The sequence below is a fragment of the Staurois parvus genome, unplaced genomic scaffold, assembly GCF_062004578.1.
Source record: "Staurois parvus isolate SC_StPar_1 unplaced genomic scaffold, SC_StPar_1.0 ptg000799l, whole genome shotgun sequence".
Lineage (NCBI taxonomy): Eukaryota > Metazoa > Chordata > Amphibia > Anura > Ranidae > Staurois > Staurois parvus.
In genome coordinates, this window is record NW_028318595.1 from 1,773,518 (window position 1) to 1,917,696 (window position 144,179).

Here is a 144,179-nt window from a genome sequence, read left to right on the forward strand (position 1 = left end):
GTCTCCATCGTTGGTGTCAGTGGGGGGAATAGTCTCCATCGTTGGTGTCAGTGGGGGGAATAGTCTCCATCGCTGCTGTCAGTGGGGGGAATAGTCTCCATCGTTGGTGTCAGTGGGGGGAATAGTCTCCATCGTTGGTGTCAGTGGGGGGAATAGTCTCCATCGTTGGTGCTAGTACGGGGAATAGTCTCCATCATTGATGTCAATGGGGGGGGGATAGTCTCCAGCATTGGTGTCAGTGTGGGGAATAGTCTCCATTGCTGGTGTCAGTGTGGGGAATAGACTCCATCGTTGGTGTCAGTAGGGGGAATAGTCTCCATCATTGGTGTCAATGGGGGGGAATAGTCTCCATCGTTGGTGTCAGTGGGGGGAATAGTCTCCATCGTTGGTGTCAGTGGGGGGAATAGTCTCCATCGTTGGTGTCAGTGGGGGGAATAGTCTCCATCATTGGTGTCAATGGGGGGGATAGTCTCCATCGTTGGTTTCAGTGGGGGGAATAGTCTCCTTCGTTGGTGTCAGTAGGGGGAATAGTCTCCATCATTGGTGTCAATGGGGGGGGGGAATAGTCTCCATCGTTGTTGTCAGTGGGGGGAATAGTCTCCTTCGTTGGTGTCAGTAGGGGGAATAGTCCTTATCATCGGTGTCAATGGGGGGGGGATAGTCTCCATCGTTGGTTTCAGTGGGGGGAATAGTCTCCTTCGTTGGTGTCAGTGTGGGGAATAGTCTCCATCATTGATGTCAATGGGGGGGGGATAGTCTCCAGCATTGGTGTCAGTGTGGGGAACAGTCTCCATCGCTGGTGTCAGTGTGGGGAATAGACTCCATCGTTGGTGTCAGTAGGGGGAATAGTCTCCATCATTGGTGTCAATGGGGGGGGAATAGTCTCCATCGTTGGTGCCAGTGGGGGGAATAGTCTCCATCGTTGGTGTCAGTGGGGGGAATAGTCTCCATCGTTGGTGTCAGTGGGGGGAATAGTCTCCATCGTTGGTGTCAATGGGGGGGGGATAGTCTCCATCGTTGGTGTCAGTGGGGGGAATAGTCTCCATCGTTGGTGTCAACGGGGGGGGGGGAATAGTCTCCATCGTTGGTATCAGTGGGGGGAATAGACTCCATCGCTAGTGTCAGTGTGGGGAATAGACTCCATCATTGGTGTCAATGGAGGGGGGAACAGTCTCCATCATTGGTGTCAGTGGGGGGAATAGTCTCCATCATTGGTGTCAACGGAGGGGGGAATAGTCTCCATCGTTGGTGTCAACGGAGGGGGGAATAGTCTCCATCGTTGGTGTCAACGGGGGGGGGGGGGGGGAATAGTCTCCATCGTTGGTGTCAGTGGGGGGAATAATCTCCATCAATGCCCCAACGGCCAGATAACAGCAGGCAAATGGCCACATGTGGCCTGCGGGCCGCAGTTTGGAGCCCACTGGCCATAATCTGTTGTCACCTATAGTTTTGAAATGACAAGTTCAGGTTTTATTCCATAAGATGACATCTTCCAGTTCCACTTTGTGGCAGATCCCGCCTGTGCCTAAGAGGGCGCAGAACGGGCTCTAATAGGATCCAATACAAGAAGATTAGCGCCTACTTTGAGCCGATTTAGCGCCCTCTTAGCCCCGCCTTTCTTGCCCCCATTGCTGGTCCTCCTGGGACAGATCTGTAATCATGGAAGGCGTCGCGCGCCGCCGTACAGAACTCGCTACATTGCATCACCGAGGGAGAACATTTCCTTCCGGTCTCCATGGAAACCATAAAGCCTGACAAGAGTCCACCTTGTAAACCCCGCCCCTCCTTCCTTTTAGCCACTCACTGCATGATAGGACGTCCTGCCTTTAGCTCGCCCCGCCTCCTCCTTCGAGTTTTTCTGTTGCAGCCTGTGATTGGTGGAAGGGCGGGGCAACGGAGGAAGTTAGTCCAATCAAAGAGCTCGCGTTGATCTCGTTTTTTAACACGTGCAGTCCCGGAAGTAGGACGCGCTGTGCGCAGCGTGTGAGGAGCCCCTGTGTCGGGTGAGGTGCGATTTCTTCATCGGTGAGATAGTGAAGGGAGTGTATGGAGGGATCGGTCCGTATTACAGATGGGGCACAGCATTGGGGTATGGGGGGCTAAGAGTCTCAGACTGGCAGAAAGTTTTGTTTTCCCCTAACACTGAGACTGATCGTACACCATACAATCTGATTGTACAATCTCCTTCCATCTGCTATGTAGGATGAAGGCTTGCCTGATTGGATACTAATCACATGGATTGTTTAGGTTTGTGTTCATTATATTCTATATTGGAAATGCAGATCTAAACGCAGAAACCATTGCAGTTTACCAGACCCTGGGCGCCGTTCAGATGGCGGGAGTAAGCGTTCTCGCTTTTGATTCTCATGCGATTCTCATGCGATTTCACTTATCGCACATAATGGGCGGCCCTATGTACGTTTGTCACCCTAAAGATTCTCCTGTTCCAGGGGCGGACTGACAACTCATGGGGCCCCCGGGCAATAGGGGATCATGGGGCCCCTGTGTCCTTTCCCAAACTCAAAAAAGCCTGTGAAAGAGGTACCAGGGGCAATACCAAGCACTTTCACCCCCTCCCTGCCCAGGCCACCTTTCTGTGCTGTCGCAGTTTGACAATTGTGCGGTCCTGCTGTACTGTACCCATATTAAATTTTTAGTGGTGCACTGAAATGAAAATTGTGGTGCTGAAACCAAAAATGAAAATTCAAAATGCACTTCTTATTTATTCCAGGTACTTCTATAGCGCCGTCAATTTACGCAGCGCTTTACACATATATTGTACATTCACATCAGTCCCTAACCCTCAAGGGGTGTACAATCTAAGGTCCCTAACTTACATTCATACATACACATACTAGGGACAATTTAGACAGGAGCCAGTTCACATACCAGCATGTCTTTGGAGTGTGGGAGGAAACCGGAGTACCTGGAGGAAACCCGCACAGGGAGAACATGCAAACTCCAGGTAGGTGGTGCTGTGGTTGGTATTCAAACCCACGACCCTAGTACTGCCAGATGGAAGTGCTAACCATTTAGCCACTGTGCTGCATTTGGTCAAAAACTGAAATGAGCAGTTTTTAAAAATGAATATATATTTTTTTGGAAAAAAATACACTTTGATTAAAAAAAACAAAAACTATATATACCCCAATTTTTTTGTAAAATATGAAAGAGGATGTTACAGCGAGTAAATAGATACCCAACATTTCATGCTTTAAAATTGCGCCCGCTCGTGAAATGGCGGCAAACTGCGGTACTTAAAAATCTCCATGGCTGATGCTTAAAAAATTTCTACAGGTTAGCTGTGTAAAGTTACAGAGGAGATCTAGTTTGAGAATTATTGCTCTTGCTCTGACGTTCGTGGTGATACCTCACGTGCGTGGTTTGAACACACATTTACATATGCGGGCGTGGCCTAAGTATGCGTTCACCACTATGTGAGATCACGGGGGGGACGGGGGGACTTTAAACTTTTTTAAAAAAATTTATTTAATTTTTTATTTTTTTTTTGCACTGTCCCTTTTTAAACATTTTTAAATCACTTTTATTCTTATCACAAGAAATGCGTGCATCCCTTGTGATTTAAATAATTAGTGACAGGTCCTCTTTATGGAGAGATATGGAGTCAATAAGACCCCACATCTCTCCTCTGCAATGTAAAGTATTGGATCAAAGAAAAGCATTGATCTAGTGCTTTAAAAAAAAATTGTCCGGAACCGGAAGGGACCTCGCTCCAGTCCTCCAAGGGCATAGAGATGAGTGGAGGCCATCTTTCCTTCACCCATCTCTATGCCGAGCGCCAGGATCGTTCGATGGTTTCTCAGGTAAGGCTGGGAACTACCAAGCCGCGGCCGGTGGCGGCGGGGTTTTTTCAGCACCTTTATCGGTGCTTTTTTTCATTTTAGCCGACGGCCGAAATGTTTCAGTGCATCCCTAAAAATTTTTATAATTTTTTTCACACAACTAGAGCTTTCTTTTGGTGGTATTTCATCACCGCTGAGTTTTTTCATTTTTTGCTAAATAAACAAGACTGAAAATTTTGACAGGTTTTTCTTCGTTTCTGTTATAAAATTTTGCAAATAAATAACTTTCTTCAAAAATTTAGGCCAAGATGTATTCTGCTACATTTCTTTGGTGAAAATAACCCAAATCCGTGTTTTCTTATTTGGACTGTAGGAGAGTTATAGACTCCACAAACTATGGGATATATCTGAAAATCAATCATTCCTGATGTACTGACGGCCAATCTCATTTCTTGAGGCCTGAAAACACCAGGATAGTACAAATACTCCCCAAATGACCCCTTTTTGTAAAATAGACAGTCCAAGGAATTTAGTAAGAGGCGTGGCGAGCTTTTTGAAATTGTAATTTTTTTTCACAATTTCTTGGAAAATGAAAAAATTAAAAAAAAAAAAATGTTTTAACCACTTCCCGTCCGGCCCATGTACATAAACGGCCTAACGGTGGCAGTGCAGGGTCGGGTGGCCATTTATAAACCGCCTCCCTGCACCCTGTTTGTGCGCGCTCGTCGTGTTTGGAGGAAAAAGAAGGATGAGTTGCATCCCAAGAACACCATCCCTACTGTGAAGCATGGGGGTGGTAACATCATACTTTGGGGGTGCTTTTCTGCGAAGGGGACAGGACGACTGCACTGTATTAAGGAGAGGATGAATGGGGCCATTTATTGTGAGATTTTGAGCAACAACCTCCTTCCCTCAGTCAGAGCATTGAAGATGGGTCGTGGCTGGGTCTTCCAACATGACAACGACCCGAAGCACACAGCCAGGATAACCAAGGAGTGGCTCCGTAAGAAGCATATCAAGGTTCTGGAGTGGCCTAGCCAGTCTCCAGACCTCAATCCAAAAGAACATCTTTGGAGGGAGCTGAAACTCCGTGTTGCTCAGTGACAGCCCCGAAACCTGACAGATCTAGAGGAGATCTGTGTGGAGGAGTGGGCCAAAATTCCTTTTGCAGTGCAAACCTGGTCAGGAACTACAGGAAACGTTTGACCTCTGTAATTGCAAACAAAGGCTTCTGTACCAAATATTAACACTGATTTTCTCAGGTGTTCAAATACTTCTGTTCAGCAGTGCAAGACAAATAAATTCTTTAAAAATCATACAATGTGATTTCCTGAATTTTTTTTTTATTCTGTCTCTGAGTGGGAATGCACCTACAATGTGAATTTCAGACCCCTCCATGATTTCTAAGTGGGAGAACTTGCAAAATTGCAGGGTGTTCAAATACTTCAGTTTCTCACTGTATGTATGAATGTAAGTTAGGGACCTTAGATTGTACACCCCTTGAGAGCAGGGACTGATGTGAATGTACAATATATATGTAAAGTGCTGCGTAAATTGACGGCGCTATACAAGTACCTGAAATCAAATAAACATCAGCTGCTGCTTTTTTAAAGGAGATGTGCTGCTCGCTAACCCCTTCTGCCTGCCTCCTCCATTTATAAAACTTGCAGTATTTTTTTTCCCAGAATACCAAGCGCCCTGTCAATGGAGGACGTGGATCCTGTCATTCATCTGCCTGGCTTCAATTCACAGAATGCTTATCATTTTGGGAGAGGATAGTACAAGTTCTGTGAATGGGGGGGAGGCGGGCGGAAGGGCAAGTGAGCAAAACAATTCTACCCTTTGCAGTAGCTGATGTTAACCCCTGCAGTGCTGGAAGATCAGTGATGTGGGGAGGATAAGGCAGCAGCGGGGAGGAGACTTGCATACTATGAAGCAGCCAGCAGGACCTGGAATGAACTTCATTCCTTCCGGTTAAGTTATTTCCCTGGTGCGGCACTGCAAAAGCAAAAAAAAAAAATGGACCAAACGTCAGCTTTAAGCCAGTCTTTTGGTTCACACACTTTTGCTCCCTGTCTTCTCACCAATATGTTCAGGTTTAGCTTTGCAGCATCAGCTGTCACTTCTTTGCCCCCAGGCTGCTCATTCGACAGCCAGCATCATCACACTGCTGATCTATGGCCTCCTAAAGTAGGCAGGTGACACATGGAGGTGTAAGGGTCCATATAGGTTAGCCAGGGGTGTCAAACTGGCAGCCCTCCAGGTGTTGCGAAACTACAAGTCCCATCATGCCTCTGCCTTTGGGAGTCATGCTTGTAACTGCCAGTCTTGCAATGTCTCATGGGACTTGTAGTTTGGCAACAGCTGGAGGGCCACCAGTTTGACACCCGTGGGTTAGGCTCACAACACTAACGCATGCAAAACTGCATGTGTTACTGACCCTCAGAGAAACATGCTGCACTTTACCTGCTGTTTTTGGTATACTCATTTTTTGCTATGGGTAAAGCCAGCCATACATGGATCGAAAATTTGGTCAGTTCAGCAGGGACCAGCCAAATTTCCATTCATGTATGGGTAGGCTGGTTGCACATAAGTGGATTTACTGATCCACTTCTGTACAACCAGACTGTCGGATTTTTCCGGCTCGATCAGCACCTCTGGCTATAGCTGGCAGCGCTAATCATGACATTCTGACAGCAGGGAAGTCTTCCCACTAGCTCAGCAGAGAGAATTCCCCCATCCACATCGAATGTGTGAATGGGGGGAATCAAATAATTTATCTTTTTTTCATTCATCCCGCTCATTGAATGAAAAAAAAGGCACATCTATGGCCTGATTAAGTTATTCCACATATTACCAGATCGTATTATTTGCCCTGTCTATGCCATAGCATTACTGTAGGTCATTTCCTGTAGGAGATTTCCTGTCCCTAAAGTAAAATCTTCCTAGCATAGGCAGGGCAATACAAATGTGACAATGGTTCTATCCCCTTCTGAATGATATATTTCTCAAAAGAATGGAATGAGAGCTGGCTTGCCCTTTCCAATTGCTTTCTTAAGCCTTGGAAAATTTATAAGGAAATGTCCCATTGGTATTTTACCCCACCAAAAATAGCAAAAAGAATTCCTGTCAGAACCTAGATCACCTGCTGGTGGCGATGTCGTTCCCTGAGCAGAGGGTTGTAATTCCATTGTCTCCCAGCTGTCAGCAGACCCCAGTAATCTTTCCACCTGATGCTGGCTGCAGGGAGGGTATTTAGGTCCTCCCCCATTAGTTCTTCTTGTTTTCCACCTGTTGCTGGCTGCTGGGAGGGTATTTAGGTCTTCCCCCCCATCAGTTCTTCTTGCACCAGTGTTTTGCTGCTGCCAGATGTTCTTTGCCTAGATCAGGGGTGTCAAACTGGCGGCCCTCCAGCTGTTGCAAAACTACAAGTCCCATCATGCCTCTGCCTTTGGGAGACATGTTTGTAACTGTCAGTCTTGCAATGCCTCATGGGACTTGTAGTTTTGGCAACAACTAGAGGGCCGCCAGTTTGACACCCGTGCTGTAGGTGATTCCTTTTGAGATGTCTACGTTGTTGTACAATTACCACCACTTTTATAGTTTTACCAACATTTCCTTTTTTGCTGGTTAATATATTACATTGTCTTCTAGGGTAACTCATTATGATCACACCGGCTTTCGACATCAGCCAGGATGCTGACTTCCTCACTATCACCATTAAAGTTCCCTATGCCAGGGTGTCGGAGTTTGATATCTACATTGACGGAGATGACTTCAAATTCTATGCCAAGCCTTACTTTCTCAGGTAGCATTTGTACTTTAAAGCTTTCTTAGAAAAGAGTGTATCCCCACAAAATCAAAGGATTTGTGGGCAGAGCCATGCAAAGCATTGCTTTATGCCCCCTTGGCCAGATTCACATCCAGATCCGCTGGGGTATAGTGCAGATATAACTGAATACTATAGAGCCATTTATCCCAATCTGCATACAGCTGTGTCAGGCCATTTGGCCATCATCAGTACAGTGTATGGAAACCATGGCTTCTGTGGAGGGGGGGTTGGGCCCCAACAAGGCAGTGCAATCATAACCTGTATGGTTATACTGTCTCGGCAGGTAAAAAAATATACTTGGGTAGAGCCTCAATTGCTGACGTCACGCCGCCATTGCTGAAGGTTGGAACGGTGGCCATCTTGGTACTCCATTTTTACCTTCATTCTTACTTGTTTACATGTGGATTGTCTTTTATTCTTTATTTAATAAATACTACACTATACAGGCAGTCCCCGAGTTAAGTACATTCGGCTTACGTAATACTCATACTTACATACACTTCCCTCGGGACCGGAAGTCAAGCTGTCAGCATTCTTGTGCAGCAAGCTGATAAGAGACTAGCTGATAAGAGACATCAGAGAGACATAAGAGACAGAGACATCCATTGCTCGTTACTTGTGGGGCTAGCAGTGTCTGCCCACTATCTCCAAAGTGATTTAAGACTGTCTGTCTGCACCTCCGGGGAGAGGAAAGGAGAGGCTGTCAGGCTGCTCACTGAAGTGATCCTCCGTCTGTGCAGGGGGGAGGGGGCAGCGTGTGCTGTGTAAAGGAGAGCAGAGTTCTCTCATACAGTACATTACAGTACAGTGTATTTTTACCCTGCAATAATGCCTCCAAAGCAAAAAGCTGATGCAAGTGCTGGCACAGCAAAGAAAAGAAAAACAATCTCCTTGGAAGATAAAGTAGAAATAATAAAGAGATCAGAGAGTGGTGAAAAATCATCATCCATTTGCAAAGCATATGGTTATGCTCCGTCAACAATTTCAACAATTTTAAAAGATAAGAGTAGAATAATGGAGCATGTAAAATGTAAAACATAAAAGTTAAATATGTTAAGGCAAACATGTGTCCAAGCTGCAGTTCTTATGCAAAACACCAGTTTAGAGCCTCTTGAGGTTTTACTGCTTTCTGTAACCTTATTACAAAAACGTAATCTAATATCCTGTCGTTTGGTTAGTAGTTAGTGCTTATAAAAGTGCCTGATTCAACTTATGAACAAATTCGACTTATGAACAAACCTACAGTCCCTATCTTGTACGTAACCCGGGGACTGCCTGTATACTACTTTTGGCTCCTGTGGTGAGCTATTCCTCCTAGGAGAGGGTCCATCTGCGTTTTTTGCCCTTGGCTGAGCATTCCTTGCAGAGGCTTCATTGCTGTTACCTGTACCCAGATAAGATGTGCTTACGTGCTGCTTACCAGTATATGTCTGGTGAGTGTACATCTGACAGAGGTGGTGGATTCCCTATTGGATCACGTCACAATATTTCACCGTGATTGTCGTACTTATATCTTTACAGACAATTTATAGCTCTTACTCCACTGATATTTTATGGACTTTATATATTCTCACTGTTATGCTGCACTTTACTGTTTCATATTTATTGAACATTTTTTATATTTGATTTTTATATGCTGCGCTTGACTGTTTTTTTTTTTTTTTCCTTTTTCTCTATATGTCTGATTGACTTTTCACTATAATATCATTCACTTATTTTAACGCTGCACTTTCTATATATTTATCCATAAGGAGTTGTTACCTATACCTTGGTGCTAGCTGCTCTATAGTTCCAGCGCTCGCCTACACTTGATATTTATAAAAAAAATATATTTCTACAGTGCTATGTGGCAAGATTCAATATATAAAAGTGACTAGGTGCATATGTAACCACCCCCTTGTGCAAAAAAACGATCGTGAACTATGCCAGTCTATCAAATGTAAATCACTAAATAGTGCAACTCCACTTATAAGACCCCGCAAATAAAGCGGGTCATTCATGCCCATTAATGCTCCTGAAGCAGAACCGCCCTTCCAGGTATTCCGTACGCGAAATCCGGAGAAGACAAAAACTGACATAGTGTAAAACCACTTATTGTGTTTAAAAACAACATATAAAATAATGCGGTGCACTTACATTGGTGCAAGTCCCAGCACTAAGGAGCAATGACTTGGTAGAGGTCAGCCTCACCAGCGTGGTGCAAGCCTGCCTGCCGAAAATGTCACGTGCCTAGTCCTGCCCCATGTGTTTCATCCTCTAGACGTCTACACGCAGGGGTGGACTGACAACTCATGGGGCCCCCGGGCAATAGGGGATCATGGGGCCCCTGTGTCCTTGCCCAAACTCAAAAAAGCCTATGAAAAAGGTACCAGGGGCATCTCATGGGGCCCCCTACTGACCCCGGGCCCTCGGCAGCGCCCGAGTTTCCAAATGGTCAGTCTGCCCCTGTCTACTTGTATTGCCCCTGATATTAGAGGATGAAATGCGTAGGGAAGGTCTAGGCACATGACATCATCCTGCAAGTTCAGAGAGCCTGCTGGCATCAAGGAGAAGACACTGGGGGAGCTGGCCTCTACAAAATATTTACACTTTTAATTACTTTAGTGCCAGGACTAGCAGCAAACAATGTAAGTGCATTGGATTATTATTATTATTTTTTTTTTTCAACCTGCAGTGAGGGTACAAAAACGAAACACCAGTAAGTGAACCTAAAACGTGCACTTGGGGTGTGTCCCTGATCCACCTCCTGAAGAAAAAGGACACCTTCCTGACCTCCTGGGACACAAGGCTCCTGATGGGGTTAAGGCACACTCAGGTCCACCTAGCCAAAAGGCCTGGTGGACCCCTCTCCTCGTGATCACCCAAAGCCAACCACTGAGTACTAGGTGAGGAGCTCTCCCAAAGAGAGACCTCCCCCCCCCCAAGTCAGGGGAGGAAGGAATCTAATGGTCACACATCCTCCCACTAGACTTCAGGGTAGGCCTGAGGACCCACACTCTCCATCCTGAGTGAAAAGGGAACACAAACATAAGTGCAGGTGACACACGTGGAGAGAAAAGTAAATATAAAAATAAGTGCAATGGCTAGGCCTTGTGGCCTGGTCACAAAACATGCCCCAGTCTCCACCAAAAGGCCTAGCCCATGAGGAGTAGGGCAGAAAAAATTAGGTGTTGTTTCCTAATGTTCGCTCCTACAGTGGGGGCCAAACCCACAGTTATTCTAAGAGTACACTCGGGGCCCCAGGGGACACAGGAGACACTTGACACCACAGGTTCTTCGTCTTCGCAGCTCCTGGACAGGCAAGGCAGTACTGCTCAAATCTGGGAGCACTGGGCCTCTCAGAACCCTCCATTCCAGGGAAGTACTACCCAACCCACACCTTATGTGGTGCACGCTTTATGTTTTCCTTGGCCATCGGAAAGATCCCTCAAGACCCCCATCATACCGTTGGCGCTATATAAATACTGTATAATAATAATACCAACAGGAATACTACACAAGCAGCCATCCCATCCCTACCCTAAGGACAAACTTGAGGTTTTGTGGCCTAGTGCTTGCTCCCATAGTGGGGGCCCAAAACCCATAGTTATTCTAAGAGCCCCTTTGGAGCCACATTCCTTGGGGACACTTTCTCCGAACCCTCCATGCCAGGGAAGTACTCCTGAGCCACGCCTTACGTGGTGCACGCTATATTCGGTTTCCTTGCCCATCTGGAAGATCCCTTAGGACCCCCATCATTCCAGCAGGAACATTGTACAGCCATCCCATCCCTACCCTAAGGACAGAATGACTGTGAAGCACCCTCTCTGAACACTGAAGAGAACAGATACTACACTTGATCCTAGACAGAATGCTGAGAAGTAAAATTAGTGGATTATTTTATGTGTTGTTTTTAACACAATATGGAAGTTTCTGCCTTCTCCTGACTTCATGTATGGAATACTTGGAATGGCGGTTCTGCTCTTGGAGTGTTAATGAGCATGAATGACCCACTTTATTTGAGGAATCTTCTTATCTGGTGAGTTCTCTGATAATTGGGTTGAGCTGATTACTGCACCAAGTGGAGGAATACAGGAAGTATTGTGGAGCTGTTGCTATACAGTGTGTGAATATTTGGAACAATGGACTTTTTGTGGAGCGCATTGTTTACATGATAATTTGCATATGTTTGCACTAATCATTGGACACTTTTTTTTTTTTTTTTCTCCATGACATGGATTGTTCATTTATAGGATTAATGCTGTTTTACACAAAGCCAGTTCATATAAGGCTGACCATAGTTGGGCCGTTTATTGGCCGAATTGTCGGCCGATAAACAAAAAATCGGTCATTGCCGAAAAAACAGACGTTTTTCGTGGATTTTCCAGCATGACCAATAAAAATAAACAAGAAGGTCTGCGAAAAATGGCCAACGGGCTGGCCCCACTAACGGCGTGAATATTGGCCGATTTTTCTTGTGGATGAAAATTTGGCCGATAAACGACCCGTCTATGGCCTGCATAAGGCTCTGCTCTTACTTTTGCAACTTGCAAAGCGACTTTGGACACAAAGTTGTATGACAAGTTGCAGACCATTGTTTCCAATGGCACCCGTTCGGATCTATGCATTTTAAAATCGAAGTGACTTTGAAAAGGTTCCTGCAGTACTCTGATATGACTTGAGTGACTGAGAATGTAAAGTCATATTAAAGCTCCATGTAAACTGCAGCTGATCATGTAAAGTCATATAAAGGCTCCATGTACACTGCAGCTGATCATGTAAAGTCATATTAAGGCTCCATGTACACTGCAGCTGATCATGTAAAGTCATATTAAGGCTCCATGTACACTGCAGCTGATAAACTGACGTTTAGGAGCTTTTCTGCGTTTTTTTTTTTTTCAGCAGCCCCTGAACTCTCCCTAATGTTTCCCTATGTGTCCATGTACACTATGTCGTTTACAATCGTTTACAGGCAGTTGAGTTTAGAGTAGTTTTTTTGAACGCACCAAACCTGCGTTCAGGAGTAGATTTTATCAGCGTTTCAACCACCAAACGCTTATAAACGCGTGTAAACGTGGCTATCCTCATTTATAAGCGTTTGCGTTTTGAAAAATGTTTAACGCTTCCATTTCCAGATGCTGTCCAGAACCTTTTTTCATTGTGAAAATTGCATGCAAAGCGTTTTCCCGGTACTCAGATGGACCTGGTACACCATACTTTGAGGTTTCGCATGAAAGAAAATGTTACTGTAGATACTGCTGCAATAATTTCTGCACAGAAATGAGCTGGAACACATCCGAACACCACAAAAAAAAAAGACAGCTAATCTCAACACATTCTGCTCTCTCTGCTTCTGCTCTCTCTATTTCTCTCAAAATGTCTGAAATAGATAATTTTTTACTATTTTTCAGTGCATTCTGGGCATTTGGGAAGGTTTCCTGAGGTTAGCTTCTAAATGCAAACGCTCATAAACACGGTATGCAAACACGGCTAAACAGATGTTTTTTAACCTACGTTTTTCCAGCAGTCAGTTTCCATCGTTCAGAAGTGTCCCATGTACATGGAGCCTAAAAGTCACAGTGGAAGTCGTGCGACTTTAGTCGCTTAAGTGTGGAATTTACAGCACATTGATGACTTCATGTATAAGTGTTATAGGAGCTTTATATCCCTGGATACGTTGTACTATTTAGTGATTGGCATTTAATAGACTGGCTTAGTTCATAAGGGTTTGCACAAAGGGGTGGTTACATATGAACTCAGCCGCTTTTATATATTGCATCTTTTGCACAAAGCAAGTTCAAATAAGGAACGCTGCAGCTTTGCAGTGCAGGGATTGCAAGAGACTGCTACCAGCTCACATTCAGGTGATTACTTTGCTTGTATTTGGGGCGGCACAGTGGCTTAGTGGTTAGCACGTCTGCATGGAGTTTGCATGTTCTCCCTGTGCTTGCGTGGGTTTCCTCTGGGTGCTCCGGTTTCCTCCCACACTCCAAAGACATGCTGGTAGGTTAATTGGCTCCTGTCTAAATTGTCCCTAGTATGTGTATGTATGAATGTGAGTTAGGGACCTTAGATTGTACACCCCTTGAGGGTTAGGGACTGATGTGAATGTACAATATATATGTAAAGTGCTGTGTAAATTGACAGCACTATATAAGTACCTGAAATAAATAAATAAATAAATATTTTTTAAAAAATATACATATGCATTAATTTTTGCTTTAATATCTTCCTAAAGTTCCGCTTTGACAAATCAAACTGTTTTAATGGGCATAGTGGAATTTCTTTTTTTTTTTTTTTTTTTTTTTTTTTTATTCTTGTATTTTTTTTTTCATTAACAGGTACTTTTTTTCTTTTTTGCTGTTTGTGTCCATGCTAGATGTTTACAATGAAATCTGAGACTCTTATTCCCTGAGGGCACTTTTTTTTTTTTCCTTCAAGAGAGTCCCAACCCTCCTCCTAAAATGTAGGTATTTTGAAGTAATTGAGCGGCTGCACAGTCAAGGTTGAAACAACCCTCTCTAAAGAAATGCTGATGCAGTGTTATTTTCCTCTTTTCACAACTTTAAAGTGGTAGTAATCGCTTATATATACCGACTGAAGCGACTGGCTTCAGGCGATATACAAAGATGAAACAAATCCTCCTAATATAAGTTGTACCTGTTTATCATTTATTTGCAGCCCTCGCTTCTCTACATCCTTTCAAAATCCAGAATTTACACCATTTCTAAGCTTCAGAAGACAGAGGGTGGGGATCTGATATCACACAGAGCTGAGTGTAATCTGAGACCTGAGTGAAGGGAATGGACCCCCCTACACACACACTGTCTCATAGAGAAACATGCACAGCTTAGGCTGTCAGTCACCTGCTGTGTGCTGGAAGGGGAGTGATGCTGTTCCTTCTTGGACTGTCTGGTGTTGGCATAGACTGTCAGAAGTGACTGATGCAGATAGCAGAGGAAGGAAACAGTAGACAGAAATCACACTAGGTGCTTTGAATAGAGGCAAATACACACTATAGAAGGATATGCTTTGTTCATTTTTTTTATTTCAGAGGTTTACAACCACTTGAAGTTTTCATGAAAACGAACAGTAGAGACCTTGAAACGCATTTACTGTTGTGATTTTTTTTTTTTTTTTTTGCTGCGACCAATAAAGACTTAGTGTGTTCCCTCCATTAATATAATATTATCGCCTGTGTTTCAGATTGACGCTGCCTGGCAGGATTGTGGAAGATGGGAGACAGAAAGCCGTATATAATGCTGATGATGGTAAGATCATGACACATAATCATATTACGCATTTACAGGATCTCAGTTTCCACTGTGCCCAGTCAAGAATGTTTAAATCTTGCATGGTGCCATGTGGGAACGATTGAACCCGTGTAATGTTATGACGATGTAAACATTCCAGGTAGGCAGTTGTAGATTGACCATCATGGCGTCGCAAAAAAAAGTTAAAAGATTTTTGTAAAGTATGAGGGATACCAATAAGCGTACCCCTGAGGACGTGCATGAGCACGAAATACGTCGGGTAGAGCCTACATTGCTGACGTCACGCTGCGGAAGGATGAAGCTATGGCCAATTTGGCTCCTGTGGTTGAACTATTTTCTCAGGACAAGTGACTTCCCTTCCACCTGTACCCAGATGATACAGCAGGATTAACCCCTTGACTGCCGCTGCACCCCCAGATTTGATATGATATGACACATGCCTTACATTATATACCTTCTGGTGAGTGTACATCCATTCCAGGTGGTGGATTCCATATGTAAATATTCACACATTCATGCTCTGCACTTGGCAATTTTGCACATTATCGCCATAAGGACCTTTTTATGAATTGCGTATGCTGGATGAATATTATTTATCATTTTGATATATACAGTCACTGACAATTATTCACCATTTTGCACTTTATTGCACTGATCATCACTTTCTACTTGCGGACTATATTGTTGCTATTTGGTTTTTATATACGCAATAATATATATCCATCTATTTATATATGCTGCACTTCATTGTTCCATCTCATATGTATTTTATTATTATTGTACAGGATTTATATAGCGCCAACAGTTTGCTCAGCGCTTTACAATAGAACGGGAGACAATACAGCAACAATACAGTTCAATACAAGAGGGTTAGGAGGGCCTGATCCTGGGAGCTTACAATCTAAGAGGGAGGGGCTAGTGGTACAAAAGGTAGTAACTGTGGGGGATGGACTGGTTGGAAGAGTAGAAGATTCCATTATTCGCTGAGGGCAGGGTAGGCTTCCCTGAAGAGAGAGGTTTTCAGAGATCGCCTAAAAGTGAGCAGAGTAGGCGATAGTCTGATAAATTGGGGTAGAGAGTTCCAGAGGATAAATTGGGGTAGAGAGTTCCAGAGGATGGGGGAAGCTCTGGAGAAGTCCTGGAGACGAGCATGGGAGGAGGAGACAAGGGAGCTAGAGAGCAGGAGGTCTTGTGAGGAGCGGAGAGTGCGGTTTTGGTGACATTTAGAGACAAAATCATTGATGTAATTTGGGGCAGTGTTAAAAATGGTTTTATATGTTATTGTTAATGTTTTGAATTTTATCCGTTGTGCAATGGGAAGCCAGTGGAGGGATTGGCAGAGAGGGATGGCAGATATGGAACGGTTAGTAAAGTGGATGAGTCTGGCAGCAGCATTCATGATAGACTGAAGAGGGGATAGCCTGTGATGAGGTAGGCCAATGAGGAGGGAGTTACAATAGTCAAGGCAAGAGATAACAAGGGAGTGAATAATTTATTTTATGTGATTTTTAGCGCTGCACTTCTATATTCATATTATGCTTTAAAGTGTTGTTCACCTTTTCACAAAAAATGAAAATGCGATCTAACACCATACATCCTCCCCACTCCTCTGATCCCTGCTCTACTTATCTCCAAGAGTTATTACTTGTCATGTTCATGCAGTTGGTGCAGTGTTCAAGGGATTTGAAAGCCCAGCTCTTCTTCTCTTGAATCACTCTGATCTGTCCTGGAAACCCTAAGGTAATCTCTGGACTGCATAGGCAGTGACATCTGACCACCTATGGAGGTAAGTACAGTAGGGAACGGGAGGGGTGGGTAGGATGTATGGTGTTAGTTTACCTTTATATTTTTTGTGAAAGGGTGAACTTGCACTTTAAGTGCACAGTGGCTTAGTGGTTAGCACTTCTGCCTGGAGACATTGGTTCAAATCCCAACCACGGCTCTACCAGCCTGGAGTTTGCATATTCTCCCTGTGCCTGCATGGGTTTCCTTTGGGTACTCCGGTTTCCTCCCACACTCCAAAGACATGCTGGGAGGTTAATTTGTTCCTGTTTAAATTGGTCCTAGTATATGTATGTATGAATGTGAGTTAAGTTGGCCATACATGGATCGAAATTTGGCCGGTTCAACAGCGTTTCTTCCACTCCCCAACGAAACTCCAAAATCTTTTTTGGAGCAGAGCATGGCGTGTTATTTCACTGCCTGTTTTGATGTTTCCACAGAACAGAGGTATACCGCTCAGGCAAACAATCCAGATCAATCCACAACAGGTGCAGGCTCTGGCTCGCCACCACACACGATGCAATAGGAAGAAGGGTCAGCCGCATACTGGAGGATAGATGAATATAGTGTGTATTTATTGATCCATAGGACACACAACACCAGGACATGAATACAGGACCTGTTAACGCGTTTCACACAATCTCATGCTTAATTGGTTATGATTAAGCACGAGATTGTGTGAAACGCGTTAACAGGTCCTGTATTTATTTATTTCAGGTACTTGTATAGCGCCGTCAATTTATGCAGTGCTTTACTATTTACTATATTGTACATTCACATCAGTCCCTAACCCTCAAGGGGTGTACAATCTAAGGTCCCTAACTCACATTCATACACACACATACTAGGGACAATTTAGACAGGAGCCAATTAACCTAGCAGCATGTCTTTGGTTTGTGGGAGGAAACCGGAGTACCCGGAGGAAACCCACGCAGGCACATGGAGAACATGCAAACTCCAGGCAAGTGGTGCCGTGGCTGGGATTCAAACCAACGACTCTAGTACTGCCAGGGGGAAGTGCTAACCATTTAGCCACTGTGCTGCCCAGTATTCATGTCCTGGTGTTTTGTGTGTCCTATGGATCAATAAATACACACAATATTCATCTATCCTCCGGTGTGCGGCTGACCCTTCTTCCTATTGCTTCGTGTTTTGATGTTTGTCACACATCAAACTGCACAGCAGATGAATGCCTGCTACCTGTACCTGGGGTGCCATTAACAATAAATGGCATTGCATGTTTCCTGTGCATTCTGCCACGTGTTCCAGAAACGCCAGGTGTGAATGGAGCCTAAGAAATCCAATTTGGTAATAAATTAAAAATTTACAAAGTTTAATATTTCGTGGCCTTGCTTTATAGTAACACATTTGTTTCAAATTTGGGGTTTATTTCTTTGTTTTTTTTTTAATTTTTGCCTGATGGATTTGCTGAGGATAGTACAATGAACAGGACCACGGAAGCCCAATGTAGACATTCATGTAAAAGTGGGCGGATTGCTTTGCTGAGCGCATGTTTGTATTGAACCATCTGTCTCTGTAGACTTTTCCAGTCTTAGCTATGGGGGGCTCCATTGTAATACCAGTATGCACTGTGCTTGTTGGAAGAACTGTTTTGGCCGCTGTTCTCATCCTTATTGGTTACAGTGTTTCTAAGCCTATCCCTCCAAGTCCTCCAGTACCAGTATGTTGTATTGTTCTCATCTTAGGGGTATTCACGGTCCGAGTGCCTAAAGAGACCCCAGGACAGCATTTTGAAGGCCTGAATCTGCTGACTTCACTATTGGCACCAAAAGGAACTAGAACAGCAAAACGTCTTGTGGAAGAAATAGGTAAGACAAATAATACATACGTTTATTTTTATCTATCTTCATTAACAGGTTTTCCAGATTTTCTGGATATCTGATATCTGATTTGAACCCCTGTGGATCAACACAAAGGGGCGCTTCCTTGGTGAATGACGAGAACAGATGTGAGCAGAAATGCTGACGGCCTGTACAATTAATAGGAATGAGAATGAACAGCTGCATACGTTCAGTTTATTGTATAGAGGTGTATTTAATTATGTCGTGTAACTCATGACAGCCAACCAGAAATTAGCTGGGAACAGATAAGCGTGCACAGTCCAACTAAAGGCAACTTTTGTTTGGTTACTACAGGTTGCTACTTTTGCTCTTTGTACTGCGTTACTAAATATCAATTCCAAGTATTGATATTTTTACATTGTTACATTGCTCCAGCTTTGACCAATGTAACTATGCATATAACATACCTTTGGGACCCCTCTGGTAGTTGAAAAGCACTGTAGTAGAAACCCTATTACAGTGATCTGCTCTAATATGGAAAACAAAAAAGTTGTAGTTGCATAGCACAAACAACAAAAGTAGGTAATGACCACCCATGCAATATAGCTCACGTGTAAAACCACATATTTTTATTAATCCCATTGCGGGGAAAAAATGGTGATATCCGTTAAAAGTGACACACACAACCAGATAATTAAAAACAGTGAGAAATAAGCAATCTGGATTGCAATGCGTTAATAATGGAAATAGTCAAATTGACTGATATGAGACTGTGCAGTGCTGATATGATCCATAAGGAACTATAACAAAACATACAGGTCATAACCAAAGTCAAAAGCAGTCATGTGAATTTTTAGCTTTCACCAAGCAATATAGATCAAATAGTTTGACATACGTCATGACATGTAAAGTACCCATATGGAGCAAAAAATAAATCTTTCAATACTCATAAATTAAATCGGTTAAATGTCCCGTAATGAAAAAATTGTAGATCTTGACCATGGAATTATACAGTGTTGAAATGGTATCATACTGTCCCATGTGAGATAGTTTCATATCATGTAGGATTATGAAGGCAAAAAATGAAAATCTCCTGTAGCAGTTTGATTATAGACATGGAGTGACACTGCGTAGAATCAGTGCCATGAAGTTCCATATATAAGTATAGTTCATCAGGAGGGCCAGTAAGAGCATTGAATGAGAAGGAGAGACAGAAGATGTGGCTTCAGGTGAAATATAGGTCAGCGTGTGATTGTGAATGGATAGGTAGATGTTCACCACACTTACCACCGTCAGATCACCAAAATTCCAAGGTAGCTCCGATCCGCTCTAATGTCTGGGTCCCATGCTGTCTGGCTTCCCAGCTGCATTGGTGAGCACAGGTCAGCCACTGGGTATGGGAGCCATTCAGAGAATGCTTTGCGTTTTTCCTAATGAATGCTAAGCATTCTCTGATTGGATGAGGGAGAGAGCTTGAAGTCACTGGAGAGAAGAGAGCACTCTGCTTAGCATTGTACGGGTATGTCGCTTAGGCTGTAGCTGCCACCCTTCTGCAGCATAAGTACTGTGGGCGGTCGGCAACTGGTTGATCTGTCCTGTTTTGGATGGATCAAATCTTGGCCAGTTGAGCAGGGACCGGCTGTGATTCAATCCATCTATGGACAGGCTTGGTTTTTTTGGGGTTTTTTTTTTCAACCTGTGGCTTTGGCTTGCCTTAGTCAATATATATCTGCCTCTTGTACCCTCCCTTTGGCCCATCCTATGGCGTTCTCTTTGCAAAAAGACCAGACCATTCATTTCAACAACAATCTTTTTTAGAAGATTATATGTGCATTTAAAATATTTGAGGCTTGTTAAAAGCCTCCCCGTGTAGACATGCAAAAGCCCTGAAGCTGCTGCTGGCCGCTGCCATCTTGGCTGTGATGTCAACAGCCCTAGTAGACTGAGGGGGCTCCAGACTTCTCCGGGATCGGGTTGGATCGGTGGAGATCCAAGTTCAAGCCTTGGTTTGGAAAAGTCCCAGATATTTGTTTGCCCAACCAGACGTCGGACGCTTGCAGGCACACCCCCCATGACTATGTGCTTGAGCACGAAACGCGTCAGAGGAGCTGCAGTGTCCTGACGTCACGCCGCCGAGGCACCTTGTAGGTCCGGCAGCCATCTTTACAACAGTATATGGAGGAGGTGAGAGGTGCTGCATTCCACTGATGATCCAGAGGGGAGTCCATACCAGGGTATAGATGTGTTCTCAAATGTGTGATGTTATTGCACCTGGTGAGTGCGCAATTCTATTATTTATATATCACCAGAAGATAAAAAGAGGATCACCTTTATCTGAGACTTCACGTTCATTGATATTTATATACGGACTTTGTCACTTTATCAGTACTAATAATCACTTTAATGGAGGATTATTTACACTGTGTCACTTTATATATCTGCCAATGCTGATTGATTTATCACTTTAATTAGCACTATCTTCACTTTAGAGTTATTAAGTTGAAAAATAACTTATTACTGGTTCTTGATGATTTATAAGTTGTGAATACATTGCACTTTATTGTACTTAGAGTTTTACGGATTTTAGCGCTGCACCTTGCTTTGTTTTATTTGTCTCAGAAGGTTTTTGGTGCCTTTTTTGGTGTTACAGCAGCTCACCCATAGAGCTCACTTTTGTGCTTTATACCCAGCCCCAGTAGACTGACAAATGTCAGCCAAGTGACAATCAATAGCATTTCCCTTCGCTCTTTACTCAGTTGCTACATAAGATTATACAAGGGAGGGGCAAAGGAGCTGGGCCAGTGCAGACAGTAATTAGACAATCCCAGAATAGGAGAGGACTGTGATGTGCAAGGTGGGAGGCTGTGCTAATATTCTGACTTTTTAGAACTAAGGCTGGCCTGCAACCTGTGGCTTTGGCTTGCCTTAGTCAATATGCACCGTGTCCCAAATTATTATGCAAATTATATTTTTCTCATTTACCTAAAATAATTGATGTAAATAACAGTCAGCATAATTCTCATGTTATCAACTATTAAGAGTACAATTCACATTTTATTGAACAAACCTCCTAATGATAACAGGATTTTTTTTTAAACATAAAACACTTACAATGCACTGTTCCAAATTATTCCGCACAGTAAGTTTCAAAACACTTTATAGGTTGTAAAGAACTGAAAATTGTCATTTGTTGTGTTTGCAGCATATTTACTGAAATCAAAAGCTATTTAAATCAAAAGCTATTTCAATCAAACTTTTAACAACATTTTAACTTTTTAAACATTTTAACAGTTCACATTACATTGTAACATAGGACCCCTTATTTGATAGCAGCTTCACAAGTCTTGCATCCATTGAACTTGTGAGTTTTTGGACAGTTTCTGCTTGAATTTGTTTGCAAGATGTCAGAATAGCCTCCCAGAGCAGCTGCTTGGATGTAAACTGCCTCCCACCCTCATAGATCTTTTGCTTGAGGATGCTCCAAAGGTTCTCAATAGGATTGAGGTCAGGGGAGGATTGAGGCCACACCATGACTTTCTCTCCTTTTATCCCCATAGCAGCCATTGATACAGAGGTATTCTTTGCAGCATGAGATGGTGCATTGTCATGCCTGAAGATTATTTTATGATGGAAAGCATAGTTCTTCCTTCTGTACCAGAGAAGAAAGTGGTCAGTCATAAACTCCACATTCTTTGCAGAGGTCATCTTTACACCTTCGGGGGCTCTAAAGGGGCCGACCCGCTCTGTTCCCATGATTTCAGCCCAAAACATGACTCCACCACCGCCTCGCTGACGTCACAGCCTTGTTGGAACAGGGTGGCCGTCCACCAGCCATCCACTACTCTATCCATCTGGACCATCCAGGGTTGCACGGCACTCATCAGTGAACAGGACTGTTTGAAAATTAGTCTTCGTGTATTTTTCTGCCCAATGCAGCCATTTCTGCTTGTGAGCATTGTTTAGTGGTGGCCGAATAGAAGGTTTATGAACTGTTGCAAGACTCCTGAGGACTCTACACCTTGATGTCCGTGGGACTCCAGAGGCACCAGTAGCTTCAAATATCTGTTTGCTGCTATGTAATGGTATTTTAGCAGCTGCTCTCTTGATCCGATGCATGGATCTGGCAGAAATCTTCCTCAATGTGCCTTTATCTGCATGAACCCGTCTGTGCTCTGAATCAGCCACAAATCTCTTAATAGTGCAATGACCACGCTTAAGTTTTCGTGAAATGTCTATAATGTTTTCATACCGTCCAAGGCATTGAACTATTTCACTCTTTTCAGCAGCAGAGAGATCCTTTTTCTTCCCCATATTGCTTGAAAATGGTGCTCTGCTTAATAATGTGGAACACCCTCCTTTAGTAGTTTTTCCTTAAATTGGGCTCACCGGCCAATCTAATTATCACAGGTGTCCGTGATTGTTTTCAGTGATCAAAAGAGCCCTGACACACAATGCCATCCATGAGTTACACTGAAAAACAAAATATTTAATCTTTGTGACACTTAAATAGAATTTGCATAATAATTTGGAACGCGGTGTATATCTGCCTCTTGTACTCTCCCTTTGTTTGAACATTTTCTTCACTGTATGCAATGTCACATATCTGCAAATTCCTCTATACACTCAATAAACTATATGTAAAAGAAAGCTAAAATCGCACTGCAAAACAGAAAAAACTCATGTAGGTCAGGCAGAAATGTTCATTGCTATGTGGTTGGCCTCTTTATACAGATTCCCTGCTCAGGAGCAGGCAGAGGAACATATTGTAAGAGATTCCGGCAACACATAGACCAGTGGGACACTAGTCTCCCAGGGCTAATATCTACTTCTGATGGTAGAAAGGCTGCCAGTGGAAGTGATGACAGTGATTCATGCATTAAATGACCAGGCACGACTATAGGGCCTCTGAGAGACACGCTCACTGTAATTTCCTGCCTGGAGGGCTCTCTTCATGGTCCCTGAGGGGGAGCCATAACCCACAGGAATAATTCAGGTACTCAGACTACAATCCCACCGCTTGACTCATAGCGGGGATGCAAGAGGCAGAACAGGCAAGGATGCAATAGATCTCTGAGTGTTATTCGAGTGAGTCTCCGCTTTATTCCGCTCCAGAAGGTAAAAATAATTCCTTCGACGCTTCATGTGAGCTCATACAGTTTGTTCGGATGTGTACCTGGATTCAAGAGCTCCTTAGCAGACCATTTATAACAGAGAGTGGATATCGCTGTCTGCTGTCTCTTCTACTTCTTGGTACTGTTCCATACCTCCACCTGCATTCTGCGTCACATTCGTGAAACACGGGCATCCTATGGCATTCTCTTTGCAAAAAGACCAGACCATTCATTTCAACAACAATCTTTTCTTATAAGATTACAGTATATGTGCATTTAAAATATTTGAGGCTTGTTAAAAGCTTCCCCTGTGTGGACATACAAAAGCCCTGAGGCTGCTGCTGGCCGCCGCCATCTTGGATGTGATGTCAACAGCCCCAGTAGACTGAGAAACGTCAGCCAAGTGACAATCAATAGCATTTCCCTTCGCTCTTTACTCAGTTGCTACATAAGATTATACAGGGGATGGGCAGAGGAGCTGGACCAGCGCAGGCAGAGTAATTGGCCAATCCTAGAACAGGAGAGGACTGTGATGTGCAAGGTGGGAGGCTGTGCTAATGATCTGACTTTTTAGAACTGAGGCTGGCCATACATTATACAATTTTATGTCCAGTTTCTGCCCAATTTCCTTTAGATTTACCTTCAACTATGTAGTGCAAGGACCTGCCTAATTGGATACAATTGAAAGTGTTGTTAGGTTTGACCTCATATTATATGGTTTTTGGTAAATCTAAAGCTAATTTCTCAAGAAAATTGTATAATGTACATTTTACAATTTTCTGTCCAATTTTCTTTAGATTTACCTTGAATTGTGTAGTGCAAGGGCCTGCCTAATTGAATAAAATTGAAAATGTTATTTAGGTTTGACCTCATATGATATAGTTTTTGGTAAATCTAAACCAAAATTCTGAAGATATATATATCTCTATATCTATCTAAACTCTTTCTCCCCCCCCTTTCTCTTCTCCTCCCCCCACCCCCCCTTTCTCTTCTCTCCACCCCCCCCTTTCTCTTCTCTCCACCCCCCCCTTTCTCTTCTCTCCCCCCCTTTCTCTTCTCTCCCCCCCCTTTCTCTTCTCTCCCCCCCCTTTCTCTTCTCTCCCCCCCCCTTTCTCTTCTCTTCCCCCCCCTTTCTCTTCTCTTCCCCCCCCCCTTTCTCTTCTCTTCCCCCCCCCTTTCTCTTCTCTCCCCCCCCCCCTTTCTCTTCTCTTCCCCCCCCCCTTTCTCTTCTCTTCTCCCCCCCTTTCTCTTCTCTTCTCCCCCCCCTTTCTCTTCTCTTCCCCCCCCTTCTCTTCTCCCCCCCCCCTTCTCTTCTCCCCCCCCCCCCCTTCTCTTCTCCCCCCCCCCCCTTTCTCTTCTCCCCCCCCCCTTTCTCTTCTCCCCCCCCCTTTCTCTTCTCCCCCCCCTTTCTCTTCTCCCCCCCCTTTCTCTTCTCCCCCCCCCCTTTATCTTCTCCTCCCCCCCTTTATCTTCTCCTCCCCCTTTCTCTCTCTCTCTCTGTGTGTGTGTGTGTGTGTGTGTGTGTGTGTGTGTGTGTGTGTGTGTGTGTCTGTCTGTCTGTCTGTCTGTCTGTCTGTCTGTCTTTGGATTTAATACTGCTTTAAGTTGGTGATGAGATCTCTTTTAAGGCAGCAGTAAGAGCTTGGTGATTGGAGGAGAGCTGCTTATGTTAATGTGAACCAAGTTGCTATTCCATCTTTTCACTCCAGTTATACCACTACTGCACATCTGTACCTGCTATATGTAAAGGTGAACTCAAGGTTATGGTCACTGTTGATCAGAGCACCCCCCTACCCACTACAGATAAGGGTGCACCTCCAATGTGTACCCTGCATCATCATTGCATATAGCCAGCCTGAATATGCCCAGTTAATTAATCTGTTGCAAATGGATCTCTGTTCACTTGGAGCTACTTTCTTATCAAAGGATCATCAGGATGCAACAGGACATTGGAGAAAATATCTCCCTGTTGGAACATTTTCCTTCACCTCTTGTCCTGGTGACAAATAAAACACTTTGGATCTCCCATCACTTTCTGTCTCATTGACAGTGATCATCAGGACAAACACACAGAATCTCCTCCGGACAAAGCAGAAAGCGATGTAAGCAAAAAGGCTCACCATTTTGACTGACTGATCCTAATGACCTGTAGGTGCCACTTGGTCCATTCTGCTTCTGGCTGGCTCGCCAAAATTGTTAAAGACAAATTTTGAATTTGATACCACACTTATTCTAAGGTGCACCCAGATATAGCATAATGCTAGAGAAACTGACATGGGCACAAGAGCACTGTCCAGAGGTTTATTTTTATTTTTGCAAAGCAGTAATATTTATTTCCATGTTTATTGTAGGCATTTCATGGTGTTAAATTATTAGATTCATTGAGAAATCAACATTCCAAAAAAGTGCCTTATTGCGCAAAATTATGAATAAGTGTATTACAATATTGTATATATATTTATAAGTGTCCCGGCAAAAGTCCACACAAAGTACTCTTCCAAGTGTTGAAAACCAATCCAGTTCATAGCTTTTCAATCCAAGATACCTAAAAAAAAAATAAACTAAATATAGTGCATTATCTTTAAAGCAAAACAAAAACACTCGTGACACTTAAAGTGACTCCTCCTAAACCCACACCCACACTCCTAGACCCTTATGAAAAAGTCAGAAGTGACGAAACGTGTCAGATACGTGACGTCAGAATGTCAAACCGGAAGGAGCGGCGCAGCCATCTTAGATACTGGAGTTCAGTCATACGAACCGTGGGAGAGGATGGACGTTTCTTTTTACCTAATGTAAGCTTTAAAATAAAATTACGGATTTCTTTTTATATGCTCCACTGAGTGTTGTCTTCTCTGCCCTTCCGAGGAGCGGGGAAGTCCAGATTGGGCACTTCGGGAAAGGGGAAGTCACGGATTACCCTGGAGGAGTCTTATGCCTTTTTACATTGAAAGAGGGTAATGGTATATTATCCTGCAAGAGTTGAGGCACTACTTATATTTGATGCATGTGATCACGAGTAGTGTGATGTGGATTAACATGGAATGGTTGTGAAGTTTCATTATTCATGAGAGGGTAATGGTATTTAACTACATTTGAATGGTGACACTGTTTTTGGATTTTTGCACAAATCACAAGTTGAAGTGTTGGTTTCTCACGAGTGTGGGTTTAGGAGGAGTCACTTAAGGAGTCACTTTAAGGAGGAGGAGTCACTTTAAGTGTCACGAGTGTTTTTGTTTTGCTTTAAAGATAATGCACTATATTTAGTTTATTTTTTTTTTTAGGTATCTTGGATTGAAAAGTTATGAACTGGATTGGTTTTCAACACTTGGAAGAGTACTTTGTGTGGACTTTTGCCAGGACACTTATACATATATATACAATATTGTAATAATTTTAATCGTTTATGTATGAGGGTAGATGATGGGAGTGTGTTAGAGGGATTACAGAAAAGGCTTTTTTATTTTGCACTTTCAAGGGTGAGAGTGGTACTTTTTGTAGGGATACATAGAGTTTATATATTTGTATTTATGAATAGGTGTGCTAGTACTCAAAACTTCATATACTTGGGTCACCGTAAACTGTATCGCACGAGAAATTTTCATGCTTTTTTCCTTTGGATATTGTCGCATAAACTGTCGTGATCAGCTGTCGAAAGCTGTGTACTAACTATCAGATTATTTAATGATCCCTCCGAAAGCGATTTTTGCCATCCGATTTTCTGATCGTGTGTACAGGGCGTAGGCAAAACCACTTATTGGCCAACTAAGAAAAGAAAAAAAGAGAATCAGACTAAAATATGTTAAGACGTTATCCATTTTGTACCATAGTTAAAGCAATACTCTAAAACTCACACAAACGGTAATAAAAGAAGTCCACACTCTATCCATAACTTCATTGAAAAAAACAGTTGTTATAAATGCACCTTAATATTTGACTGTGTTAAGGGATTAGGAAGTATGAAAACCAGTCCTATTTTCTAAACTTTTCCAATTAGTAACATTTTCTGTTTCTTCTTCTTGGTTAATTGTTTAGGGGCTTCCAGCGAGATTCCTGAAGATGAAGATGATGATGAAGACTTTGACTGGCAGATTGAACAGACTCCCTATGAAGAGTCGCCCTCTGATCAGCTTAATCCGCAGTGCAGCTATGGCTTTGGAAATTTGCGAGTCGGAGTCTTCAGGCGACTGCAGGTGCTTTTGGTGTATTTATTGCAGAGATAATATCTGGTAGTTAATAATTTCTTCATCAGTTCCTCTGCTCCCCCCCCTCCCAAAAATTAAAAGACAGCAGCTACAAATACTGTGGCTGATGACTTTTAATATCAGGGCACTTACCAGTCCAGGGATCCAGCTGTGTCCTCCCCTGAGTTGATTCTGTAATCGGCTATTGGGTGCTGGCACGCCATTTTGACTAAGGGAAAATCGCAGTGAAGCCTTGCAGCTTCACATCCAATCTCCTACTGTGAATGCTCGAGGCGTGCTGCACTTTGCGAATAGGCCGCAGTCTTCCGGGACCTGTGAAGTGTCACAGAGGGCTGTGGGGGGATGAACTTCCGGCCAGAGCCTTAAGTGGGAGCGAGCCCCCCCCCCCAATGTCAAATGTGGCAGCGGACGGGGGGAGGCAGATAAGCTGAGCTTCCACTTTTTGGTGGAACTCCTCTTTAAAATGGTCAGGGACGTAGCACAAAGCTGGAAAAGTCCTGTTTACATTGGCCAGCAAGGAAAGCATCACAGCAGGTAAAAAATGCCTTCCATGTGCTACCACAGATTCCAGGGATGTTGGGAAAATGCTCTGCTGGGGGTTGCCCACTCAGTGCACCTCTTATCTCCATCTGATTCCCTTCTTCCCTTTGATCCCTCACTACTCTGTTGGTCTTCATAGTGTAACTTCTGTAAGCTTCGTATATGACCTAAAATGTTTCTACAGCCCTAAGGTTTTTTTACCTTCATGCATTCTATGCATGAAGGTAAAAAACCTGTGCTGCAGGATCCCCCCAGCCACCACCTTATGCTTACCTGAACCTGCCTTGTGCATGAGAGCAGCAGCTCTCGCCGTTATCTCCCCCCTCACTGAGCAGATTGATAGCAGCAGCCAGTGCCTCCTACTGGCATTCAAATGCTGTGATGAGGGAGCTTGGGGAGGGGGGCCGAGCCAGCCAGACAGGGTGGCTTGGGAGCGAGTCCACATGGGTGCCCCCATAGAAGCAGCTTTCCATGGGGACACTTGCTGAAGAGAAGCCTGGAGCAGGGGCGGACTGACCATTTGGAAATTCGGGCACAGCCCGAGGGCCCAGGGTCAGTAAGGGGCCCCATGAGATGCCCCTGGTACCTTTTTCATAGACTTTTTTGAGTTTGGGCAAGGACACAGGGGCCCCATGATCCCCTATTGTCGGGGGGCCCCATGAGTTGTCAGTCCGCCCCTGGCCTGGAGCGTTGGTGGGACCTCTGCAAAGAGGTTTCTACTACCACACAGAGAGCAAGGCTTTTCTGCAGCATATTGGCAGGAGACAGGATATCCTACCCAGGCTGTTTTCTAAGGAAAAAAAAAAAACGAAGTCATTGCTGACCTTTTCTTTCTAGGAAGCTGGAGTGTATTTAATGCTTGTAAAGTGATCATTAAGTTGCATTTTAATGGCTTTCTACAACACTTTAGGCTGCTCAGGGAGTTCCTGCACTGTCTGCATCATTCCATGCAGAAAGTATTCAGCATTAAAGCAGTGCTTAAAGCCAAAACCAAAATGTAATATATTGCAGCTTACCGATCACTAGATGTTGTGGTTGCATTAGTTTTCTTTTTTAGGCTTCTTTCCCTTTATTTTAACCATGTGATCTGGCCAGAAAACACCTGCTGTATTAGAGTGCCCCCACTCTGGATGTTGGAGCACAGGGAGCACCATTGCCAGTCTGGGGAGAAGGGAGTGTTAACTGTACTAGCAGATTTAAATACACTAAAATTGAAGCCAAACTCACACTTTATATTCAGTTACAGCAAACAGTATTTTTCCTTTTGGTATAAATGTTTTACATGAGTAAATAAAAGTTGATTATTGTAAGAACCCTTGCTAACTGATACACCTGGAAGAAAGCTTGTTCTTTTGAAAAACAACAGACTTACTGGCTGGATCACCAAGTGCAAATAGAAGAAAGCCTAAAAGAAATCAAACCGCCATCACATCTAAGAATTGTTAAGCTGCAATGTAATAAATGTTTACTTTTGGGTTTAAAACTGCTTTAGGCTCTATGCTCACGGGACGTTTTAATAATGTCCCGTGAGCATAGAGCAGTGTGAGCAGTGTGTTTTAGGTAAAAAAAATTTTTTTTTACCTAAAACACGCTGACACTGACATTAACACTAACTGACACCAATTTTTTGTTAAAATACTGACATTTGACCCTGACCTTTGACCCAAACACTAACCCTGTTACTGAACTAGATCAAACCTTGATCTAGGTATTTTTCTTTATTTTTTTCTGTTTTTTCAGCATTTTTGCATTAGCGTTTACTGGCGTTTTGCAGTGTTTCTTTGTTTTTTTTTTTTTGGTCAGAAAGTCTATAAACCACTGGTTTGCCACGATTTAATGCATTTTACCACGTTTTTCTGCATTAGAGCATCTTTACAGCTAAAAAAACTCCTCTAGAAGCCAACATACGTGGTTTTTTTTTTCCAGCCAAAAAACGTCCCTGCCAAAAAAACGTTGATTACAGTCTGTGTGCATGGACACATAGGGTAACATGCTGGGGGGTTTTCTGGCTGTAGAAAAAGCCAAAAACAGCCGCTGTAAAGAGGCCTAGTGTGCATGAGGACTTAATAGCAAGTAGAGAATGAAGCTGTCCAGCAGAACCAACAATCCAAATAAAATGGTTTGATTCCAGTGAATATGGCACCGCAGAGCCCCTAGTGGTCATACTTCAGCACAACAGACCTACTTCTCTCCCATCGTGTATCAAGCATTTTGCACTTATACAACTAGTCATTTACTTTCTTTTCAATACTAAAATTTTCTTATTTCCTAAGGGATTACACTGGTACAGTATCAGATGCAATTTAAAAGACAATTTATCCAAAATCTTTTCAAAGTTCTCAAGTTAATAGCAGAATACTTGTACTTTTATTGTAAGATGTTCATTGATAATCTGACACTTGAAAACATTTTATTCATCAATCAGTTGCAGGAAGGTTTTGCCAATATACTGAAGTAGTTTTGTTTGTCAAAACTGGCTATATTTAGAGCCACCTTTCATAAAAGCACTGGGTGTGAGTATTGTATTGTTGTGTTTTCTCTGCAGTATTTCATTTTGCAAAGATTTTGGAGCTAAAGTAACTATTAAAGAGCTTGTACAGGGTCATTTTTTTTTTATTTTTAAAATGAACAAACATGTCATACACTGTATAATTGGGCAGCTATGTGGCAAATGAGGTTTAATGTTGATAAATGTAAGGTTCTGCACTTGAGGGCTAAGAATATGAATGCATCATACATACTAAGGGGGGTACAACTGGGGGAATCAATGGTGGAGAAGGATCTGGGAGTTCTGGTAGATCACAAGCTTAATGGCATGCAATGCCAAGCTGCCGGTCCTAAAGCGAGCAAAAAAGAGGTTTACACTCGAGAGAGAGAGATAATTTCCCCCAGTACAAATCATTAGTAATACCTCATCTGGGATATGCAGTTCAGTTTTGGGCACCAATTCACAAAAAGAATATTTGGGGACTGGAGAAAGTACAGAGAAGGGCAACCAAACTGATACGAGGCATGGAGGAGCTCAGCTATGAGGAAAGATTAGAGGAACTGAATTTATTCTCTCTTGAGAAGAGGAGATTAAGGGGGGATATGATCTCCATGTATAATACATAAGGGGGGATATGATCTCCATGTATAATACATAAGGGGGATATGATCTCCATGTATAATACATAAGGGGGGTATGATGTCCATGTATAATACATAAGGGGGGATATGATCACCATGTATAATACATAAGGGGGGATATGATCTCCATGTATAATACATAAGGGGGGATATGATCACCATGTATAATACATAAGGGGGGATATGATCACCATGTATAATACATAAGGGGGGATATGATCTCCATGTATAATACATAAGGGGGGATATGATCTCCATGTATAATACATAAGGGGGGATATGATCTCCATGTATAATACATAAGGGGGGATATGATCACCATGTATAATACATAAGGGGGGATATGATCACCATGTATAATACATAAGGGGGGATATGATCACCATGTATAATACATAAGGGGGGATATGATCTCCATGTATAATACATAAGGGGGGATATGATCACCATGTATAATACATAAGGGGGGATGTGATCACCTTGTATAATACATAAGGGGGGATGTGATCTCCATGTATAATATATAAGGGGGGATGTGATCTCCATGTATAATACATAAGGGGGGATATGATCACCTTGTATAATACATAAGGGGGGATGTGATCTCCATGTATAATACATAAGGGGGGATGTGATCTCCATGTATAAATACATCAGTGGTTCATACAGTGAACTTGGCGTAGAGCTATTCACCCTGAGGTTATCACAGAGGACAATGGGGCACTCTTTATGTCTGGAGGAAAATAAATTTAACCCCTTCATGCCTAGGGGTAAAACAAATCGAAATGCCTAAGCACAATTCTGCAATGTTGACATGTGTTAGTAAAACCGTACAAATCATCACAACTACTTTGTACATCCAGGTGGATTAGACCTTGTTTTTTTTCAAGACAAATTGGGCTTTCATTTGGTGGTAAATGGTAATGGATAGCTCCTAATTGTTTTTTATTATCAAAGGAAAACTGGACCAAAATAGTAAAAAAAAATAGTTTTTTTTATTTAGCTGTGTGTTTCTTGTTATGACCATAACCTACCTCCATAGAACAACCCAAAATAAATTCTCCAGCTCTTGACGATCGCAGCAATACCATATATGTGTTTGTTGTTTGTACCCGTTGTACAGCCCAGAAACAATAGTGCGCATTTTGTGTTTGTCTTTTTTTTTTTACCTAAAACACACTGACACTGACATTAACGCTAACTGACACCAATTTTTTTGTTAAAATCCTGACATTTGACTCTGACCTTGACCCAAACACTAACCCTGGTACTGAACTAGATCAAACCTTGATCTAGGTATATTTCTTTATTTTTTTTTCTTTTATTTTTTAATATTTATTTATTTTTTTACAAACTTTTTTTATCTCTCTATGTCAGGAGTTTGAGAGATACAATGAATCTCTCCTCTCCATTCATAGAGAGAGAAAAAACAAGGGGGCCGGGCTGCACAGTGACTGATCACTGTGATAGCCAATCAGAGGCTATCACAGCGATCACGTGACCAGGAATCGGGAGTCCCGGGTCCCAATCATTAGAACAGGACCCAGGGCTCTCCGTAACACCACGGTCTCTATGCGCCGAGTGGCGCTCTCCCAGCATAAAGACAGGTAGGCAAATATGCGGCCCCATGGAAAAAAGCCCAGTTCCGTGAGGCCGCACATTTGTGTGCCGTCGGCGTCAAGGGGTTAATCTCCAAATATGGAAAAGTTTCTTCACAGTAAGAGCTGTGAAAATGTGGAATAGACTCCCTCAAGAGTTGGTTATGGCCAGCTCAGTGGATTGCTTTGAAAAAAGTCCTGGATTCTTTCTTGGATACACAGAATATAACTGGTTACTAACATTTATAGGTAAAGTTTATCCAGGGAATATCCGATTGCCTCTCGGGGGATCAGGAAGGAACTTTTTTCCCTGCAGGAGCAAATGTGGATCATGCTCTGATGGTTTTTTTTGCCTTTCTCTGGATCAACTGTGGGTGTAGGATTATAACTTTTTTTTTTTTTTTTTAAATGGTTGAACTGGATGGACTTTTGTTATTTTTCAGCCAGACTAACTATGTAACTATATACTTACCTGCTCTGTGCAGTGGTTTTGCACAGAGCAGCCCCGATCCTGCTCTTCTCAAGTCCCCTGCCGGTGCTTCTGGCTCCTCATCCCTCACTGAGTGCCCCATCGCAAGCTGCTTGCTATGGGGGCACTCATGCGTCCTTGGTCCCGAGCCACGATCTGTGTCCCCCCCCACTTACTCTTCACAGGCTACGATTGGCTGCTGCTGTTGTCTCTACTGCAGTGCCATGGTAGTTTATTGAAAACTACAAACCAACAGCCGCTAAGGTTGTCAGGATTTTTAGTGCATTCATTCATGGAACTTGTTGAATGAATGATGTGGCTGTGTAGGCTGAGCCCCGCACGGCCACTTTGTTTTTAATTGCTGACAGCTAGTATGGGGAACTTCTCCCCGTACTTCTGTCACTGGGAGGGGGGGAAGAGGGTGACGGTCGCAGCAATGGGTACATATTCTACCCTAAAAACAGGTGGAACATGCAACATGTTCCCAAAGAAGTATTTATCTTTTAACTATTATCTTGATAATAACATTCAGCCATTCACTTGACTCCATAAATTTTAACCCTTGGCCCTTAACTTTATTCCTAACACCAAATTAACTTCCTTATTGGATACCCAAAGCATTGGTGCTAAACATACCAGTTCCAAACTGAAAACTCTGCTCTGAAAACGACTGATTGACAGTGTTGGGTCTCCAGCATTCATTTTAGGACATGCTCCAACACACTTCTGTTCTGTATCAAGCTTCCCTCTAACCTCCCTATTGCTGATTTTTTTTTTTCTTTGAATAATACTAGTTGAGAGCCTGTGGAAGCCAGAGAATCAGAAAAGACAAGTGGATAACCAGTATTACTCAGAGGAGATCCGAACAGGGCTTTATGTTCTAGTAAATCTGGTGGCATTTTAAGTGGATTAAAGGTGTTTTGCTAAAGGAGTTCAATAATCACAGCATACACGTTAATGTTATAAGATCAGTACTGTGGTAGCAATATACATTTTTAGGTCTCTGGGAACCGCTGCTAAAACCAATTCATTTGGGGTCAATTAACCACAGCTCAAGGAACCCCTAGCAACCTCTGGAGGAATCCTGCTTCAGAATGACTGCTCTATGGTGATAACTCAATCAAGACTTACTACAGTGGTCCAAGCAATATCAAAAGATGCAGGTCTACACCAGTGTTTCTCACCTTTTTTCAGTCTAGGCACCCTTAAATTATGGACAGTCCCGAGGTACTCTTTAAAATTATGGAGAGTCTTGAGGCACCCCATTCTAAAAACTATTTTAATAGTTTCATATAACGCAGCAACATCCACACATGTAGGACACCCAACATTGTAGGTGGTTTATTCTTTCAAAGCAAATACACTTCTGCACACTGGTACTGACTAGTATTCCAATGTTTCTCTTCTCCCTCAGTTTTTCTCCATTACTGAGCTAATGTGACCCCAGCACTGATGGAGAGAGGCAGGGAATGATCAAACTAGACGTGTCACCCTGCTTAAGCCAGTACATGTCCGGGCCCGTCTGACGTTTGCTAGAGAGCATTTGGATGATCCCAGAAGAGGATTGGGAGAATGTCATATGATTCAGATGAAACCACCATTCAGATGAAACCAAAATAGAACTGTTTGGTAGAAACACAACTTGTCATGTTTGGAGGAGAGAGAATGCTGAGTTGCATCCAAAGAACACCATACCTACTGTGAAGCATGGGGGTGGCAACCTCATGCTTTGGGGCTGTTTCTCCGCAAAGGGAGAGTGCAAACCTCCTTCCATCAGCAAGGGCATTGAAGATGAAACGTGGCTGGGTCTTCCAACATGACAATGATCCCAAACATACCGCCCGGGCAACGAAGGAGTGGCTTCGTAAGAAGCATTTCAAGGTCCTGGAGTGGCCTAGCCAGTCTCCAGATCTCAACCCCATAGAAAACCTGTGGAGTGAGTTGAAAGTCCGTGTTGCCCAGCGACAGCCCCAAAACATCACTGCTCTAGAGGAGATCTGCATGGAGGAATGGGCCAACATACCAGCAACAGTGTGTGCCAACCTTGTGAAGACTTACAGGAAACGTTTGACCTCTGTCATTGCCAACAAAGGATATATAACAAAGTATTGAGATGAACTTTTGATATTGACCAAATATTTATTTTCCACCATAATTTGCAAATAAATTATTTTCAAATCAGCCAATGTGATTGTCTGTCTGGATTTTTTTCCTCATTTTGTCTCTCATAGTTGAGGTCTACCTATGATGCCAATTACAGGCCTCTCTCATCTTTTTAAGTGGGAGAACTTGCATGTGTGTGTGTGTGTGTGTGTGTGTGTGTGTGTGTGTGTGTATGTATGTGTGTGTGTATATATATACAGTCATGGCCGAAATTGTTGGCACCCTTGATATTTTTCCTGAAAATCAAGTATTTCACACAAAAAAGGTATTGCATTAACACATGTTTTGCTATACACATGTTTATTCCCTTTGTATGTATTGGAACAAATATAAAACAGAGGCAGAAAAGCAAATATGACATAATGTCACACAAAACCCCAAAAATGGGCTGGACAAAAGTATTGGCACCCTTAACTTAATATTTGGTTGCACACCCTTTGGAAAACATAACTGAAATCAGTCGCTTCCTATAACCATCAATAAGCTTCTGACACCTCTCACCCGGAATTTTGGACCACTCTTCCTTTGCAAACAGCTCCAGGTCTCTCTTATTGGAAGGACACCTTTTCCCAACAGCAATTTTAAGATCTCTCCACAGGTGTTCAATGGGATTTAGATCTGGGCTCATTGCTGGCCACTTCAGAACTCTCCAGCGCTTCTTTGCCATCCATTTCTGAGTGCTTTTTGACGTATGTTTGGGGTCATTGTCCTGCTGGAAGACCCAGGATCTTGGACGCAAACCCAGCTTTCTGACACTGGGCCCTACAGTGCGACCCAAAATCCTTTGGTAATCCTCAGATTTCATGATGCCTTGCACACAGTCAAGGCACCCAGTGCCAGAGGCAGCAAAACAACCCCAAAACATCATTGAACCTCCACCATATTTTACCGTAGGTACTGTGTTTTGTTCTTTGTAGGCCTCATTCCGTTTTCGGTAAACAGTAGAATGATGTGCTTTACCGAAAAGCTCTATCTTGGTCTCATCTGTCCACAAGACGTTTTCCCAGAAGGCTTTTGGCTTACTCAAGTACATTTTGGCAAACTGTAGTCTTGCTTTTTTATGTCTCTGTGTCAGCAGTGGGGTCCTCCTGGGTCTCCTGCCATAGCGTTTCATTTCATTTAAATGTCGACGGATAGTTCGCGCTGACACTGATGCTCCCTGAGCCTGCAGGACAGCTTGAATGTCTTTGGAACATGTTTGGGGCTGCTTATCCACCATCCGGACTATTCTGCGTTGCAATCTTTCATCAATTTTCCTCATCCGTCCACGACCAGGGAGATTAGCTACAGTGCCATGGGTTGCAAACTTCTTGATAATGTTGCGCACTGTGGACAAAGGCAAATCTAGTTCTCTGGAGATGGACTTGTAACCTTGAGATTGTTGATATTTTGCCACAATTTTGGTTCTCAGGTCCTCAGACAGTTCTCGTCTCCTCTTTCTGTTGTCCATGCTTAGTGTGGCACAGACAGACACACAATGCAAAGGTTAAGTGAACGTCTCTCCTTTTTATCTGCTTTCAGGTGTGATTTCTATATTGCCCACACCTGTTACTTGCCCCAGGTGAGTTTACAGGAGCATCACATGCTTGTAACATTCTTATTTATCCGCAGTTGTGAAAGGGTGCCAATACTTTTGTCCAGCCCATTTTTGGAGGTTTGTGTGACATTATGTCGAATTTGCTTTCTTTCCTCCCTTTTTTTGTTTTGTCCCAATACACACAAAGGGAATAAACATGTGTATAGCAAAACATGTGTTAATGCAATACGTTTCGTGAGAAATACATGATTTCCTGGAGAAATATCAAGGGTGCCAACAATTTCGGCCATGACTGTATATATATATATATATATATATATATATATATATAATATATAATTTTTTTTCCTTCAAATTTTTAAATCCTTTTTTTTTTTTTTTTTTAATTTGTTTAGCAAAAAATAAAAACCAGTGGTGATAAAATGCCACCAGAAAATCTCTGTCTCAAAAAAAAATAATAAAAAATTCATATGAGTAAAGTGTTGCATGACCACGCAATTGTCATTCATTGGCCTGGGCAGGAAGGGGGTGAATGTGCCCAGTGTTGAAGTGGTTAAACCAGAGATGTGTCACTTAACAGTCAAATTGTTTATTGGGTGATGTTTAGGGTAGAGCACCTACATCAGGTTTTGTCCGTATAATGTGCATTTGGTTGTCATTTAGTGTTTATAATGCCTTTGCCATTATTGTGCCGGCTCATGTGATCCCTTTGTGTACACAATCATTCACCTCTTCCAGCCCTTTGTGTTCCCACCTGTGTCACACTCTGCCCTGTGCTCTTTCAGGAAGAACTGAATGATGTTATTGACTTGGGAGACCCTGACGTCACCCCGGCCGCCGAACGCACACGCAGGCGCCTGGAAGCTGAAAAGGCCAAGTTTGACCCCGATCATTACCTGTAAGTGCCTTTTAATGTCTGTGAGACAGCCGGTTCCCCAGTAGGATTGACATCACTTTATGTCTGCCTCTGGATTTCTGCCTTTCAAAGCTCCGCCGTTCCACTTTGCTGCTTTTTTGTTTTTTTTTTTTTCCTTTTTATCTATATGAATGTTAGGATTTTCTCTGGCGGCTGGAGCGAAAGCCGATTCCGTATCACAGGCAGTAGCAAAGAAAAAATGTTGTATCAAAAAACAAAATCTTGTATCGTACACTTTCCAATCCACATTTCATAACAGAAATCTAATTTATAAAATCTCTCCTCATCTCTTCTTTATTTTCTCTCTCTATCTCCAGTTCTTGAGCTCTTCTTTTTCCCATCTCTTTCTTGCTCTCGCTTTTCCCATCTCTATTTTCAAATATATTTCTTAAATCCGTATTAGACCCAAAAGCAAACATTTATTATATTGCAGCTTACCAATTCTTAGATGTGACAGCTGCATTCATATTTTTTAGGCTATTTTTCTTCTATTTCCATCTGATGATCCAGCCAGTACGTCTGTTGTTTTTCAAAATAACAAGCTCTCCAGCAGAATGCATCATTTACGGAAATTAGACAAACTATTTACCGCTGACAGTGGTGCTCACAATAAGCAGCTTTTATTTATGTCAAATCTTTATCCCAAAAGGACTAAACTGTTTGCTATAGTTGCTTTCAGTATAAAGTGTTAGGTGGAGTTTGGCTTTTAATTTGTTAGTGTATTGAATTCTGATAGTACTTCTAACACTCCCTTCCCCCCAGACTGACCATGCTGAGTTCCAAAGGTGCTCCCTGTTCTCATTCATCCAGAGTGGGGACACTCTAATATAGGAGGTATGTTACTGGCCAGATCACCAGGTGAAAACAGAGGGAAAAAAGACTAAGAAAAGAAAGCTAATGCAGACACCACATCTAATGATTGTTAAGCTGCAATATATTACATTTTGGGTTTTGGGTTTCAAGTATAGCTAAAGGCAAAACGTTTTTTAGCTTTGTATAGAGTGGAGGGGAATTAGAACGCCTGTCAGGTTTTAATTGTTGTCTCTGCCCCCCTTAAAGCGGAGTTCCAGTCACCTGTCAAAAAATAAGTCAGCAGTTACAAAAACTGTAGCTGCTGACTTTTAAAAAACAGCCACTTACCTGTCCCTCGCTCCCGCGGTGTGTCCGCCGCAGCCCGTTTCACTGGCTGTCTTGTATTCCAGGAGGCCGGCATCATCAGTGTGAGCACCCGGCTGTGACAGCTTGCGGCTTCACAGCCAGGTACCCACTGCGCATGCGCAAGTAGTACTGCACTTCTTGAATGGTCCTGTAGGCTGCTGGCACCTGTCACATGTCTCAAAAGACTACAGGGATGGAGGACACCTTCCGCTTCCGATCGCTTAGGCGATCGGACTGGAAGTGGGAGCGGGTACCTGTCAAATTCGGGTACCCGCCCCCCAAAGGGGCCAATCCTTAATGGGGAGTGGGGGAGCAGTCCTTAAAGCGGAACTTCCCCTTTTGGGTGGAGCTCCGCTTTAAGGAGATTCCCCCTCTCTGATTGACCTGTTTACCATTATCATTCAAAGTGAAAGAAAATACCAAATTTTGGGTTATCCCCAGAAATGTAATAAAAAGGGGAAATATTCCAATGGAGACACTAGTTCTGGTGGCAGGGGGGTCCCCAAGGATTCCCCTTAATTTGCAGGGATTTCTTCTCACTTCCTATTTGGCTATGGGACAGGAAGTGAAGCAAAATGTCCGCAGTGGGACACAGATGGCGAAAAAAAATCTGACAGGTTATAACCCTCTCCTGCTCAATCCAAAAGGGTAACAAAAAAAAAGGTTTTGCCTATAGTACTACTTATAAATTCGCCTCGAATTCATCTTTGAAGTGGTATTAAAGACACAAATCAATGCAGCTCTGTATTCAGACTAAATGAGAGAACTCTAATAGATCCGTCCACACTAAAGCCTGGTACACACATTCTTTTTTTTTTTTTTTTTTTTTTTCATTCAACCCATCAGGCTGCATGCAAAAAAAAAACCCAAAACGTGAGATTGCTGTACTAAGTGATGTTAGTGCAGCGATCTCTCCCGTTTTTTCCTGTAGGTTCTGACAGAGGGACTCGCCGCCCCTCCCCATCAGAATACACTAATCAGCGCTAGCAGTCATTGGCTGCAAGTGCTGATTGGATGCTGGTTTTCCAGTATGTCCCTTCGACAAAAGACGGTTCTTAGACCGGCTTCCGTGGGACAGCTGTACATATGGACCAAATATCGTCCGATTCCTGCTGAACCAGCCGATATTCAGGCCGTGTGTACCCAGCTTAAACCGCTCTCCTGCTGTCTATTCTATTCCAACAGCCTCAGCAGCTGTCTGAATACCTGAACAGTGGCTGCATTGGATTTACTTTCACAGCTCTTTGTCATCTTTACATAGCTTCCTACCTCTCCATGTTCTCCCATACTACCCCTTCCATTCTCTATTGACTCCTTTTCTCTATCCATTTTCTCTTGTTTGTGTATATTTTTCTCACTTTCCTCAACAAGGACAATGCTGTTAGTGAAGATTAACATGAACTAGTGATATATCCTTCATCTGTGATCTTCCATGTGCTGGCAGCCGCCTCACATGACATCCAACACCAGTATGGTGTGCAATAAAACTCCATAGAATGTATTTCATCCCTGTATGTCTAACTCTCTACCCTTCATATTCCTATCGCTTACACATGCTCCTCCTGCTTTCATTTTTCTCTTTAACTCCTATGTCGTCTTTTTTTCCCTCTGTGTGTGTCCCTTTTTTTCTCAACCCCCCCCCCCCCCCCGGCACTCGCTTGCTCCCTCTGTCTCCTCTTCCTTGTCTTTGTCCCCCCCTTCTCACTCGCCCCCCCCCTTACTTTTAAGCTTTTTGTTGTGCTATATTTTTTTCTTTCTCTCTTTTGCTTTCTTTCCCTTCTTCCTTTTGACCTTTTCCTCTTCCACTTTCCTTGTTCTCCTTGTCCATCTAATTTTCTTCCTCCCTCCATTTTTCTCTCCCTATCTATCCCCCTCTCCTGTTTTCTTTCTCTCTCTTTGTTCTTTTCTTTCTTTTCCTCTCTCTCTCGCCCCTCTCTCTCATTCTCCTTTTTTCTCTCCCTCTCTCTCTCGCGATCTCTCATACTCTGTCCCTCTTTCTTTTTTTTTATCCCCTTTTTCTCTTTTTCCCTCTACTTTCTGTGTTTCTCGCTCTCTTTCCTCCTATGTACTCCTATTTCCATTTATTCTCTCTCTCGCGCTCTTTTTCACGCTCTAATTTTTGTCGCTCTTTCTTTGACACTCTCTCTTTGTCGCGCTCACTCTCATATTCTCGCGTTCGCTTTGTTGCGCTTGTTTTTGCACGCTCTTTCATTCTCGCGCGCTCTTTCATTCTCGCGCGCTCTTTCATTCTCGCGCGCTCTTTCATTCTCGCGCGCTCTTTCATTCTCGCGCGCTCTTTCATTCTCGCGCGCTCTTTCATTCTCGCGCGCTCTTTCATTCTCGCGCGCTCTTTCATTCTCGCGCGCTCTTTCATTCTCGCGCGCTCTTTCATTCTCGCGCGCTCTTTTCTTCATGCTCTCATTCTCGCGCTCTCTCTCATTCTCGCACTCTTTCTCGCTCTTTCTCGCTCGCGCTCTCTTTCTCGCATTCTCGCTCTCTCTCGCATTCTCGCTCTCTCTCGCATTCTCGCTCTTGTGCTCTCTCGCTCCCTCTCGCGCTCTCTCGCTCCCTCTCGCGCTCTCTCGCTCCCTCTCGCGCTCTCTCGCTCCCTCTCACGCTCTCTCTCTCGCTCCCCTTCTCGCGCTCCCTCTCTCGCGCTCTCTCTCGCTCCCGCCCTCTCTCTCGCCCGCTCCCTCTCTCTCGCCCGCTCCCTCTCTCTCGCCCCCTCCCTCTCTCTCGCCCCTCCCTCTCTCTCGCCCCCTCCCTCTCTCCTGCCCCCTCCCTCTCTCTCGCCCCCTCCTCTCTCTCGCCCCTCCCTCTCTCTCGCCCCCTCCCTCTCTCTCGCCCCCTCCCTCTCTCTCGCTCCCTCTCGCTCCCTCTCTCTCGCTCCCTCTCTCTCGCTCCCTCTCTCTCGCTCCCTCTCTCTCGCTCCCTCTCTCTCGCTCCCTCTCTCTCGCTCCCTCCCTCTCTTGTTCCCTCTCGCTCCCTCGTTCCCTCTCGCTCCCTCGTGCTCCCTCGTTCCCTCTCGCTCTCCCGTTCCCCCCTGCGCGTTCCCTCTCGCTCCCCCGTTCCCCCCTGCGCGCTCCTCTCTCCCCCGTTCCCCCCTGCGCGCTCCCTCTCTCCCCCGTTCCCCCCTGCGCGCTCCCTCTCTCCCCCGTTCCCCCCTGCGCGCTCCCTCTCTCCCCCGTTCCCCCCTGCGCGCTCCCTCTCTCCCCCGTTCCCCCTGCGCGCTCCCTCTCTCCCCCGTTCCCCCCTGCGCGCTCCCTCTCTCCCCCGTTCCCCCCTGCGCGCTCCCTCTCTCCCCCGTTCCCCCCTGCGCGCTCCCTCTCTCCCCCGTCCCCCCTGCGCGCTCCCTCTCTCCCCCGTCCCCTCGCGCGCTCCCTCTCCCCCGTTCCCCTCGCGCGCTCCCTCTCTCCCCGTTCCCCCTCGCGCGCTCCCTCTCTCCCCCGTTCCCCTCGCGCGCTCCCTCCCCTCCCCCGTTCCCCCTCGCGCGCTCTCTCCCCCCCCGTTCCCCCCTGCGCGCTCCCTCTCCCCCGTTCCCCCCTGCGCGCTCTTTTCTTCATGCTCTCATTCTCGCGCTCTCTCTCATTCTCGCACTCTTTCTTGCTCTTTCTCGCTCTTTCTCGCTCGCGCTCTCTTTCTCGCATTCTCCCTCTCTCTCGCATTCTCGCTCTCTCTCGCATTCTCGCTCTCGTGCTCTCTCTCTCCTTTCGCGCTCTCTCGCTCCCTCTCACGCTCTCTCTCTCGCTCCCCTTCTCGCGCTCCCTTCTCGCGCTCTCTCTCGCTCTCGCCCCCTCCCTCTCTCTCGCCCCTCCCTCTCTCTCGCCCCTCCCTCTCTCTCGCCCCCTCCCTCTCTCTCGCCCCCTCCCTCTCTCTCGCCCCCTCCCTCTCTCTCGCCCCCTCCCTCTCTCTGCCCCCTCCCTCTCTCTCGCCCCCTCCCTCTCTCTCGCCCCTCCCTCTCTCTCGCCCCCTCCCTCTCTCTCGCCCCCTCCCTCTCTCTCGCCCCTCCCTCTCTCTCGCCCCTCCCTCTCTCTCGCCCCCTCCCTCTCTCTCGCTCCCTCTCTCTCGCTCCCTCCCTCTCTCGTTCCCTCTCGCTCCCTCGTTCCCTCTCGCTCCCTCGTTCCCTCTCCGCTCCCTCGTGCTCCCTCGTTCCCTCTCGCTCTCCCGTTCCCTCTCGCGCGCTCTCCCTCCCGTTCCCCCCTGTGCGCTCCCTCTCTCCCCCGTTCCCCCCTGCGTGCTCCCTCTCTCCCCCGTTCCCCCTGCGCGCTCCCTCTCTCCCCCTGTTCCCCCCTGCGCGCTCCCCTCTCTCCCCCGTTCCCCCCTGCGCGCTCCCTCTCTCCCCCGTTCCCCCCTGCGCGCTCCCTCTCTCCCCCGTTCCCCCTCGCGCGCTCTCTCCCCCGTTCCCCCTCGCGCGCTCTCTCCCCCGTTCCCCCTCGCGCGCTCTCTCCCCGTTCCCCCTCGCGCGCTCTCTCCCCCGTTCCCCCTCGCGCGCTCTCTCCCCCGTTCCCCCTCGCGCGCTCTCTCCCCCGTTCCCCCTCGCGCGCTCTCTCCCCCGTTCCCCCTCGCGCGCTCTCTCCCCCGTTCCCCCTCGCGCGCTCTCTCTTCCGTTCCCCCTCGCGCGCTCTCTCCCCCTCTCTCCCCCGTTCCCCTCGCGCGCTCTCTCCCCCTCTCTCCCCCGTTCCCCCTCGCGCGCTCTCTCCCCCGTTCCCCCTCGCGCGCTCTCTCCCCCGTTCCCCTCGCGCGCTCTCTCCCCCTCTCTCCCCCGTTCCCCCTCGCGCGCTCTCTCCCCCGTTCCCCCTCGCGCGCGCTCTCTCCCCTCTCTCCCCGTTCCCCTCGCGCGCTCTCTCCCCCTCTCTCCCCGTTCCCCCTCGCGCGCTCTCTCCCCCTCTCTCCCCCGTTCCCCCCTGCCCGTGCTCCTCCCTCTCCCCCCGTTCCCCCCTGCGTGCTCCCTCTCTCCCCGTTCCCCCCTGCGCGCTCCCTCTCTCCCCCGTTCCCCCCTGCGCGCTCCCCTCTCCCCCGTTCCCCCTGCGCGCTCCCTCTCTCCCCGTTCCCCCCTGCGCGCTCCCTCTCCCCCCCGTTCCCCCTGCGCGCTCCCTCTCTCCCCCGTTCCCCCTCGCGCGCTCCCTCTCTCCCCCGTTCCCCCTCGCGCGCTCCCTCTCTCCCCCGTTCCCCCTCGCGCGCTCTCTCCCCCGTTCCCCCTCGCGCGCTCTCTCCCCCGTTCCCCCTCGCGCGCTCTCTCCCCCGTTCCCCCTCGCGCGCTCTCTCCCCCGTTCCCCCTCGCGCGCTCTCTCCCCCGTTCCCCCTCGCGCGCTCTCTCCCCCGTTCCCCCTCGCGCGCTCTCTCCCCCGTTCCCCCTCGCGCGCTCTCTCCCCCTCTCTCCCCCGTTCCCCCTCGCGCGCTCTCTCCCCCGTTCCCCCTCGCGCGCTCTCTCCCCCGTTCCCCCTCGCGCGCTCTCTCCCCCGTTCCCCCTCGCGCGCTCTCTCCCCCGTTCCCCCTCGCGCGCTCTCTCCCCCGTTCCCCTCGCGCGCTCTCTCCCCCGTTCCCCTCGCGCGCTCTCTCCCCCGTTCCCCCTCGCGCGCTCTCTCCCCCGTTCCCCTCGCGCGCTCTCTCCCCCGTTCCCCCTCGCGCGCTCTCTCCCCCGTTCCCCCTCGCGCGCTCTCTCCCCCTCTCTCCCCCGTTCCCCCTCGCGCGCTCTCTCCCCCTCTCTCCCCCGTTCCCCCTCGCGCGCTCTCTCCCCCGTTCCCCCTCCGCGCGCTCTCTCCCCCGTTCCCCCCTCGCGCGCTCTCTCCCCCGTTCCCCCTCGCGCGCTCTCTCCCCTCTATCCCCCGTTCCCCCTCGCGCGCTCTCTCCCCCGTTCCCCCTCGCGCGCTCTCTCCCCCTCTCTCCCCCGTTCCCCCTCGCGTGCTCTCTCCCCCGTTCCCCCCTCGCGCGCTCTCTCCCCCTCTCTCCCCCGTTCCCCCCTGCGCGCTCCCTCTCTCCCCCGTTCCCCCCTGCGCGCTCCCTCTCTCCCCCGTTCCCCCTGCGCGCTCCCTCTCTCCCCGTTCCCCCCCTGCGCGCTCCCTCTCTCCCCCGTTCCCCCTCGCGCGCTCTCTCCCCCTCTCTCCCCCGTTCCCCCTCGCGCGCTCTCTCCCCCTCTCTCCCCCGTTCCCCCTCGAGGGAGAACGGGGGAGAGAGGGAGCGCGCAGGGGGGAACGGGGGAGAGAGGGAGCGCGCAGGGGGGAACGGGGGAGAGAGGGAGCGCGCAGGGGGGAACGGGGGAGAGAGGGAGCGCGCAGGGGGGAACGGGAGGGAGAGCGCGCGAGAGGGAACGGGAGAGCGAGAGGGAACGAGGGAGCACGAGGGAGTGAGAGGGAACGAGGGAGTGAGAGGGAACGAGGGAGTGAGAGGGAACGAGGGAGTGAGAGGGAACGAGGGAGCGAGAGGGAACGAGGGAGCGAGAGGGAACGAGGGAGCGAGAGGGAACGAGGGAGCGAGAGGGAACGAGGGAGCGAGAGGGAACGAGGGAACGAGGGAGCGAGAGGGAGCGAGAGAGAGGGAGGGAGCGAGAGAGAGGGAGGGAGCGAGAGAGAGGGAGGGGGCGAGAGAGAGGGAGGGGGCGAGAGAGAGGGAGGGGGCAAAAATATCACTAAAATGGATGAAAAGGATGGACTAGAGTGACCGACTAAATACATCAAAAGATAAAGAGCAATAAAGATGGTGGAGTCACAATGCCAGGAAAAATATGACAAATGTGGTAGGAGAGGAGAAAGTATTAAAGTGAAGGTGTAACAAAAATAGAAGATAGAGACTAATACATAGAGAGAAGGAAGGCAGATGAGTGAGAAAGAAGATCAGAGAGAAAGAGGGGGGGAGAGAAAAATGAGAGGGGGGGGAGAGAAAGAAAATGAGAGGGGGGGGAAGAGATAGAGAATGCAGTAGAAAATGTGAGGGAACGAATGAATATGAATGAGGGAGAGAATGAATGAGATTGGGGGGGGGGGGGGGGGAGAATATACATGAGAGATAATGAAATATAAAATGAGGGGGGGGGAGAGAAAATGAGAGGGGGGGGAAGAGAGAGAGAATGCAATAGAAAAATGTGAGGGAACGAATGAATATGAATGAGGGAAAGAATGAATATGAATGAGGGAGAGAATGAATGAGATTGGGGGGGGGGGGGGGAATACATGAGAGAGAGAGCGCGCGAGGGGGAACGGCGGAGAGAGGGAGAGAGAGCGCGCGAGGGGGAACGGGGAGAGAGGGAGAGAGAGCGCGCGAGGGGGAACGGGGGAGAGAGGGAGGAGAGAGCGCGCGAGGGGAAACGGGGGAGAGAGGGAGAGAGAGCGCGCGAGGGGAAACGGGGGAGAGAGGGAGAGAGAGCGCGCGAGGGGAAACGGGGGAGAGAGGGGAGAGAGAGCGCGCGAGGGGAAACGGGGGAGAGAGGGGAGAGAGAGCGCGCGAGGGGAAACGGGGGAGAGAGGGGGGAGAGAGCGCGCGAGGGGGAACGGGGGAGAGAGCGCGCGAGGGGGAACGGGGGAGAGAGCGCGCGAGGGGGAACGGGGGAGAGAGGGGGAGAGAGCGCGCGAGGGGGAACGGGGGAGAGAGGGGGAGAGAGCGCGCGAGGGGGAACGGGGGAGAGAGCACGGGGAGAGAGGAGAGAGGGAGCGCGCAGGGGGGAACGGGAGAGAGAGGGAGCGCGCAGGGGGGAACGGGGGAGAGAGGGAGCGCGCAGGGGGGAACGGGGGAGAGAGGGAGCGCGCAGGGGGGAACGGGGGAGAGAGGGAGCGCGCAGGGGGGAACGGGGGAGAGAGGGGGAGAGAGCGCGCGAGGGGGAACGGGGGAGAGAGCGCCTCGCGCGCTCTCTCCCCCTCTCTCCCCCTCTCTCCCCCTCTCTCCCCCTCGCGCGCTCTCTCCCCCTCTCTCCCCCTCTCTCCCCCTCTCTCCCCTCTCTCCCCCTCTCTCCCCCTCTCCCCCTCTCTCCCCCTCTCTCCCCCTCGCGCGCTCTCTCCCCCGTTCCCCCTCGCGCGCTCTCTCCCCCGTTCCCCCTCGCGCGCTCTCTCCCCCGTTCCCCCTCGCGCGCTCTCTCCCCCGTTCCCCCTCGCGCGCTCTCTCCCCCGTTCCCCCTCGCGCGCTCTCTCCCCCGTTCCCCCTCGCGCGCTCTCTCCCCCGTTCCCCCTCTCGAGCTCTCTCCCCCGTTCCCCCTCGCGCGCTCTCTCCCCCGTTCCCCCTCGCGCGCTCTCTCCCCCTCTCTCCCCCGTTCCCCCTCGCGCGCTCTCTCCCCTCTCTCCCCCGTTCCCCCTCGCGCGCTCTCTCTCCCCTCTCTCCCCCGTTTCCCCTCGCGCGCTCTCTCTCCCTCTCTCCCCCGTTCCCCCTCGCGCGCTCTCTCTCCCTCTCTCCCCCGTTCCCCCTCGCGCGCTCTCTCTCCCTCTCTCCGCCGTTCCCCCTCGCGCGCTCTCTCTCCCTCTCTCCGCCGTTCCCCCTCGCGCGCTCTCTCTCTCATGTATTCCCCCCCCCCCCCAATCTCATTCATTCTCTCCCTCATTCATATTCATTCTTTCCCTCATTCATATTCATTCGTTCCCTCACATTTTTCTATTGCATTCTCTCTCTCTTCCCCCCCCTCTCATTTTCTCTCCCCCCCCCTCATTTTATATTTCATTATCTCTCATGTATATTCTCCCCCCCCCCCCCCCCCAATCTCATTCATTCTCTCCCTCATTCATATTCATTCGTTCCCTCACATTTTTCTACTGCATTCTCTATCTCTTCCCCCCCCTCTCATTTTCTTTCTCTCCCCCCCCTCTCATTTTTTCTCTCCCCCCCTCTTTCTCTCTGATCTTCTTTTCTCACTCATCTGCCTTCCTTCTCTCTATGTATTAGTCTCTATCTTCTATTTTTGTTACACCTTCACTTTAATACTTTCTCCTCTCCTACCACATTTGTCATATTTTTCCTGGCATTGTGACTCCACCATCTTTATTGCTCTTTATCTTTTGATGTATTTTAGTCGGTCACTCTAGTCCATCCTTTTCATCCATTTTAGTGATATTTTTGTTTCCTCGTTCGGTGTCTTTTCTTCTTTCTGGATCTCTCTTTGTCCCTCCTTCGTTCTCTGTGTCACTATGGCTACAGTGCTCTGCATCGTGCCGTGTTACATTGTACATATCCAGTACCTTGCAGAGCCCTCTGTTCATATATCACTAGCCGAGCTGCAGCCTGGCTCCGCCAACCTGCACCGCTGTCTGACTCACTTTAATCTGCTTGATGGACACCAGAGGAATTCTCCTCGGCTGCTGGTGACATCATTCACTCATCCTGACTGCCTCGTCTCCTCCATCTGTTCATTTTTCCTTTTTCATTGTTTTTCTTTTTTTTAATTATCAAATCCATCAAATATAACAGAGAATTACTTTTTTGTTTCCTGAATGCTTAAAGGACCACACCACCCAAAATTCGTATCTGCTGGCAAGCTGATTTAGCTGCTTTTGGAGATGCCTGGACAAGTTTTACCCAACTGCCAGGGCCATCACAAAGCCAAATGATGCCCTGGAGTTAAACCTTCGTAATGTAGAATAAATCATTGGTAACGGCAAAAAATGTACGCCTTCATTTAGGAAGGGGAAGGGGGGTGGAGACACCAACTAATAGTCAAAAAAACTGGTGTCTCCAAGGGGTATAAAGAGACTTTATGATTTTGCTCCTTGAAGGTAATGTAACAGGTTGTCTTCAAGGAAGAAACCTCCACTTGTTGATACTTTGCTTCAGAGTTGGAAGCCAACACCTATCCTTGTTTAATCTTCATGTCACATGGTGTGGTGGCCAGGGGCGGACTGACAACTCATGGGGCCCCCGGGTAAAAGGGGATCATGGGGCCCCTACATCCTTGCCCACACTCAAACCACACCCAAAAACCCTATGAAAGGTACTAGGGGCATCTCATGGGGCCCCCTACTGACCCTGGGCTCTCGGGCAGTGCCCAAGTACCTGAATGGTCAGTCTGACCCTGGTGGTGGCTTACACAGGGTAATGTTTCCAGGTGACAACGCTCATTTGCTTTACTGGGGGAGTTGCGCTTTCATCCTAGGACAGGACTGCAGATCAACCCCACCGCTCCCCACCCAAGCTCCATAACTTTGCGTGGAAGCAGTTGCCTTTCTGCAGAGGTCCGAAACACCCCCTGCTGTTCCAGGGCTAGAGCTAACCAATCGGCAAACCTTTTGCTACCTGCTGATTGGAGAACTTAAGCTTTGACTCTGACTCAGTAAAGGAGCATGTTGGACCTATGCAGAGAGGCCACTGCTTACACACACAGAACAAAGGTCCTTCTCTGCAGTATGCTAGTTTTTAAATACACTATAGTAAAAAAAATATTAAAAAATATTTTTTTCTCTATTTACCTTTTTTGTTTTTTTTTTAACTTCTCACCAGCATCACACATATATGGATCTGCACAGAGGTGGGCCATAAAGAGTAACTCAACTTTCGTGGGGAAATAATATATATGCAAATAAAAGAAAAAATAATACAGCATGTTCAATTCCAACAACAGTCGTATTGTAATTTAAAGGTGATTAAAAATTGTTACATTTCAATCTGCAGTGCTGTAATGTTCTGCAAAAATGCAATGCAATATGGCAACCTGGAGGCATTCTGTACACAGATCAAGTACCCACAATTGACAGCTGATAGGCAAGGCTCCCAATTACATCATCAGTGCATGCCAATCACAGTGAGTGCTTGATCGCAAGCTCCACTCACTAGCCTCCAGCGTCAGATGCTATTTAAAGGTACAGCTGCAAGGGGTTAAATTTAGAAAATGAATAACTATTTTTAAAGGAAATACCACCTAAAAAAAAGCCCTATTTGCAGCCCCCCCAGAAAAAAATCTCATGGCGCCACTTCTGTATCTTAAATACTAACAAAGCCATTATCTGGAAAATACATGTAGCTTGAATGGCTTTGGAGCGCAACTGGTTAAATTGCCATAAAACATCTGTGCGTAAAGAGTGGAAAACAAAAACTTTACTTTTTAATTTGGTGTTTTAAAGCGGTGTTCTGGTTTTTCTTTACGTCAGAGTTCATTCAAGGCTGCTTCTGTTTTTTTTTTTTGTTAAGCGTTTTGCTGACTGTACACGGTTGAAAGGACGTTGTTGTTTCTTGCAGAGCTGACCTCTTTGAAGACGATACTGTTAAACAGTTGCTGAACTACAAAACCTGGTGGGAGGAGATACAGAAGAGAACCTCAAATGTTTCCCCAGAAAGTGAGGACAAAAGAGGTAAGATATGTCGGGGAATTTACCGGTGAAGTAGTGCAAAAGAGGAGCAGAAATGCATTTAAGCAGACAGGTTTCCTATAAGATCCTTAAATGATAAGTTCACCTTCTCATGGAAAATTGAAAGGTGAACGAACTCCAAACATTCTGGCCACTCCACTGGACGCCGCTGCACATAGCGATCATGATGCTCAGTACGTCCGGTGTAGAGTTCTGTACACCACAGTACACATCCCTGTAGTATCATACTGGCCAAGAGTTCATTGGTCATCACAGCCTCGTGACTGGGATGACCAATGAGAAGTGCATCTGAGACTTCTTTAGGTAGGGTGTTCCAGAAGATGGAAGTGCTTCTCACTGGTCAACATGGTCATGCTGACCAATGAATGCTTGCCATTGTGATCATTATGATAGATTATTATTATACAGGATTTATGGCGCCGACAGTTTGCTCAGTGCTTTACAATATAACGGGAGACAATACAGCAACAATACAGTTCAATACAAGAAGGTTAGGAGGGCCCTGATCCTGGGAGCTTACAATCTAAGAAGGAGGGGCTAGTGGTACAAAAGGTAGTAATTGTGGGGGATGGACTGGTAAGAGGAGTGGAAGATTCCATTATTAGCTGAGGGCAGGATAGGCTTCCCTGAAGAGAGAGGATTTCAGAGATTGCCTAAAAGTGAGCAGAGTAGGCGATAGTCTGATAAATTGGGGTAGAGAGTTCCAGAGGATGGGGTAAGCTCTGGAGAAGTCCTGGAGACGAGCATGGGAGAAGGAGACAAGGGAGCTAGAGAGCAGGAGGTCACTCTGGGGCTGTGTATTGTGGTGTATGGTGCACAGACCACTACACCAGCAGCATGTGTATCCAGTCTGGAGGGATGGCCAGGATATTTGGAGTTAGGAGATATTACATTTTTTGTGAAAGGGTGAACTTTCCCATTATAGAGGACCTGAACTGTGAAAGCTGTACCAAAAAAGACAGAGGAATATTCCCTTGTATTACCTGTGATATCCCTGCAGCTGATCTTATTTTCCGATTTATTGATTTAATATTTTTTGTTCCACTGTATGGGGGGAGATTTTCTAAAACGGCAGCACACAAATTCTGGTGCAGCTCTGCATAGCAATCAATCAGCTTCTGACTTCAGCTTTTTGAATTAAGCTTTGAAAATAAAACCTAGACATTGATTGGTTACTATGCACAACTGCACCAGATTCTGTATGTTCCAGTTTTAGTAAATCTCCCTCCGTGTCTCTGTGAGACTCAGTCATGGTAGCAGAAGTTTTGCTTCCTGATGTCAGAGCTGCCCTCCTGATGATTAGGGGATCTGATGACTGGTGGTGGAATATTCAACAAGCAGCAGGGAAGCACAGGGGCAGCGGAGGATTCACAGGATAAAGGATGAAGGAGCAGGGAGATTCTTGTACTGCAGGTCCTCAGGTACAGCTTCCTTTCCAGCAAAGAGAGAGGTGAGCAGCACAAACAGCGACATCACCAGATCCTTCCCCAAATCTCAGTGCCTTTTGATGATCTCTCACTGCATATATACAGCAATGAGGCTCAAGGTACAGGAGTATCTGCTGCTGCTATTTCATAGAAGGAATTCAAGGCAAAATGTTGAATTTTAAGAGTATTGCTTATGCACAATTAACTTTTTTGAACATTTCATCTAACATAGCAAATCCTCATTTTGGGTTAAGGTCCACTGTTTGGGTGTATTCATGGTATCCATGGTTGCCGTGTACAGTGTCTGATTAAGGTTGTTCCCTTTACCCCGCTGGTCAGCAAACATTGTGCCTGGCCCAAGCTTCTGCCAGTCATACCATGGTGATCCTTTCTTTCCTTGTTTCATGAGCGCTTAATGATCTTTGAGAGCTCTGTGCTCGGGACACAGTTCACAATCACACATAGTAACACCATGCTGGAATCCAGCTGAGCCTTGCCTGAAACCACCTCTTTTAACCACTTCAAGTCCGGATACTTTCACCCCCTTCCTGTCCAGGCCAATTTTCAGATTTCAATGCTATCACACTTTGAATGACAATTGCGCGGTCATGCAACACTGTAACCATATGAATTTTTTAGCATTGTTTTGAGATAGATAAAACTTTATTTTGGTGGTATTTATTCACCGCTGGGATTTTTTATTATTTTTTTTTGCTATATAAATAAAAAAGTCCAAACATTTTGAAAAAAAAGTGTTTTTCCTATAAAATTTTGCAAATCTTTCTTCATAAATCTTGGCCAAAATTTATTCAGTTATCTTTTTAGTAAACAAAAAATAACCTTTAGTTTATAACTAAAAATTATAATTTTTCAAAAATGTTTTTTAAAATTTTTATTTTATTTTTTATATTTGTTTTATTTTTAACATACTGTCACCCTAGTGACACTGTACTAATTGTGGGGGGTGATGAAGATTTTTTTTTTTGTTTTGTTTTTTACACTGATTGCTTTTACACCCATAAAGGCTGTAAAAGCAATAATTTCTCCTTCTCTCTGACTGCATTCTTGCAGCCATTGAGAAATACTGTGAGAGCTGTGATTGGTCACAGCTTGTCACATGGTACAAGGCTGTTGTTAATAACCTTGTACCATGTGACCTCTGTGATCATTCATTCTCCATCAGACGGGGAGATCAATTGATCTGAATCCTTAGTCTGAAGATATGCCACTGACTCTAGCTATGGGCTGGATAAAATCTTAGAGCAGCCCGGATGTAGCCCATGGGCTTTAGTTTGCAGGCCCCTGCAGCCAATCCACTGCTTTCACATGTGCAGATATGGTGACAGACAGAGAGCAGAATGTTGACCTCATCTGTTTGCTGCTCTTCCTTCACAGTCCAGTTGCAGGGAAGTTGAAGGAAGACCAGGCTGTGTTGCTGAACCGCAGTATAAAAATACAAGGTGACTAACCTGTCCCTGCAGAACTGTCAGGACAAGCTGGAGAAAATTTTAAATCCTTTGGTAGATATTTGAATTTCAGCCGTGTGTTTGGAGTTCAACTCTTATGTCAGGAATGGTGAATTTCAGCGTCTGGAGAGTATGGATGGAGATGTGCACTGTGGGGAAGTGCTGACCTTTGCATCACATCATTGTTTTGTAATGATGTTACAGGTCCTTAGGAAAGCCATGACTTTATAGAATCACAGGTCGGTGGGTCATGAAAACCAAATGTGACTTATAATACCAAGTGTGAAGTATTGTGTGAAGTATAAACGTTGCTAAGTTCTATCCAGCGATTCCTCCCAGGACATTGTATAAATAAATTCCTGTAAAAGAAAGTCATATAAATAAGGTTTAGTGAAGGCAGATCATTGGAGCCCAGTGATGTCATGTCTTCATCAGTCAGATATAACACCGAGGAGGTCTGTTTTCTGGAACGGAGGTCTGTTTCTGCTTGTGGTGAGTTGGGGCTAATGAAATGGCAAAATGGCACCATACCGAGAAAAGTATGGGGGTGGTTGTTGCGGAAAATGCTAATTGTTTGGCTATCACTGGCTTCTGTATGATCTTCCTAGCCTAGATTGTAAGCTTGAAAGAGCAGGGCCCTCGATCCCCTCATGTTTTGCATTGTATTGGTATTGTTCTGTCACATGTTCTGTCCCCCTTTGTAATGTACAGCGCTGAGCGAACCATTGGCGCTTTATAAATACTGTATAATAATAATCTTGCTGTCCGGAAACAAGCAGGCAGTTCAGGAAAGCCAGACTGAAGCTAAACACCTAAACTGCATACTTGTTTCAGGACAGTGATTTACAGTGTATTGAAGCTATTCAGTTTTAACCACTTCCAGACCGGACACTTTTACCCCCTTCCAGTCCAGGCCAATTTTCAGCTTTCAGTGCTATCACACTTTGAATGACAATTGCACGGTCATGCAACACTGTACCCATATGAATTTTTTAGCATTTTTTTGAGACAGATAAAGCTTTATTTTGGAGGTATTTATTCACCCTGGGATTTTTATTTCTTTTGCTATGTGAATTAAAAAGTCCAAAAATTTTTTTTAAAAAAATTGTTTTTCTTATAAAATTTTGCAAATAAATAGTATTTCATCACAAATCTTGGCCAAAATTTATTCTGTTATATTTTTAGTAAAAAAAAAAATAACCAAAATTAGTTTATAACCAAAAATTATAATTTTTAAACATTTTCTTTTTTATATTTTTTATTTTTTTTACATACTATCACCCTAGCAGTACAGTGTCACCATGGTACTTGGGGGTGATGAAGATTTTATTCTTTTTTTTTTTTTTTTTTTTACACCGATTTCTTTTACACCCATAAAGGATGTAAAAGCAATCATTTGTCCTTCTCTATGGCTGCATTCTTGCAGCCATTGAGAACTACTATGTGAGCTGTGATTGGTCACAGCTTGTCACATGGTACAAGGCTGTTGTGAATAGCCTTGTACCATGTGACCTCTGTGATCATTCACAGATTTCACACATAGTAAGCAATGATGTCAGAAGTGACATCTTGCTTACTACTCTGCATGTGATCACTGATTGCAGCCTACGTAAGGGTGGCTTTGAATGCAGCGCAGTGTGCCCATGTCTTTTGTGTGTGTTACCTGTGCTTTCATATAGACTTCTATTAGATGAGGCATTTTTGCTGCGTTTTCTGAAAGCGCACCAAATGTCCTGAATGCTGCATCCTTCCTGCGCTTTCAGAAAACGCACCAAAAACGCCAGATCCAATAAAAGTATATGGGAAAGCGTGGATAACCCGCGTGAAGACCACACTGTGCTGCACTCCTGCTGCAGCCACACTGCAGCGGGCAGTTTGGAACCACCTTGATTCTTCCTGTACGGGTTTCTATATAGCCCAGTTTTGCCTTTTAACCTCTTCACATCCTTAGGCCGTTTTTAAATATTCCTGCGCTTGACGTGATTAAAGGATAAATTCACCTTTCGGAACATGTTACACGTTCTACCCACTTTTAGGGTGCAACATGTAACATGTTCCTGCTCTTGCAACTCTCCACCCGATTCCCCTTTTTATTATGAAAGCGGATTGGGGATCTTCTCCCTGCTGTAATACTTTGAAAAGAGCATGGCCGTGAAGGGTTTCGCTCACACAGCTGCGTCATTCATTCACAAAATTCTGTGGATGAATGAATGAAGTATCGACAGCCTTTGCGCTTGACAGCTTGTAGTTCCCATTGGACTGTGAGGGCACTGGTGAGCATCCCTGTAGTCCATTGATTCCTCCTGTCATGCAGTAACTGCCTGCACATACAAGGTACAGACAGCTTATACTGACAGTCTGCAGGAGCACTGCATTGCTGATCGCAGCTGAAATGCTTTACAGGATCCTACATTAAAAAAAAAAATATATAAAAAAAAGTAAATACAAACGTGTGCATTATTATTATTTTTATTTAATTTTTTATTTATTTTTAAAGGTGAACATATCCTTTGAAACAAACTTGCTGATTGTTTTTTTTTCCCCAGCCAATTGGCGGATTATTGTTTTTATGGTAGTACGAAGGACTGAACCCCCACCCATTCCTCTGGGGAGCCCGGGTCCATTGCAAATCTCCCTAATAGTTATATCCAGGGGAGATTGAGGACCAGGAACAAATGAACTCGAAAGCAACGAGGATGTCAATACTTCCGAGTTCAGAGCTGTCATTCCTCAGCTACTGTAGCCAGGAAAGCAGTTTATCAAGCATGATCTGTACTTGCTTAGCTGTGTTGGAGGGCGGGGGAGACATTGGGGTCTAATAGACCCCTGATGTCTCCATAAAGAGGTCCTGTCATCTGCCTGTGTTATCACATAGAGGGCCTGTTAGACTCCATGTAATAGCAATAAAGTTAAATGAAAGAAAAAATAAAGTGTAAACAAATTAAATAAAAAAACAAACAAAAAAAAAAGCACCCCCCATATACACACAAATGCATGCATAAGTTCTGCACATGAATATAAACAGTGATTGCGCCACGCATGTGAGGTTTTATTCTCCAGGGCCTCGGATTTCAGTAAAAAAAAATAAAAAAAAAAAATAAAATATATATATATATATATATATATATATATATATATATATATATATATATTTACACACACACGCTGTTTTGGGGTACTGAGTAATTTTCTACAAAAATATGTGGATTTTAGCATGTGAAAAAAAAACCAACAATTTCCCGAATGCAACCTGGTTCAAGAGTGCACCTGTCATTTCATTGCACACAAGAATTCGGTATAGGTAAGGTAATGGATTAGAAAATGTATTTGTAGTAGGCAGGTGGAGTAATTTTTTTTTTTTGTTAAAAGCATACCTGTTTTTTTATGTTATTGTCGGAGGGTCTTAGTGTATTTTGGAAAAGTAATATTACTCACCCTTTGAATGCACTTAATCCCCATCCTTTTTTGTATGCATTGCTGCTCTTGGAGGCTAGATTGTTTAGTTGGTTGTTTTTTTTGCAGTGATGTGTTGGAGGAGCAGAAGGGATCAGCATCAAAGGGAGAAATGAATGCTTTAATACTTACAATGTACACTAATGTTATCATTGGAATAGCCAAATATGGCATCCACTCCCAAAAATTGTATACCTTCATACCTTATCCTTTCTACTAAGTATCAGGTACCCTTTAGTAATCCAGAAACCATTAGCCTGCATATGTTGTGTTTAATTTTAGATTTCCATGTGTCTGACACCTAGTGGTAGCAGAGGGAAGTGAAGACTGTTGGATTTTCAGTGTTCAGTACCCATCTTCTCTCCTGGGGAAGGGGGGGGGGGGTAACTAGGTATTTGTGTGTAGTATTGTGCTTGTTTTTCATATCACCACCTACCATTAAACATAGCTCTGCCCCTTTTTAGCCAAGTGGCAAATTCATTTTCCTTGGTATGGGCTATTATGCCCTCTGCCTACACTGCACCCTGGGTAGCTGCCTTGGCTGGCATCCCGTGCTGTCATATTAGCCTCTCGAACCTCTAATTTTCCCTTTTCATTAGTTATGGTCATGTTCAGTGCTCTCTATAAACACTACAAATCCCATAGTCTACCTCAGGAGTGAGCAAAAGAGGGTGGCCACATTCCTACGTACAGTAGGACCATGGAAAACTAACGTAGCCACCCTCTAACAGGAAGTCAGATCTCGGCAGCAAAAAAAAAATATTGAACTTGGAGATTTGGAGGAGAATGGAGGGCAGCACAGTGGCTAAATGGTTAGCACTTCCGCCTGGCAGTACTAGGGTCGTTGGTTCGAATCGCAGGCACGGCACCACCTGCCTGGAGTTTGCATGTTCTCACTGTGACTGCGTGGGTTTTCTCCGGGTACTCCGGTTTCCTCCCACACTCCAAAGACATGCTGGTAGGTTAATTGGCTCCTGTCTAAATTGTCCCTAGTATGTATATGTCGAATGTGAGTTAGGGACTTTAGATTGTACGCCCCTTGAGGGTTAGGGACTGATGTGAATGTACAATATATACTGTGTGTAAAGCGCTGCGTAAATTGACGGCGCTATATAAGTACCTGAAATAAATAAATAATGAGAGCAATAAAAAATTAGTTAAGAATACATACTTTAATAGAATTGTTTGTTTTTTCAACTAGAAATTTGTGTCACTTTAAGAATAATGCAGTGAACACTATTTTGCGAATAATGTCACCAATGTATTCAGCCCTGGTTCACACCAGTGCGATTTGTCATGCTACTTAAAAGTTCAAAGTCGCATGACAAGTCGCACCCCATCACAGGCGATAAATCTGTTCTAATGGGTGCGACTCAGAAAAAGGCTCCGGCACAATTTTTGTGTGACTTCATTGCATTGACTTCTGTTAATGAAGTTGCAGTGAGTGTCAGCAAGCTGAGATGAAGTCACACAGGATAGTTGACATAGATGTGAATTTATAGTCAATTTGCATATATTTTCTTCATTTTTTTTCAGAAAAGAATTTTTTTTGTTGTTTTTCATAAAATGAAATTATTTAATGTGAATAATCAATATTTACCATTAGCAGGTGCTGTATTTTTATGTTGAAATAGGATATTAAATGACTCAAGCCTCGTTCACACAGGGCATGCTTTTGCATACGCCCTTGTGAGGGTCATATTTACCTGTATGGGTATGCACAGGTTTTTCATGTATCCTTGTGCCGGCAGTCCCATTGAAGTCAATTGGCATGCAGTGTGTGCACAAATGTAGACGCTGCTCCCAATTTCACATCCATGTTTGTGTCGCTGCTGCGTCCCCATTGAGAGAAATGGAACTGCCTGCATGGGGATGCATGGAACGCCTGCACATCCCCATGTCGGTAAACATGGACCTCGCAAGGGTGAACACTGTAGTATGCCCCTTGTGACCAAGGTCTTACACACGGCTTTATAGTCTACAGGAGCAATGTCATCCCCCCCCCCCCGCAAAGATTGGACACTCTAGGTTTTCGGTCTACAAAAACAGGAAAGGCTCATGTACTGCTGGACTCCTATGAGCAGCACAGTGGCTTAGTGGTTAGCCCTCCAGCCTTGTTACACTAAGGTTGTCTATTCAAATCCCAACTACAACACTACCTGCGTTTCCATGTGCTTGCATGGGTTTCCTTCCACACTTCAAAGACATGCTGGTCAGGAAATTAGATCCTGTCTAAATTGGCATATGTGGTATGTGCATGTATGCGTGTGATTGTAGAGCTTCTTAGGGGCCGGGAGTAATGTAAATGTACAATTATATGTAAAGTGCTGAGTAATTTGTCAACTCTATTTCAAGACCTGTAAAAAATACAGAAAAAAATGATTCTAGTATCAAAAAAATGCTATAAAACAAAATTTTGTAATCTAACCAAAACACAGTTCTACACCTTACTTTGGTGCTGCAACTTTCCATTTTGAAATGTAATAAACCAGAGCAAAATCAAACAGGGTGATGTGACCAAAAGAGAACTCTGCGATAAACAGGCTGCAGGCAGGTTATAAGCTTCCCTGGGGCACAAACTGATGTACGTGTCTTTGTGGATGTATTCTGTAATACCTTGTAGAATTGTGTTGCCTCTGTGTAATCCAATAAAAAATTGATACGTTGCTTTCCTCTCAACATTTTGGGGAGTTGCTCTGCCAGTTTATGGGTGCCATTGATTTCGAGAGCACAAAACTGCTGTCTTGATGTAAACCTGGGTAACAGATTTATATTAGAGTGACACTCAACTGGTTTAACAATAAATCTATTCCGGAATGTGTTCTTAAAGTGGTTTAAGGAGGCAGAAGCTTTCTTTTTATCTTCATGAATTCTATGCATGTGAGCCCCTTCTCGATCCAGCCATGTGTATAAGAGCAGCTGCTCTCCTGGGTCTCTGGTTCCTCATTAGTTCATGCTGCTATCAATCAGGCAGTGAACCAAGGAGGAGAGGACAGGGCCAAGCAGAACCGCAGTCTGTGTGTGTGAATGGAAAATGTCCACTTGCAGGAGAGCGGATCGGGAGCAAGCCTACTTGAGTGCCCCCCTAGAAAGAGGCTTGCTGTTGGGGGCACTCAGTAGGGGGAGGGGCCAGAAGCACCGACGGGGGATCCGTGCAAATCCGCTGCACAGACCTGTTAAGTATAACACAAGCCTTTAGTAATAATTTAACTCCATAAAGTCCTGTCTGCAACTCACCATTTCACTCTCTACCTGTGCCATCTCAGCTCTTCAACAATGCCCCATCCCACCCCCTCTCGCACACTTCCCTCCTTTTACAGTTTACCTCTGCACCCCTGGCCATTGCTAACCCCTGTCCACAGCTCACCTCTGCACCCTCTTCCACGGCTTATTTTTGCACCCCTTCTCAGCTTTGGATGGATGGAACTGTTAATGGGACCCATGGTGGCAGGGTGATTGACCTGTACAATTCACTTCTATGAGGGTGCTGACAGTATATATGGCTGCTCTAGAAAAGGAGGGTCTATATATGGCCAATGTAGAGGATGAGAACTGCATATTTCAGATCAAAGTCTCGTCCAACCTGATTGAGTGCGATATTTATTTTCTTTTGGGATAGCTTAGTATTGTGCGTTTGATTAGTCTATAAATGGGCACCTTATTGATTGTATGGAGTCAAATTTTCCATGGCCAAAATTTTAATTTTTTTGCCCTTTCCACCCTGCACAGTTACGTTTACAGAGAAGGAGAAGGAGCAGCTGAGAAAATTCACCAACAAGTCCTATCTGCTGGATAAGCGAGCGGAGCAGCTGGCGTACCTAGGTCTGATCGATGTGCTGCTGGCATACTGCTATGAAACCCGTGTCACTGAAGGAGAGAGAAATGTAAGTGGATTTTTTTTTCCCTCTCTGCGTTCTGTCTGGAGGATTCCGCTGTAATAGTCCTGTATTATGGGGAGCAGCCGGCCTCTCTGACAGGCGAGGCGTGCAGACGGGGAATGAGCAATAATCTGACAGGTGAAAAATGAGTTTCTCTCTCTGAAAGGATCAGCTTCTACTCTGCTGTTAGAAGCGCTTCGCAGTAGATTAACCCGATAGTGAGAAGCCGGCCGCCAGTCTTGCTGGCTCAGAAGAGCTTTGTGAACTAGAAGAGTTTTCTCAGGATGGAGAAGTTTCAGGATGGGGCTTTTGGTGCTCAAGCAGAATGGCAAACCCGTTTAAAGGCCTTATCCAGTAAAATAAATCTTTACCGATGGTAATGTGCCAAATATACACACCAGATGTGGAAGAGTTAAAAGATATAAGATATTAAGACATGAATTCTAACCTATCAACCATTAGCCGCCCGGCCTATAGCCGTTTGGTGGCGGCAAAAATGCTTCACCTTTCCGGGTGCACGCCATTTGGCGTGCTACCGCACATGCGCAGTTTGCGCGGTTGCAGAGCCGCTCAGCGGCGCAATCTGTCACCAGCCGTGTACCTCGGACACGGCCAATGACAGATCTGAGTACCGGCCCCCGTTGCCGGTACCATGTGACCTGCTGTGACCCAATCATAGCAGGTCACATGACAGTTGTATACAATGGATGGCTTCATTCATGCCATCCATTGTATACTAGTGCCTAGCTGTGAATGGTCACAGCAGGTCACATGCACATGTCATGTGATTAGCTGTGGCCAAATCACAGCTAAGCACAAAAAAAAAAACCTGAATGAATCGATTTCATTCTGATAAATGCTTGCTTATAGCAAAGTAATTCTTTGCTATAAACAAATTGTGTAAAAAAAAAAAAAAAAAGACTGATCACTTCCCCACAGTAGTACAATGTTACTATGGTAACATTGTACTACTTTGGTCATAGTAAAATTATAAAAAAAAAATCTTAAAAAAAAATACAAAAAATGTAATAAAAAATTAAAAATCATAAAAAAAATATATATATATTTTTTTTTCATACTGTCACCAGTCAGTGTCCCTGTTCACCGCCATGCCAGTTATATGATGACGCTGTACTGCACTGGTGACAGTATGTAAAAAAAAAATAGTGAAAATAATTTTTTTAATTTTTTAATTTTCTGAAAAATTATGACAAAAAAAATGCAACTTCAAAAAAACGCGCCATGCCTCTTATAAAATACGTCGGACTGTCTACTTTGCAAAAAGGGGTCATTTGGGGGATATCTGTACTGTTCTGACATTCTTGGAACTCAAGAAATTAGATTGCCTGTCAGTACTTCAGGATTGATCAATTTTCAGATCTTTACCATAGTTTGTGAACTCTATAACTTTCCTACAAACTAAAAAATACATCCTAATTTGGGTTATTTTCACCAAAGACATGTAGCAGAATACATCTCGGCCTAAATTTATGAAGAACAATTATTTATTTACAAACTTTTATAACAGAAACAAAAAAAAAACGTGTTTTTTTTCAAACTTTTCGGTCTTTTTTTGTTAATTTAGCAAAAAATAAAAACCCCAGCGGTGATTAAATACCACCAAAAGAAAGCTCTAGTTGTGTGAAGAAAATGATAAAATTTTAGTTTGGGTACAATGTTGTATGATCGCGCAATTGTCATTCAAAGTGTGAGAGCGCTGAAACGTGAAAAATGGCCTGGGCAGGAAGGGGTAAAATTGCCCGGTATTGAAATGGTTAAAAAAAAAAAAACATTTAAAGAGACCCTATTACCAGACCGTTCATTTTAACAAACTTTTTCCCATAAGATTATAGAGTCATTTAAAGTGATACTACAGAGAAACGTAAAAAAAAAAAAAATAACAAACACGTTTTACTTACCTGTTCCATGCAATGGTTTTACACAGCGCAACACTGATCCTCCTCTTTTTGCCTCCTTCCCAGCCAAGTGCCCCAATTGCAGTCATGCATGCTCGCTCCTGATCACAGAATGAGGCTCAAGCCCCACCCCCAACTACCTCCTCTTTGGCTGTGATTGACAACAGAGGGAGCCAATAGCTCCCGCTGCTGTGTCTGAGCCAATGAAGAGGGAGAAAGCCAGGAGCTGCTGCTCTCCTGCACATTGCTGGATCGAGATCGGGTTCAGTTAAGTATTGGGCATGCTTGGTGTGGATCTGCACACAAAAGGGTTGTAACTTTTATGAATGCATAAAGGTAAAAAACCTTCAGCCTTTAGTTAAGTTCACCTTTTGTAGCATGTTACACATTACACCAATATTTAGGGTGTAACATGCTCCAGGCCTGCCCCCCAATACCCCCCCCCCACGATTGACGGTGCAGTGTTCTGCAGGTTCATTAAAAAAAGAAGTGCACATTTTTTGTCTGGCATTTTATTTCCTCCCTGGTTCGCGGGCCCTGGACGTTTGAATGGCCAAGCCGCAAGGATGTCACAGCCGTTGCACAGGTCTCTTAGCCCTGGTTCACATTGAATGCAATTTTAAAGTGGTGCGATTTTGTCCCATTTAAAGTGCGACTTCAAATTATCACTGATATAGACACTGGTGCGATTTCATTACCATTTATTTTAGAGTCTGTGAGAGTTAAATCACACTAAAGTGGTGAAAAAGTAATGCAGGAACTATTTTTTAAGTCATACTGCTTGAAACCGCATCTATTAAGTGCCATAGAAATACATTAGATGCAAATTCAGGTGTGATTTGTAAATCGCATGTCGCACCTGAAGTCTCAGCAGTGTGAACCAGGGATTCATGGACGGCATGCCATCCACTGAGACTGGTCATGCGCCAGTAACGTAACCGGCTGCTGCTAAAATAAGTCATTCCTAAACAGTGCACATCTTGGAGATATTTACTGTACCTACAGGTAAGCATAAATAAAAAAGAAGATTTTACTATCACTTTAATGGCTTAGATTTCCTAATTACTAGTGTGTTTTCTGTTTTCATCCATTGCAGGTTGAGTCTTCATGGAATATCAGAAAACTGAGTGGATCTCTGTGTTGGTTTGAGGTATTTACTTACCAAATTTTGGTTGCTGCAAATTAACTGACACAATATTGGAGTATTAAAAAAAAAAGGCTTGTATGAGCAGTGCTGCATGATTGCTTTGTGGATTTGGTTACAGGTGACCATTTTCTGGTGAGAGGAGTTTAGTTGTTTTTTCTTTTCTTTTTTTTTTTTTTTTTTTTTAATGTCTGCTTGCTGTTATTAAATCTAAACTCTGGGCATACCCAAAATTATTCAGTTTGATGCATACCTGTCCATTCTACCAAGAAGAGTGCCTCTAAACTGTTTTAAATATCTTTTTTAATCATTTAATTAGTTATACAGTCCAAGAAGCACTCTCCATGCCTAAAACTCTAAGTCGGGAGGAGAAATGCGGTAGCTTTAATGTGACCAATGTACTCCAATAATTCCTTGCAGATGTGCCATGTAGTGGCTGAGTGTTAATAAGGTCAGCCGATTATTTTTTGCAGTTTTAAACGTGGCGTGTCAGTGCTACCTGGAAACGTCTGTTACTCAAGGAAATATGGCATTCCTGGATGGTGAATGTCGCTAAAAGGAGCAACTGTCACAGTCAGGGGTCAGGCTCAGAGACCAGTAGCTATAGCAATAGAGAGGCTCCCAATGACCAGCTGGATAAGCACACAAGCAGGTCACCCTACAGGATGATGCAGGCTCTCCCAAATTGTGGGGGCTAACTAGTATTCACAGAGCTCCAAATGGTGAAGATGGATTTTTCTGTGTGTTAGTACCAGGTTGTGGTCCTCGGGATCGCCCTACCAGGAGATGAACAAGCTGCGGTCCAGTAGCAGATAGAGCAGGTTGGGATCAAGCAGAAGCATAGTCAGTAAACAAGCCAAAGGTTGGTAATAAGTGGTAGTGAAGATGAGAACAGCTGCAGGTATGCAAAAGAGCAAGATATCGGCTGGAGAGAACACAATAATCTGGCAAACAGGATATGCAGAGATATAGCTTAAATCAGGAAGTTTATGGGAGGAGCAAAGAGTTCAAGGTTCATGAGAAACAAGACAAGGCAAGAGTGTCCTAAGAGATCAGACAGGGAGCTGTCCAGCATGTCAAGTGACACAACACAGAGGGCTACAGCCAGACACCACAGAGCTTGCAAGTTCAGATCCGGACCCTGACAAGAACATGGCAGCATCCTCACCTAACACCTTGTAGTTTTAAAACTCTGTAGGGGTGGAGCTTGACTGTCCAGACCCTGTCAGGGTGTAGAGATAGTGTTTCTAGAGAACTGTGGCAAAGGGCTCCCACTTTAATGAAAATAAAGACTGGTGCCCATCAACATTCTGGAACAGAGAGTGATTGTCTGTCTCCACAATATGGGATCTCCCTCTACAAAGTAAGTCAGTCAGTCAGGATAAAGTCAAATAATGCCACAGCACTGGTCTAATTAAATAGTCAATGGGACACCAGAAGCATAGCCGTACTGAAGGAAACAAGTCTAATACTCTCGTGGGCAGAAACTTACATTCCAGCTGTTTAGGTGTCCATATTCCAGGAGTGGACAATTTGGCAAGCAGATTTTCTAAGCTGATAACTCCTAGACTCAGGAGAATATTCACTGCACCCAGAGATCTTTTAAAATGTCTGTCAAAGCTGGGGAAACCAGATGTGGACATCCTGGCTCCAGGTTCAACAACAAGCTGGACAAATTCATGGCCAATACCACTTTCTAGGATTCTCTAACCTTCATAGTAGATGTTCTGGTAAATCCTTGGTCTCCATTTTAATTGGTTTATGTCTTCCCTCCAATGGAGACCCTACCTCAACTGCTATGCAAGATAGACGAGGAAAGGGTCCCGGTGGTTCTCATCACAACAATTTGACCTAGGAGAAAGTGGTACACTGGCAAGAAGTCCCCTGCTCTATTATGCTTCTCAGTCACTGGCTTTAATAGCATGGCTGTTGAAACCCAAACCCGAAAGGATACAGGTATCTCTGATTTGTTTATTTCCACCTTACTCAGAGCAACCAAATCCAAACTACGCAAGATTTACCATTGCATGTGAAGGCTTTCTTTGCTTGGTGTGAGGACAGGAGGCTTAATACTAGAGGATACTCTATCAATTGTATCTTGGCTTTTCTTCAGTCTCGATTTGACCAACGTCTCGCCCTGAGTACCCTCAAGGGACAGGTTTCTGCCCTTTCTATTCTTTTCCATAAACCCCTTGTGAGGGACCGCCTAGCGGCACCACTAGCACTCAGGGTACTTGTTCACCAGAGCCCCTGATGGTGGGGATGGACTTGGAGTACCCCGAGACCAGGTCGCAACTACTGAGCACACCCGTCAGTGGTAGGGGTGTTCGCCAGGGGCTCCAACAGGGGAGAGCCTGATATGAGGAGGTCGGGTGACCCCGACGGGATGGATGGATGGCTGAGCAAGTGTGAAGTCAGACAGGCCGAGTCAGTAACGTAGAGGACGGTATGGTACAAGGGAGCGGGCAGAGAATCGTCGGGTCACACGCCAGGTCAGCAACAGCAGGTCAGATCTAATGAGGGGCATTCAGAAGAGAGGTCAGGCAAAGCAACGGAATGGGCAGGAGAAATCAGCAGGTCAAGAACAATCCGGGTCGAATAACTTACTAGGTACAGGTTCGCAGGTTCACAGGATGCAGGTAAGACCAGAAGGCACTGAATGACAGCTCAGGGCCATTTAAATATCCCGCCCTGCGCTGCCATTGGTGCCCAGCGGGCGGCCGCGGCTTCTACTGCGCATGTGCAAACTCAAACGCCGCGGCCGGCCCGGACCTAGTGCCTGAGTCCCTGCACAGGGCGGCGCACTGCGCCTGCGCCGGGACCATCGCTGCGGGGATCGTGGAGATCCCTGACACCCCTTGCCTCACAATCCCTTATGAGAACTTTTCCATTGGCAGTAGCTCATATCCTTCCCCCTATTTTATCTCATGTATCACCTTGGAATCTCAACGCAATGCTCTCTGCATTTCAGAGTTCCTACTTTAATACATTTACAGATATTCCATTTGAAGATCTCACCTTCACTCCATCACGTCTGTTTGGCATGTTTTAGAGTTAGCAGCTCTATCTTGTAAAAAGCCTTGTTTTGTTTTGCACAAAGATAAGGTGGTTGTGAGACCTAAACCTTCCTTTTTACCTAAGGTTGTCTTTGCTGTCCACCTCAATGAGGACCCCATCCTCCCTTCCCTCTGTCCTGCCCCAAAAAATGACAAAGAAAATGCCATATATTGTCTGGATTTGGTTAGATGTCAGAGTCTACTTGGCAGCCACGGCCTCCTTTTTGAAAGATGGAGTCCCTTTTTGTTCTACCTGGAGGTCCTCATAGAGGACACCCTGCTTCCTGCTCCACCATTGCCAAGTGTTATTGACAGGAATTCCAGGTCCTATGTCCTTAAGGAAAAGTTCATCCCTTTCTCATCAGTGCCCATTCCACCAGGGCTGTTGGATTCTGATGGACTTTTAAGCATAACGCATCTGTATCACAGATTGCAAGGCCACAGCCTTCTGTTCATACATTTACCAAGTTCTACCAGGTCGATGTTCAGGCTTCAGATGATACAAGCCTTGGCTACAAGGTGCTTTAGGCTGCTATCGAAGTGTTTTGTTCTGGTTCTTTAAACCCTTGGGTTTTCTTGTTGGCCTTTTGGAAGTTTTCTTTGCTATGTTGCCTGCCCCTCAGTTTCAGTGTTTGGGCTATGTTCCTTGGAATGACAGCCCTGTCTCCAGTACTATACAATTAAGATAAGACTTTCAACTTACTAGTAAATTTCTCATCTTGGAGTACAGTACGGTACACAGGCCCCTCCCCTCTGTCTTGATCATTCCTTATTGCTTTAAAACTGGAGCCTCATACTGGAGTACGTAGGCAGCGTTACATGGGCACACTCTAAGGGTGGCCCTAGCAAAGGTTTCGTCAGTGTCCACTCACCTGAATGTAGCACCATATAACCCATGGTCTATGAATAATAGTCCTGTGTCCTGTACTCTATGATAAGGATATTGCAGGTAAGTCAAAATTCCTAGTTTAATTATGTATTATTAACTGTAGAGCTGCTTCCACTTGTTAGTTTTAGATATGACAGGAGCTCAGCTTTAAGCAAAAAAAAACAAAAAACAGCATAATACAAATGAGAGAATAAAGTGAGCTTAACATTTTATTCATACCTTTTTGTAAATCACCATCACTACACCATTATGAGTAAAAAATAGTTCGTCTTGTTCAGAATTGGGTTAAAAATCACATGGTCTTGGGCTGCCATAAGAGTTTTGCCCATCATTATCGCTTTAAAACTGGAGCCTCATACTGGAGTATGTAGGCAGTGTTTATTTCAGGTACTTATATAGCGCCGTCCATTTACGCAGCGCTTTACACATATATATATTGTACATTCACATCAGTCCCTAACCCTCAAGGGGCGTACAATCTAAGGTCCCTAACTCACATTCATACATACATATACTAGGGACAATTTAGACAGGAGCCAATTAACCGACCAGCATGTCTTTGGCGTGTGGGAGGAAACCGGAGTACCCAGAGGAAACCCACGCAGGCACAGGGAGAACATGCAAACTCCAGGCAGGTGGTGCCGTGGCTGGGATTTGAACCGACGACCCTAGTACTGCCAGTCGGAAGTGCTAACCATTTAGCCACTGTGCTGCCCAATGTTACATGGGTATGCTCTAAGGGTGGCCCTAGCAAAGGTTTTGTCAGTGTCCACTCACCTGAAAGTAGTACCATATAACCCATGGTCTATAAATATTAGTCCTGTGTCCTGTACTGTACTCTATAAGTAGAAAAGCTACAATTTCAGGGGAAATTTTGTGAAATGTTCTTGCCTCCACCAGTAGTCTACAACTGGAGTGGGCGGAGTAACTGTTGTGTGGTTGGAGTGGATGGAGTAACTGTGAAAAGGTTGGACTGGGCAGAGTAACTTTATGGAGTGGGCAGAGTAACTGTGTGGAGTGTTTGGAGTGAGTAAAGATAGTAAACATTACACTAACCAATTGATTGATCAAATTTAAAAAGTGCACATGGCAAGCTTGATAGAGTGAGAAATGCATTTCAACTTTTAATTATTTAATTATTTATATAGCACATTTAATTGCAATGTTGTGGCCCAAAGTGCTTCACAGTTACAATAAAACATACATTTATAAAAACATTAGCAGCATTATCAAGGGAGTGGTGGCAGTTTAGAAATCATGTCCTGATTTTTCAGCTCACACTCTAGCTTTTGTCACTCTGCTGCCTGTTCACACACCTGGGTTCCTATGGCAACTCACTCTACAGCAAGGGCAGAGAAGAGCGGTTAAAAACAAACTGCTCCAACTTGCTCACTTCACTGGTGGTTGCCATCTGCAAACGGTTGTAGTTTAAAATTCCTACTAAATCCTTAATAAATCCTACACCGAAGAGCTTTATATTGTGAGAATCACAAGACCCAGACCTACATTTTGATGCATAGTATGTCTCTGAAATATTAAAAATGAAGGCACAGTCGCAGTTTAGAAATTGCCCTTCAAATTTGAGGTGGCTAGAGTGGAGTTTCAATGAATGTCATTGGGCGGCGTGGGTTGCAAACAAATGGTCATATTGTGAAAACTATCAGGACTATGGCTTAGCCGTGGACATTTTAGTGGCAGCAGGGATAGCTGAACGTTTTGATATAAGATTTGTGTAGGTGGGCTTGAAAATGAGGGAGTGATGGCAGTTTAGAAATTATGTCCTGATTTTTCAGCTCCCACTCCAGTTTTGAACATTCTGCCATTCATTCCCATGGGACAGATTTCACCACAAAAATGCCGATATTTCGTGAACCATTTGGTGAAACGTTCCACAAAGTAATAGCACACCAATCGGCAAAAATCCGCACGTTTCGGTGTATTACTGTCTTTGTAGTGTAAAAACTGTCGGAGGAGTTAGGGTGGTAAGTTTGGCTATAATAATAAGAATATATATGTGAGATAACAGTAAGTGGTCTGCCATGCAAGAAAACTTAATAAGGAATTTTCAAGTAAGTAAAAATTCCTATTTTAATTATTATTAGCTGTAGAGCTGCATCCATTTGTTAGTTTTAGAGTTTTAGATCTGGCAGGAGCTCAACTGTAGACAAAAAAAATGCAGCATAACAGAAATGAGAGAATAAAGTGAGCTTATCGTTTTATTCATACCTTCTGTAAATCATCATCACTACATCATTGTGAGTAAAAAATAGTAAGTCTTGTTCAGACCTGGGCTAAAAATCACATGTTCTTGGGCTGCCATAAGAGTGTTGCCCATCATTAGAGACTAATGAGGCGGTACAAAGACCTTTTGATCCTATGTAGTCTGCAGTATCCAGTCAGCTATGGGTAACTTAGCAGGACTGACATAAAGTTGGGTCAATCTAAGTAGATCCCAAAGCTGGAGATTTAAGGGATTAAGGGATGTAGTCAACCCACTAGGGTCCACTCATAACTAAAATATTAGTTTTGGGTGGACAGGCCCTTTGTGCAAGTTCATTATTGTAATTTGTTTGCAGTGCCAAATGAGGCGAGGTATAATCAGGCAAATCCGCCCATGAGTGGTTAAGCTGCCAGGCTGCCAATGACAGGGTTAACTGCGACTGTGTGAGGGATGAAGACGCAAAGTTGGCTCGGGCTGTGTGAGCACTCCAGCTGCTTGAACAGTGGCCAGCAATAATACTACAGTGCTCCAACGATAGGATAGAAGTGTGACCACCAGTGCTACAACTTCTGGCTCCTGCCAGACACATTATAGAGACTCTCTAGGGATCATGGCCAGGCTGGAGGTACTCTCATTTTGTTCTGTTGATATGCTGTGGGCTGAAGGCATCTCCTAAAGAGGACCTACTAAGCTCCAATTAACAGTAGAACTGTGTTTTGTTCTTTGGCAGAGTCTCTGTAAAAAGACGTGCCCAGCTAATGCTAATCCCTGAGCGTAGGCACCACTAGGTGACTGTCTGTCCTTGTCATTGTTAGCAGATCTTCTTCATTGTGACTGGCCCCATTGCCTGGCACAGTCCAATAATTTCTGTCCTCCAACAGTGTAATGGAGGTACCCCTCTGCTGGTCACTGTCAAGGTCCTACCTTTCCTCAGACCTTGTGCTGCTCCATGTGCTGGCATCCATCTTAGGTGTCTGCAAAGCATTGTGGGATCCTTTATGCTTTCAGCCCTGTGCGTCTCCTCCCCCAGGAGGTGGCGGCTTATCACATATAAGTCTGCTGTTTGTGGCTGTCCATTGCATTCATGTCCTGTCTGTTGTACAACAGCAAGCTCCTGTTTAGCTACTCATTGCTTTCCTGGATACCGACTTGGCTTTGGCTAAGACTCCTCCTGGGTTCTGACCCCGGCTCTGGCAACCATTCTTCCTGGCTTCTGACCCCGGCTCTGGCAACCATTCTTCCTGGCTCCTGATCCCGGCTCTGGCGACCATTCTTCCTGGCTCCTGATCCCGGCTCTGGCGACGATTCTTCCTGGCTCCTGATCCCGGCTCTGGCGACGATTCTTCCTGGCTCCTGATCCCGGCTCTGGCGACCATTCTTCCTGGCTCCTGATCCCGGCTCTGGCGACCATTCTTCCTGGCTCCTGATCCCGGCTCTGGCGACCATTCTTCCTGGCTCCTGATCCCGGCTCTGGCGACCATTCTTCCTGGCTCCTGATCCCGGCTCTGGCGACCATTCTTCCTGGCTCCTGATCCCGGCTCTGGCGACCATTCTTCCTGGCTCCTGATCCCGGCTCTGGCGACCATTCTTCCTGGCTCCTGATCCCGGCTCTGGCGACCATTCTTCCTGGCTCCTGATCCCGGCTCTGGCGACCATTCTTCCTGGCTCCTGATCCCGGCTCTGGCGACCATTCTTCCTGGCTCCTGATCCCGGCTCTGGCGACCATTCTTCCTGGCTCCTGATCCCGGCTCTGGCGACCATTCTTCCTGGCTCCTGATCCCGGCTCTGGCGACCATTCTTCCTGGCTCCTGATCCCGGCTCTGGCGACCATTCTTCCTGGCTCCTGATCCCGGCTCTGGCGACCATTCTTCCTGGATCTTGACCCTGGCTTTGGCTACGATTTCTGCTGTTGGACTTGCATAGACTCTTGTCTTATTTTTATATTAATAAACCTACCTTTAATTGCACCTCCTTGTGTGTCTGGTTCCTCGCTCCCTGACAGTCACTCAGACACCTGCGTGGCATTTTGGGATGGCGAGGGTTCCTACTGAGTGTGCCAGAGTTTTGGGGTCTCATGGGATGTACTGAAGACTCTCTAGAACAGGTACATTCAGGTATCTGCCAAATCTTGCCTTTAAGGCCTTGCATTATTAGGGTAAGATATTACAAGAAGAGTTCTCTCTATACCATCTTATGTGCTGTGTGCAAAAATGCAGTTAAATTCCTAAGGGGTTGTCAGCATGTCATAAGTATCCAGTGAGCCACATGTTACTCTTGCCATATCCTTATCTTTATTATTGCAGTGTCAGTGAATTACTAGGCTAGCCACGTTTTGCGGATCTGTTGTCGGTAGGAGATCTTTCGGTTTGTTGAGACTGTTGCATCAGAATCCACAACAACCTTTACACTTGATTTGTCCATGGTACATGCGTAGGGAAGGGAATGATCACTGAGCAACCACCACAATATGAACAATCTTTGTGCAGTAACAAGCTCTTTGAACAAATTATAGCTCTGATGGTACTGTTGCCACAGGTGATGCTTAAATCTCATTATAAAGCCTTTAAAGATAACCAGCCAGGATGGGTATTTATAAATTACATGCTCCAGTCTTGCTGTTAATGCTAGATCAGTCTTACCTCTCAGAGATAGTAGTGTGTGCTGTTGTTCACTTGTATTCTCCCCCTGTCGGTACAGAAATTTCTGCCTGGTGTCAGGCTTTAAAGCTCCCATGAAGGCTGCTTGAGCTTAGGTATAAGTGAGGGGTGCCCATCCTTTTGAAGAGCAAGGGCCACTTAAGTGATCTGATATCTGGTCACGGGCCACAATGCAATGAAATGTTTAAAGGTTTTTAAAATGTTCCATAGCATAATGAACATTTTCCTCCTGCAACCGCTGAATGCCGGTGGGAGGGAGAGGTGAGGAAGCCGGTTGCAGAAGGAATATGGAGAGGATCAGCTCCTGTCCATCTGCAAAACAGAATGTGACAGGGGGGCCATATGGGCTCCCTGGAGCATGGGGGGGGGAGGGGTCGCCGTTGCAACCCATGACGCTACACCAGTGGTTGGGGGTGTGTGGTAAAAACACGTCTCAACTATGGGGTTTTACTGCCTCCCAAACTGCAAATGTAAAAAAGCCATTACTGTCCTAAGTCCCTTATAGGGCTGTTTTCACACTGTTGTGCTGCAGTAAATCCGAACCACGGGTGCAGTGCAGTGCACCTAGAGCTTCCTGTGGGTTAGCTGCGCTTTGCCATAGACTTCTATTATATCTTGCAGGTGTGGGGTGCATTCAGGACTTTCGGAAAACATACCAAACCCGCAGGATATAATACTGTATGGCTCAGTGCAGCTAACCCGCAGGAAAGCCGAAGGTGCACTGTGCTGCACTGGCTTCATGCACTCTGATGCTCTGGGATTGCCATCCTGCTATTCCAGAGCATGAGGTTGTAGTTGGCTAAATAATATTTACAAACATTGTTTTGGGGTTTTTTGCCTTATTGCAGCATTTTAAATCATTGTGCCTGTTCTACATTATTTGACTACAAAGTAAACTTTTGCCAAATTCTTTGACTAGCATGGAAAATAAGCTTTTAACATTTAATGATTTTTGTTGCAATCTCTGCCCCCATTGTGGAAGACGTCCTCCAGCTTCTTTTCCCAATGACCGTGGTCAATAAGACCGAAATGTAGGGAAGAGCTCTCCAGTGGTGGACAAAGGCAGCAATAAAAGCATTGTATTTTCTGCGAGTACAAAGCATTGTATTGCTGTTAATTCCCCTTGAGGAGGATGTTGCTGCTTTTCCTCTTTCAAGTGTCCCCAGGCAACAGAATAAAAAGTGAAGACAAGTCTCCCCAACCAGAAATGGAGCGTCAGTTTAAAAAACAAAACAAAAAAACAACAATTATTAAAATACGTTTTAATCCTGCATAATGTTTTGAATAGATTTGCATTTAAATTACACGTATTGTTAGATCATGTATGTACTTTTACTCCAGCTTGGAATTTAACTTTTGCTTTTAATGTCCCTTTAATGCCAAATGGTGGCGTCTAGGTTTTCCTGTGTACTCCACAGCTTTCTGCACATGAATAATTATAGTGCATGTAAACCTGAACAATGAACTTCTCTTAACAACTGCCTTTTACTCTGGTAAATATACCATTGAAAGAGTTTTGTTATATATGTTTAACCACTAGCCTACAGGGCACTTATACCGCCTTCCTGCCCAGGCCAATTTCCAGCTTTCAGCGCTGTTGCACTTTGAATGACAATTGCGCGGTCATGCAACACTGTACCCATATGAAATTTTTCACTTCCTCTCTTCCTGTAGAATTGTTTATTTAAACTGCATCTGAGCACCACAAACCAAAAATGCTATATAATTCATTTTTTAATATTCAGAGCAACCCCCCCATCCATCCATCCATCTTCTATTGTGACTTAGATGACGTTCAGAGGACATTTTATGCCCAATTCATGCAAAACTCCACGTAATCCCAAGGGGTTCACATACTTTTTCTTGCAACTGTATATGTGTGTGTATATATATATATATATATATATATATATATATATATATATATATATATATATAGATAGATAGATATATCTCATTTTTCCCCTTGAGTTTAGATATATCTTAACAGTGATATTCATCTTTTGGAAGGAAACTGTAGGAATGTTGCCTGTCTGTCAACCAGCGAGAGGTTGTCTTGTGTGTATATAACCTCACATTATACAGGTTTTCGGACCATTTTTGTCCTGCTCAGCTTTTCCCTTTAAATTCCACAAATCACATTCTCCTCATGCCCTTCCCATTGATGCCAGCTTTCCAACTCTGCCGCTTTCCCACTGTTGCTGGCGGGCTGCCAATTCTTTGGTGGATTATCAAAGTTTGATCATATCAGAGCCCGGAGCGATGTCTGCACAGCGTGCGCGAGACCCGATCGCTCTTTGAAATCGTACAAGAGGAATCCCGACGCGCAGCTTCGCTGAGGACCTGTGTGACTATCACATGTAGCTTTTTGAAGTTTATTACCTGAAAAACAAAAGGGAGAATTGCAGCTGATGATAGATAAGCAGCTTATTTAATGTCTAGGATGAATTGGAACATCTGGAAATGCAAGCAAGGAGAGCGTGTTATTCAGCTATATACATATAATATAGGAACAGTCGAGGATTTTGGAATTCTGGGTACAGATAGACAGAGGCAGATGTTATGTCCTTTTTAATGCCATAAAAGGGAAAGCAAAGTTTATTTTCAGTTCGTTCATATTTTGAGTTTTTAGTGTTTATCTTAAAAGGCTAGTTCACCCAAAAGTCATATTTTAGTTATAGGTAGAGCTGAGTAAGCCTTGGACAAGGAGATTAAACTGTCTAAATTAGTAACGTTGTTCCTGTCCACCTGGAAGTTTTGGATGTTCCTTCTACCATTTGTGTGTTCCAACTCCTCCGGTTACATTATTCATAATGAAGACTAGTTTGAAAAAAGTCAGCATGGAGAGCTGGAGTTTCTACCAATGATGTGCCAACCCAAAACCTCGGTGTAGAGCTGTTTCCGAGAGATAGAAGAAACTGTCCAGCAGTTTCAAGTATTCTTTTCTCATCCATCGAGGGACACAGAAAGTCAAATACTTTAAGGTTTTAGTGCACCTGTAGGGAGATTGGACATTGCAAAACAAAAAAAAAATGTCGGTCATCCTTGGATGACCTCTCCTCTACCCAGTATACCTCAATATTTTGCTAGTATCCTAGGAATTCTTGGTTCTTCCCTGGTGAGTCAAGCCCTGGTGAGGTGTTGTATGCCAAGGCAATGTCCTGAGGTACTGGGTTCTCCTCAATTGATCCTTGTAGGGTAAGGTTTTTAGTGGCTTAGGGTCTTCCTACTAGACCAGCTTGGGTTGTCTTACAAGGAATATTTCCTAGGTCTCTTGCCTGATATCTATTTCTACCCCGAACTTGCTGCTCTTTCTTCTTTACCATGTTCAATTGCTGATTCTTTCCTTCTTACTAGGGAAACCCTGGGTGGGTTCAAGTTGGCCAGCTTCTTGTTTGCTTCTGGCTTGGTGCTGCCCTCTGTGTAGAGTCAGGGGTATCTGGTTGATTTTCTATATATTCCTGCTGGCCGTGTTAGCAGTTTCCCCTCTTAGGCAGGGGGTTCAGCCTCATCTGGTGTCCGTTTCGGGCGCTGATCCTATAGGCAGATTGTGCTGTATGAAGTCCCTAGTTCTGTTTTGTTGGGCTTGTTGCTGGTTTCTCACCCCTCAGTTCGACTACCTTTGAAATCCAAAAGGTTTAAGACTTCCTGTGTCCTCCAGTGGACAAGAAAGTATATAGGAGTCTGGAATTTACCATAAAATCGTTTTTTAGGAATCCCTTGAGGGACACAGGTCATACTTTGTGTTAATGATCATGCTGTCGGTACTGCTTTGCTATACAACTGAGGCATGCTGGGTAGCGGGCAACTTGTCCTGGACTGGTCTTTACTGTAGATCTTTTCCTGTGAAATACTCCTGTAGACAGCAATATAACCCAACAGTATATGAATTCCAGTGTCCCTCAGTTGACTCCAAGAAAATGATTTATTTTTCATTATTTTCACTGAAGTAATACCTGATGACCCTGTCAAGAAAGTCCTTGTTCAGGTATTTCAGTGTGTCGCTGCCTCCTAGTTGTGTGTTTGAGTTGATACCCTGTTACTTAGACTTCGTTTGGAGATTACAAGTGTCCAGTTCAGCACATTGTTGTCACCATCATGAAACCCACCCTGAGAAATTGCAAGCAGCCATTGCTGGAGTCCATGTAGGCAGGAAGTGGCTGTAACGAGGCTGCAAGAGATTGGCAGCACTGAGATACAACAAAGGATAAAAAAAGGTGAACACAGTATTTTATTTTTAAAAATGGCAGTTGATGATACACAGTATTAGCCAACTAAATTCTTTTCAGTTAGGGATTATGTCTTCTTTTACTCTCCCACATGTAGCAAAAATGTTTTGGTAGTTTGACCCTTTAAAGTACATTTTTATATCACTTTCACATTCCTATTTTTGGGCATATCTATATTCTTTTATGGTTACGTTGGGTCCACCTGAAACTGGGGATTTTGGTTTACGTTGCTAGGTGTAAGCACCAGCAAGCTCCATATAACTTTCAGGGATCTTAGACCAATCTATTGAGGACTAGGCTCCAGACCCCAGACCAGCCTTTCTCAGCTAGATTCTGAGCAGTATGGCCACGGCTCATTTCTAATGCCCCGTACACATGATAAGAAAATTGTACAAAAAATTTTGTGGAACCACTGATTGACCGATTTTTCTCTTGATTGATGAGCAGGATGTTTTAACCAATAACGATATTGTGAACGAAAAAATCCGGTTGAACAACAGTGAAAAAATGTAATTTCGCATACGAACGACCGATTTTCTATGTGGTGGTATGACGGTTGTACAAAAAAAAAAATCTATCAAGCGCTATCACGTATGAGCGGAAACAGAAGATAACCCGGATATTTATGTCTCAGGAATCTTTGTAAACACGAACGAAAAATCCAAATGTTAAAAGTAGATTGGCCTAATGAGATAATGAAACCAGAATTCTGCATATTATATTTTATGTATCACTATTTATGTATATAGATAATGTACTAAACTATTATACTCATTGCTGGTAATCGTTGTGTATATCGCTCATTGTGGCCGGAAGGGCGTGGCTACAAGGTCACACACACACCGCATCAATTCCACTTGTACGGAAGACGTCAACACTACGTATTGCCCGACGAACAATTTTTTTAGATTGGTTAATGTGGGCCATGATTTCGACCAACTAACGAACACCTCTTGGTCGTCAGATGACCTGTCGATTTTCTAATCGTGTATTCCTAACTTTAGACTCGCCATAGCATTACATGGAGTATTCAGCCTCAGCTGCTAGACCACAATCTTTAGAATTTGGACCAAGTAATGCAGGCCATAGACGGGTCGAAAACTGTCCGTTTTTTAAAAAAAATTAAAAATGAAAAATCAGTCTTTCAATAGGCCGACGTTACCACCAATGGTAAAAAAAATCGGCCGATTTTGTCTCTTGCAGAGAACTCTGCTATTATATTTGACATGAAAAAGTTTTGCGGTTGCAACAATGTATCCATTTGTATCCATTTCGGATACAGATGTTTGTATTCGGATACAAATGGATACATTGTAGCAACCGCAATACTTTTCATATAAAATATAATAGTGGACTGGAATTCTTCTTCTGCTTTTCCCTCTTCTTTTTCTTCTTCTGCTTCTCCTTCTTCTCCTCCTTCTTCTCCTCATTCTTCTCCTCCTTCTTCTTCTTCTCCTCCTTCTCCTCCTCCTTCTCCTCCTCCTTCTCCTTCTTCTCCTTCTCCTCCTCCTCCTTCTCCTTCTCCTCCTTCTCCTCCTTCTCCTCCTCCTCCTTCTCCTCCTCCTTCTCCTCCTCCTTCTCCTCCTCCTCCTCCTCCTCCTCCTCCTTCTCCTCCTCCTCCTCTTCTTTCAGGTCACGGATCGGCAAAATCGGCCGATTTTTTTTTTTTCCAACTTTGCCAATAAAAAAAAAATGCGCCAAAACCCCGAAAAACGGCCGACCAATTAACCCACTAATGGTGTAAAAATCGTCCTTTTTTTTTTTTCCCGGAGGATTTTTGACCCATCTATGGCCTGCATTACTCTACTGGCACCGCCTCACGTTGTAAACAGCTGGTAGCTGATCCCATGTGCCAGCATCCATTCAAAATCAAGTAATGAATTTTGGATGGACTTGCACTTTAAGGGAATTGAACATAGCTGCTTTAGTTCAGCAGAAAGTTGTTAGACCCAGTTAAACTTTTTGCACTGTTCTTAGTTTTTAAGCGGGAGGACTTTTTTTCATTCAGCAATTCCAGTGTTTGTGTTATGTTTTATATAAGGTCAACCTCCGTTTTTATTGTGTTTTTGCAGTTTACATAAGAAAAGCAGGGGAAAAAAAAACAAAGAAAGATGTAATTACTTCCAGCCCTTGTGAGAGACTTGTGTTCCTATTGAAAAGCAGCAGCGGCTTTTAATGGAAGGCTTGGGGAATCACAGGCGGGTTACAGCGCTGATAAAATATGGCAACACAAGAGTGCTGAAACTGCTAAAGACTGCACCGGGTCATGAACCCATGATATTGGGCAAGCATTGAATCTTCTACCGCTGCTTCAGGCAACCCATAAAAATCAGTCAGCTGCCAACGCTACACAAGAAAAGCCTGATCAATGCGAACGTCAAAAAGCCCAATATATTTCTCTTTTGGGCTTACCTGATAATCAGCAGACACCTGGTGCGGGTGGGTGATCGTGTTGGACCAATAGAAGAAAAATTGGTTCAGATGGATCAACTGTAAACTGATTTTACCTTCTGCCTGGGTTCACACTGATGCGGTGTGGAATTTTCAGCATTTTCTGTGCGAATTCCGCACTGCATCACAATCGCACCCCGTTCATGCAAACCACTGCGGGTGTGTATGTTAACAACACCCTGAAATTGGTCTGCAAAACTCGGTAGGATATGCAGAATCGGATTGCATGGGTGTGAATACCGATGCGGACCAAAAAAAGGGTCCTGCACCTTTTTGGTGCGGATGCGGTGCGATTTGAGCCATACAAAACGTATGGCTCAAATCGCACCGCACAGAATTCGCATGTGATTTGCACAGGAATGCGGTTCCTGTGCGAATCGTATGTGATAAGCCGCACCACACAAGTGTGAACCCAGGTTCAAGGAAGCACATATGCAATTGAAGTCTTGTATGGGTGGGTCATAGGGTGCTACCTGTTCTTGACGCAAGGAAGCGCTTCCCAGATGGTAGATTCCTAAAAGCGTGTAGAGGAGTGCCTGGTACAAAAGTTGATCTCACTTAAGGACTTTTTGAAATATTTAATGGTTTAGACTTGGAGCATCACATACAGCCAACGTGTTTAGGGGTGAAAACCTCCTCTTCAGTGCTTGAGCGATCATTTATAAAATCACAACAGAATGCACAAAGAGACCTCTATTAACCCCTTCCTGTCCGGACACTTTTACCCCCTTCCTGTCCAGGGCAATTTTCAGCTTTCAGCGCTATCACACTTTGAATGACAATTGCGCGGTCATGGAACACTGTACCCATATGAATTTTTTACCATTTTTTTTTTGGAGACAGATAAAACTTTATTTTGGTGGTATTTATTCACCGCTGGGATTTTTATTTTTTTTGCTATGTAAATGAAAAAGTCCAAAAAGTTTGAAAAAGTGTTTGTTTTTCTTATAAAATTTTGCAAATAAATAATATTTCATCATAAATCCTGGCCAAAATTTATCTTTTTAGTAGAAAAAAAAAAAAAAGCCAAGTTAGTTTATAACCAAAAAGTATAATTTTTAAACATTTTTTTTTTACATTTTTATTATTTTTTTTTATATTATTTTTTTTTTTTACATACGGTCACCCTAGCAGTACAGTGTGTCACCATGATGACACTGTACTACTTGGGGGGGGTGATGAAGATTTTTTTTTTTTTTGCACTGATTGCTTTTACACCCATATAGGATGTAAAAGCAATCATTTCTCTTTCTCTCTGCCTGCATTCTTGCAGCCATTGAGAACTACAAGGATTTTGTCACTTCCAATTTCGGCTCTTTGTCTACTGGCCTGTTAAGTGCCAGTGAAGAAGGCGACCAGGCTGATCTGTGTCTGATCGCCTGCATTGGAGGCCAGAGGAGAGATCTGGGGTCTAACAGACCCCAGATCTCTCCATAAAGAGGACCTGTTGCAGCCCATGCTGTCACAAGGAATGTTGTTCATTCCTTGTGATAGCAATAGCAATAAAGTTGATTTAAAAATTTTTTTTAAGGAGACAGAGAAAAAAAAGTTTTAAATAAAATTTTAAACACTATGACCGCAGCACACGTGAGGTATTATTGCAACTGTCTGAGTGGGAGCAGTAGTTCTACGGCCAGACCCCCTGTGTAACTCTAAACTGGTAACCTCTAAGGGATTTTAACCACTTCAAGTCCGGACACTTTCACCCCCTTCCAGTCTAGGCTAATTTTCAGCTTTCAGTGCCATCACACTTTGGATGACAATTGCGCGGTCATGCAGCACTGTACCCATATGAATTGTTTAGCATTCTTTTGAGACAGATAAAAATTTATTTTAGTGGTATTTATTCACCCCTGGGACTTTCTTTTTTTTGCTATATAAATGAAACATTTTTGGAAAAAAAGTGTTTTTCTTATACAATTTTGCAAATAAATAATCTTTCTTCATAAATCTTGGCTAAAATGTATTCATCTATCTTTTTAGTAAAAGAAAATTAACCAAAATTAGTTTATAACCAAAAATTATAATTTTTCAACATTTTTTTACATTATTTAATTTTTTTATATATTTTTTTTTTTTACATACTGTCACCCTAGCGACACTGTACTACTTGTGGGGGGGTGATGAAAGTTTTTTTTCTTTTTTTACACAGATTGCTTTTACACCAATAAAATACACTAGTAAAATCAATCATGTCTCCTTCTCTCTGACTGCATTCATGCAGCCATTGAGAAATACTGTGTGCGAGTTTTGATTGGTTACGGCTTGTACAAGGCTGTTGTGAATAGTCTTGTACCATGTGACCTCTGTGATCATTCACAGATTTCACACGTAGTAAGCAAGGATGTCAGAAGTGCAGCATTTGGCTGCTGCCTACATCAGTGTTTCTCAACCTTTTTTTGTTTCTCAACCTTTTTTTTTTTTTTTTTTTTTTTTTTTAGACAAGGCACCCTTTAAAAGTTATGGACAGTCCTGAGGCACCCCATTCTAAAATGTGAAAAAACTATTCTAACAGCAACATCCACACATGTAGGACACCCGACATTAGAGGTGATTTATTCTTCTCACTCCCATTCTTCCCAAATACACTTTTGCACACTGGTACTGACTAGTATTCCAGTGTTTCTCTTCTCCCTCAGCTTTTCTCCATCACTGAGCTAATGTGACCCCAGCACTGATGGAGAGGGGCGGGGGAGGGTCAAACTAGGATGCTGTGCAGGCAGCGGACATCCTCATCAACTGATGATGTCATTGTCAAGACGCTGGCGGTTAGAAGGTCTTAATGGTGCACAATGAAAACCTGTGACTTTGTGTAACTAAAAGGCAGGCTTGTTCCACTCGCTGGTTTGTATATGTATTTTGGGCAACTTTTAGACCTTTTGCCAAGGCACCCCTGAAGAAGCCTCGAGGTGCACCCCAGGGTGCCTGAGCACCCTGGTTGAGAAAGGCTGGCCAACATCCTTCCATGGCAAAGAGGAAATGACTGTGGTCCTCCATTAGAGGGAGCCCTTGGTAGAAGGAAGATGTGCTCTGCATTCCGCAGGATGAGCAGTCTATCTCCCAAGACTTCCCACCAGTGGTGGCCTCAAGCTCCTGCATCAGCAGCACTGCAAAATGTAAAGAGAAGTCGGGAGGCTGCAGGCTGTGGTGGGGGCGTTCTGTTCTGTGCTATTTCTTTTTAGTTTTTTCTGCAGCTTACAAAAAACATTGACAGTTGAAAGAATAGTACTAAAAGTGTAGATATTTTTTGTTTTATTAATCCGCTTACTTTGAAAATGATTTATTTCTACTTGTCCCAGCAGCCTTCTAAAAAAAAAAAAAAATTTGCCAATATGATGTATTGTCTTTGCTGCAAAGAAGTTCGGCATCCCACGATAGTGCCTACAGCCTCCTGACGCTGAGAACATCCTGCTTGGAACAATCTGCTCCCCAGGGATAGGTTGTTCTTTCAGCTCATTGCAGAGCAAGGTACCTCTCCTGTCTCTAACCAACATTCTCCAACGGTGGCCAGTTACACTACACTGGAAACAAGATTTATCTTCAGTTACGGTATAGCATCAAATTGGCATTTTTCGCAGGCTACAGGGACAGGAACGATTGTTAAAGTTTATTGAAACTGCATATTTTATTCATAGAGTACAGGACACAGAATGGATATTCATAGACCCCGGGCTGCTATCTTCTTGTCATGGGACGCTGGTAAAGCTTTTTTGGACATGCTGCCTGGGCTTACCCCTATAACCCCACCTCAACCCTTGAGACCTTCTTTTTTGCTAGTGTCCTTAGTTGATGAATCTCATCTCCATCCTCTTGTCAATGTAGAAGTTTTTCTGTACTTAACCAGTTTCCTGAATTCATATTTTTTAACCACTTTATCTCTGGAAGGTTTTACCCCCTTCATGACCAGGCTATTTTTCCTATTTAGCACTGCTCTTAACTGGTAATTGTGTGGTCATGCAACACTGCACTGAAACAAAATTTATATATTTTGTATCACACAAATAGCTTTCTTTTTTGATCACCATTGAGTTTTTTTTTGTATTTTTGTGATTTATAAATGAAAAAAGGCAAAAAATTAAAAATTTTGAAAAAAAACTACATTTTTTATTTTCTGCTATAAAACAAACTTATCCAATAAAAAATTCAAAAAAATCAATATAAATTTCAGCCAAAATGTATTCTGCTATATGTCTTTAGTATAAAAAAAACAAATTCCCAATTCCAAAGTGTAAATTAATTGGTTTGTTTGAAAGTTATAGTGTCTACAAACTATGGGGGATATATATATATATATATATATATATATATATATAAATTTTTGTTTTTTTTATCATTTTTATTTATTTTTGTACATACTACTAATGGAGGTGGTTAGCAACTTATAATGGGAGTGCGATGGGCAATCTGACACTAACTGTCGCTGAGTGGAACTGACTAACTGCCAACGACATCTCCAATGACACAAATACAGTGAACAGTGATAATACTATACACGGACACTGTACTTATAACACTGGGTGGGAAGGGGTTTACATCTAGGGCGATCAAGGGGTTAAACGTCTGCCTAACAATGTGTAATATGTGTTGCTTTTACTATTAGATCTCTTTGTTTTTCATCCCTGCTTTCCAGGATAGAGAAACAGAGAGATCATTCGCTCTGCACAGAGCCCTGTGTTGATTGTTGACGCAGAGCTCTGGGCTGTGATTGGACACAGCTAATTAGCAGGTCCTGGCCATGAATCATTGTGTGCAATCGCAAGTGGATGTTGCCTAGGGGTCGTGTCTGCGCACGCCCTAAACCAGGAAGCAGGCAGTGACTTACCAGTATGTCACTATTCCTGCACGGCTTCCTGTCTGACGGGTGCAGACATTGCAGACGGGTGGTCTGGAAGTAGTTGATCAGCTCTTTACTGCTTTCTGCTATATCATTAGAAGCAGTACACCCAGATAGGTGTAACCTCAATGATGCCTTGGGAACAATATCCAAACCCCACGTTATGGGGATGTCCTGTAATGTTGCTTCGAGCACTGGATCCTCCTTGGGCGCTCACCTTGATACTCAGTGCAATGTGCAGTTAGCCGCAGGGTGCTATACAGGTCCATGGCCATAGTCCATTCCTTAATTCCCAGACCTTGATGATCCCTCTGGGGGGGTATACCTACCATGATGGGGTTTTTTTTACCTTAATGCATACAATGGGACAGTCAGAGGAAAATGAAAACTCCTTCTCCAAGCTTTGACCAGTGCTCAGCTGGTCACTGATAGAAGTCACAAGACGGCTATATTCTGCTGATGAGAAAAGGTATTTAGCAGTTTATATTTACCAAAATAATTACATTTCCATGTTCTATGTATTGTGGGAGACCAGATATATTGAATGCAGGGTCCGGGGAGACCGGATATAGTGAATGCAGGGTCTGGGGAGACCGGATAGAGTGAATGCAGGGTCTGGGGAGACCGGATATAGTGAATGCAGGGTCCGGGGAGAGCGGATATAGTGAATGCAGGGTCTGGGGAGACCACATATATTGAATGCAGGGTCCGGGGAGACCGGATATAGTGAATGCAGGGTCTGGGGAGACCGGGTATAGTGAATGCAGGGTCCGGGGAGACCAGATATAGTGAGTGCAGGGTCCGGGGAGACCGAATATAGTGAATGCAGGATCCGGGGAGACCAGATATAGTGAATGCAGGGTCCGGGGGGACCAGATATAGTGAATGCAGGGTCCTGGGAGACTGGATATAGTGAATGCAGGGTCCGGGGAGACCGGATATAGTGAATGCAGGGTCCGGGGAGACCGGGCATAGTGGACGCAGGGTCCGGGGAGACCAGATATAGTGAATGCAGGGTCCGGGGAGACCAGATATAGTGGATGCAGGGTCCGGGGAGACCAGATATAGTGGACGCAGGGTCCTGGGAGACTAGATATAGTGGACGCAGGGTCCGTGGAGACCGGATATAGTGGACGCAGGGTCCGGGGAGACCAGATATAGTGAATGCAGGGTCCTGGGAGACCGGATATAGTGAATGCAGGGTCTGGGGAGACCGGGTATAGTGAATGCAGGGTCCGGGGAGACCAGATATAGTGAGTGCAGGGTCCGGGGAGACCGGATATAGTGAGTGCAGGGTCCAGGGAGACCGGATATAGTGAGTGCAGGGTCCGGGGAGACCGGATATAGTGAGTGCAGGGTCCGGGGAGACCGGATATAGTGAATGCAAATGCAGGATCCGGGGAGACCAGATATAGTGAATGCAGGGTCCGGGGGGACCGGATATAGTGAATGCAGGGTCCTGGGAGACCGGATATAGTGAATGCAGGGTCCGGGGAGACCGGATATAGTGAATACAGGGTCCGGGGAGACCGGATATAGTGAATGCAGGGTCCGGGGAGACCGGGTATAGTGGACGCAGGGTCCGGGGAGACCGGATATAGTGAATGCAGGGTCCGGGGAGACCGGATATAGTGAATGCAGGGTCCGGGGAGACCGGATATAGTGGACGCAGGGTCCTGGGAGACCGGATATAGTGCACGCAGGGTCCTGGGAGACCGGATATAGTGCACGCAGGGTCCTGGGAGACCGGATATAGTGCACGCAGGGTCCTGGGAGACCGGATATAGTGGACGCAGGGTCCTGGGAGACCGGATATAGTGGACGCAGGGTCCTGGGAGACCGGATATAGTGGACGCAGGGTCCTGGGAGACCGGATATAGTGGACGCAGGGTCCTGGGAGACCGGATATAGTGGAAGCAGGGTCCGGGGAGACCGGATATAGTGAACGCAGGGTCCGGGGAGACCGGATATAGTGGACGCAGGGTCCGGGGAGACCGGATATAGTGAATGCAGGGTCCGGGGAGACCGGGTATAGTGGACGCAGGGTCCGGGGAGACCGGATATAGTGAATGCAGGGTCCGGGGAGACCGGATATAGTGGACGCAGGGTCCTGGGAGACCGGATATAGTGGACGCAGGGTCCTGGGAGACCGGATATAGTGGACGCAGGGTCCTGGGAGACCGGATATAGTGGACGCAGGGTCCTGGGAGACCGGATATAGTGGACGCAGGGTCCTGGGAGACCGGATATAGTGGACGCAGGGTCCTGGGAGACCGGATATAGTGAACGCAGGGTCCTGGGAGACCGGATATAGTGAATGCAGGGTCCGGGGAGACCGGATATAGTGAATGCAGGGTCCGGGGAGACCGGATATAGTGAATGCAGGGTCCTGGGAGACCGGATATAGTGAATGCAGGGTCCTGGGAGACCGGATATAGTGAATGCAGGGTCCGGGGAGACCGGATATAGTGGACGCAGGGTCCTGGGAGACCAGATATAGTGGACGCAGGGTCCGGGGGAGACCGGATATAGTAAATGCAGGGTTTGGGGAGACTAGATATAGTGAATGCAGGGTCTGGGGAGACCAGATATAGTGAATGCAGGGTCCAGGGAGACCGGATATAGTGAATGCAGGGTCCTGGGGGACCGGATATAGTGAATGCAGGGTCCGGGGAGACCGGATATAGTGAATGCAGGGTCCGGGGAGACCGGATATAGTGAATGCAGAGTCCGGGGAGACCAGATATAGTGAATGCAAGGTCTGGGGAGACCAGATATAGTGAATGCAGGGTCCTGGGTTTAGTAGCAGTTTAAGAACTCTGATCTCTGAGCTGAGTTCCTGGGTATGCAGACCTGCTCTGACCATTCTGAGGGGTTCTCTCCATCCCTGCACTGAGTTCCTGGGTCTGCACATCTGCTCTGACCATTATGAGGGGTTCTTACCATCCCTGCACTGATTTACTCGATCTGTACACCTGTTGTGTTCATTATAAAGGTTTCCACCATCCCAAGTCTTCACATCTGCTGTGCCCAATATGAGGGTTTCCTGTCATCCCTGTGCCGAGTTCTCAGGTCTGCACACCTGTTGTGCACATTTATAGCAGCTCCCACCATCCTATCTCTGTATTCCTGGGTCTGCATACCTACTGTGCCCATTGTCAGAGGCTTCCACTATTTTTGCACAGAGTTCCCAGGTCTGAACACCAGCTCTGCCCATTATGAGGGTCTCCAAACGTCCCTTTTCTGAGATCCCAGGTTTGCACACCTGCTGTGCCCATTATGAGGAGTTTCAATTTATCCCTATTGGGTTTTTTAAATTGTATCCTATATTATGGAGAACGGATCAGTATTGTCATGAATACACAAATATGGGTGGGACTGCCCAGAACTCCAAGGTAGACAGGAATAGACTGGGAATTATGGCGGAGAGAGCGCCACGTTGCAGTTTCCAAAACTGTGACTCATTGTCCACCAATAACTAAAATTCCACTTTAGAGCAGAATGAACCTTAACTCAAAATTTGTCTCCGCTGAAAATGGTTCACAGTGTACCTTCAGACCGAACCCAGCCCTTCCCACCATCATGCCCGGCGTAGTGTTTTTCAGCTAATGAAGAGTTACGTGATCATCTCCTCTCGAGTCGCGTTGTGTTTAGTACAACACAATTGAAATATTCATGTAACAAGCTCCGAGCCTCCGCACTGCCGATGTGGATTTAATTTTTAATCTGCGGTAAATGCAGCCTTGTTCACAGACGGGATACATCCCTGAAAATGTCTAATTGCCTCCTTTAAGGTCTCGCGTATTACCAGCTCTCTCCACAATCGGTGGTGACCATACATCACACCCCCACCCCCATGTCAGCACCGAATTTCTGGGAAACCGGCTCATTAATCATTTTTTAAAGGGCAGCGCTGTGCACATGTCTTCTATAAATACCACATGTTGCTTTGCTGGGATGTGTTTCGCGAAGAGGAAAATAAATAGATCCGCGAGCGTCTTAATGATTTTATGTTACCAGATTGCCTATGCACGGGTTATTACACACGGCGGTTTTGTTGATGTCGTTTATCTTGAAGCTCAGAGTTACCAGCGTAGGTTATCAATGTCCTTGTGTCATATGGCATTAAAGTCCCAGCTGTCTTCTTTGTTGGGGGTAGAAGAAGGCCTTTTAAAGTGAACCTTTGAGGATCGCAATATGGGAGCCATTTTTTTTTTTTAATGTAAGGTTGAGGCATTATCATGCTAATCTTGGTTCAACGCGAGTCACTAAAAAAGCATGGAGCTCCGTGCATGTTTGTTCTGGGTCAGTGACTCGACTCACTAACCTGCACCTTTAAAAACAAATTTGCAACCGCTGCATTCATATTTCTGTCCAGACAAGTTCTTGTTAAAGCTGAGGTTTAATCCTGTCAGGGATCGCGGCGGCCCCTCTTCCGGCACACGCGCACTAGCGGCGGCTCACTCCGGGACACAAGCACCAGGTCCCGGCGGGCCGCAGCTGACAGGACGCCGCGCATGTGCAGTAGGAGCCGTGGGCGCCCCTTGGGCGGCCAATGACTGCCCGGGGGCGCGTCCTGGACGGCCAACGACAGTGCAGGGTGCAATATTTAAAGATGCCCTGCACTGTCACAGAGTGCCGCAAGGTCTATCTGTGATCCTGAGTTCCTGTACCTGCATATTGACCCTGATTGTCCTGACTACGCTGCCTTCTCCTGTGTTTGACCCGGATTGCCCTGACTACTCTGCCTTCTCCCCTCCTGACTCCCGGCTTGTTTGACCTATCTGCGGACTGGCTTATCCTGCTGACCCTGCGTGTGACCTGACTACTCTTTGCCTGCCGATTCTGTACCTCGCTTACCCCACGGGACCACTGCTCGTGACCCATCCTGCTAGGTCCCGTCGTCCTCCTCACATCTGGCTCTCCCGGTACCTATACATCCCCGGAGGTTCCCTCTGCCACTGGTGGGCCTGCTCAGAGGTCGTGACCTGGCCCTGGTCTGTTACAAGTCCATCCCCACCATCAGGGGCCCTGGTGAAAGCACAGACTGGGACTTAGACTCCACGCTTTGGGTAGGTCTGTCCTGTGGGCCGCCGGAGGCACCACCTGGCGGATCATAACAAATCCTCTTATATTTTGCCTTTCCTGGTATCCTGGAACCCTCATTCTTTTCCCTTTTTATTACCCAGTACCTTTATCGCTGGATCTCTGTTTTTCTCTATGTAACGCAGGGAGAATAGGACTGGTGGGAGGCTGCAAAGGGCTTCCTAAAAACAGAAAGCTTTAGTAATGCCACCATGTAATTATGAGCCTCTGTGATTGAAAGAAATTAAATCTTATGAATGAAAAGGGAGGGCAATTGGAGGGGTGCAAAAGGTGCTGGGGGAGGGCGACCTTACGTATGTTACACATTACACCCTAAATATGGGTATAATGTAGGAATGCACCAATACCATTTTTTTTATCAGTAAGTATGAGTACAGATACTTTCCAGTAATGCCACCATGTAATTATGAGCCTCTATGATTGAAAGAAATGAAATCTTATGAAAGAAAAGGGAGGGCAATTGGAGGGGATGGGGTGCAAAAGGTGCCGAGGGGGGTGAAACCTTACGCATGTTACATATTACACCCTAAATATGGGTGTAGTGTAGGAATGCACCAAGACCATTTTTTTATCAGTAAGTATAGATACTTTCGGTCGAATACTTGCCTATATCGATTACCGATACTTTGCGGAGTGATTTGTGTTAACGATTGCAAGTTACACCACAAAGAATAACATGCGATTTGAACAGGAATGCGATTCTTGTCCAAAACGCATGCGATTTCTCTACTGCTCCTGTGTGAACCCAGGCTTGTCATAGCCTGAGTTCACACAGGAGCAGTGCAGGGAGGATTCCCGCAGCGGAGAGTGGGCGAGTGGGGATGTATACTAGGGTGGCAGATGCTCCGTATTCTCAGTGGTAGGAGAGGAGCGAAAGCGGCGGGGATTTCAAATCTTTGAATCTTTCTTTCCTCTTCTTGCAGGGATGACCGTTCAGGCTAGAAGACTTTTGATTGGTTAGCAGCACTGTGACATGGACAGTGCAGACCAATCAGATGCCGTCTAGACCGAACTGTGATCGCTGCAAGGAGAGGAGAGAGAGCCGCTTCACAGGTCTGGGGATTTGAAATCCCCGCAGCTTTCTCTCCTCTCCTTGCAGCGATGACAGTACCGGCTAAACGGCATCTGATTGGTCAGCACTGTCCATGTGATGGTGCTGACCAATCGACAGCCCTCTAGCCCAAGCTGTCATCCCTGCAAGGAGAGGAAAGAAAGTGGTGGGGATTTCAAATCCCCAGATCTGTGAAGCAGCTTTCTCTCCTCTCCTTGCAGCGATGACAGTACCGGCTAAACGGCATCTGATTGGACAGCACTGTCCATGTGATGGTGCTGACCAATCGACAGCCCTCTAGCCCAAACTGTCATCCCTGCAAGAAGAGGAAGTACAGTGGTGGGGATTTCAGATCCCTGCCGCTTTCTCTCCTCTCCTACCACTCAGACTCAGCATGAGATGCCTGCAGGGAGGCTTCCACCACTCCTGGTTCACACAGGAACAGTGGGAAAACCGCATGCAATTTGAACAGGAATCGCATTCCTGTTCAAATCGCATGCTAATCTTTGCAGTGCCATTTGTGTCCATTAATGCAAATGGCACCGCAAAGTATCGGTTAAGGTATTGGGAGTATTTTTTTCACAAGTATGAGCACTCGTGAAAATTATCGGTATCAGTTCATCCCTAGTGTAATGTATAACATACTCCAAAAGGTGAACCCATTCTTAAAGCGGAGTTCCACTTGAAAAAAAAAAAAATAGAAGTCAGCACTACAAAAACTGTAGCTGCTGACTCTTAAAATACAGCCACTTACCTGTCCCTTGGTCCAGCAGTGTCCTCACCACTGCTGGTTTCACCGGCCGTCTTCTCTTCCTGGCGCCGGCATCTTCAGTGTGGGCACCCGGCTGTGGCAGCTTGTGGCTTCACAGCTTGGTACCCACTGCACATGCCCGAGAAGCATTGCGATTTGTGAATGGCCACGTAGTCTTCTGTCACGTGTCCCAGAAGACTACGGGGAAGGAGGGAGGTGGAGGACAACTTCTGCTTCCGATTACTTGGGCGATCGCAGCGGAAGTGGGACCGGGTACCTGTCAAATTCAGGTACACCCTCCCCCCTGCTCCCCAAAGGTGTCAATCCTTAATGGGGAGTGGGGGACAAAAGCTTAAAGTGGGAACTTCCCCTTTTGGGTGGAGCTACGCTTTAAATTATGGTGAACATTAAAAAGGACCTTCACCTGTATTTATAATACAAACGTTAGTAGAGGGCCAGTGGTTTTTCAGAAGAGGTCGTCCGACACCTGCATCTGTAATGGGAGGACCTTCACCATTTACAAGAGGAGGAGCTCTGGTGTGTACTATTCATTGGCTGGAGAATTGCATATTGGGATTTTTGCGAAATCTTCATGATGACAACAAAACTGCTTGAATCTTCCAGAAGGCTTTATAAGTGTTTTGCAAATTCTGTACTGTTACTTCACATTTTTTTCCCCAAATTTTTTTTAAAAGTTAATCTTAGACTTTAATGTAAATGTATTCCTAAAATTGTGGTGAAAGGTAGAATAACGTTTTAGCGTTTTATTTTCTATAATACAGAACTACAAGTCGGTCAAGGAAGTCTTGGTGTCTTTTGGGAGACGTGTGTTATGCTATCCACTCCATAGGAACTTCCGTCTGGTGACCAAGGCTATCCAGGATCTCATCTCATTGATCAGATTGGGTATGATTTCTTTTTCATTTTCAAAGATCTGCTTGACCTGTTGAACATTAAATTGGATCTAAAGGCTGAAGGTTTTTTACCGTAATGCATCCTCTGAGTGCAGCTTACAGACCCAAACCCCCCCCTCCTTATACTTACCTGAACCTGATCTCAATCCAGCGCTGTGCATGAGAGCAGCGGCTCTCTCTGCTCTCTCCCTCCTCACTGGCTCAGAAATAGCAGTGGGAACCATTGGCTCCCACTGCTGTCAATCACAGCCAGGGAGGAGGGGATGGGGCTGAGGCGTGCTCTGTGTCAATGGACAACGTGGCTTGGGAGTGAGCCCACTTAAGTGCCCCCTTGGCTTGCAGTGGGGGCATTCTTCGGGGGGGGGGGAGGAGTGCTGGTGGGGGACCTAAGAAGAGGAAGATCGGGGCTACTGTGTGCAAAACCATTACACAAAGCAGGTATGTATGAAATGTTTGTTATTTAAAAAAATATTCTTAGGGTTACAACCACTTTAAGGGCTCATTTACACTCTTTCCTCTCTGAAGAGTGATCTGTGTTTGGTCTGCTCTTCAGAGTGCATTTGAAAGGCAGTGAGAAGGCATTGTATCACCTCCTCACTGCATGTTTTAACCCTTTGAGGACCAAGGGATGTATTTGTCCCATGTTTTTAATTGCGTGTATCATCTGATTAAGAACTTAAAACTCTTTTTTTTTATTTTGGTTTGAGTCAAAATATTAGTTCTTATCAACAAACCACAAATGGATCTAGCTTTTTGCCAATTATTTCATGAAATGGCTTAGTTACAGCAACTGAAGTGTACGAACTTTAAAAACAAAAAAATGGATTCTTTTGGTGTTCCAAAACCTTACGGTCCTCAAAGGGTTAACCCCCTAAATGCTGACCTACTTCACTGCAACCACAAACATTGTGGGGTGGTTGCAGTATGGCTTGCGCTCGGTGGGTGGTACCACCTGCAAAGCGCAACAAGGGGGGGGGGGGGGATATAAGTCCTGCCTCAGCCGCACAACAAAGCATTGAGGCCATGGCATGTGTACATCCCCAGCCGCTGCCTCTACAGCTAAAGGGAGAAGCAGTTGAGGGGTGGTAAAAACATGGCATGTTTTGCTGATGCAAAAGTCAACATGCTCCCACTGTCTCACAAAGTTCTCATAGAATCCTAAATGGCTCTACCAGTTAATATTTTTGGGATAATATCTGAGCAAAGACATTTAAGGAAAACTTGCAGTGGCGGGTAATAGTACTCAAACCATTTGATGCATTTCTGCAACAGTAGTTTGGGGGGGGTGGATATTTGTCCATTAATAAAACAGAATGTATTTTAGAAAGTCTTTCCACTAGACGTACTTGGAACGGAAAACATCTCTGCTTGGAATGATCCGCTAGTAAGTAGACCGTCCGCCAGCGTCTGCCAGCCATCGACAGTGTGGTTTCCATGTTAATGTTTTCCCATCCAATAGCGTCTCGCCTCTCGGCCTGTTGTGCAGATGGCTCTGGCTTGGAGTAAGTTCCTGGGTGGGGAGCGCCATCAACCACAACAAGCCCTGTGAATTTGTGAGCATCGATCTGTTCGTGCCGCTGCGGGGAGGCTGTGGGCTTCACGTTAGACTGAAAAATGTGTCTTTTATTTATTACAATCTGGATAGTATTTTAGCCCAGAGTGTTGTCTGCCAAGAGAAGGGGTGCGAAAATATTAGAATGCGGAGGAAAGCCAAAAAGACATTTGAGTTTAGATAATATCTGTTATTTTTATCTCCTGCGAGTAATGCAGCCAGGAATTCACAGCCATGAGGAGCGCTGGAGCCATTTAAAGGGAACTCCACTTTTAACCCATTTTCATAATCCACTCCCCAAACCTACTCATGAGTTTTGCCACAGACCACGTTACTTCTACCTCGCTAGACATATTGAAGGTAAACATTAAAGAGAACAGAAAAAAGAAAAGTAGGATCAGCTAATTAAAGTGGTTGTAAACCTCAGATGTGAAATATGAACAAAGCATATCCCTCTATAGTGTGTACTTGTTTCACTCCAGAGCACTAAGTGTCTTTTTTTTTTCTGTCTAGTGCCTTGTTCCTCTGCTATCAGCATGAGTCACTTCTGACAAGTCCTGACACCAAGAGAAAAAAAGGTGACAGGGGAGGGACCCCTAGCACACAGCCTGTGATTGACAGCCTGTGAGTGGTTGTAAACTTCAGACGTGAAATAAGAACAAAGCATGTCCCTCTTTAGTGGGTGCTTGTCTCAATCCAGAGCACTAAGAGTCATTTCTGTCTGCTGCTTTCTTCCTCTGCTATCAGAATGAGTCACTTCTGACACGTTTTTCTGACAGCAAGAGCAAAATGGTGACAGGGGAGGGACCTCCAGCAGATTGACAGTCTCAGCTCTGTTCCTGTGAGCTGTGTGCAGGGGGTGTGTCCCTTCCCTCCAATCAGCTATCAGAGATCTCCTCACTAAGTTCTGCAGTGTGTAATTTCAGCTTCCTGTCCCGTTTTCTGAAAGGTCAAACAAACTTTATAAATCCGGGACTTTGGTTGTAGAGACTGCAGATAAACAGGTAGAACTTATGTAGGAGGATTTGTTTTGTCTTTGTATCACCTGAGACCAGTCACTTCACTGGGTATGTGTTAGGGTTTACAACCACTTTAAGTGTACAGTCATGCAATTTCAGGTGCAATTTGCGAATTGAAATCGTACCTGAAATTGCATCTAATCAATGTGAATGTCAGTGTGTTAACGTGTGCGATTTGCAGCAGCGCGATTTCTACAGTAATTCTTGCATTACTTTTTCTGCAGGTATGTTGTAATTTCACATACATAGAATATAATGGAAATTGCACTGAAAATTGCAAGAAAGAGTTGAAAATCTTCACAAGTAGCAATAAAATCTTCAGAAATTGCACACAAATCGCCACGATCATCGGTCACACAATTTTAAAATGCAATTAAAAATCATGAGATTTGTGTGCAATCTCTGCGCAATTTCAGGTGCCATTTCTGAAGACTTTATTGCTACTTCTGAAGATTTTCAACGATTGCTTGCAATTTGCAGTGCGATTTCTTTATACTCCTATGTATGTGAAATCGCAACAAAACTGCAGAAAAAGTAATGCAAAAACTACTTTAGAATTCACGCTGCAGCGAATCGCACGTTAAGACACTGACATTCACATTCATTAGATGTGATTTCAATTTGTAAATCGCATCAGTATGACCAGGCACTTATAGTCAAAATCTTTCATAGTCCCAGTTGTGACTGGTGTTCTTCAAAGCCCAACTCCAGGAAAGGTAAAAATGATCCCTTTCAGTGGGGCTGTGCCCAAACTGCAAGGGTTAACTGTTTTGTTCAAGGGAGACATTTGCACTTTAACTTGCTGTAATTCTTAGCTTCTCCTGCAGTGGGCGCTCCCCTACGCTCAGGGCTTCTTCACACTTGACTAAAATCCTGACTCCTAACAAAGGCACTAGTATGGGTGTTAGACAGGCATTACTGGGTTTTAGTATGGGTGTTAGACAGACATTACTGGGTTTTAGTATGGGTGTTAGACAGACATTACTGGGTTTTAGTATGGGTGTTAGACAGGCATTACTGGGTTTTAGTATGGGTGTTAGACAGGCATTACTGGGTTTTAGTATGGGTGTTAGACAGGCGTTACTGGGTTTTAGTATGGGTGTTAGACAGAGGTTACTTTGTTTTAGTATGGGTTTTAGACTGAGGTTACTGGGTTTTAGTATGGGCGTTAGACAGGCGTTACTAGGTTTTAGTATGGGTGTTAGACAGGCGTTACTGGGTTCTAGTATGGGCATTCTACAGGCATTACTGGGTTCTAGTATGGTCGTTAGACAGACATTACTGGGTTTTAGTATGGGTTTTAGACTGAGGTTACTGGGTTTTAGTATGGGCGTTAGACAGAGGTTACTTTGTTTTAGTATGGATTTTAGACTGAGGTTACTGGGTTTTAGTATGGGCGTTAGACAGATATTACTGGGTTTTAGTATGGGCGTTAGAGGTTACTGGGTTTTAGTATGGGCGTTAGACAGGCGTTACTAGGTTTTAGTATGGGCATTAGACAGGCGTTACTAGGTTTTAGTATGGGCGTTCTACAGACATTACTGGGTTTTAGTATGGGTGTTAGACAGACGTTACTGGGTTCTAGTATGGGCATTCTACAGACATTACTGGGTTCTAGTATGGGCATTCTACAGACATTACTAGGTTTTAATATGGGCGTTAGACAGGCGTTACTGGGTTTTAGTATGGGCATTCTACAGACATTACTGGGTTTTAGTATGGGCATTCTACAGACATTACTGGGTTCTAGTATGGGCGTTAGACAGATATTACTGGGTTTTAGTATGGGCGTTAGACATTACTGGGTTCTAGTATGGGCATTAGACATTACTGGGTTTTAGTATGGGCATTCTACAGACATTACTGGGTTTTAGTATGGGCATTCTACAGACATTACTGGGTTTTAGTATGGGCATTCTACAGACATTACTGGGTTCTAGTATGGGCATTAGACATTACTGGGTTTTAGTATGGGCGTTAGACAGATATTACTGGGTTTTAGTATGGGCGTTAGACAGATATTACTGGGTTTTAGTATGGGCGTTAGACAGGCATTTTGCAGGCATTAAAAATGCTCCCCCAATGCCCTATGTGGAATTTTATAAGCATTTTACAAGCATTAAAACCTCACCACAAATGCTTATAATAAACTGTAATGTTATTCACACGCCACAACCGCACTGCAAACACCTCACAAACGCATGCCAGTGCATTTGTGGAGCATCACCAAAGTCTTGCATCGGAGGCGTTTAAAGGCTTCAAACTCCTCCTGACTCGACATGAGGCTTCAGTTTTGAAACAATTCTAATGCTTCATGTTTTGATGATGTGAACAGCACTGTGCGCTGTCCATGGTATCATTTGCATAGGCGTTTGAGGAGCGTTAAAGATGCCTCTCAAAGGCCTGCTTTCAATGCCAGTGTGAACTAGGTCTTAGTGATGGACTGACTCTCATTGTCATCTTGCCCAGTACGGGGCTCTGGACCCTGTATTGGTTTGATGTTCAAGATCTTAGACCACTGGAGCATGGGGGAGAAGACACTGCGGGCACGGGTCTAGCGACATGGAGGATCAGGTAAGTAGATCTTCTTTCCGTCCACTAGACCTAAATGAGCGCTAACCTTTGCAGTGCAGTCACAGCCCCACTGCAAGGGATACATTTTAGGAGTTGGGCTTTAAGTACAACTGCAGTGTAAGTTTCTATAAGTAACATGCTGTATGCAGCAGCTCACCAATGCTCCATTCACATAAAATCAGACAAATGTTCCTCACCTTCATTGTTTTTCTTAAAACTCAGATTGTATAGTGTAAAGTTGGCCATAACCTATACAATCTGATGCTAAAGAGCAGAGATGGACGAATCTCCCACGGTGGCTATTGTATTCTGATAGCCGGCACCAGCTGTTGTCAGAATACCCAAGCAGCGGCTGCATCTTATTGGAAGCAGATGCTGTCCAGCTGACTAGGGTATCTGCTGATCTTTTGAAGCTGAATTCCAGGATAAACAAATAATGTCTAAATACAAGAGTCCTGTATATTCTTCCTTGAATCTTGGTGTGTTTGTGTATTTCTTCCGGATCTGTGCAGTAATCCAGTGTGAGATTTTGACTTCCTGTAATAAAGACCTCTCACTGCTGCTCTCTCTCCTTGTGCAGGGTGACTGGTCTTGTCTCCGCCCCTCCTGTAGTTTTCTGCAGGCAGCCTGTAGTAGGTGAAGCCTGCTAGACTCCTCCTGCTTTCTGCACAGGCTATGTACAGCACAGTGATGATGTCACTTCTACTTTTATATGGCAATATCAGGGTTTGCAAAGACGTTTGGTGCACACAAAGTGGTTTTATATCCTGTTTGGCTATTGAGGAATTTTTGAGAGGAAAGAGTTTTTGCATTTGAAATCTGCCTAGCAACTAGAAAAAAAATGCATGTGCATAAACGCACCGCAAAACACATTGCACAAACGGATCAAATGCAAACTGTGTACCTAGCCGAACGGTTGGTCCGGTGACTTATTTAACTTATTCTGTTATTTTCAAACTTCTAGGCAAGGCTGCGGTCCTCAAGATCTTGCTGGATATTCACTCAATATTTCAAGAAAACGATCCCGCGTACATTCTTAATGACCTGTATATTACAGACTACTGTATCTGGATTCAAAAAGTCAAGTAAGTTGTATTAGTAGAATTAACATTTAGTGTAATAGCTTTAGCCATGGTGGGTGCTAAGGAAAGGGAGAGGTCTACATTCACTGACTTTTCCTGGCAAGGTGTGCGTGTGTCTGTAACCATAATCACTGTAATCACTGACAGCTGGTCTCAGAGTGACCATCAGGAACCAATGAGCATGGTGAACAAATCATGTGATCATCATGTCATCCATTCATGGTGGTCACGTGAGGTTTGTTTACAAATAAACCATCTGGCTGTAGCTGTCACTGTGTCTGGCATAGGGAGATGTATGGTGACAGCTGAAGATGTCAGGCTGCAGTTGTCACTGTGGATACCTGTGGAAGAAACGCAGAACTGCATTTAAAAAAAAAAAATGTCCATTTGTCATCTTAAGTTGTTCACCGTTTTAGAAAAAATAAAAAGGTGAGCTAATACCATCCCCACCACTCAGCCTCCTCTGTACTTACCTCTGGCAATGCTGAGCTGTTAGTGTCCATTCAGCCCGTCCAGCGTTCCAAGGATTTGACATCCTCCCACTTCTGAACCGGATATCATTTGTACTCTCCAGCACCTCAGGATATGCACAGCCAAAAGGGAAGCCAAGGGTACCAGGACAGCGACAACCAAAGGAAATGTTCCAGGGGTGCAGCCCTCCTCAGACGGGGAAATCAGCCACTGGATAGAGAGAAAACAGGTGGCGCACACACCTAGTGCATTATCCAAGGTTTATTGTAGGAGTGAAAGAATAATAAAAACATACTCACAGACGAAGCATGTATCTAAAAAGCATAGAAAAATTACAATGGCCACAACGGCGGGCAAGGTGTTCTCACTGTCAGTGCGGTCAAATTGCTGACGCGTTTCGGGGATGAATCCCTTTCCTCAGAGCTGATGACCAACCAGATAGTGCTGTCATGTCTGTAACCTGTCATTTGATTCCTTTAGGACCGAGTGCTCCCCTTTGGATAGAAAAAGTGAACTAGAGATTGAACTCTTCATAGGATGTCATTGATTGTACAACACTAGGCAAACCAGAAAAAGCCTTCAGCTGGCATGCGGGACTCAGAATCAGATGGTGGTGGGAATCACAATGTTTGAGTAAAAACCCCTTTCTCAAGTGAAACTCACCTGTCTGCATGATGCAGACAAACAATTTGAAGAGATTTTAAATTTCTATCCAAAGGGAAGCACTCGGTCCTAAAGGAATTAAATGACAGGTTGCAGACATGACAGCACTATCTGGTTGGTCATCAGCTCTGAGGAAAGGGGCTCAAGGAGAGTAAATATGTGTTTTTTGGTACTGCAGAATATTTAGACATTTTATGGGGAAAAGTGAGGGTGGGACTGAGTAGTTTAGCAAAAGACAACTGGACACAACAGAAAGGTTGAGTCAATTGTTCACCATTTTAACTGGTTGTCGATGTGATTTCTATGTTGTCAGCACCAGTTCATTGATACAGGTGAGTTTAATTACAAATTACAGGAGCATCACAAACTTGGAATACAATTATTTCTTACAATTTTGAGAAGGTGCCATTAATTTTGTCCAGTCCATTTTTAGAGCTTTGCATGGAATGTGTCAGATTGGTTTTTAGTTTCTCCACTATTTTGTGTCATACAATACAAACAAAAGAAATAAACATGAGAATGCCTAAACATTTGTAATTGTAACAATTTTCTGGGTGAAGTGGCTGTCAGAATACAATAGCCAGCATGGGAGGTTTCTCCATCATGCGGTTTAGCATGGATAGGGGAATCTAGTTAACAAGAGAGAACTGTGTGCCTAGGTTGCATTCACACCTGAGCCGAGCGATTTACTGGCATTTTTATTTACGTTTTTGAGCGTTTTTAGAAGTGTTGTACAAGCGTTTTAAAATTTTGCACAAGCATTTTAGAAGTTTAATACAAGCGTTTTAGAAGTGTAGTACAAGTGTTTTTAGAAGTTTACTACAAGCGTTTTAGAAGGGTAGTACAAGCGTTTTAGAAGTGTAGCACAAGCGTTTTAGAAGTGTAGTACAAGCGTTTTAGAAGTGTAGCACAAGCGTTTTAGAAGTGTAGCACAAGCGTTTTAGAAGTGTAGCACAAGCGTTTTAGAAGTGTAGCACAAGCGTTTTAGAAGTGTAGCACAAGCGTTTTAGAAGGGTAGTACAAGCGTTTTTAGAAGTTTACTACAAGCGTTTTAGAAGGGTAGTACAAGCGTTTTAGAAGTGTAGCACAAGCGTTTTAGAAGTGTAGTACAAGCGTTTTAGAAGTGTAGCACAAGCGTTTTAGAAGTGTAGCACAAGCGTTTTAGAAGTGTAGCACAAGCGTTTTAGAAGTGTAGCACAAGCGTTTTAGAAGTGTAGCACAAGCGTTTTAGAAGTGTAGCACAAGCGTTTTAGAAGTGTAGCACAAGCGTTTTAGAAGTGTAGCACAAGCGTTTTAGAAGTGTAGCACAAGCGTTTTAGAAGTGTAGCACAAGCGTTTTAGAAGTGTAGCACAAGCGTTTTAGAAGTGTAGCACAAGCGTTTTAGAAGTGTAGCACAAGCGTTTTAGAAGTGTAGTACAAGCGTTTTAGAAGTGTAGCACAAGCGTTTTAGAAGTGTAGCACAAGCGTTTTTAGAAGTGTAGCACAAGCGTTTTAGAAGTGTAGCACAAGCGTTTTAGAAGTGTAGCACAAGCGTTTTAGAAGTGTAGCACAAGCGTTTTAGAAGTGTAGCACAAGCATTTTAGAAGTGTAGCACAAGCGTTTTAGAAGCGTTTTACAACTTCAGGCGTTTTTGTTTAACCAATAGAAAGCACTGTAGGGAGAAGAGTGGGAGGAAATTTGGGTTGGAGAGCTGCTGTTTGAGCAGAAAAAACATGACAAAACACGACAAAACACTCGTAAAACACTCAAGTCACACATTTTCAGACGTTTCTATTGACGTCTATGGGATCAAGAACACTTGTAATCTGCCAAACAGAAGCTCATGTACTTTTTTAAGCGACAGGTGCTTTGCTTCAGGTGACAGAATGCTCACATTTGATTAGGGGCCATTGAAATGAATGGGATTTGGCTTGTTGAGCGTTTTGGAGCTACAAGCTTCAAGCAGAAAATCGCTCAGGAGTGAATGGGGCCTTATGTATGTGTCTGTACTGTACGTGTATGGCGGGCCTTATGTATGTATCTGTACTGTATGTGTATGACGGGCCTTATGTATGTGTCTGTACTGTACGTGTATGGCGGGCCTTACGTATGTGTCTGTACTGTATGTGCATGGCTAGCCTTATGTATGTGTATGTACTGTATGTGTATGACGGACCTTATGTATGTGTCTGTACTGTGTGTATGGCGGGCCTTATGTATGTATGTGTATGGCGGGCCTTATGTATGTATGTATGTGTATGGCGGGCCTTATGTATGTATCTGTACTGTATGTGTATGGTGGGCCTTATGTATGTATGTGTATGGCGGGACTTATGTATGTATCTGTACTGTATGTGTATGGTGGGCCTTATGTATGTATGTGTATGGCGGGCCTTATGTATGTATCTGTACTGTATATGTATGGCGGGCCTTATGTATGTATCTGTACTGTATATGTATGGCAGGCCTTATGTATGTATCTGTACTGTATGTATATGGCGGGCCTTATGTATGTATCTGTACTGCATGTTTATGGCGGGCCTTATGTATGTATCTGTACTGTATATGTATGGCAGGCCTTATGTATGTATCTGTACTGTATGTATATGGCGGGCCTTATGTATGTATCTGTACTATATGTGTATGGCGGGCCTTATGTATGTATCTGTACTGTATGTGTATGGCGGGCCTTATGTATGTATGTGTATGGCGGGACTTATGTATGTATCTGTACTGTATGTGTATGGCGGGCCTTATGTATGTATCTGTACTGTATGTGTATGACGGGCCTTATGTATGTATCTGTACTGTATGTTTATGGCAGGCCTTATGTATGTATCTGTACTGTATATGTATGGCAGGCCTTATGTATGTATCTGTACTGTATGTATATGGCGGGCCTTATGTATGTATCTGTACTATATGTGTATGGCGGGCCTTATGTATGTATCTGTACTGTATATGTATGGTGGGCCTTATGTATGTATGTGTATGGCGGGACTTATGTATGTATCTGTACTGTATGTGTATGGCGGGCCTTATGTATGTATCTGTACTGTGTGTATGGCGGGCCTTATGTATGTATCTGTACTGTATGTGTATGGCGGGCCTTATGTATGTATCTGTACTGTATGTGTATGGCGGGCCTTATGTATGTATCTGTACTGTATATGTATGGCGTTCCTTATGTATGTATCTGTACTGTATGTATATGGCGGGCCTTATGTATGTATCTGTACTGTATGTGTATGGCGGGCCTTATGTATGTATCTGTACTGTATGTGTATGGTGGGCCTTATGTATGTATGTGTATGGCGGGACTTATGTATGTATCTGTACTGTATGTGTATGGCGGGCCTTATGTATGTATCTGTACTGTATGTATATGGCGGGCCTTATGTATGTATCTATACTGTATGTGTATGGCGGGCCTTATGTATGTATCTGTACTGTATGTATATGGCGGGCCTTATGTATGTATCTGTACTGTATGTTTATGGCGGGCCTTATGTATGTATCTGTACTGTATATGTATGGCAGGCCTTATGTATGTATCTGTACTGTATGTATATGGCGGGCCTTATGTATGTATCTGTACTATATGTGTATGGCGGGCCTTATGTATGTATCTGTACTGTATGTGTATGGCGGGCCTTATGTATGTATGTGTATGGCGGGACTTATGTATGTATCTGTACTGTATGTGTATGGCGGGCCTTATGTATGTATCTGTACTGTATGTGTATGACGGGCCTTATGTATGTATCTGTACTGTATGTTTATGGCAGGCCTTATGTATGTATCTGTACTGTATACAGTCATGGCCGAAATTGTTGGCACCCTTGATATTTCTCCAGGAAATCATGTATTTCTCACGAAACGTATTGCATTAACACATGTTTTGCTATACACATGTTTATTCCCTTTGTGTGTATTGGGACAAAACAAAAAAAGGGAGGAAAGAAAGCAAATTCGACATAATGTCACACAAACCTCCAAAAATGGGCTGGACAAAAGTATTGGCACCCTTTCACAACTGCGGATAAATAAGAATGTTACAAGCATGTGATGCTCCTGTAAACTCACCTGGGGCAAGTAACAGGTGTGGGCAATATAGAAATCACACCTGAAAGCAGATAAAAAGGAGAGACGTTCACTTAACCTTTGCATTGTGTGTCTGTCTGTGCCACACTAAGCATGGACAACAGAAAGAGGAGACGAGAACTGTCTGAGGACCTGAGAACCAAAATTGTGGCAAAATATCAACAATCTCAAGGTTACAAGTCCATCTCCAGAGAACTAGATTTGCCTTTGTCCACAGTGCGCAACATTATCAAGAAGTTTGCAACCCATGGCACTGTAGCTAATCTCCCTGGTCGTGGACGGATGAGGAAAATTGATGAAAGATTGCAACGCAGAATAGTCCGGATGGTGGATAAGCAGCCCCAAACATGTTCCAAAGACATTCAAGCTGTCCTGCAGGCTCAGGGAGCATCAGTGTCAGCGCGAACTATCCGTCGACATTTAAATGAAATGAAACGCTATGGCAGGAGACCCAGGAGGACCCCACTGCTGACACAGAGACATAAAAAAGCAAGACTACAGTTTGCCAAAATGTACTTGAGTAAGCCAAAAGCCTTCTGGGAAAACGTCTTGTGGACAGATGAGACCAAGATAGAGCTTTTCGGTAAAGCACATCATTCTACTGTTTACCGAAAACGGAATGAGGCCTACAAAGAACAAAACACAGTACCTACGGTAAAATATGGTGGAGGTTCAATGATGTTTTGGGGTTGTTTTGCTGCCTCTGGCACTGGGTGCCTTGACTGTGTGCAAGGCATCATGAAATCTGAGGATTACCAAAGGATTTTGGGTCGCACTGTAGGGCCCAGTGTCAGAAAGCTGGGTTTGCGTCCAAGATCCTGGGTCTTCCAGCAGGACAATGACCCCAAACATACGTCAAAAAGCACTCAGAAATGGATGGCAAAGAAGCGCTGGAGAGTTCTGAAGTGGCCAGCAATGAGCCCAGATCTAAATCCCATTGAACACCTGTGGAGAGATCTTAAAATTGCTGTTGGGAAAAGGTGTCCTTCCAATAAGAGAGACCTGGAGCTGTTTGCAAAGGAAGAGTGGTCCAAAATTCCGGGTGAGAGGTGTCAGAAGCTTATTGATGGTTATAGGAAGCGACTGATTTCAGTTATGTTTTCCAAAGGGTGTGCAACCAAATATTAAGTTAAGGGTGCCAATACTTTTGTCCAGCCCATTTTTGGGGTTTTGTGTGACATTATGTCATATTTGCTTTTCTGCCTCTGTTTTATATTTGTTCCAATACATACAAAGGGAATAAACATGTGTATAGCAAAACATGTGTTAATGCAATACCTTTTTTGTGTGAAATACTTGATTTTCAGGAAAAATATCAAGGGTGCCAACAATTTCGGCCATGACTGTATGTATGGCAGGCCTTATGTATGTATCTGTACTGTATGTTTATGGCAGGCCTTATGTATGTATCTGTACTGTATATGTATGGCAGGCCTTATGTATGTATCTGTACTGTATGTATATGGCGGGCCTTATGTATGTATCTGTACTATATGTGTATGGCGGGCCTTATGTATGTATCTGTACTGTATGTGTATGGTGGGCCTTATGTATGTATGTGTATGGCGGGACTTATGTATGTATCTGTACTGTATGTGTATGGCGGGCCTTATGTATGTATCTGTACTGTGTGTATGGCGGGCCTTATGTATGTATCTGTACTGTATGTGTATGGCGGGCCTTATGTATGTATCTGTACTGTATGTGTATGGCGGGCCTTATGTATGTATCTGTACTGTATATGTATGGCGTTCCTTATGTATGTATCTGTACTGTATGTATATGGCGGGCCTTATGTATGTATCTGTACTGTATGTGTATGGCGGGCCTTATGTATGTATCTGTACTGTATGTGTATGGTGGGCCTTATGTATGTATGTGTATGGCGGGACTTATGTATGTATCTGTACTGTATGTGTATGGCGGGCCTTATGTATGTATCTGTACTGTATGTATATGGCGGGCCTTATGTATGTATCTATACTGTATGTGTATGGCGGGCCTTATGTATGTATCTGTACTGTATGTATATGGCGGGCCTTATGTATGTATCTGTACTGTATGTATATGGCGGGCCTTATGTATGTATCTGTACTGTATGTGTATGGTGGGCCTTATGTATGTGTCTGTACTGTATGTGTATGACGGGCCTTATGTATGTATCTGTACTGTATGTGTATGGCGGGCCTTATGTATGTATCTGTACTGTATGTGTATGGTGGGCCTTATGTATGTGTCTGTACTGTATGTGTATGGCGGGCCTTATGTATGTATCTGTACTGTATATGTGTATGGCGGGTCTTACACTCTAGCCAGGGTAGTAGTTTATTGTCTCCTTTCATGATATCTGTAAATCTCTACAGGCATAACTTTTTGTTTTTTCCAAAGCTAGTCACAGTAAGCGGATGACCTAATCTTTACAGCCCGGACTTGCAGTATCACAATGCAGATTGCCTTTATTGTAACCTTGTCTTCCCCCAACCATCCCTCTGTGAAGGGTTATCATGGGTTAATGCTCTAATACTGACTATCTGGCATCTTGGCACAAGCCATCTGCACAGCACACCGCGTGAAGTGCCGGATAGACCGGGGAGTTCGTGGCACATAGCTGACGTCCCCTGGAGAGACACATGGCAGATTGCTCAAACTTTCTTGGCTGTTACTGTGACAAGAGCGAGCCGGGCTCATTGTGTGAGGGGGACGCAGGAGAGATGAAAAATAAAATGTTTCCAGCTGAACAAGCTGCCAGTAACCGAAATATAACTTCAATGTCTCTCTCCAGGACATCGATAGCGGGCTCTGCCTGGCAGATAACACCGGGCAGAGGAAGCCGGAGAACCGGGAACACTGCGACAGCGGCAGCGCTACTGAAGTTCAGCCAGTCACATTGCTGAGCAGAAATAAGAGTTGGAGGAGTGTGAAGAGTTATTTTCCCCATAGGAATTCTGCAATGGGATACAGTTTCCATTTCAGAACAGTTTCAAGGGAGTACTTGGAGGATGCAGAATCGTTTTAATCTAAGGTTGATTTATCTGGCTGTATTTTAGCTTTAGGCAGATGCGGGTTACCTAAAGTATCCAGTAGGGTAAGGGGGGAGGGGAAATAAAAAAAAAATTGGTTTGATTTTTGTTTTTCTTGAGTGTTCCCCTATAGCTGAATTTTCTTACCTGTTGATCCTGCCAGTAGAGCTGTAAACGGTCTACCTTCTTTTTTTTTTTGTTAAGAGTTCTGTCCCACAAGGGATAAAGTACATGTAGTATTGTCTGCCATATTATTACATTGTGACGGGAGTCACTTTGGGTGGGGGGCCCATGGAACCCAACTCACTTTGGAGACGTGGGGAGACCCCTGTCTCAGCTCCCCATATCCCTCTTATGTGTAAGTCACCCTGTGCCTGTTAGAGGTACAGGGTGATCTGTCCTAATATTGTGTAGACATGTATAGGTGGGGTGGGGGTTGTTGATTGTTTAATGCCATGTGGTTGCATCCCATTGTTCTATTGTGTGTCTTGCTTGGGAGCAAACTATTATGGGATGTATGTGTTTATGTGTATTAGCTTATTGATGGGGGGGGGGGGGGGGTCTCCAGCAGCCCTCCCTCCTGATGGCACTGTCTGCTGGTGTGAAGTTTGAATACCTGTGCTTCTCTTGTTGCTAAGTGTAGATTGCCCCGCCCTGTGTCATTATGCAGGGAGGGGGGACTGTCCTCTGAGTGTATAAAAATCCATTTCAAGTTTCAAATAAAGAGTTCCATGTTCAGACAGACTGGTGTCGTCTAGTCTTGTATGGTCAGCTGTGGTGTCTGTTGTCGGTGTTCGGACGGGGAAGCGGTATTTCAACGGAAGTACCCAAGTGCAGTCTGGGGTTGGTTCCGTTACATACATGCTTTGTAAACCTACCTACTTGATTGGAAAAGGCTCCCTCTTACTCCCGAAGTGGCAGGAGGGATGGGAGGCTGACCCCCATCCCCCACATTTGTCTTGCCTTTGCTTATATTGGGCACGTGCTCCAAGGCCACCCAACAACATAGCTAGCAAGGAGGAGACTGCTCCTGGCCACTGCATCTGACAGACGGACAGATGGTCATAGAGGTGAATTGTTGGGTGGGCAGAGCATGATGAGGAACCCAGGGACTAGTTATCCATCAGGTCCGCTTATCCTGTGATTAAAAGTGGACACTACTGTGTGGATTCTAAAGCTGCTATTGATTTGAAAAATGGTTATGGAATCTGCAAGCTGCTGCCAATCAATAGGCTAAGGCAGGGGTAGAAAACCTGCGGCTTTCTAGCTGTTGTGGAACTACATTTCCCATGAGACATTGACAGTTACAGCTATGACTTGCAGAGGCATGATGGAACTTGTAGTCCTGGAACAGCTGGAAAGCCGCAGGTTGCCTACCCCTGGGCTAAGGGAACTGATGGGGAACTAGTCTCTCAGATATCCCTATCAGGCTTTGCCCACTGTCAGTGTGCCCTGCCTCATTGGTTGCTAGGATGCTGGGGCCTGAATCCTAGCAATCAATGAAGTAAATCCTTATTAATAATGTTTCTTAAAGTGGAGCTCCACCCAAAAGGGGAAGTTCCGCTTTAAGGACTGCTCCCCATTAAGGATTGGCACCTTTGGGGGGCGGAGCGGATACCCAGGGGGGCGGAGCGGATACCAGCTCCCACTTCCGGTCTGATCGCCTAGGCGATCAGAAGCAGAAGGTGTCCTCCCTCCCTGTAGTCTTTTGGGACATGTGACAGGTCCCAGAAGACTACAGGACCATTCATGAAGCGCAGAGCTACTCGCGCATGCGCAGTGGTTACCCGGCTGTGAAGCTGCAAGCTATCACAGCCAGATGCCCACACTGAAGATGCCGGTGCCTGGAATGCAGGACAGCTGGTGAAACGGGCAGCAGGGGACCAAGGGACAGGCAAGTGGCTGTTTTTTTTTAAAAGTCAGCAGCTACAGTTTTTGTAGCTGCTGACTTTTATTTTTTGACAGCGTGAGTGTAACTCCACTTTAAGTATCTCTAGTTTCAAGGACCTCTTTAAATTGTTGCAGCCAGAGACACATCTTAAAAGCGACACAAAAAAGAACTACATGAATCTGTCCTATACAATCAGGACTGTTACTGAAACTGTTGCAGTACTTTTTATGAATTTGCTTCAGGATGTTTTAAAGCCAATACCACCAGAAAAGTGTTGTAAATGCTTTACGAAGTTCCTCCCCATAATGTTCTGGGGGTTTAAAGAAGATCTATCATATTTTTTACAGTTCTGTCCCCATTTGGACAAAGCATATGTAGTACTTTGCCCCATGTCTCTTAAGTGGCTTCTAACCAGGGGCGGACTGACCATTTGGAAACTCGGGCACCACTCAAGGGCCCGGGGTCAGTACGGGGCCCCATGAGATGCCCCCTGGTACCTTTTTCATAGGCTTTTTTGAGTTTGGGCAAGGACACAGGGACCCCATGATCCCCTATTGCCCGGGGGCCCCATGAGTTGTCAGTCCGCTCCTGCTTCTAACCCTAGTTATGAGGTCTGACTTGCCCCCTTCCCTCTTTCCACAGCCGACAACCACTATGAAGGAGACGGCTGATTCATAGCTGCAGTTTGTCTTGGGCTGAGCATTCTCCTGGGACAAGTAACGGCGAGAAGAATGCACAGGCTGTTACCCCCCCCATACAGTCTTCATGCCTCTGCTTGTCTTAGAAAAGTGCAGCTATGAATCAGCCATCTCTTTTATAGCTGTTGTCAGATCAGCCGGGGCAGGTTTGGTACTCATAACTTGGGTGAGAAAGCACTTATGAAAAAGTACTTCATATAGATTGCCCCCTAGGCAACAGAACTGTAAAATAAAAATTATGATAGATATTCTTTAACCTCCTTGGCGGTCTGATTATTTCAGATTTTTGGTGCTGAAAGCGGTACATTTTTTTGCATGGAAATATGTATTTTTTTTATTGTAGGCCTGTAATTTAGGAATAACTCCCTGAAATCTGTCCGAACAAGAGTCTAGTAAACATTCCGGATATTTTAAAACTTGAAACACGAAATCATAAATTATAATTTAATAAATAATCATAAAAATAATAATATAATAATAAATTTAATTCAATAATATAATCAAACCAAAAACACTGAAATTTGAAATATTGCGCCAAGTTCGCACATCACTGAGCAAAGTCGCAAAATCGTTTTCAGTGTCTGATGATGAATTTCCCCCATGAATCATTATCACTCAATTCTGCAAGTAGTTCTGATTTACTATTGCTGTTCTCTAGCCGGTCTAAAACCGATTTTGACCTAAAGGGACGCTTTTTGGACGCCATGGACTTTTCTCAGTTTCCAGGCAGAAAGAACAGTCAAAATGCAGGCAGGGCACAGGGCAAAGCAGTAGGGACAAAATGTATGTGAAATGGTTTGATACAGGAATGTTTTGCTATGAAATATTTTAAAATTTGCTGCCGGTTCCGGCGCCCGTACGTCCTGACGTCACAGGGACCGGAACACGGAAGCCAGATGCCGGTATCGGCCGGAGGAGATGCCCGGGGACGCTACAGGGGACACATCGCGGGAGCGAAGGACAAGGTAAGCGCTGTAGGGAATCCCTGTGCAACGCCGCATGGTAAGCCCGAGTGTAGCTCGGGGTTACCGCTTTTGGTACTGAAACTTTACCCCGAGCTACACTCGGGAATACCGCCAGGGAGGTTAAGTACATACTGGCTTTGGTGTGAAAGAACAGTATGTACAGGAAGCATTTTCAAATCTTTTAGTGAGTTTTGATTACCAACCTAAGTTCCAGCATGGGAATATTACACACTGATCTTAATTTTAGTGCTGAATGTCAATTTAACTACTTGCAGACCGCATACTGTATATAATTTGTAGCAGAAAGTAAAAACATTTTTTTTTTCAAAGTTTTTAGTCCTTTTTTTTCATTTATATCACAAAAAATCAAAAAAGCCCAGTGGTGATCAAATACCACCAAAAGAAAGCTCTATTTTTGTGAAAAAAATGACACCATTACCTGTAATGGCTCTGCTAGTTTTCACAGTTGTTCACCCCCTAGGTGGCGCTACTTCATATTACTAGAAATTAGCTTTCCATTCCAACACTGGCAGCTCCACCAAGGGTGCCTGAAGGGCAAATAGATAAAGACTTCCCACTCTGCATTTACACGCTGGGTGGCCTCATTTGAAGGTTAAAGCAGTTAATGAGGAACATCTTGAAGTGGACAATTAGGAAGACAATTGGCTGTGGTATTTGAAGTGACCATCCTAAGCCCCAGACATCCAATGGGTTAAGTCTCCTCCACCGGGTGGAAATGTCTTTCTTTATTGGTGAAGAGATTCCCTGCCACTCTCGAGTGATCTCAGCGTGTCTCTGTATTGTCAGCTAATGTTTTCAGCGTTGATTAGACCCATTGCTTGGCAGGCTTTGTGCAAGCATGTGCAAAACTGCATCTTTTCACTCTTGCGCTCTCCGGGGAGAAGCTTTGTTCAAGCCGATTGTACACAGACAGACGCACTCCGTTATATTTTATGCGGTGTGAGGGGAGCAGCTGTTTCCAAATTGAGATTTTTTTTTTTCCTTTTTTTTTTTTTTATTGCTGAAATCTCTCCCTTATCCGTAGATGTCTAAACGGCCTGGCTTAGACCGCTCGTTTATTTCCTTGGATCTTTTTGTGTTTTAATTTGTACCATGCAGGCAATTTAAAGAGAACCTAACTTTAAAAAAAATCATTTATATTGGATTCTACAGAGTGTAGGCAGAGCCTGACCGTTCACAATACAACCCAGACAGGATCCTAAGGCCCAGTGGATGTCCAGGGGGCCCAGCTACAACCCTCATGCTACTATAAACCTGGGGGATGCAGTTGGTCCAAGTTGTGCCTCTGCCAGGGAAGGGGCCTTGGCAGTACATAAAATAGAATTTGGGTGACTTCTTTGCACCTTTTGCAATCCTCATCAGTGTGGTGGTGGGGAGCGGCTATTTTACCTAGGGCCTTATTCTGTTTTAATCTGTCCGAGTGTATCCATTATGTTCTAAATCCGATATAATAATAATAACCTGTCATATGTGTTTATTTTTTATTTTATTTATTTCAGGTACTTATATAGCACCATCAATTTATGCAGCACATTACATATATATTGTACATTCACATCAGTCCCTGACCCTCAAGGGGCGTACAATCTAAGGTCCTTAACTTAAATTCATACATACACATACTAGGGACAATTTAAACAGGAGCCAATTAACCTACTAGCATGTCTTTGGAGTGTGGGAGGAAACTGGAGTGCCTAGAGGAAACCCACACAAGCACAGGGAGAACATGCAAACTCCAGGCAGGTGGTGCCGTGGGCGGGATTTGAACCAGCGACCCTAGCAAATGCTAACCATTTAGCCACTGTGTTACCACAGGTAATCTCTACCATGATGAAAACAGGATCAAGGCATAGGGATTCCTAGGCACAATCACATGGCAGGAAGTGCACTGCTATTTTTCAGGAGGGACTCGAGGTAAAGGCTACATTTTTCAGGGTGCAATTAAAGCTGAAGTCTGGGCAACCTGCTAAAAACATATATGAGAGTTGTTTTATCTGCCAAAGGATTATTTTTGTCTATCCAGTTTTGAGATATACACAACTCTGCCACATAACACAGCTTGGTCTGGCAGGGCAGGGGACCTGATTTTTCACTGCTGCTGTTGAGTAACACTTGGGATCCTTTCACACAGGCGGTGTGTGTTCTGATCAGTAGGGGATCCACTCATAGATCCCCTGATGATTGGAGCAGAGTACGGCAGATGAGTCCTCTGTGTCCGCTCAGTTTATGCAGAGAAGACAGACAGACCCTGCTCTGGCCAATGGGTGGCCGGAAGTAGATGGAATCTACTGTCTGTTTTAAACCTGGCTGCCTCTGATCTGGTCTGCCAAAGCAGAAGAGGACACAGTTCTTTTTGTTACCCAAAGGTAGGATTGTGAATATGGACACAAGTCCGTTTACACCCACCGGTCCATCGGAATGCGTGTAAAAGGACCCTTACAAATCTTCTCTCCACCCCCTGTCTGTGACTGGACAGCAGGGGCGGACTGACCATTTGGGAACTCGGGCACTGCCCGAGGGCTCGGGGTCAGTAGGGGGCCCCATGAGATGCCCCTGGTACCTTTCATAGGCTTTTTTGGGTGTGGTTTGAGTGTGGGCAAGGACACAGGGGCCCCATGATCCCCTATTGCCCGGGGACCCCGAGAGAAAGAAAAAGCAGAAAGATGAACTCCTCTCTCTGCCCTCTCCTCCTATAAGCATGTCAATTGTGCTGCTTCTTCATGTCCCAGTTCTGTTGTACAGGGTCTACAAAATGCTCGTACCAAGTCATGTGCAGTTACCGTACTTCCACTGCTTGCACTTATAAAACACAAATTAATGCAGCTCTATAAAACCTCATTACATGTATTTTTTTATCTGCCAGTTTAGCTTTAAAGGCATTCTAAAAGTTGCAATTTAAAAAAAAACAAAAAAAAAACCAAACACTGTATACTTACCTGCTCTGTGCAATGGTTTGCACAAAGCAGCCCCAATTCTCTCATTTTGGGGTCCTGGCTCCTCCCCCCTGCCGAGTGGCCCAATAGCAAGCTTCTTGCTATGTGGGCACTTGAGCAGACTCGCCTTTGACATTATCCATTCTCACACAGAGTGTGGCTCGGCCCCTCCCACCACTATCTCCTCATTGGCTCAGTGGCTATGATTGGCCAATAGCTTCAGCTGCTGTGCAAAGCAATGAGAAGTGAGAGTCCTAGGAGAGCCACTGCTCTCATGCACATCACTGGTTCGAGATGGAATCGGGTAAATATAAGGAGGGGCTGGGGGGAAGCTGCATCCGTAGTAAAAGAAACCTTCTGCCTTTAGAACCACTTTAACATTTCTAGATGTTCCCTAGAGGAGCTTCACTTTTTGAACAAACATGGTTACTGTGGCAGGAAGTGAGTGGGGGGGCATAGGCAATATCAAAAAGCTAATGTAAGTGCTCACTTATGATCTTTTTATAATGGAGACTTTAGAGGTGACATTTCTTTCTCAAAGTGGAGTCCTAAGCTGGCCTTACTCCTGTAAAATATAGGAAAAAAAATGTTTTTAGAATTTTCATATTATGTACAAATTAAAGGAAATCATTCAACAAGTGCTTTCAACCAGAGGAAATGAAAAAATCGAAGGACAAAGATAGGAAATTTTTTGTCATATGGGAACAAGGGCCATTGTAATCAGTGAATTTGTTCCTGGACAAGAAAAATTGTAATTAGTCCTTTGCGCATGCACTTGTCAAAGTTATTCGGAGGTAGGCCATTCTGTCTATGAAAATCGAGACTTTGACATGATACTTAACCCCTTCACGCCAGCCGCACGGAAATGTGCAGCCTCCCGGCGTCTGGACCTAGACGGCGAGCGGCCGCACATTTGCATTCATGTAACAAAAAACATATGTGCTGACAGCGCGCGCCCTGCTCGCTCCCAGCACACATGTGCAGTACTCACGGAAAGGTCCCGGTCCACTCTTTCGATCAGGACCTTTCCAGATCATGTGACCGGCCGTGATGTGATGTCACGGCGGCCATATGACACTATGCCCCGCCCACTTCCCAGCGCAGGAACTCCTCTTCACGCCGGGACGATCCGGTGTGAAGGGGTTAAATAAAAAGTTGTCTGAAATGAGCTGGGACATGAAGGCATCACCCAATGGTCAGACAGGAGGTTTTTTTTTTAGACTTTCTTGTCCAAACGTTTGAATTAAATTCTGCAGCTGTAAAGCCAGCCATACAGTTGCAAGAAAAAGTATGTGAACCCCTTGGGATTACGTGGAGTTTTGCATGAATTGGGCATAAAATGTGCTCTGAACGTCATCTAAGTCACAACAATAGAAGAACACAGTGTGCTGAAAATAATACTATACAAACATTAGATGTTGCCATGGTTTAATTGCACATAACATGTAAACTTTCACAGTGCAGGGAGGAAAAAGTATGTGAGGCCCTAGCTTAATGACTTCTCCCAGAGCTAATTGGGGCCAGGAGTGAGCCAACCTTGACTCCAATCAGTGTGATGATATTGGATGTGTTGCTGACAGCTGTCCTGCCCTTAAAAAACACACACCTGTTTTGGGTTTACTGGTTTCAAGAAGCACTGTCTGATGTGAACTATGCCTTGCAGAAAACAGCTCTCAGAAGACCTACGATCAAGAATTGTTGACTTGCATGAAGCTGGAAAGGGTTACAAAAGTATCTCCAAAAGCCTTGATGTTCATTTGTCCATGGTAAGACAGACTGTCTACAAATGGAGAAAGTTTAGCACTGTTGCTACTCTCCCTGGGCGTGGTCGTCCTGTAAAAATGACTGCAAGAGCACAGCGCAGAATGCTGCATGAGGTAAAGAAGAATCACAGAGTGTCAGCTAAAGACCTACAGAAATCTCTGGCACATGCTAACATTTTTGTTGACACATCTACAATAAGGAAAACATTAAACAAGAATGGAGTACATGGGAGGACACCACGGAGGAAGCCATTGCTGTCCAAAAAGAATATTGCAGCACGTTTGAAGTTTGCAAAAGAGCACCTGGATGTTCCACAGCACTACTGGCAAAATATACTGTGGACAGATGAAACCAAGATTGAGTTGTTTGGGAAGAACACACAACACTATGTGTGGAGAAAAAAAGGCACGGCACACCAACATCAAAACCTCATCCCCACTGTAAAACATGGCGGAGGGAGCATCATGGTTTGGGGCTGCTTTGCTGCCTCAGGGCCTGGACGGATTGTTGTCATTGATGGGAAAATGAATTCCAGAGTTTATCAAGACATTTTGCAGGAAAACGTAAGACCATCTGTCCGCCAACTGAAGCTCCGCAGAGGATGGGTGATGCAACAGGACAATGACCCAAAGCATACAAGTAATTCAACAAAACAATAGCTGCAACGGCACAGAATATGCCTTCTGGAGTGGCCCAGTCAGAATCCTGACCTCAACCCGATTGAAATGCTGTGGCATGACCTTAAGAGAGCGATTCACACCAGACATCCCAAGAATATTGCTACACTGAAACAGTTTTGTGAAGAGGAGTGGTCCAAAATTACTCCAAATCGTTGTGCAGGTCTGATCTGCAACTACAGGAAACGTTTGGCTGAGGTTATTGTTGCCAAAGGAGGGTCAACCAGTTATTAAGTCCAAAGGTTCACATACTTTTTCCTCCCTGCACTGTGAATGTTTACATGTTATGTGCAATTAAACCATGACAACATCTAATGTGTGTGTAGTATTATGTTCAGCAGACTGTGTTCTTCTATTGTTGTGACTTAGATGACGTTCAGAGCACATTTTATGCCCAATTCATGCAAAACTCCACGTAATCCCAAGGGGTTCACATACTTTTTCTTGCAACTGTACATGGATTAAAATTCAGCAGGGCCTTGCCGAATTTTAGTCCATGTATTGGCACTGTGGTCTACCAATCGACTTCTGTACATCCACCCTGTCATATTTTCCCCGCTCAATACGCAGTGGAGGATATGGCCTGCAAACTGATCAATGTATTCTGATGGTGGGCAAACAAAGCAGAAGAGCACAGACTTAGTGCAGTAGAGTTTAAAGCTTTAGGCCCCTTTCATACGGGCGGTTGTTCTGCCGCTTGTAAATGCGTGTTTTTTTTTTATTTTGAAATTCCAACACTCCTGGGACAGAAATCACTTGAGTTTGTACATTGCGTTTATCTGTGATTACGTGCGTTTACATGCGGCTGTGCTTAGCTGCGGTAGTCTTGCTTTTTCTATAGCAGCTGCTTGCATATTTTTCTTTGTTCTGCGATTAACTGTGTTTATGTACAAATAGCCACGGTACATCGCTCCTGGACACTGTCAACATTTTTTTCCTAAACGCATAAAACCGTATGTTATGAAAATGTTGCTAAACGCAGTGTATGAATGGAGCCATAGGGATGCATTGTCTGCATTTAGCTGCTGTAAATAAGTTCCTCTAACCGCAGCTAAAAGCTGAAATTTAACCACCCGTGTGAAAGGGGCCCTAATGTTCAAATCAAATGCAAATTGGCCATTCACAAAATTAACATAGAAAAAGCCGGTACTCAACACTTCCAGCATAGACGCCCCTCTGTAGTCCTGGATAGCAGTGCTGTCAGATGGAGGAACAGCTGCAGCTCACGGACAGACCAGAGCTTTGTATACAGGCACAGTGTGTTTCAGGGGATCTGCTGGATGATGTCACATGTGGGCGGAGAAGTGAAACGCGTAGCCATTCCCAAAAAACTGCCTTCTTTGTCAAGCCTAGCCTACCAAGTTTCCCCACTGTCAGAATACTATAGCTCAGCGGGGAGGATTCTCTAATCCACCACAAATATGTGTATCCACTAGCCTACAGGGCACTTATACCCCCTTCCTTCTCAGGCCAATTTCCAGCTTTCAGTGCTGTTGCACTTTGAATGACAATTGTGCGGTCATGCAACACTGTACCCATATGAAATTTTTATCTTTTTTTGTGACAGAGCTTTATTTTGGTGGTATTTAATCACCTCTGGGTTTTTTTATTTTTTCTTAAACCAAAAACCACTGAAAATTTTGAAAAAAAAAAAGTGTTTGTTATAAAATTTTGTAAATAAGTGATTTTTCTCCTTCACTGATGTGCGCTAATGAGGCTGCACTGATAGATGGCACTGATGGGCACTGATGAGGAAGCACTGGTAGGTGGCACTGATGGGCATTGACAGGCATCACTGATGGGCACTGAAAGGCAGCACTCATATATGGCACTGATAGGCAGCACTGACAGGCACTGATGCACACTGATAGGTGGCATTGATAGGTGGCACTGATTGGCAGCACTGATAGGTGGCACTGCCTGGCATTGATAGGTGGCACTGACTGGCACTGATGGGTGACAGTGAAAGGCAGCTCAGATGGGCACTGATATGTGGCACTGATGGGCACTGAAATGTGGCACTGATGGGCACTGGCAGGTGGCATGGATGGGCACTGAGAGCTGGCACTGATGGACACTGACAGGTGGCACTGCTGGGGCTACACAGATCATCAGGGCACACTGATCATCTGTGCTCTGATGATCAGTGTACATGTCCCCTCCGAGGAATGCCGATTACCGCTTCTCCTCTCCTCACGAGCTGTCAGCGAGACCGCTCGTGAGGAGAGAAATGCAGATAACTGGCATTTCCCTATTTACATATGATCAGCTGTGATTGGACACCGCTGATCACATGACCGAGCCGACATCTTCGGCTCTTTCCGTTGATCCGCCGATCGCCATGCTGTGCGCTCCCTGAGCCGCGCATGTGTGGTTAGAATGGGAGGACGTCATATGACGTCCTCCCAGAACGAGACAACCGCCTTGCATCCATCATTTTACTATATGGCGGGTGGGTATAGGGGAATCGGGTCCCTTTTTTTCTTTCAACCTACTGGTTGAGCAAAAAAAAAAAAAAACTGTTTCAGCTATGGGCTGCCTAAGGCCAGCATTACTCTATTAGTTACAAAATTAACAGTCATCCTCACTCTTTCTGCTGTTTCTGTATAATATTTAGATGATAAAAAGGAATAATAGGCAAAGCACAACAACGTGTGAAAGATTAAAATGAAAAAAATCAAGTAAAATAAAACAATAGTCTGTATTTCCATGTGAAATCTTAAATAATAAGTACATCCACCAATGTGTATCACTCTGATGATTTAATGATTGCTCAAGATTTCACATACAGATGCTGACTGTCAGGGATCGCAGCAACAAACGGGTCTGCGCATGCGCAGAACGCCGATCCATTCTAGCCAGCGGGCACTAGGACCTGGGCGGAGGCCGCCGCACATGTGCACTCGCGATCGCGGACGCTCGCCTGGCACCAATGACAGGGCAGGGCGCACTATTTAAACCTGCCCTGCACAGATTTTCATTGCCGTATGGTCTATTCATCCTGTGTTCCTGTTCCTGTATGCTGCTGTTGTGACTTGTTGCTGACCCTGCCTGATCCTGACCTCTGCTGACTTCTCCTGCTCTGACCCCTGGCTCCTTTGACTTCTCTCCTGGATATCCCTATTTGATCTGAACTCCTGTTACCGAACCCGGCGAGTGACCTGACTACTCTTTGCCTGCTGCCTTGTACTACGCTGACCCCACTGTTACCGATCCGGCCCGTCTGACCACGCTCACTACTCTGCCATCCATCCATCCTGCACGGATCCAGTCATCCCTGCTCCAGCCTTCCGCCTCTTCACGTCAGGCTCTCTACCTGCATACACCTCTGGCGGATCCCTCTACCACAGGCAGGTGTACTCAGGGGCCGCGACCTGGTCACTGTCTTCTCCAAGTCCATCCCCACCATCAAGAGCCCTGGTGAACAAGCAGACTGGGACTTAGACTCCACGCTCTGGTGAATCCTGTCCTGTGTACTGCTAGAGGTACCGCCAGGCGGTTCCTGACACTGACTATTGTTTCTTGTTTTATTTTACGTGATGTCCAAATTTTATTTTTACACGTTTATTATGTGTGCTCCTTATTATTTTTTGCTTTTTGCTATTTGAAAACCTTTTATTAAAGTGCACGGAACATATTTTTGCACACCAAGATAGGTAAGACTGGAGACCCATCACAGCAGATCAGAATCGGCCTTCTCCTGAGACTCAGCATCTATAGGGAGGATGTTGGATTTGGCCAAGTTGATCTTAAAGTGGTTGTAAACCCTCACATATACCCAGTGAAGTGACTGGCCTCAGGTAATACACAGAGATGAAATGAATCCTCCTATATAAGTTGTACCTGTCTATCTACAGCCTTTCTGTTCCCTACGTCCATTCAAATTGTAGAATTTACACAGGATCTCTCCACTTTGAAAGGCAGGGGGCGGAGAGCCGACGTTACATTGGTGAGGAAAGCTCTGCGAGCTTATTGGAGGGAAGGACGCCCCCTCCTTCACACATATTTTTCTGCAGTTTTGTTGAGATTTCACATACATAAGAGTATAAAGAAAATCGCACTGAAAATTGCAAGTAATCCATTGAAAATCTTCACAAGTAGCAATAACGTATTCAGAAATGGCACCTGAAATTGCACACAAATCTCATGATTTTAAATCGCAGCGGTGTGACCGGTGACCACGGCGATTTGTGTGCAATTTCATCCCGATTTCTGAAGACTTCATTGCTACTTGTGAAGATGTTAAATAATTTCTTGCAATTTTCAGTGCAATTTCCATTATATTCTATGTATGTGAAATTACAACAAAACTGCAGAAAGAGTAATGCAAGAACTACTTTAGAAATCAAACTGCTGCAAATCACACACGTTAACACACTGACATTCACATTCGTTAGATGCAATTTCAAATCACACCTGAAATCACATGACTGGGTGTAAACCCTAACATATACCCAGGGAAGTGATTGGTCTCAGGTGATACACAGATGAAACAAATCCTCCTACATAAGTTCTACCTGGTTTTCTGCAGTCTTCTCGTCTCTACAACCAAAGTCCAGGATTTATAAAGTTTGTCTGACCTTTCAGAAAACGGGTCAGAGAGCTGAAATTACACACTGCAGAACTCAGTAAGGAGAGCTCTGATAGCTGATTGGAGGGAAGAGACACACCCCCTGCACACATCTCACAGGAACAGAGCTGAGACACTCAATCTGCTGGAGGTCCCTCCCCTGTCACCATTTTGCTCTTGGTGTCAGAAAAACTTGTCAGAAGTGACTCATGCTGATAGCAGAGGAAGGAAGCAGCAGACAGAAACGACTCTTAGTGCTCTGGATTGAGACAAGCACACACTAAAGAGGGACATGCTTTGTTCTTATTTCACGTCTGAAGTTTACAACCATTTTCAGTCCTCAATGTATGTTGAACCTATCCAGGATCCCAAAAACTGAGGGACTCAAGTCCTGCAGAATAAGGAGTAAATCGTCTGCAAATAAGGCTAGTCAGTCTCGGATACCCCTTACTTTCAGGGCCCATGTACAGCAAAAATGTGAAGTGGAATCGAACTAAAGAAAAAATGTTTTTCATCAAATACTAGAATTATTACCTGTCAGTACGCTTTGCTGTCAGCGCTCAGGTGTTTCCATCCTCTCCCTGTCATTCTCCCAGATTCGCTGTGTTCACTAACGAGATGATGTCACCCCCATATGTGCTGGGGAGTCATCTAATCAAGGCACAGAGCGGGTGCCATAAATGTGCTCTGAGCTTCGCACAGCTTGGTATACATTACCGCTGACAGGCAGGGAGAAGCATTTATGACCATTAGGGTCTCTTCTGTCATAAAAACCCTGCCTGTCAGCAATTTCTAAATTTTGACTTTGATACCGCTTTAAGAACACTAAATAGTTACATAGTAGCGCAGTGTTACTAATTATAATAGTGCGTGGAATTCAACATAATAGAAAAAAATGAAAAATCATCAGGGAGAAGGAATCCTGAGAGGGAGCTGAACTGCTGAGAGATATTTCAAGGGTCGGCGCACACAGTACTGATGTATGAAGGCTGGATCTTCCTGGCGGAAAGTTCTTCTTTCTATACAGTCTACTATTCAAGGGGGGGTATGATTTACAGAAATAAGTGCCTAAAGTGGTTGTGAAGGTAGAAGGCTTTTTACCGTCAAGCATTCTATGCATGAAGGTAAAAACCCTTCTGTGTGTTGATCCCCCCACAGCTCCCCCTAATATTTGCCTGAGCCCCCACTAAATCTAGCGAGAGCCTTGGCTTTTCTGGGATTCCCTCTTCTCATTGGCTGAGACAGCAGCGGGAGCCATTGGCTGTCACTCAGTGAGCCAATGAGAAGAGAGTGAGGAGTGAGGCACACAAGGAGCTGGGCTCGAGAGCGAGCACAGACCAGTGCCCCCACCCCAAGCGGCTTGCAATTGGGGGCACTGGTCAGAGGGGAGGGACCCAAGAAGAAGAAGATCAGGGCTGCTCTTTTGTGCAAAACCATTACACAGAGCAGGTAAGTATAACATGTTTGTTATTTATTTATTTTTAATCCAAACATTTATTATCACTTTAACCACACCCTGCCCGCCATATAGTAATATGACGGGCGCAAGGTGGTTCTCTCGTTCTGGGAGGACGTCATATGACTTCCTCCCATTCTCGCTGCGCGGCTCAGGGAGCGCGCAGTGCGGCGATCGGCGGTGCGCTGTGTACCTCGGACACAGCGGATCGCCGATCAACGGAAAGAGCCGAAGATGTCAGCTCGGTCATGTGATCAGCTGTGTCCAATCACAGCTGATCACATGTAAACAGGGAAATGCCGGTTATCGGCATTTCTCTCCTCTCGAGCTGTCACGCTGACAGCTCGAGAGGAGAGGAGAGCCGGTAATCGGCTTTCCGGGGAGGGGACATGTACACTGATCATCAGGGCACTGATGATCAGTGTGCCCTGATGATCAGTGTAGCCCCAGCAGTGCCACCTGTCAGTGTCCATCAGTGCCTTATGTCAGTGCTCATCAGCGCCTCGTGCCAGTGCCCATCATTGCCACATATCAGTGCCTACTAGTGCACATCAATGCCACATAGCATTGCCCATCTCAGCTGCCTTTCAGTGTTACCCATCAGTGCCAATCAGTTCCACCTATCAGTGCTGCCTATCAGTGCTGCCAATCAGTGCCACCTATCAGTGCCAGTCAGTGTTGCCTATCAGTGCGCATCAGTGCCGCCTAACAGTGCCAGTCAGTGCTGCCTAGCAGTGCCATATAGCAGTGCCATGTATCAGTGCTGCCTTTCAGTGCCCATCAGTGATGCCTGTCAATGCCCATCAGTGCCACCTACCAGTGCCTCCTCATCAGTGCCCATCAGTGTCCATCAGTGCAGCCTCATTAGCGCACATCAGTGAAGGAGAAAAATCACTTATTTACAAAGTTTTAGAACAAAAAAAAAGAAACATTTTTTTTTTCGAAATTTTCAGTGGTTTTTGGTTTGTTTAAGAAAAAATAAACCCAGAGGTGACTAAATACCACCCAAAAAAAGCTCTATCTGTACAAAAAAAATTAGAAAAATTTCATATGGGTACAGTGTTGTATGACCGTGCAATTGTCATTCAAAGTGCGACAGCTCTGAGAGCTGGAAATTGACCTGGGCAGGAAGGGGGTGTAAGTGCCCTGTAGGCTAGCGGTTAAAATATTGACCAAGTAACACATTTGAAAATTTTTTTTTTTTTTTTTTTTTACTGATTTAATCGCGGCACTAGTGTACTGATATTTACTGGCCCATTGAAAGCAATGGGCTAAATTTAGATCAGTAAAAAAAAAACTGCCCGAACACAAGAGCCCCAAAACAAGGCAGTAATGTATTTATTATAACAAATCAATACATCTATTTCAAACACAGCTAGTATGAATACCTGAATGTTGCTTGAGTCCATCCTTTTGTTATCCCCCTGTACATTAGCTCTTGGGGGCCAGTCAGGTGTCACATTCCCATGTGCTAACAAGGAGCATGCAGACAGAAGGAGAGAGCAGAATATGGCCACATCTCTTTGTTGCTGCTTCTTCAATGTCCTATAACAGGTAGGTGGGTGATATAGCTGTGTTGCTCCTTCACTGTCCAGTTGCAAACTGGGGTTTGGAAGCTGACCTAGCTTAACAGCAGTAAACAAAACAAAGGTCACTGTAGCTGTGTGGCAGGGCTCTGTAAATCTCCAAACTGGATGGACAGAAATACAAATCATTTGACAGATAGGACACCTTTATTTTGTCATTATAAAGTTTTATTGGGCCCCTAACAATGTACAAATACCTTGACTTTAAGCCAACAATTCACATAAATTGCCAGGAAATTTCCAAATAAGAGTCGTGAAGACAAAATTGCAATACCCTACATTAATTTCCAGAGGCACTGTAGCCTCTCTGATTTCCGAACACAATACCTGAATAGTAAATACATTCAAAATGACAAAAAGAGAGATAGGGGACTACAGACTGAGATCAGGCTAAATACATGGAGTGCCGGGAGGCTTTGTACCAAACATAAGGTCAGCCTTTTTATTTAGTGGAGAAGAATATGCTAGTAGATAAGTAGAATGAAAGAGTAACTGAAAATTTGAAGGTGGAGATAAAGTTCAGAAGAGAGAGACTGAATGGATGGGAACAGAAAAAAGTGGAGTTTAAGGGGGACAAATAATATTACCCAAAATTCTAACCTACAAAGTGTACCTACAAGGCCAGGAGATGCCTGTTATGGAGAAGATTGGGTCACCGGAGTTATGACCAAAGAGCTGTATTCCTGAGAGAACTGGAAATGGGGCCAATAGTCCCATGTCTTTCTGAAAGGTTTCTCAGGCTTTCCATATCATTAAGTGCGATCACCACAGGTATCCACTGACCACCCATTGGGAGGATCAGTACTTCTTCATAATACCTGTGCAGTGTTAAGGAGGTGGTTAAGGAGAGATTTCTTATATGTACAGTTGTGTTCAAAATAATAGCAGTCAGACATCACTAACCTGATCGCTGTTTTTGGTAGAAATGATATTTCTACATGGCAAATAATTTACTAGCAGGTGTAGTAGAGTAATAGAAATCCAACAGTCATGACATGCATGCTGCTGATTCTGTGTAATTGAATCACTAATTGAAAGGGGTATGTTCAAAAATAATAGCAGTGTGGAGTTCTATTAGTGAGGTCATTCATTTTTTGAAAAACAGGTGGCAATTATTGCCCTTATTTAAGGAAGGAAGGCAGTAAATGTTGTACATGCTGGTTACAGTGCATTTCTCTCTGAAATTCTGAGGAAAATGGGTCGTTCCAGACATTGTTCAGAAGAACAGCGTACCTTGATAAAAACGTTGATTGGAGAGGGGAAAACATATAAAGAAGTGCAGAAAATGATCGGCTGCTCAGCTAAAATGATCACAAATGCTTTAAAATGGCAACAAAAACCTGAAAGACGTGGAAGAAAGCGAACAACTACCATTCAAATGGATAGAAGAATAGCCAAAATGGCAAGGACTCAGCCAACAATCAGCTCCAGGAAGATGAAAGAAGGTGTGACGTTCCCTGCGAGTACTGTTACAATTAGAAGACCCCTATGTGAAGCCAAGCTATCTGCAAGAAGCCCCCGCAAAGTCCCACTGTTGGAAAAAAGACAGGTGCTGAAGAGGTTACAATCTGCCAAAGAGCACATTGACTGGCCTAAAGAGAAATGGCGCAACATTTTGTGGACTGATGAAAGTAAGATTGTTCTTTTTGGGTCTAGTGGCCGGAGACAGTTTGTCAGACGACTCCCAAACACTGAATTCAAGCCACAGTACACTGTGAAGACAGTGAAGCATGGTGGTGCAAGCATCATGATATGGGGATGTTTCTCATACTACGGTGTTGGGCCTATTTATCGCATACCAGGGATCATGGATCAGTTTGAATACATCAGAATACTTGAAGAGGTCATGCTGCCTTATGCTGAAGAGGAAATGCCCTTGAAATGGGTGTTCCAACAAGACAACGACCCCAAACACACCAGTAAACGTGCAACATCTTGGTTCCAGACCAACAAGATTGACGTTATGGAGTGGCCAGCCCAATCCCCGGATCTTAATCCAATAGAAAACTTGTGGGGTGACATCAAAAATGCAGTTTCTGAGGCAAAACCAAGAAATGGAGAAGAACTGTGGAATGTCGTCCAATCATCCTGGGCTGGAATACCTGATCACAGGTGCCAGAAGTTGGGTGACTCCATGCAACACAGATGTACAGCAGTTCTCAGAAACAGTGCGACTACAACCAAATATTCATTAAGTGATTCAAAGGAAAGAAAAATCGTCAAACATTTCTCAGTTTATATAGTGAATGTTTGAGTTTGTAAAGAAGAATACAAACTCTGCAATTTTTTTGAACCGTCTAATATTCACTTTTCTTCAATTTTTTTAGAGGAACAACACATTTGATCTATTTTTCTTCATGTTTTGATTTGGAATAGAATGTGTAGTGTTCCCAATGCATTTGTGTGTATGGAAATAAAAGCTATTAGAAGGATTTTGAGCTTTATTCACTTTTTTAAACACACTGCTATTATTTTGAACACAACTATACATCTGGAAAGTGAGGTCAGATGTAAAAGACACACTTCTGGGCGGTCTTTTAAGGAAATGTCCGTTAGCTTAAAAACTAGACATTGACTTTCTCACCAAAATGGGTGTATAGGGAGGCAGGTCCATAATATGTGGAGCAGGGTACCATTCTCCTGCTGACATCTCCAGCAGAATGGTAAAACCACATGAAAGATAATTTATAGGAGGGAAGGCAACCCTATACCAGCAAGTCAGCAATTCGTAACTCTCTTCTTGATATCTGCTAGAAAGAGAAGATCTGTGAGTAAAAAAAAGAACCTGGTCTTGCTGTTGCTGCATCAATATCCTTGCCAGATCCTGCTCCCATTTCTCCAAAAAGGGAGGAATCATATCATCGGGGGGCTTACTCGCTAGTGAGTACGAGGTTGAAAGGGCTTGCCTCAATATTGCGTTATGTAAGCAGTACGTCTCAAATGGGGTACAGGACATACATGATACTTGCGTTGGATTGTGGATAGAAAACGTATTTGCACAGTCCCCAACAGTCCAGTTGGAGAGAGATCATGTTCTGGATCCTCAACTCCTTTATTTGTACAAGGTTTGACAATTTAATTCCCGTAATGCCCATGGTGCAGCGCTATGGTGGTGAGTCACACATCCATTCACGCTCTAGTATGTTCTGACATGTTCTAGCTTGTACTTGCCTGGGTTACACACCAGTTGGCTCAGTCTTTACAGATTAGTAGTAGAAGAAATAACACCTGTGTGCGTTGCGCTGTTGGCGGAAAATGAGTGACAGCAATCTGGAGAGGCAAATTTTGGGTGAAAACTGGCAAAAGTGAGAGTGAAACTTATTAGCTTTGTCACAACAGCTTTATGGTGAACATTTCATGAAGCATTTAAGCTTTTCTGAAGGGTATAGGTGGTTTAAGGAGGGGCAGGAAGATGTCCACGATGATGCAAGCAGTGGGCAGCCAAAAACACAAAGGACAGATGCAAATGTGGAAAATGAAAAGGTTATGGGAATCTGTTCAGAGGAAAAGACCACAACTCTGCCCTGACAGGTGGATCCCAACCATGACAATGCTCCTGCACATGATGCATTAAGCGTTCATGAGTTCCTGGCCCAGAAAACTTGACCAACCACCTTATTCCCTTGACTTGGCACCCTGTGACTTTTGGCTGTTTCCAAAATTACAACAAATGCCTTTAAAAAGAAACACATTTCTTGACATTCCGGACATCCAGCGATAAAGATACTGTGCAGCATTCCAGAAAACGAATTCCAAGAATGTTCCCGGCAGTAGCACAGTCATCTAGAAAAGTGCATCGCTTAACAAGGAGATTTCTTTGAAGGTGACAACAGCCGGTAAGCAATCATTCCATTCCGGGAATTAAATTGTCACACCTCGTATTGATTCTATTTTTCTGTTTGGAATTTAGTTTTGGAAACTGGTAAATTTGTTTCATCTATCAAAAATGAAATTTGGGTGGACCAACCATTTGAAATGAAAAACTTGAAGCCACCCTGCCAGACTCCACGCAAAACCGAAATATTGGTATTGTGGGCTATACTTTAGAAATCTGAATTGGCATACAAAGTGATTTCCATCTCTGGTTTGACAAGTTTTTTTTTTTCCTGCAAACTAAAGCAATAACGTACCCCAGTTATAAATATGTATATTCGCCTTTCACATCCTGTAGAGCAGGCATCGCTATACCCATACGACATCCACCGAATGCGGAATGTGATTGTAACGCGAACAGATTAGAGGATTTGTCGGAGGGGAGATTTGAGCCGGAACAACACCTTCCGCAGCGCTTTCATTGTCAGCTGATTCTTCACAACCTCCGGCGCTGAACAGCAGGTGGTGGCAGGCTGCGGGCCCGAGCCAAGTTTCGCCAGATGGAAAATTACATCTTTAACCCCCGAGGTCACACCAGGATGTCATCAAGTTGTTCCATCCCCCTGCTAAGTGAGCTTATCAAACGGGCCGCTGCCTCCTCCACTTGCATTAAGATAATACAATTACGGGGCCTACAGTCTGTTCACTTCCTTTTGAAGTTCCTGATCTGCCTATTGCAAGCTTTGGCTGGTGTCATTCACATCGGCTGGCAACTGTGCAGATTTGCTATGCCCATCTATTTGGTTGTCCTGGTCAGCATTAAAATGGGTTAAATATAACTACAGGCAACCATTCTATTCAATCTGTGGACCACTGTTCAGCTAGCCATACACGATTCAGTTTTTGGACGAAATGTGAGCTGGGGGTGGCCCTGTTGGCACCACCTGGCTCAACAAATATCAGCAGAACTGGGTGGAAAATGATCAACAGTGACTGCATCCTATCAGATGCAGTCACTGTTTGGCTTAAAAAAAGAACTCCCTGCTGTTTGAATACCCAGAGTTCTTCTTTAAACAGCCCAATTCTCACCCAGGCACCAGATCAAGGGCAAAAATGGTCTTCAGACCTTAATTTCCACCTAAAACTCCACCTGGAAGCCCCCCCCCCGTATCACAAATCACTTAGGTCCTTTGAGAAACACTTTGATTCAATGAAAACAGGTTAATATGGTAGGCCCTCAGCAACCTTCCAAACTAAAAGAACAATAAGCTGGCTTTTTCATAGTCATCAGCCGGATGCGTTTTTTGGAATGGAAGGCTAGCCTCTGGGTTTTAGCATGCATGGTGGAAAAAGGCAGACTTCTTTCACTTGGCACACAGACAAGAGCTGGTGTAAGGAAGATGAAACTGGCAGCGGGAGCTAACCTGCGATGGGACTTCTGTTACAACTTTGTTCGTCTGACACGCTGAATGTTTAATGTATGTGAGCACTTTTCTGAGGTCCTGCGGAATCCAGGCTTACATCTGATCTCGGTGGGTGGTTGCTTAGATGAATATACATTACTCGCTTCAAGTGCGGAGCTTTCTGATCATCGATGCCAGGGCCGAGAGAGGGAACATTCCTTGTAGGATTTTGTGAAAACTGAGCGCTTGAGGGTTCATTTAAAGAGAAACGTCAGGTGGATATAAAAATACCGTATCTATTAGATCACTGAAAAGAACGCATAGTATGTTTCCAAACTTGGGTATATGTAGTTACTTGTCATTTATATTAAATGTACACCCCCAGTTCAAATTGAAATTGAATTTTACATGAACATAAATAGCACAGCCTGGATGCTGAGTAGGTTAGTTATTTCTGCTCAGGCATTTCTGTACAGCATCAGTCCACTGCACTCCATTTGTCTGTAATCTGGCAGTTCTGGAACACACCTGCTGGCAATCCTTGGAATCGCCTACTTGTGAGCCTGGAGCCCACCTGCGCGTGATCATGGAACTCGCCTGTGGGTGATCCTGGAACCCCCTTGCTGATGATCATGGGACACACGTTCTGGGGCTTATTGGAAAGAACTGCTGGAGATCATGGGACACATCTACTGGTGATCACAGAATACATCTGCTGGTAAACTTGGAACCCACCTGCTGGAGATCATGGGACACATCTACTGGTGATCACAGAATACATCTGCTGGCAAACTTGAAACCCACCTGCTGGTGATCAAGGAACACACCTGCTGGTGATCATGGAATCTACCTGGTGGCATTCCTTGAAAATACCTACCGGTGATCCTGGAATCCACCTGGTGGCATTCTTTGGACACACTCAACCTACCGGTGATCCTGGAACCCACCTGGTGGCATTCCTTAGACACACCTATCAGTGATCCTGGAACCTACCTACTGGTGATCATGGAACCCACCTAGTGGCATCTCTTGGAAACACCTACTGGGGATCCTGGAACCAACCTGCTGGTGACCCAGGAACCCCTCTAGTGGTGATCCTGGAACCCACCTGCTGGTGGGCAAGTTGTCCAAGAACATTGTTCTCTCCCCCTTTTTTTCACTATGTGATGCCTGTTTATGTGTCCTTGCTTCATAAGCCAGTTATAGACTTGGGCGGGTGGCCACTTTTATGCATGTTTGAGTTTTTGGTACGTGGGTGCACTAGGGCCCTGGTTGCCATTGTGCTACATGCTGGGGTCCAGTGCACTCCTTTGCCTTTAAGAGGGGTGGCTCCCTCAGGTCCACCTGCCCTTGATCTATCCATTAAATGCATGTGCCTCTACTATGGGGACTCATAAATTTTAGAGTTAGGACCACAGATGATCAGGGTGCCGTGTCGTGGCTCTGTGGCTTACGTATGTATTTGCAAATGTGTGCTAACTAAACCCCTGTTATAAACGCATACTGTTAGACAGGTTAATTCGGTTGTTAGCAAGCTGGCTGGCAAGTTGTCCAAGAACATTGTTCTCTCCCCCTTTTTTTCACTATGTGATGCCTGTTTATGTGTCCTTGCTTCATAAGCCAGTTATAGACTTGGGCGGGTGGCCACTTTTATGCATGATCCTGAGACACACCTACAGGCCATCTTTGCATCCATCTGCTGGCCATGCTGGAAAACACCTGCTGGCAAAGCTGAAACATCCCACTTGCTATCCCTGGTTTAAAAATCCGCGAAGAGCAAAACGTTTCAGAGCCACCGATCAGTCACATTGCCTTGGAAGTTTGAAAGTGATTGGTGATGCAGAAAGAAAAAAGGAAGTACACTCCTACTGCCCCTGTATGTTTTTTATGCCAGAGGCCAGTAGGTGGGCTCACAGTAGTTTGATCAATTTGATTGGTTGTTGCAGTGATCACAGGATCAGGAGCATTACCTTAATGATTGTAAACCTTGACAGTTTGGTTACAGTGTTGGGAGTGCCGAGTGAGAGCACTTTAAGTATAGAACAAGAACAGCAGTGCCAGCTGTACACATATATGTGGCAATATGATGTTAATGCCCACCACCATGCTGCTATGTATATTCATATGCCCGGTGGCAACAGGATGAGGTAAACTGATCCTTTCTGATTTTAGCACAGTGGCTCTGTTTACTGGGTCGGATCAGCAGCTCACTTATTGCTTCCACTTCTGTTTGGCATCATTTTTTAAATGCCCATTACTCCAGCTGAAATGTTAAATTAATCTGATGTTTTGGGTTCCTTTCCTGGCTGCATGTTAGTTGCAGTTTGATGCCTGGGGGGAAAGAGATTGAAAAAAAGCAGACTGATCAATACTAAGTATTGTTCTTTTTAAGGTACAACTTTTGTGAACAATTATGTTCCTGTGTGTACTGACCTGATAGAAAATAATCTATACAGCCTTGATACTGAAAGATCCACTTTGAGAAACAAATCTGTGACATTTTACTTGTAATTTAAGTAGAATGGGTTTCTTAAAAAAAATAAAAAAACAATTAATTTCTAATTTAGCTATCAAAGGGAACTTCCATACCCGTTAGTGTAGTGTTCAGTGTTGGGTGACATAGTATGGTACTTGGGCAGCAGACATAAATAGTTTTGCTAAATTTGGACTTCTGGGGGATTTCTGGAATTGAATAGCAGTTACTGACTGGGTCCAGTTTTATTAAATGAAGCTTGAAGAGAGTCCCAGTCATACAGTTGTGTTCAAAATAATAGCAGTCAGACATCACTAACCGGATCAATCACTGTTTTTGGTAGAAATGATATTTCTACATGGCAAATAATTTACTAGCAGGTGTAGTAGAGTAATAGAAATCCAACAGTCATGACATGCATGCTGCTGATTCTGTGTAATTGAATCACTCATTGAAAGGGGCATGTTCAAAATAATAGCAGTGTGGAGTTCTATTAGTGAGATCATTCATTCTTTGAAAAACAGGTGGCAATTATTGCCCTTATTTAAGGAAGGAAGGCAGCAAATGTTGTACATGCTGGTTACAGTGCATTTCTCTCTGGAATTCTGAGGAAAATGGGTCGTTCCAGACATTGCTCAGAAGAACAGCGTACCTTGATTAAAAAGTTGATTGGAGAGGGGAAAACATATAAAGAAGTGCAGAAAACGATAGGCTGCTCAGCTAAAATGATCGCAAATGCTTTAAAATGGCAACCAAAACCTGAAAGACGTGGAAGAAAGAGAAAAACTACCATTCAAATGGATAGAAGAATAGCCAAAATAGCAAGGACTCAGCCAACAATCAGCTCCAGGAAGATGAAAGAAGCTGTAAAGTTCCCTGTGAGTATTGTTACAAATAGAAGACGCCTATGTGAAGCCAAGCTATCTGCAAGAAGCCCCCGCAAAGTCCCGCTGTTGAAAAAAAGACGTGCTGAAGAGGTTACAATTTGCCAAAGAGCACATTGACTTGCCTAAAGAGAAATGGCGCAACATTTTGTGCACTGATGAAAGTAAGATTGTTCTTTTTGGGTCTAGTGGCCGGAGACAGTTTGTCAGACGACCCCCAAACACTGAATTCAAGCCACAGTACACTGTGAAGACAGTGAAGCATGGTGGTGCAAGCATCATGATATGGGGATGTTTCTCATACTACGGTGTTGGGCCTATTTATCACATACCAGGGATCATGGATCAGTCTGAATACATCAGAATACTTGAAGAGGTCATGCTGCCTTATGCTGAAGAGGAAATGCCCTTGAAATGGGTGTTCCAACAAGACAACGACCCCAAACACACCAGTAAACGTGCAACATCTTGGTTCCAGACCAACAAGATTGACGTTACGGAGTGGCCAGCCCAATCCCCGGATCTTAATCCAATAGAAAACTTGTGGGGTGACATCAAAAATGCCGTTTCTGAGGCAAAACCAAGAAATAGAGAAGAACTGTGGAATGTCGTCCAATCATCCTGGGCTGGAATACCTGATCACAGGTGCCAGAAGTTGGGTGACTCCATGCAACACAGATGTACAGCAGTTCTCAGAAACAGTGCGACTACAACCAAATATTCATTAAGTGATTCAAAGGAAAGCAAAATCTTCAAACATTTTTCAGTTTATATAGTGAATGTTTGAGTTTGTAAAGAAGAATACAAACACTGCTATTTTTTTGAACCGTCTAATATTCACTTTTCTTCAATTTTTTTTAGAGGAACAACACAAATTTGATATATTTTTCTTCATGTTTTGATTTGGAATAGAATGTGTAGTGTTCCCAATGCATTTGTGTGTATGGAAATAAAAGCTATTAGAAGGATTTTGAGCTTTATTCACTTTTTTCAACACACTGCTATTATTTTGAACACAACTGTATATGGACATTTTTTTTGTTCAAATTAACCTCACAGAAGGCGTCTTTAGCTTAAAACAGACCTCCTATTATAAAGCAGATCATCGGTACACCATAATAACATGATGTGTATCTAAAATGCCTTTTTGTAATTTTGAGCTGCAGCACTGTCCGTATGACGAAGGTTGCAAATCCTTTCATAGCAGACAGTTTCTGGTGGAGGATTTATTATGATCTCAAAGTGCATTGTGATTAATGGTTACTATGTTGTTCAGTAGCCACAGAAACAGGAGAACATTGAAAAAAGCTTCCTTTCCTGCTTGTTATCTTTTTGGTATATTTTTTTTTTCTTTCAAATGCTTCATCCAAAAAACAAAAAGTAGACTTGGGTAAATAGCTTTTAATTGATTGCATGCATCATTAAATTCTCCTTTTGCCTAAATGCGATCTGTTGCCTCCTCACCACATGATTTAAACCCATGATTGCCGTGTAACGCATGTGACATGGTAGTACGGCAATTAGGGGTTTAAATCAGGTGTGAGGAGGTGACACTGTGCCCGGGGAGTTTTGACTTTTCCTATGCTGTTCAGGTATATCTCTACCACTTTAGGGTTGCCTACCCCTGCTCTAGACCACTGACTGAATTAAAGGGTAAGTGTATTTTCAAAGGGAAGTATGGTTATCCTTTTTTCTTTATTGTTCATTGAGGGACACATGAGTTTAGTAGCAGTCAGGTTATACTGCTGCATACAGGAGTTTGGGACACTGACAAATAGAAAAAAACACAAGCCAGCCTCCGTATAACCCCTTTTCTACCCAGCATGCCAGTTTTTTGCTAGTGTCTTAGAACTTTGGATGCCTTTTCTTCAGTTCTGAAAAGTCTTAACTAATTTCTGGTAGCCTTTTAAGTTTGTGGTATTTTTCTTTGACATCAATGACCTTCGGACACAGGGCTTTGCATTGTGGACCTTTCTAGAACTTGGTGTACTGTTAACTAACCACACAGCTGCTTACCAGTCCATAGTTGTGGCACAGACCTAGGTGTGACCTTGTCATTTTAGACTCGCTTAGTGAGCAAGGACAGTCGGGCTGAAGCACCCAGAGTTCCTTCAGTACTGCATCACTGTGCATCGTTTTGAGATTTCTGCTACTGCTGGGTTACCATTTTAAGACATAGGTCTTTTAAGCGTAGATGTCTTCCTTTGGTTGAAGGGTTTCATGCATTTCACCCTCTTTCCTACCTCTAAGCCTGAAGGAAGCCTGCTCCTGCTCTTGAAGCACCACTTGGTTCTTCAGCCTTTGGTGTGTTCTCCTGCACACCTACAGTGACTCAGTCATCTCTATCCACCTGTATGTAACCATTATCAGCCCATCTACCCTGGTTTGTGAGTACTTGAGGCCTTGCTTCACTTCAGGTTCCATTGCACTTTTGCTGTAAGAACCCAACTGTGGTTCATGATCTCTATTGTTATAGAAGTATTTTGGTATGTGTATACCACTGTTCTGTCGAATGGTCCTGCTGGAAAACCAGCAGTCAATCAGCGCTTGCAGCCAATGGCTGCAAATGTCAATCTGCGTATTTTGGCAGAGAAGGGGGGGAGAGGAGACCGGGGAGTTCCCTCTGCCTTAATACAATAGCACATTGGGAGAGATCTCTGCATCAAAATCACGTATGTTGATTCAGGGACCTGTATGTTGAAAGGAAGATTGTACAAAAAAAAAAACCTCCCTGGCTCCATCAGATGCAGCTGAGGCCTCCCCCATATCCTCAGTGACCTCATTGTCCACTTTATACTTTCTATATGCTTGTGATCAGATACTGGGACATTCTTCCTGCAAAGCTTCTAAGTATGGTTTGGTGCCATCCCATGTAGAATCTGGCTTTGTGGGCCTTGTCACTGTCTCAGAACTACAGTTTGCCTCTGGTAGGGCTGTGTTTGGATTCAGGTCCCCATCATTTACTAAAGCCAACCAAGATTTGCACGGGGTCGTTTCAAACTACCCCCCTTCCTGGAGGGATGAGCGGGATCACTGAGACCTTGAGTCTTTGAACACACCCACAGTTGCAAAGACCTTTCACGGTTTAACTCCTTCCTGTATGAGGATTGGAAACACCCTGCAAGTTCCTGGGCGTGTATGGGAACCATTTCCTTTTGAGAGGAAATGTATAAATTCGGGGTCCTTTTCCACCATAGAGGCGCCAGTGAGCCATGTGAACCGGCAGACCACCAAGGGGGTGAACTGTATGCTCACCTTTCACCAACAGGCAGTTGAAAATCCTCCTGAAATACCAGTTTGAATTAACCAGTGGGGCTGTCCATCCTGTAGTGGCTACCTTAATTGGCTAAGATGTGTCAGGATGGGTTGATTCCTTTAAAGTGGATCTGCTGTCTCTGAGGGTAAACCCCCTGCTTGATGGAGTACCTAGGGCAAATGTCTGGAACCTTGTTCTTCAGCTGTGTAATGGCTTAAAGGAAGCATCAAAACTGGTGTCTCACATAAAATTGATGTCTGTACAAATGCACATGTTACTTTGCTCAGGATTCTATTGAGGCATCCATGAAGTGTCTGATTTGGTTGGCCTCAAGGGATGTAAATTCTTCAGACCTGCTCTTGACACTGATATTATCAGTGCCACAAGTGGCTGGAGTACACTTCTGCCTCATTTGTGGAAGAGGCAGAAGCTTCCCACCTTGTTCCTTTATTACATGTTGGTATTAGAGGGTCAGTTTTCTGGACTCCTTCAGTTCAAACCCCTTGGAGGGGTCTATTTATTGTAACCTTGGCTTGGATGAAGGTTACTGTGATTCACCGTTGGTTAAGGTTACTCAGCACAAAAACGTTAAGACAGCCACATCTGTGGGGTATTAATTCCTTCCTTTACATGTCAGGAATACTCCCCTTTCTACCTCCTTTGGGGCTTACAGGATGGCATGGGAATACTCATTCAATGGAGCCTCTTCCTTTTCCATTTCCTCTCAGTCCTTTTTCAGTTTCATCTCCTATGTCTGGGAGGCTGGACTCAGGGCAACATATCCAGATGGTTTCTTTAGGGTAAACCAAGAAGTTCCTGGCCTCGTCAGTCAGCCTCTTGTTTCAGATGGATCCCGTATTCTCGGGTCCGTCAGTGTCTTTTGCCAACCCCTCAGATGGACTGCTTTTGGAGATCCTGATTATTTCTAAATTCCTGTGTCCCTCAATGAATTATGTTTTTTTTGCTCTGGTTGCTTGGTAGAAGAGGGGTTTACAGGGGCTAGCATACGTTTTTTTTTTTATTTTTGCTAATGTGTCCCAACCTCCTGCAGGCGGTACTATAACCCATCTGTTTATGAATTTCCATTTCCCTCTATATACTCCAATAAAAAGAAAAGAAGCCTATCCTGCTTCTACATAGTAAACCACCATTGATTTCCTCCATCAGCACATCCCCCCACAGCTATTACCTTTTGTATCACTCAACCCTTCCTCCTAGATTGTAAGCTCTAGCGATCAGGGCCCTAAGTTTCCTTTTGTACCAAATTGTATTGTAACTGTAATGTCTACCTTCATTTTGTAAAGCGCTGCACAAACTGTTGGCACTATATAAATCCTGTATAATGATAAGAAAAAGAATTAACAGTAAGTAAAGTTGGGTCTAATTTTGCCTACCCCTCTGACCTAAAGTAACTCCCTGAGAAACGTGACAGCCCATTAGTAGTGATTGCGGATAGAATTTGCAGGAAAATTTCATTTGGAGGCTTTGAGGGACCATTTACCCTCTCGAGTTCTGGTAACATGCATTGCAGTGCTATTCATTTTAAATTGCATCCCAGTGCACTAAGCCAATGGATCTGCATTGTAGTACACTGCAATGCATGGTAGTGTGTTGAGGTGCATTAAAAAAAAAAGAAGGAAAAAGGCTGCTAGTTGCATTAGGGTGGTTGGCTTCCCACTCGTGTTGAATGAGCTGCCCTAACGCACCACAAAAATAAAATTGGATCCTGAAGGTTTCTTCATAATGCAGCCATGCATTTCAGGTAAGTATGCATCTCTGGTGGTGATTGGGGTTAGCTTAGGAAAATTATAACTGCACTTTCTCTGAAATATACAGTATTTATCCTTCGATGGAGTTACAGAAAGGTGTATTAAAAATACATTGAATGATTTGTCTTAATAGGTTTTTTTCTGGCTGAAGTTCAAGGTTCTCTGTTGATTGACTCTCGTGCACAACCTTTGCATCCATGGTCACACCACTATTCTGAATTTCACCAGCTGGAGTTGTTTCAGGCAGCAGTTCATGGTCTGGATCAGGGGTCTTCAAACTTTCTAAACAAGGAGCCAGTTTACGGTTCTTCAGACTTTAGCGGGGTCAAAGTGTGACCAGTGGGAGTAGAGCATGTCCTGGCATCAATGGGGGTAAATTATGCCCCATATTTAGTATTAGGTAGAGGAATGGTGCCCCATTATTGGTGTCAGTGGGAGAAAAAGTGCCCCATTGTTAGTGTCAGTGAGAGGAATAGTGCCTCAAGGGCCGCATAAAGGCAACCAAAGGGCCGCAGTTTGGAGACCCCTGGTCTAGATGAGCCTTTTTCAACCAGGGTGCCCAAGCACCCTGAGGTGCCTTCAGCCTTCTTCAGGGGTGCCTTGTTACACAAAGCCATGTGTTTTTATTGTTCACTTGACCTTCTAGCTGTCGGCATCCTAACAGCCAATGACATCATCAGCTGTTAAGGAGGACTTCGGGTATATGCACATCATCCTTGTTTGCCCCTCCCCTGCCCCTCTCCATCAGTACTGGGGTCACATTAGCAGAGTGAGTAAGAGAAACTGGTATAGGAGAGAAAAAGTGTATTTGCTTTGGAAGAATAAATCACCTTTAACGTTGGGTGTACTATGTATGTAGAATAGTTATTTTACATTTTAGAATGGGGTGCCTTGAGATTGTGCAGAATTTTAAAGAGTGCCTTGACTGAAAAAAGGTTGAACACTGGTCTAGATTACTGGTGCCCAGCCTGTGTCCCGGGGATGCAAGAGGCTCTTTGGAACCTTTTGTGTGGCCCTTTGGGCCCCTGCAGACTCTAATCTGTGTTCCCTTTCCTGTGTTTCCTTATTTCCCTGGTATAGCATTGATTTTTCTTCTGAAGCATGTCTCCAAAAACTCCTATAGTATGTGCACAGTCTCTGACAGTTTCCTGCAGTATGTTGCTGTCCCTTATCTCCTGTATCATGTACACAGTCTCTGACCATCTCCTGTACCATATCCTCAGTCTCTGACCATTTATTGTATTATGTCTGCAGTCTCTGACCATCTTCTGTATCATGTCTGCAGTCACTGACCATCTTCTGTATCATGTCTGCAGTCTCTGACCATCTTCTGTATCATGTCTGCAGTCTCTGACCATCTTCTGTATCATGTCTGCAGTCTCTGACCATCTTCTGTATCATGTCTGCAGTCTCTGACCATCTTCTGTATCATGTCTGCAGTCTCTGACCATCTTCTGTATCATGTCTGCAGTCTCTGACCATCTCTAGTATCATGTCTGCAGTCTCTGACCATCTCTAGTGTCATGTCTGCAGTCTCTGACCATCTCTAGTGTCATGTCTGCAGTCTCTGACCATTTCTAGTATCATGTCTGTAGTCTGACTATATTTTGTACCATATCCACAGTCTGACCATCTAAAGTATCATGTCTGCAGTCTCTGATCATCTCTTGTATCATGTTTGCGGTCTCTGAACATTGCTTGTCCCATGTTTGTGGTCTCTGAACATTGCTTGTCCCATGGCTGCAGTCTCTGACTATCTCCTGTATTATATCCACAGCCTCTGACCATCTTTTGTATCATGTCTGCAGTTTTTGCCTATCTTCTGTATTATGTTCGCAATCTCTGACCATCTCCATCTCCTGTATTAAGCCATTAGTCCTTTTCTTTATTCTGTTGTGTGTCTGTTGGCTTTGTCACAATGTTTTACTGAATTTTGTGTTTGGCCCTTTGGTGATCTTGAGAGCCACACTTGGAAGTCCATCATGTCAAGAAAGTTGGCTGCTACTGGTCTAGATAATGTGTAGGAGCCCCCGTCTTTCTACCATAAGGAGCCATAAACACGGTTGAGAAGAATGATAGTCTCCAAAATGTGGTGGGTGGTTTGTTTGCCTAACACTTGCCAGAAGGTTTCCTAATAAACCCTGTACTCAGATAAGTAAGTGCTCTTCAACTTGGCACAGAACTACATAAATAAATCTGCATTAGGAAACTAACCAATGGAAAATAGTTGCTAGGAACAATGCCTCCGGTCTCCCCTTGTGTCTTCCAGATCATTAATGTAGCTTGTAGCCCTCAGTTTCCTTTAGCAGCAGGTTAATCCCTAAATGTGTTTTTTCCGGCCTCACTAAAAGGTACCATTGAGAATGCTAAATTGGTTACATCTGTACCCCGCGCTGTCCTCGCCTCACCTCTTTATATCCAAGCCGGATCTCCAGACGGCAGCTGCGAACTGCACATAATTGCCAGCAATCACCGGAGAGCCGTGCCGCTGTGAAGTCAGATTTTCTTATGGAATCATAAAGGTATTCGCACAGGGTGAGAGACTGTCGCATGACGTGAAGGATTTCTGCCTAGGCAGGCCATTGACAGATTGATATCCTAAATCTTATGGGCAGGGAAATTCGCCTGGGACACGCGGCAGTCCTCACACCACGCTTACAGTGTCGTAGGCGTTATTCTTTACATCCTTCACCATTCAACATCAGAAGCGTGCTGGAAGATCTCCCTTTGTGATAACGAGCTCCTGACACTGCCTGAAGCACTCATTATTGCCTTCACGCAGTTCAGAGAGGACCCGATATTTGGGAGCGCGTCTTGTAATTAGAGGCCCGTCAATGATTGGCCTTAATTGAGCATCAATCTTGACAGTGTGTAGGCTCAGTGTATGTAGTTCAGACCAGGGGCGGACTGACAACTCATGGGGCCCCTGGGCAATAGGGGATCATGGGGCCCCTGTGTCCTTGCCCAAACTCAAAAAAGCCTATGAAAAAGGTACCAGGGGCATCTCATGGGGCCCCCTTCTGACCCCGGGCCCTCGGGCAGGGCCCGAGTTTCCAAATGGTCAGTCCACCCCTGGTTCAGACCAGTGATGAAACCTCTTCAAGGGACCACCTAAAGGGACTGCTCTATAAAATGCTGGCTGCCTGACGGTCATGCTGAACCTTTGGCTTCAATACTTTGAGTCGGTGATCCGTATGAAGTATGCAGATAAGGACTTCAGACCCTTTTTCCTTCTTTGCTGATCTGCAGACTTGTGCTAGATTTGTGATCCATAAATTATTAGGCCTCATGCAGACTGAACATTCACCCCCGGTTCACATATATGCGGCCGTGCAGACCACATTTTGCATGGGCACGAGAGCCCATTCATTTGAATGGGTACCCGTGACACGCAGGGAAGAAGTCCCTGCAGTTCTTTGGAAAACGCAGCCCACACGGGAACCTCGGTCCCCATTATGGTTGCGTTTTCCAGTGCAGGGTGCGTGCCATTAGAACCAATGCACCTGCCCGCGGGTCTGCATTTCTCTATGCGGGTGGTGCGGCTGCACGGATTTTTGTGCGGATCCGCAGCGGCACCGCCCACACAGATGTGAACCTAGGGTCAAAACGACACTGTTAGGAGTGTTTGACTTTTTTTTTTTTTCTGCCTCTAAACGCCCCTCATTGTTGCCCTGTGTGTCCAAGCACACATAGGCATTTAGAGGCAGGGGCGTTTAGTGGCGGAAGAAATAACCCAGTGCCAGTGCGTCCAGCAGCAGCATTTTAGCAGTAAAATATGCCTGATGCGCCTAAATGCGTGTAAACACGTTAAAGCTAGATGTGTTGAGAGCTTGAACTTTTAATCATTTCAATGGCTAGTGTAAATTATTAATCTGGCCAGTGAATTTAATTAATGCCCAAGCACTTGATGTGCCTAAATGCATCTAAAAGTGCCTAGATGCAGCTCTTCTGCAAGGAGAAAGACATTCAGGAGAGCCAGGCAAACACCTAGTGTTCATGGGGCCTCAAAGCCAGAGCGTCAGCATAGTAGCCGGGCAATTAGCATTTTCACAAGGAGGTCATCAACAGCAGACATTATGTTTCTTTCTTCTCTCTAAACCAGGGTTGCTCAACCCTTTGAAGAGTGAGGGCCACTTAAGTGATTTGGTAACCGGTTACGGGCCACAATGCAATGACAGTTCATAATTTGGAATTTTCCATTTTGAATAGCATAATGAACATTTTCCTCCTGCAGCTGCTGAATGCCAGCGGGAGGAAGGAGGAGCAGAAGGCGACTTTCAGTGGTTGCAGGAGGAAAATGGAGAGGATTGGTTCCTGTGTATGTTGCTCCTGCCACCACTCCTATCCAAGTGTAAAACCGAATATGACAAGGAGGCGGTACAGTTACCATCGCAACCCCTGACACTACACTGGTCTCAGCTGTGGGGTATTACCACCCCCAAAACGCAAATATAGCTGAGCCCTGCATTCACACTGATGTGCTGCGGTTTACCCTCACTGCAGGTGCAGCACACTGCGTCCTGCGACTTTCCTGTGGGTTTACCATAGATTTTTATTGTATCTTGCAGGTGTGGGGCACTTGCGGAAAGTGCACAAAACCCACAAGATATAATGAAAGTGCACGTCCCTGGTTTGAGGTCGAGGGCCACATCAGAGGGCTCCTAGAGTCACAGGTTAAGCACCCCTGATTTCTGCACTCTTTTTTTTTTTTTTTTTTTGTGTGTTTTGGCTCACGGTTGCGGCATGGCCCTACTGACCAAATTTGACAGGTGGTGCCTCCTGTCAGCTCGGCATATTGCATTCATTTGTCATGAAGCAAAATATTGTGGCTGCAGCATGTGAACAGCCTCCTCCTGCTGTTGTTTAGCCTTTAGGTGAGTGGCTGGGGAAGGGGAGGTAAATCCGCAGCTCACCTACCTGTTTTTACGGCTGTGTGGAAGAGGCTTTAGGCAAGCCATAGATTATGCATTTTTCTTCTTCTCCACCACTGGTGGGAGGAAAGAGAATTGCTCAATTGTGTTGGTTGGGCAGCACTTCCTGGCGGCACTAATCATTCAGGAAAAACGCGACATGCTGGTTGTACAAGTCGATTGATAGGTCCACTTGTGTACAACCATACATGGACTGAAATTCGGCCAATCTCTGCTTATCCGGCCTAATGAGTATGTTGCTCATTTACAACCACACAACATGTTTATGTGCAACTTGGAAAATGGTGCAAGAGCTTTTTTTATTGCGTTTTTGGCCCAGTTGATTTCAATGACAGTGTATGAAAAATGCTTGAAAAAAGCGTCAAAAACATATAAAAAAAAGATGAAAATGCAGATGCACGGGTGTGAGCCAAGAATAAATGTAAGCTTCCCCATTGTCCATCCTAATCAACGTGCACCTACAGTGGGGCAAAAAAGTATTTAGTCAGCTACCAATTGCACAAGTTCTCCCACTTAAAAAGATGACAGAGGCCTGTAATTGGCATCATAGGTAGACCTCAACTATGAGAGACAAAATGAGAAACAAAATCCAGACAATCACATTGGCTGATTTGGAAAGAATTTATTTGCAAATTATGGTGGAAAATAAGTATTTGGTCACCTACAAACAAGCAACATTTCTGGCTCTCACAGACCTGTACCTTCTTCTTTAAGAGGCTCCTCTGTCCTGCACTCATTACCTGTATCAATGGCACCTGTTTGAGGTTGTTATCAGTATAAAAGACACCTGTCCACAACCTCAAACAGTCACACTCCAAACTCTACTATGGTGAAGACTAAAGAGCTGTCGAGGGACACCAGAAACAAAATTGTAGACCTGCACCAGGCTGGGAAGACTGAATCTGCAATAGGCAAGCAGCTTGGTGTGAACAAATCAACTGTGGGAGCAATAATTAGAAAATGGAAGACATACAAGACCACTGATAATCTCCCTCAATCTGGGGCTCCACGCAAAATCTCACCCCGTGGGGTCAAAATGATCACAAGAACGGTGAGTAAAAATCCCAGGACCACATGGGGGGACCTAGTGAATGACCTTCAGAGAGCTGGGACCAACGTAACAAAGGCTACCATCAGTAACACACTACGCCGCCAGGGACTCAGATCCTGCAGTGCCAGACGTGTCACCCTGCTTAAGCCAGTACATGTCCGGGCCCATCTGAAGTTTGCTAGAGAGCATTTGGATGATCCAGAAGAGGATTGGGAGAATTTCATATGGTCAGATGAAACCAAAATAGAACTGTTTGGTAGAAACACAACTTGTCGTGTTTGGAGGAGAGAGAATGCTGAGTTGCTTCCAAAGAACACCATACCTACTGTGAAGCATGGGGGTGGTAACATCATGCTTTGGGACTGCTTCTCTGCAAAGGGACCAGGACGACTGATCCATGTACATTACAGAATGAATGGGGCCATGTATCGTGCGATTTTGAGTGCAAACCTCCTTCCATCAGCAAGGGCATTGAAGATGAAATGTGGCTGGGTCTTCCAACATGACAATGATTCCAAACATACCGCCCGGGCAACGGAATGGCTTCGTAAGAAGCATTTCAAGGTCCTGGAGTGGCCTAGCCAGTCTCCAGATTTCAACCCCATAGAAAACCTTTGGATGGAGTTGAAAGTCCGTGTTGCCCATTGACAGCCCCAAAACATCACTGCTCTAGAGGAGATCTGCATGGAGGAATGGGCCAACATACCAGCAACAGTGTGTGCCAACCTTGTGAAGACTTACAGGAAACGTTTGACCTCTGTCATTGCCAACAAAGGATATATAACAAAGTATTGAGATGAACTTTTCATATTGACCAAATACTTATTTTCCACCATAATTTGCAAATAAATTCTTTCCAAATCAGCCAATGTGATTGTCTGGATTTTTTTTCTCATTTTGTCTCTCATAGTTGAGGTCTACCTATGATGCCAATTACAGGCCTCTCTCATCTTTTTTAGTGGGAGAACTTGCACAATTGGTGGCTGACTAAATACTTTTTTGCCCCACTGTACCTTTCGTTCACTCCCTCCACTAAACCATTCTTCATACTTTTGGGTATGGGAGATCATATGACAGCACTGGGCCAATCAGCACTGTGTGAGCTGCAACTTTGACAAAAGTCACTTTGACCGAAATCAACTTTGGCATAAATCACATCCACGTGTGTTAATGAGCCTTTAGGGACCACATTTATCAGATTGGCCTTGACGGAGCAGTGTGGCGTCCACATATATTTGCTGATGTGTTGAGGCAGATCAATTTTTTCCTAACTGGCTTAAAAGTATGCTGGGACCCCCTTCAATGCTGTAAAACATAATAAAAAAGAAAACTAATGCAGCTGCCACATCTAAGGACTGGTAAACTGCAATATATTACATTCTTCGTTTTCGGTTTAAGCCGTTTTTAACTTTAGATACACTTTAATGGCCACATTGATTTATTGGCATAATAGGTGGATGACGAGCTCCTCTGGCCATGGACCCGCGTTGACCTCTCCAGATCGGACACAGAGGAGCTGGCCTCGTGCGCAGTGAGACGCTGCCGCCTCCTAAAGCGGC

At 44.6% G+C, this 144,179-nt stretch overlaps 1 protein-coding gene across 7 annotated transcripts; it reads left to right on the forward strand.

The window, feature by feature from the left end:
- Positions 1-1,932: 1,932 nt before the first annotated feature.
- On the forward strand, positions 1,933-107,223 carry SHQ1 (SHQ1, H/ACA ribonucleoprotein assembly factor). Of its 7 annotated transcripts, none has more exons than XM_089654803.1 (12): positions 1,933-2,008; positions 7,458-7,611; positions 14,821-14,885; positions 18,377-18,499; positions 27,619-27,776; positions 38,010-38,122; positions 50,441-50,553; positions 60,647-60,801; positions 63,808-63,861; positions 91,883-92,006; positions 98,124-98,244; positions 106,242-107,223. In XM_089654803.1, the coding sequence occupies exons 2-12, from the start codon at positions 7,469-7,471 to the stop codon at positions 106,351-106,353; spliced, it is 1,281 nt and encodes a 426-aa protein (XP_089510929.1). In that variant the 5' UTR covers positions 1,933-2,008; positions 7,458-7,468; the 3' UTR covers positions 106,354-107,223. The 7 variants fall into 7 exon arrangements, 6 of the variants coding, with proteins under 6 accessions (XP_089510929.1, XP_089510928.1, XP_089510933.1 ...); XR_016306546.1 differs by lacking the exon at positions 106,242-107,223 and adding an exon at positions 94,080-94,190 and having other exon boundaries at positions 1,944-2,025; positions 98,124-98,246; XM_089654802.1 differs by having other exon boundaries at positions 1,944-2,025.
- The last annotated feature ends 36,956 nt before the right edge of the window (positions 107,224-144,179 follow it).

Bases quoted from the DNA above. Each gene is read 5' to 3' on its own strand.
- SHQ1 (XM_089654803.1), top strand. From the start codon at position 7,469: ATGATCACACCGGCTTTCGACATCAGCCAGGATGCTGACTTCCTCACT. The intron at 92,007-98,123 runs GTATGATTTCTT...TCAAACTTCTAG, and splicing joins CATCTCATTGATCAGATTGG to GCAAGGCTGCGGTCCTCAAG. The intron at 98,245-106,241 runs GTAAGTTGTATT...GTCTCTCTCCAG, and splicing joins ATCTGGATTCAAAAAGTCAA to GACATCGATAGCGGGCTCTG.